Source organism: Capricornis sumatraensis, chromosome 17 (genome assembly GCF_032405125.1).
Source record: "Capricornis sumatraensis isolate serow.1 chromosome 17, serow.2, whole genome shotgun sequence".
Classification (NCBI taxonomy): domain Eukaryota; kingdom Metazoa; phylum Chordata; class Mammalia; order Artiodactyla; family Bovidae; genus Capricornis; species Capricornis sumatraensis.
This window is the reverse complement of record NC_091085.1, coordinates 37,104,485-37,248,663: the sequence shown is the minus strand read 5'-3', so window position 1 is coordinate 37,248,663 and position 144,179 is coordinate 37,104,485. Positions and strand designations below refer to the sequence as shown.

Here is a 144,179-nt window from a genome sequence, read left to right as displayed (position 1 = left end):
TTTCCCCGTCCACTGGTATGCATACACAGAGCTTCTATCTCTGGAAGACAAAACACAATTTCCATGAACATCTTTTGCCTCTGAGTCTCCCATTGGTAACAGCAATGATGAAAAGAAAAAGCAGTAAAGGAACACAATTTATCTGGACCAGTCAAACTCCTGTGTTCCAGTTGCCTTGCCTTAACTTTACACAGCAGCAACCATAACAAGAATAAAAAATGCCAGTTCCTCCATTATCAAGAACCAGTGCCTGGTCAAATGCAGCATTTGCTTACAGAGAAGCAAAGGCACTAAAAAGCATGTTGGTTGGTGACTAGATCACTGCATATCATTTCACCAACTATGAAATATCATCACAGCAATCACAAGCCAAAAAAAGCGCTGGAAAATATTTGAGTTGAATACATCGATTAGAGGATTTTTTTTTTTCTTGACCAGTACCCTTTCACATTCTTTTAGGCCACCACACCTCTCTGGAACGTGGGATTGGCATTTTTCATAGAGGGCATTTTACCTTCTCAAGACCACAGGGTGGGCATGGAATGCAGCCCTTGTCAGACTCTGAGGAATATGAATCTTGGACAGAGTGAAGAGAGGATGAAAAGCTGCTTCCAAGATCCTCAGAACCACCAGTTCTGACATATTTTATGAGAAATTAAATCAAGGTATAGACATTCAACTGTACAAAAAAGATCTTCAAGACCAAGATAATCACGATGGTGTGATCACTCACCTAGAGCCAGACATCCTGGAATGTGAAGTAAAGTGGGCCTTAGAAAGCATCACTATGAACAAAAATAGTGGAGGTGATGGAATTCCAGTTGAGCTATTTCAAATCCTGAAACATGATGCTGTGAAAGTGCTGCACTCAATATGCCAGCAAATTTGGAAAACTCAGCAGTGGCCACAGGACTGGAAAAGGTCAGTTTTCATTCCAATCCCAAAGAAAGGCAATGCCAGAAAATGCTCAAACTACCACACAATTGCACTCATCTCACACGCTAGTAGAGTAATGCTTAAATTCTCCAAGCTAGGCTTCAGCAATACGTGAACTGTGAACTTCCAGATGTTCAAGCTGGTTTTAGAAAAGGCAGAGGAACCAGAGATCAAATTGCCAACATCCGCTGGATCATGGAAAAAGCAAGAGAGTTCCAGAAAAACATCTATTTCTGCTTTATTGACTATGCCAAAGCCTTTGACTGTGTGGATCACAAGAAACTGTGGAAAATTCTGAAAGAGATGGGCATACCAGACCACTGGACCTGCCTCTTGATAAATTTGTATGCAGGTCAGGAAGCAACAGTTAGAACTGGACATGGAACAACAGACTGGTTCCAAATAGGAAAAGAAGTACATCAAGGCTGTATATTGTCACCTTGCTTATTTAACTTCTATGCAGAGTACATCATGAGAAATGCTGGGCTGGAAGAAGCACAGGCTGGAATCAAGATTGCCGGGAGAAATATCAATAACCTCACATATGCAGATGACACCACTCTTACGGCAGAAAGTGAAGAGGAACTAAAAAGCCTCTTGATTAAAGTGACAGTGGAGAGTGAGAAAGTTGGCTTAAAGCTCAACATTCAGAAAACGAAGATCATGGCATCCACTCCCATCACTTCATGGCAAATAGATAGGGAAACAGTGGAAATAGTGTCAGACTGCATTTCTTTGGGCTCCAAAATCACTGCAGATGGTGATTGCAGCCATAAAATTAAAATACGCTTACTCCTTGGAAGAAAAGTTATGACCAACCTAGATAGCATATTGAAAAGCAGAGACATTACTTTGCCAACAAACGTCCATCTAGTTAAGGCTATGGTTTTTCCAGTGGTCATGTATGGATGTGAGAATTGGACTGTGAAGAAGGCTGAGCGCCGAAGAATTGATGCTTTTGAACTGTGGTGTTGGAGAAGACTCTTGAGAGTCCCTTGGACTGCAAGGAGATCCAACCAGTCCATTCTGAAGGAGATCAGCCCTGGGATTTCTTTGGAAGGAATGACGCTAAAGCTGAAACTCCAGTACTTTGGCCACCTCATGCAAAGAGTTGACTCATTGGAAAAGACTCTGATGCTGGGAGGGATTGGGGGCAGGAGGAGAAGGGGACGACCGAGGATGAGATGACTGGATGGCATCACCAACTCGATGGACATGAGTCTGAGTAAACTCCGGAAGTTGGTGATGGACAAGGAGGCCTGGCGTGCTGCAATTCATGGGGTTGCAAAGAGTCGGACACGACTGAGCAACTGAACTGAACTGATAGACGTTCAACTTTTCCTCAGAATCTGTGTGAGATACCAGTTATCTTATTATTTTGTCTTTTTGCTTCAGCTAACCAGAATGTGTGTGTGCTCAGTCACTCAGTCGTGTCCGACTCTTTGCGACCCCATGAACTGTAGCCCAACTGGCCCCTCTGTCCATGGGATTCTCCAGGCAAGAATGTTGAAGTGAGTTGCCCTTTCCTCCTCCGGAGGATATTCCCGATCCCGGGGATCAAACCGAGTTCTCCTACGTTATCTTCTGCGTTGACAGGCGGATTCTTTATCTCTGAGCCACCTGGAAGCCCAGATGGCCGTAGTCATGTTTTCTATCTTGTTAACCATGGAGCCAGTGGTTTCTTAAAGCTGTTACTTTATCTAAGGGAGTTTGTGTGCTTTATCTTCCACAGAGGATATCTGTCTGAAAAGCACATATCTAACAAACTACTAGTAACTCAGACTCAGTCATCTTTATTATTAAACAATTTATATATTTTATGTGAAAGATACAAAGTAAAATAAGGTCAATTTTGTTCATGTAAATAGTTATTTTTAAACATTTTTAAGAAAGCAAAAGTCCATGTCTTAGCATGGGCTATGAAATTCATAACTCCTGTAAACGGTCAGAATACCTATTTGCTTCTTTTTTTAATATTTATTTATTTGACTGTGCTGGGTCTTAGTTGCGGCATGCGGAATCTAGTTCCCTGACCAGGGATCAAATCCAGGTCCCCGGCATTAGGAGTGCAGCGTCTTAGTTACTGAACCACCAGGGAAGCCCCACCTATTTGCTTCTTTAGCAGATCATTTCACTAGAAAGACAATTAAACAATGATAATATAACCTGCATGTGCTATGTGCTTTAGTTAACAGAAGTTTTTTTATGTGGATTATTTCATTTAACCTTGATGACTGTAAAAGAATCAAAGTTTTGTGTATCCACATCTTAGAGATAAGATAACTGAAGCTAAAAGAGTGTAAGTGGCTTTATCAAGGGCCTGAAGGTTATCATGTTGGGAAGCCAACCCAAACACAGGTAGTCTGTCCTCCAGGTTATGACTCTTCCCACTATACCACACTACAAAGTAGCTTTAAGTTTTATTGTCCTAGAGTTGCACTACCTCTTAGTGTAAGTATCAGGGAGATGGAAGTAAACCAAGAACAGAGCAGTGGCACAAGGCCCCTAGTCACTTTCCAGGACTTGTAAGTTACTGGAGCTCACTGGCCTTCTGTCAGGAACTGCAAAATGTCTTTTACTCCACAGAATTGATTATTCTCTAGAATATTTCAGTGATGTATGTCCCTTTTGACTGGTACAAACAACAAAAGGGTTCTAACTTAGGAGTCCAACCTCTGGTCATGGAGCATCAAAGAGCGAAGTGACCCCACAGGACACATGCCCTTTTCCACATACGCACCAATCAGCCAAGCTAGGAGAGACCTAGACCTGAGTGTAAGATGTCAAAATCTAATTTAATACGTAGGTAACCCAGGTACTAGAAAATAAGACAGATATCTCCACTTTCACATTTTCCATGAAACTTCTGGAATGGATACTGCTGTTAGTCTGAGATCTCCAAAGAGCAAGATCTCTACCAAAACTGAGTTAAGAATTCTATTACAGGAAAATGCCTGTGTAAAAAGAAATAGGGAGGGTGCTGGGAAAGGCTGAGAGAGTTGTTAGACTGCATACAAATCTAATCTGTGAGAATAAGGGACTGAGAGACGGAATGAATGGATGCACCCGAGACTGCTGTGCAGTCTAAAGAAAGTTTGGCAAAAAAAAAGTGGGGGAAGGTCTAGAGCCAAACTGGGCCAACAAAGGAGGGCCACCTGTCTTCCAGGACAAGGTCAGCCTCAGTACATCACTGCACTCAGTCCCTGGTGGGAGCCACCAACAGGAGGTGCAGCCTGGGCCAAACCAAGGGGCGGATGGGTTTCAAAACTCTGCAGCAGTGGCCCTCGCTGTCTAAGGCGTTCCTAATGCCCTACCACAAGGTATGAAGGGAAGGTGTAGCAGAAACACTTTTCAAAATTCTTCAAAATGTCAGAGTCCTGTTTTTATCAGAAATTCATTGGTTGTTTCTAAAAAGAACCAATTCCACATAATTTGAGCATAATATCAATAGTATTACCATAAATAAAATACTGAGAAAAGCATTCTGAAATACACCCTTTAGAAAATGAATAATTCTAAATCATCAAATAAAAATAATTCAGTAGTTTAGCTCAACACCAGATGGAGCTCTTTTGCTTTTTAAAACAGTGAAAGAAGTTGGTATTTTCTTAATTTAATACAGGTTTAGACTGATTATTTCATAGCTCTTCAGCCATCTTTTTAAATCATTTGAGTGCATTGACACCATATTTGTCACATTGTAAACCTAATGTTTTTCCAAATACCATGAACTAGATCAAACTGCAATGTTAATAAAATAAAACCGAGACTAAACACATTGCTAAATCTTTAAAAATAAAGTTGCTAATGTCTGCATTCTTCTAAAGGAAAATGTTAAGAACCTAATGTAAATCTATCCTTAAAAAAACTGATAATTACAGAAAATGCTCTCTTAAATCTCTAATTTGCTCTATACTCATTCTTTTTTTATACAAAATACCTTTTCTATAGGAAAAATATTTTTAAAAAAACAAGTTTTAGGTTATAAAGTATAATATTTTTAACAACTTTGCTGTGCCAATTTTCAAAAGAAGCTAAAGGATTAAATTAGCAATGTTTATAATGTAGACATGCTTTTTTGTAAGTAAATCCTAACTGTGGGAGGTATTGTATTTATGTTCTATGCCTCCGCTTCAGGTTTCTTTCGTTGTCATTGCAAGGAGACAGATATAGATACAAAAATATGAACTTTTATAATCAAAAAAACATTTTTTTAAATGATAGGACTGACATAACCTTAGAGGAAGATATTTAATGGGATAGTTTGTATACCTATTCTTTCATTCATTCAAGAAATACTTGCAGAGCTTGCTTTTGCTGAAGCTGCTTTTGTTGTTCATCCCCCTGGAGCCTGAGAGTTCAAAAAGCATACAAAGAAGCAATCAGTTATACTAAAGGCTATTGTTGGAGAAGGCAATGGCAACCCACTCCAGTACTCTTGCCTGGAAAATCCCTTGGATGGAGGAGCCTGTTAGGCCGCAGTCCACGGGGTCGCTAAGAGTTGAACAAGACTAAGCGACTTCACTTTCACTTTTCCCTTTCACGCACTGGAGAAGTAAATGGCAACCCACTCCAGTGTTCCTGCCTGGAGAATCCCAGGGGCGGTGGAGCCTGGTGGGCTGCCATCTATGGGGCGGCACAGAGTCGGACACAACTGAAGTGACTTAGCAGCAGCAGCAGCAGCAGCAGCGGCTATTGTGATTAAGGAAATAGAGGGTACTGTGGGAGCACAGCAAGGAAGCCTAATGGCTGTTCTAGTCCAAGAGAAGAAGAGCTTCCCAAGCAGTGAGATGTAAGCAGAGGCTCCAAAGTAGGAGAGAAAGAGGCAAAGAACAAGCAGCAGAGTGTTTTAGATGAAGAAACAGCTTTTATAAAGGGCTGGGGGTGAAATAGAGTAGGTCAAATTCTATACAGTAAAAACACTTTAACACAGCTAAAATACACGGTTCTAGAGGAAGGGAGAAAAATAAAAGATTAGGAGACATTTGTTACCACCAGGAAGTGGAGGATCGTTTGACTGAATTAAGAAAAGTGAATTTTATCCAAGAACAATGGGTAGTATTTAGAAATCAAGGTTCTGAATTAAAAATTGAAAGGCTGTGATAACCAGCCTAGATAACGTTCAGTGTCTATGGATGAATCATCAATATCCCTGCTAAAATAAACTGCTTAGACATGATAACTTCAGCTTTTCTTGTCCATTAGAACAGTAACATTGAATGAAACACAGACTCCATTTATATAACTACTATTGACTTAAATGACTTTAAAAAGTTATACTGCCTTTCAGAGCTTCTCTTCTTGGTGTAATTACATTTATACCCAAAGCACCCTCATTAAATTCACTGTTAAAGTGAAATTTCAGTGTTACACTTTCAGAAAAAGACACTCACTAATTTACTCAAAACATTTCTGGGCAGGAAATTTCAAATGGAGCAAATCTGAATTGAGCTCTAAGATAAGATGATTCAAAATACTTTGCTAAGTAGACCCATCTATGCCAAGAGATACATGCTCTGCATGTTGTGGGGCACGTTGGCTATTTTCATGTATTTCAAAGCACTGTGATATTGTTTTCAATTCCTATGGCTTTCTTGTCAGGTGCAAAATGATTGTGAGCCTCCTAAAAGTCAAAAACTGATGTACATCATGCTGAAAAGAAGAGCAAAACTTCCAAAGAGTGAATCTCTCACACCCTCCTCCACCACTCACTATCAAATCATCTCTTTCTCTTTTGGAAAATATAAGAACTCTTCATTGTGTTACATTTTATGTAAAATCTGAATTTACTTACTTTCAAATTTTGTTTATTACATCACTTGCATCATTCAATTGTAATACTTTTTTCTTTCTGTGAAAAGTGTTTGGTTATTTGAGTTGAGATGAAATATATTATCATTTTCCTATTAAAATTCACAGAAATATTTTTTAATAATTGTGGTTTTACTGTGATGGTGTGGTTTTCAGGAATGAAACAATGTCACCAATCAAAGAATAGGTGTTCATTAAAGGACAGAATTGAAACCAAACATTTGAGACATGGCAGTAAATGTAAATAGGCTTCCACAAAGTGAGAAATTATAAACGAGAAATAACCATTAAAACAGGATATTTTTAAGTCATGTGAGATTACTATGTAAGTAAATGAACTGTATAATTTCCCAGGAAAATGCAATGTACTAAATTGATTCCGTTACAGTCAGAACGTTTGAAAAAGTGTATAGAAAAAACAGTAAAAGTTATTACAGGACTACTCCATGTGATAGCGCCAAGTACAGATGATTTCTAGCAGGCAAATCCTACCCAAAACACCAAAGACCAGGTGATTCCTATGGTATATATTGTTCTAGTGCATAGGGCTTCCCTGGTGGCTCAGATGGTAAAGGACCCACCTACAACATGGGAGACCTGGATTCAATCACTGGATTGGGAAGATCCCCTGGAGGAGGGCATGGCAACTCATTCCAGTATTCTTGCCTGAAGAATCCCCATGGACTGAGGAGCTTGGTGGACTATTGTCCATGGGGACGCAAAGAGTCAGACACAACTGAGTGATTAAGCGCCCACAGTGCATAGGAAAAGAGGCAAATCCCCCAGATTCTTTCTACAAAGTATATCCACATATGACATTCACATATGATAAAAACAGGACAAAATATTGCAGGCCAATCTGACTTATGAATTTTAATGCAAAATTCTAAATAAAATATGAGCAACACAGAACCCAAAACCATAATAAGAAAATAGTACACTATGATCAAATTAGATTTATTCTAGTAATACATGACTGACTAGTGGAGGTGATGGAATTCCAGCTGAGCTATGTCATATCCTAAAAGATGATGCTGTGAAAGTGCTGCACTCAATATGCCAGCAAATTTGGGAAACTCAGCAGTGATCACAGGACTGGAAAAGACCAGTTTTCATTCCAATCCCAAAGGGCAGTGCAAAAGTATGTTCAACCACCAGACAACTGCACTCATTTCACATGCTAGTAAGGCTATGTTCAAAATCCTTCAAGTTAAGCTTTAGCAGCACTGAACCAAGAACTTCCAGATGTACAAGCTGGGTTTAGAAAAGGCAGAGGAACCAGAGATCAAATTGCCAACATTCATTGGATCATAGAGAAAGCAAGGGAATTCCAGAAAAAAAACATCTACTTCTGCTTCATTGACTGTACTAAAGCCTTTGACTGTGTGGATCACAACAAACTGTGGAAAATTCTTAAAGAGATGAGAATACTGGACCATCTTACCTATCTCCTGTCGTCTGAGAAACCTGTATGCAGGTCAAGAAGCAACCATTAGAACCTTACATGGAACAACTGATTGGTTCACAACTGGGAAGGAAGTACATCAAGGCTGCATGACGCCACCCTTTTTATTTAACTTATATGCAGAGTACATCATGTGAAATGCCAGGCTGGATGAATCACAAGTTGGAATCAAGATTGCCAGGACAAATATCAACAACCTCAGATACACTTTAATGGCAGAAAGTGAAGAGGAGCTAAAGAACATCTTGATAAGGGTGAAAATGGAGAGTGAAAAACCTGGCTTAAAACTCAATATTCAAAAAACTAGGCTCATGGCATCTGATCTCATCACTTCATGGCAAATAGTTGGGGGAAAACTGGAAGCAGGGATAGATTTTATTTTCTTGGGCTCCAAAATCACTGTAGCTATGAAATTAGAGGACTCTTGCTCCTTGAAAGGAAAGCTACGACAAATCTAGACAGCATATTAAAAAGCAAAGACATCATTTTGCCAACAAATTTTCATACAGTTAAAGCTATGATTTTTTCCAGTCATCCATGAATGGATGTGAGGTTTGGACCATAAAGAAGGTTGAAAGCCAAAGAATTGATGCCTTCGATTGCAGTGCTGGAGAAGACTCTTGAGAGTCCCTTGGACTGCAAAGAGATCAAACCAATCAATCCTAAAGGAAATCAACCCTGAATATTCACTGGAAAGACTGATGCTAAAACTGAAGCTCCAATACTTCGGCCACCTGATGCAAAGAGCCAACTCATTGGAAAAGACCCTGTTGCTGGGAAAGTTTGAAGGCAGGAGGAGAAGGGTACAACAGAGGACAAGATGGTTGGATGGGATCACCGAATCAATGGACATGAATGTGAGCAAGCTCTGGTAATGGTGAAGGACAGGGAGGCCTGGCGTGGGGAAGTCCATGGGGTTGCAAAGAGTCAGACATGATGTAGCAACTGAACAAGAAAATTAGATCCACACCTCTCACCATATATGAGAATAAAGTCCAAATGGTTAAAGACCAATCAAGTATGAAAGAGAAAAAGAAAGAAACCCTACAGCAGTAGAAAAATCAGATAAATTTCCTTATAATTGGAACATGGGGAAAGTTTTCTAAAAATGACCAGGAATGCAGATGCAACTAATGATAATGTTAGATAAATTTAACTGCCTAAAGAGAAAAATCTTTTGCATTAACAAAAAGACTAAATACCATAAGCAAAGTCAAAGGATAAATGACAAGCCAGAAGAAATATTTAAATAGATGTCATATATAAAGGGCTGATCTAACATGTTAAAAAAAAAATCCTAGAAGCTAAAGGAAAAAAACAGTCCCCACCATGAAGACCATGACCATAATGAAGTAGCAGAGACTAGAATACGCTCCCATCTTAACTGAAAAAACAGACAAAACACTTGAAAGAGTGGTTTTTAGACACTGCATCACAGGCAGCACAGCATGAGAGAGGCAAAACAAATGAAGCGATGCCTTTGAAGGCCCCAGCTTACTGCCTGGAGAGAGTTTCCAGGCCACAGAAAAGGGAGGAGGAACTCAGAGCCAGGCTGTCACCACTGAGCTGAGGAGACAGAGTTAGTTAGAATTTGGAAGAGGTTAGGGTGGGGCAGAGTACCAGAGAGGAAAAAGTTGTTAGGGCAGGAGACGGCTGTGCAGCTAGAGAACTAAAGAGGACTCCTCTTGAGTCTTCAGCTAAGCTCTGGTAAGAACATGCATGTGAAGCAGCCTCCTGAGGCCAGAGAAAGAACCACTGGAAAGGAGCAGATGGAACAATCCTCAGAGTTTACCCAGCACTGGGAATAGTTTATATCCCCCAAGCCTGAGTGGAGAAGCCTGAAATGTGGAATCTGGGAGAATATGAATCTGTCATGACAGAAAGGAGGTCAGTGCTTGCTTAGGGATGGGAGTGAGGGAGGAAAAGGAGATGGATTACAACGGATGCAAGGGAATCAGTATATTCATTACATACGTTAAAGCTCAAAAATTGTATATTCTAAACAGGTACTGTTTATCCTATGTTGATTATTCCTCAGTATAAAACTATAAGGGAAAAAAAAACTTTTTGAAAAATTAAGAGGAAGAGAAAAGAGACCAAAACCCCAATAGAAAAATTGGAATACAGGAGCAGACAATTTTTTAAAAAATGAAAAATACTCTTAAACATATGAAAAGATGAATAATTTCACTTGCAAGAGAAATGCAATTCAGTGCTCTGTGGTAACCTAAATGGGATGGAAATCCAAAAAAGAAGGGATATATGTATCCGTATAGATGGTTCACTTTTCTGTACAGTAGAAACTAACACAACGTTGTAAGGAACTATACTCCAATAAAAAGTAATTACCAAAACAAACACTGAAACAAAAGAGAGAAATGCAAAATGCTGATGCCATTTTTTAACTTCTCATATTGGCAGAAATTCAGGAGGTTTGCACTACAGACTTGAACTGATGAAGAAGCAGGCATTCTCAAACTTTCCAGGTGGCTGACAGGGAAAAATGGTACAATCCATTCAGTGGAAACTGGCAACATCTACCAAAACTGTGCAAGCATTTATTCTTTGTTCCAGCATGCTCATTTCTAGGGATTTACCCTAAAGATACACCTACAAAGGTTTATTAAATGTGGCCTTACTGGTAATAGCAAAAATAAGGAACCATCTAGGTGGCCATCCTTAGGAGCCTCATTGAATAAGTCATTGAATATTGACATGATTGAGTATTATGTAACTCCAAAGTTGAATTCTAATAAAAATAAATGAAGTATGTTTTGAATTGATGACATAATTATAGAAAAAGAACTAAAGTATCTTTAAAATACAGTAATCTGACCTTATCCTTAGGTGACACACTTTTAAGGACAAAAAGAACTGCAAGCAAATATTGAACTTTACTTCAAATATTTGGCTTAGGTAGTGGACTTGGCATGATAATTCTAATTAAAATTTATACCAGTTATAGGAAAAAGCAAAGGAATGAGTGTTTGGGGAACTGAGGTTCTCTCTATGGGAGAAAGGAGATGTATATATGGAAAGGAAGAAACTTGGGGCATGATTTTGGAATAGGAGGTATTAGTATTTCAAAGGGGCTTCCCTGGTAGCTCAGCTGGTAATATAGGAGACACCGGTTTGATTCCTGGGTCAGGAAGATCCCCTGGAGAAGGGATCAGCTACCTGCTCCAGTATTCATGGGCTTCCCTGGTGGCTCAGACAGTAAAAAAATCTTCCTACAATGAGGGAGACCTGGGCTTGATCCCTGGGTTGGGAAGATCCCCTGGAAGAGAGCATGGCAACCCACTCTAGTATTCCTGCCTGGAGAATCCCCATGGAAAGAGGAGCCTGGCAGGCTACAGTCCATGGGGTTGCGAAGAGTCAGACATGATTGAGTGACTAAGCACAGCACATACAGTGTATCAAAACAAATTTTTAAAAAATATATATTTTCTAGTTCTCTCCATTGGAAGGACATAGAAGCTAAGTGAACACACCTATTTCCCAGTGTTAAAAACTGTTCAGTGTCTGAGGTTTTATCCTGCTCGCAACACAACAAACCAGTCTGCCAGAGCTTCATGAATGCTAGCAGAATACAAGGAACTTCTGGGTCAACCAAGGACTCCACTATTCATAGAAATGGCAGTGGCTTCCCTGGTGGCTCAGATGGTGAAGAATCCGCCTGCAATGTGGGAGACCAGAGTTCAATCCCTGGATTGGGAAGATCCCCTAGAGGAAGTCATGGCAACCCACTCCAGTTTTCTTGCCTGGAGAACCCCCATGGACAGAGGAGCCAGGTGGGTTGCAGTCCATGGTGTCGCAAAGAGTTGGACACAACTGGGCCACTAAGCACAGAGTCATCATTTGTGCCAGCTCCCCAGCCCCAGTTTCCAAGGGCAATGTGAAAGAACCAGATGGTATTGGGACATGCAGTGGGTTCTATTACAGAAGGACCCTGAACTTAGGTAATCTGAATCTTATAGAATGTGAAGGCTGTCTGGCATTTGCCCCAGAGAAAGACATTATCTTTATTATACTGGACAGGAAACAAACCTGTCCTTGGCTCTGGAGAAGGTATATCTTCTACGACTATTCACTAACTACACAAACATCTTTGTAAAGACCATCCAGAACAAAGGGCAGTTACTGCATTATTCATAAGATGTACAGAAACATAAGAGAACCAGCATCTAGATCTAAGTGTCTAAATATTATTCCCCACTTAAAAAAAGAAAGACTCTGACAAATGGCTGATTATAAGTTTGGAGCAGGGAAGGTACAGGTAGGTCTGGCATATCCTATTATGTCAGAAAACAGGGAATACTTAAAAATTGATGAAGACACTCCAAGGAACATGGGAGCTAGAACAATTTGAGCATCAAAGAGAATAGTTGTAGAGAGGATTTCAACATATTATATATAAAAAGAATCTGCAAGACTATAGTAATCCTTAAAAGGGTGGTTGTGCCAGTTAGTAAGTGAAGGAGCAATGAAAGAATGAGAAAATAAATATGGATCATCAATGAATGCTGAAACATTTGGTTAAAAAGTCATTGGGGAACACAACACTGATAACACTCCAAAGATTGTTAGCTGATTATGAATAGAAATATTTACTTTTATAGAGGAGAGATCTGACAAGCTTCACCTTAACCAAATGTTTAAACTTTACATCACCAAAGATGAGGCAAATTGACATTATATGCCTCCCAATGCCATGCACTGAAAGCAATATCACCTATGTAGTATTCATATCAAAATGTTTAATCTGATACCAATCATGAGGAGACGATGAGATAAATGCAAATTGTGGACCATTCTACAAAATAACTGACTTGGACTCTTCATAAAAGTCAAGTCAAGGCCCCCACAAGAAAGACTGATGGTGTATTCAAGATAAAATATGAAAGAGACATGACAATTGAATGCAACAAATAATTGTTGATTGGCTTCTGTTTTTTTTAAGTTATTTAAATATTATTGAACAACTGGGAATTTGGAATGTGGCCCATTTATTAGATAATACTCATTGGTGTATCAGTAATATTGTGATAATAATATTGCAGTTATGAAAGAAAATGCCCTAAAGTATTAAAAATAAAACATCTGTCTGCAACTTATTTTCAAATGATTTCGAAAAACAGAGTATGAATGTGGAAAAATGCAATTGATTCAATCTAAGCAAAAAGCATATGAGTGTTCACTGCATTGGTCTTCCAACTTTTCTATAGGTTTGAAAGTGAAAACCTACAGTTGTGTCCAACTCTTTGTGACCCCATGGACTGTAGTCCACCAGACTCCTCTGTCCATGGAATTCTCCAGGCAAGAATACTGGAGTGGGTAGCCTATCCCTTCTCCAGGAGATCTTCCCAACCCAGGAATCAAACCAGTGTCTCCCACATTGCAGGTGGACTCTTTACCACCTAAGCTAGAAAACAAGACAATAAATCACATTTCCTGGTCATTCTTTTCAGACTGTGATCCTAATCTCTTATGGACTTTCAACTTACCCATCTTTAGGATCATTTAAAGTTCTGCTTTGGAAGCATTTTCTGATTTCCTTATGATTTAAACATGGAATATCATCAAAAACTGTATGTGGAATCCTGCTGTACAAATGCCATGTCTTTGACCTACAGTTGATAATAGCCTTAATCCTGTGTCCAAGATCGTTATTTTGTTTAAAATCTTGAATTTCTAGACTATACACATTGAGATTATATCTTAACTGACTCTCAGGTCCCTCTCCTGGCTCTGTCTGTAACTGATACACATGGATACATCTATTGTGGATTAATTTCTCATGTCTTTTCCATTATTGAAATTAAATATGCCTTATTTTTATCCATGCATATAGTTATCAAGATCTTCTTATAGTTTATCCCATAATAGCTAGGATTCCCAAAATGGCTTAGTGACAAGTGATATCTTCAAGTATAAAGATGTCACTGTCCATACCTGCTTTCCTTATTTATAAATTGTTAAACATGTCCAACCCTACCTTCTTCAGTTTCGGAGGCCCCTACTATTCACAGTCCTCTTCCCAGAGAGTTTTTGTTTTTATGTTTCTAATACTATTCTTTACATCTTTTAAGTAGCCTACCCCCCTCATCACTTTATCCCTTCATATCGCTGGGAAGTATTATGCAGACTTTTTGAATGATAAAACAGATTATGTATCATGTCTGTATGTCCTCATTCTTATATGTCCCCCCAAATAAATATGAGCCAGATGTAATAATCTTAAATAAATCGTGCTGTCTTTCCCTTACAGAAAACATCTGTTTAAGTGTTCTAAATTCCATTTAGTCCACTGAGGTCAGTACACTGATGTTCTATGCAGCCATTGCCTTATTTCCTTTCAGGTTTCATCTCACTTCCTTAACTCTCATTTATGTGGACACATCATCTCTGTCTTAACCACTGTATTATGTCATTATTTATATTTGGGCCATGACAAACTAAAAGGGTACTGAAAAAGGCACAGGGGTTTTGTAGCACTTCTGTCTAGTCCCAAATCCCACACAGGTGTGTGGCTCACCTCACTTTTATCTGTGTGATGCCCTTAAAGTTTCACTGAAAGTTGATACAATCCATTATTAAACTATACCACTGTCAGCAGCTCACAGAATCACAGAGAATCCAAGAGGGTGTTCATAACAAATCCCTGTATTCTATGACTGAGTTGTATCTTCCAACTCAAAAATTGAGAGATGTTACCACTGGTCTCAATGCCACTCCATTCACTGTAGCTGTTTTGAAGAAGTGGTTACATGTCAGGGAGAGGACTTGATGGAACAGCCCTTCCCTATTTTGTTCTAAGGATTTACATTCAGAAAGGATTCAGATCTGGGCAAATAAAACTTGATCCACCTACCTGTCTATCATTCTAACTATCCATCACTTCACACATTTAATAAATATTAGGATGAAAAAGCCCGAATGTCGGTTCAGTGACCTGGGAAATGGCAAAGGTGTATCAGCAGAGAATCAGATTGACAGGGTATAAGTACTCCTGTTAAACGCCAGTGGGACAGAAGTGGGAAGAGACTGAGACAGGGCAGAGCCTGGAGGGCCAGAGTTAAGAGCCAGTTCCTGAGAAAGTGACCAGAATCCCTGGTCTTATGGGAGGCTTAAAACCAAAGTAGATCCCCACCCCCACCTACACTGGTTAGTTAGGAAGATGGAACAGGAACCAAGTGATAGAGGGTTTTAGAAGCATTCCTAATGATGACACAGGAATTGCTTTACAATGCTGTATTAGTTTCTGCTGTACAACAACGTGAATCAGCTATATGTATATACAGTGGAAGTCGCTCAGTCGTCTCCAGCTCTTTGCGATCCCATGGACTATACAGTCCATGGAATTCTCTAGAACAGAATACTGGAGTGGGTAGCCTTTCCCTTCTCGAGGGGATCTTCCCAACCCAGGGATCAAACCCAGAACTCCCACATTGCAGGCAGAATCTTCACCATCTGAGGCACAAGAGAAGCCCTATGTATATATAATTTGTTGTTAAATGAATGATGTGCATGACAAAAAGTCAGAAGTGTTAAATTGTTATAACCTTGTCATCGAGCCCCCGCAGTGTCTGGAAGAGGGTAAAAACAGGTACAGTTCATTGGCAGAAAGAACACAATCTTACCTGAATTCAATCAGAAACATATTTAAGGTTCAGATAGTACAAAACACTTGTTACCTATGTTACATGGGCCAGTGTGTCCTCAGAAGTCCTATTTCTCTTCCTCAGTCCTCTCACTTATTCCAAATTTCTCCCGCTGAGGAACGCATCATTCTGGTGTCCTCTGTGGTCAAGGATTTTGAAGTCTGTTTTTGGCTCTATTTTCTGGTGCAATAGTGGTTCCTCAAATTTTTCATAAAGAAGCACTTTACTCAGCGAACAAAACTCTTCAGATTATTGATAATAACTTCAATCTATCTTTAGACTAAAAGATCCCTCCTAAATGAGAAACTGAAAGAAAACTGAAGAAAGCTTCTCTCTCTAGGTAGAGAGTAAAGAGTAGATCAAGATGGTTCTGTAATGTTTAAAACTCTAGACATCCTATATATGTATTGTCCTGGGATGCAGAAAGACAAAATCATGTCTGATATGTCAAAGGCAGTCAATTACTAAGACTCCACTCCATGCTTTCACCCACCTTGTTATCTTTTTCCTTAGGCACAGTATCCACACACAGTCACCACCTCAGAACTGCCAGGGGAGAGCAGTGCTGGCATGAACAACTGAAGCAACCAGGAATGTCAGAGAAGGAAAGAGTTTGGAAATTCTCCACTCACAATCCACTTTACTTTTCTGTTCAGTGTTGAATTCCACTGTGCAGCATCCTTGCCTGAAAGCTCTGTTGATAAACTCCCTCAATGACGAAGAGCCTCATCACTACGGTGAGTCTTTTTTTATATAGCGCTAAATGCTATGATGCATCGCTCCAATTCCTCTCCTCTCTGCACCCTCTCTGCCCCTTTTAGGATGGAGGCACCCCTTCCCGATCCCGCTGGGAATGTCAACAGGTGAGCCTTTCAGTTGCATCTCGCTTGAGGAACTGTCCTCAGCTGAAGAGAGTCACTGTGCCCAACGTGACACCTCTTTTCTAGGTTGAATTGATACGCGGATACAAAGGTTTTTTTCCCTCTTGCCTCAACTCAGGACGCTGTCTCACATCAAGCCCATGGAATAGGCTGAGGCTTTTGTTGAGGTGGTATAACAGTTCAGCTTTTCACTCTGCCCAGTCCTGCTCCCGTCACTCTCCCTATGATTGTTGATTCTAAGAACACTTCCCTATAAACCTCCTTCCATCTCATCTCAGAGGCAGTTTCTCAAGGAACCCAACTTGTGGTATCAAGTATAAATCTACTTCAGTATTAGAAAAGTCTACTTCTCCTAATTCTGACCTCAGAAGCTGTACTGGATAAAACAATCTCTGCCCTGCATGATGGTCTTTTGGACCTTTGAAGTTATTAAGTGCTTGAGGGAGTTTGTGAGATGGAAGAGGCACCAGAGAATGCCATAAGACTTTAGGGCCAGAAGACTCTGATGTCTTGGAAACCATGCCTGCCTCAGAGCTGCCAAGCACAGCTAGAGATATTCCCACCCACGGGACTAGTTGTTCCATAAACAATTTCCCATAACCAATCTTAAAAACACTCTGTATTAGTTTTCTATTATGTAAATAGTTCCTGCATAAAAAATACCACAAACTTAGCGGCCTTAAACAACACCCACTAATTAGCTCACCATACCCACAGGTCACAAGTCCAGGAGGGTTCCACTAGATTCTCTACTTAGGGTCTCACAAAGGCAAAATCAGTTTCAGCGGGGCTAAGATTTTATCTGAAGGATCTGAGGAAAAACCCTCTCCCAATCTGGTGCAGGTTGTTGGCAGGATTTAGTCTTTTGTAGTTATAGAAATCTCCATTTCTTTGCAGGCAGGCAGGCATGGACCACTTTCTGCTTTTAGAGGCCTTTCTCATGTAGCCCTCTCCCTCTCCAAATTGGTGAAGTCCTGTATATTCTCCTCATGCCAATCTCTCTAACTTCCTCTTCTGCTATCAGCCAGAGGCTTTTTGCTTCGAAGGGCAAACAAGTAGCTCTAGATATAGCTCACTTTAAGAAAATATTACACATGTAAAATCCAGACTTATTATGGAAACACAACTGAATAGTGATCTATAACATCATAGGCTTTTCACAAAATTTAAAATTGGAAGGAAAAGTTATCTAACCCTTTCAAACAAAAGATTCACTAGGAAAAACTTAAAGTGAAATAGTAATTACCCAAAATAGTTACAAAATAACTTCTGTATATAAAAGATTTATAATGAGATTTCTTTAAAAAGTAGGTTACCATGTATCCTTAAATGATACAATGTTTCAAAATGACATGTATATCTGAGAATGGAAATCTAAAAAACATAATAATTGAAAATTTTCACTTGCAGAATGCCAATTTCAAATTATTCTTTTTATATATTAATAGTTGAATACATCAATTCTAAAAGTAATATATATTTGCTATTTTACATCCTGAAAAAAAGTACAGAAAGTATAAAGGAGAAGATAAAAGTCACTCAATTCTAATTCCAGATGTAACCATTTTTAAGATTTGGTGAATATGCATTCAGTTTCCTAACTGAATGTCATTAACCATTCTATTTAAATTTCATTTTAATAAATACATATTAGTTCACTGTATGAATAGACTTTAACCTACTTAAGTTACACTAATTTTGGATATTTATACTTTTAATATATTTGCTGTGGTAACATACTATGATGAACATTATGATCTTCATTTTTTATCATTTCCTTGGGATTAATTTCTGAATTAAAAGATATGAACATTTTCAGATTCTTGAAAATCTTGGACTCAAGGTCACTAGGCAGAGTAGGGCAGAACTGAGGTACCTTACTGAAAATAGACGGATTAAGTAAAAGTCAATATATGTTAAGAGATGAAATCTTCATTATTCACCTCTTCACTCACTTGGCTCCCAAAATACCGGCAGCCAGGATTCAAGACACTGACCCAACAGAAAAATCCTGCAGATAATGACATTTGGAAATCCTACAATGAAAAGCTAAGTCCCATTTAATAATTCTACATCTTAAAATTAATCTATTACACTTTATATCTGTAATCTGCAACCAGTAGTATCTTTCAACTCAAACTACATTTTTCAGAGTGTTCTCCATTTATCCACAATTATAAGATCGTGCAGAATACTTTTCACTGCCCTAAAAACCCTCTGTGCTCTGCCTATTTATTCCCTCCTGAGGCAGTCACCAATCTTTTTACTGTCTCCATAATTTTGCCTTTTCCAGAATGCCATATGTTGGAATCATAATGTATTTTGCCTTTTCAGACTAGCTTCTTTCACTTTTGTCTTTCATGGCTTGACAGCTCGTGTATTTTTCACACTAGCTATTATTCCAGTGTCTGGGTGTACCCTGTTTGTTTTTCCATTCACCTACTGAAGAACATCTTGGTTGCTTCCCAGTGTTATGAATAAGGCTTCGCAAATTATGAATAAGGCTTCTATAAACATCCTTGTTCCAAGTTTTTGTGTGAACAAGTTTTCAACTCATTTGGTAAATACCAAGGAATCTGACTGCTGGGTTGTGTGGTAAAAGTAGGTTTAATTCTGTATGAAACCGCTTATGTACTTTTCCAAAGTAGCTGTACCATTTTGTATTCCCATAAGCAGTGAACAGACACTCATGTTGCTCCACATCCTCACCAGCACAGTGTTGCCAGTGTTTGGATTTTAGACGTTCTAACAGATGTGTAGTGGTGTCTCACTGTGTTAATTTGCAGTTCCCTAATTAGGGCTTCCCTGGTGGCTCAGATGGTAAACAGTCTGCCTGCAATGTGGGAAACCAGGGTTCCATCCTGGGTTGGGAAGATCCTCTGGGGAATGAAATGGCAGCCCACTCCAGTATTCTTGCCTGGAGAATTCCACGGACAGAACAGCCTAGTGAGCTACAGTCCATGGGGTCACAAAGAGCTGGAGGTGACAGAGCTCCTAGTATACACAACGGCACATGATGCGGAACATCTTTTCATACCCTGCTTGACAACTAAATTTCTTCTTTGGTGAGGTGTCTGTTCGGGTCTTTGGCCCATCTTCAAAAATCAGTTTGTTTCTTTTCTTATGTTGAGTTTTAAGAGTTCTTTGTATATTTTGAACAACAATCTTTTATCAGATGTCTTTTGCAAACATTTTCTCCCAGTGTTGGCCTTTCTTTCCTCATTATCTTGACAGCATCTTTGCAGAGGAGTTTTAAATTTTAATGAAGTCCACTTTATCAACTATTTCTCTCATAGATTGCTTTTTGGTGTTATATTTAAAAAGTCATTACCATGCCCAAGGTCATCTAGATTTTCTCCTAGACACTGTATTCTAATGTCAAGTGTATTTTTAAAGCAAATGGACTCCAAAAAGAGAATAAAGGGTCTATACTAGACAGGGCAGCCACTATTTTTTTATTTATCGTTGTATCTCCAAACACTAAAATTCAGTTTGCCACATGTCAAGTAATAACGTATACAATGACCTGGATGAATGAATAACTGGCCTTTTTAGTCAGAATTTAAACTCCCACCAATAACGCCTACCCAACTCGCCTCCCTTACTCATTTTCTGGCCTCCCTCGGAGCAGCTCAGGCCTCCGAGCCCTTCGGCGGCCCCTCTACTCTTCCTGTTCTTGGCCCTCCAAGCTGCAGGTGGTAGCTTCTTGGGGGCGGTGCGTGGACACGGGTGTCCCTCGCCTGGGGCAGCCTTGCGATCCGAGAAGGAAGAGTGAAGAGCACTAGGCGGCGGAAGAGCGCAGCTTCGGGCGCGGGGCTGGAGACGCTCGACGGCTCGCCGCGGGCGCTCGGGACCCCGCTGAGAGCTCGATCGAGCGGGAGGGGCGAGGGGCCCAGACGGGGGAGCGGGGCGCCCCGGACCTGGTCAGCCCCAGGTCGGGTGGCGGCCACCAGAGCGCCCATCTGCCCGGGTCCTCCGGCGCGGGGGCGGTCCGGCCGCGGGCCGTGGGGTTTCCGAGATCCGCGCAGCTTGGCCCGAGGGCGAAGAAGAGGGAGGGCGCTCGCTAACACCTCAGCCCTTCAGTCCCAGGTTCTTTCGCAACGGAAGCGGGCAGCCTTTCCTTCAGCTCTCGGTTTCCCGGCGGCGGCCCGAGCCGTGCCCCGGGCAGGCGGCGCCTCGAGCGCCCCGGGAGAGACCTCGCCGACCCCTGCGCCTGATACCTGCTGTGCGCCTTTGCAGCGATTCTCAAGTGGGCATGTTTCAGGTGGGCAGGGCCAGCATCCCCAAACCTGCCGCCCACAGCCTGGAGGACCTGGACTCTGTGCAGCGCGTCCTCTTACATAGGTCAGTGCTGGGCCGGGGGATTCGGCGTAAGACCTCCCTTCGTTCCCGGGGAGGGTGGCGAGGGGAGGGGCGACCTTTCCTTCCGGGGTCTTGCCGGGAACGTCTCTTTTGGGATTCTCCTCCATGCGGCCCTCCGGATGGGAGTTGAGTCTTAGCTTCCACCCCTTCCAGAATCGGATGCCCTGGATTCATCCGATTTGGTCGCGGGGAGTCTACCTCCGCGCGGGACCTGGTATCCGCCTCACTGCAAAATGCATCACTTTCTTACTATACACTGGGGAAAAAAGCCAAGCTGTTCTTTAAACACCTATAAACTTTCTCCAGGATTTAAAAAAAAAAAAAAAGAGCTGAGAGTTTTGTTTGGATTTTGGTTGTGATCTGAATTAGAAGGAGCTACTTTTTAACAATTCTAAATTCTACGTGCCACCACCACACACACACATAGATTCACGGATGCGCGTCCGCACACATAACTGCACAAAAGAAACGTGAGTTCGTCTCAGAAGGGTGAGAATCCCAACTTGCCGGTAAATTGCTAATATAGTCATTTACTTTGTCCAACCTTAAACTTTATGTAAAATGGACTAACAAATATTAAATCCCATGGTAACGGTAAGCGGTTTATGGAAGAAAAAGTAAGAATTCACATGGAAAGCAAATTCTCTTTCCATTTTAAGATTGAGAGAGAATGGTTGAAAGGCCAGGCAGCTAATGCTGCTTTAATTCTAGGGAAGCCTGGACTTGGTAAGACATAATGTGGGGAAAACTCTTTTAGAAATATGTCAAAAGTATCTCTTGAATACATTTGTAGGGAGAAAGTGTAAGTGGCGCTTAGTAACTGTCAGGGGGAGGCTTATGTGAGTTCTCTCATCTGCAAACGTTTCATGTGACCCTTTTAAGTCTTTGTACAAAACCATATGAGCTGTAGAAATCCTGTTCTGTTAGAAGTGTGAGTAAAGAAGAAAGACGTCGTGCAAGGAAGAAATCGGGTCTCTTCGATTTTAAAACTGTCTTCTGATACCTGCAATTTTCCACAGTTGGTTTTCTTCTCTTCTTCCCCCTGGAGAGCCCCTGCCATAAACAATAAAATATTATCAAATGAGCGACTAAAAGGGGATTCTGCTAAATTCCCAAAGACAATTCTTGCTGCATTTGATAAAATTAACGGTCCAGGAATAAGCCCCCAAAGTATTAACTAGAAATTCATTCACAGCATGACTTTGATAAAGCCAGGAGGACTGTTTGTTTTAAATGCTTAAAACTCTGATGCAACAGAATTCCTTCATGTTTTAAATGTCAGGTGCCAAAAAATTCCAAACTGACTAACACTACAGGCTTTCGGATCCAAAGCACAAACCTGTCTGAATGAACCGGGACAAATAGCATGTTTAAACTATAGTCATCAAAACTGAGATGATTATTTCAGAAGTAAGTAGTGGAGTGTTTCTGGAACAAACCTGCTCAGTATATGAAAAGCTACTTTATCTGAATTACAAATAACTGCTCCCACATGCTATAGGAACCAATGGAATCTGAAACTATAAGTGTCTTTGTCAATATGATGGCTAATAATTCTCTATTTTTAACATTCTCTGAAAATCTTTCTGCTTTTGCAATACATTATTTTTGTTTTCAAACATATTTATTTAAAAATTTGAGACATCTATAGATGTTTCTATTTCATTTAATGAAGATAGATTTTCACACAAGTTTATATATAATCAAATGTCTTTTGCTAGTATATGCAAAGATTTGTTGAGACATGATGTAATAGAAATTAGAGGAAATCAGATAACCTTTAAATTACACTCATTTATCATCACAGTTCTCAAGCTCTAGACCAGTGCATGGCCTATGTTTTTACATCAGTCTTACAAAATTTTTATGTTTTTCCTTTAAAACATCTCTTGTAAGATATCCACAAAATTTGAGCAATTGCGTTAAAGAAACCAGTAGCCATGAGCCATAGAAATTTTATAGACGAGAAAATAGACTATTTTATTTTTACATCTTAAAGGATGATTCTTCTGAGTGTTTTTTTTTAATTACTTGTATATTTTCCATTGTAAATATGGTTTTCAAAATGTAAAGCATTAAATTGCTATGCTTTTGAAAAAGATACTTCAGCCAAACCAAGACTGAAGCAAAGTTCCAAATTTTTCTCTGCATGAGGTGTTAGCTTCAAAATATGTCAGTATTAAAATAAAACAATAGCTTAGCAAAAAATATTCAGCTATTCTGTTTTTTGATAAATACAGGTTGTTTGAGTCAGGGACTCAAAGCTTCATTATTGCATTTCTCAGGTATTTTACTTAAATAAATCAATAAATATTTGTGTCAATCTTGATTATAGGAAGTACCCAAATAATATTAGCACTCAAATTTTGCAGATTTTTTTTAAATGTGTGCACAAGGTTACTGCAATTTAATCATTCCCTTGGAGTCCTATTCTGTTACAAACTACATAGTTGTGGGACTTGGCAAGACAACCTGTCTATACTTTCCTGTTCATTCTGTAATATATCCACCTTACAGAATGGTGGGTAAACTTCAGGTGATATTTAAATCCTCTATAAAATGAAAGTTGTATGAAATAAAAAGTATTATGTTTACAACTAATCCCTAAGAAATTAAAACAAAACACAAAAGGATACCTATTTCTAAAGACTCTGAGAAAATTCAGCTAAGTGACTTTTGCCCAAAGCTTAAAGGCTAATGTATTGTTTTGGTCCAGGCTAAAGTGCCAGCATTTTGATGCTTCAAAGGAAGTGAGCTAAATGTGAATCTCTGAAAATATTTGATGACCTAAATTGGCAATAGCAAAATAAGCATCTTAAAAATACTTCAAATATCCAGAACTCTCAGGGTTAAAGGATGTCCCATTAGATAATAATCCTGATGAATAAAATATCCTCTTAAATTCAAAAAGTAAAAACTAAAATCAGTAAGATCAAAGCTCTTTGAAAATACAGTATATATCACACACTGCTCTACTTCTTAACATGTAAGACATTAGATTGCAAAGGTTATCTCATTTAGTTCTTAGCAACCCTGTATAGTTGGCAGGGATTATTATTGCTGTCTTCAGATGAAGAAACTGATTGTGTTCACAGTCGGTTATTAGTCCCAGAATCAGGACGAGAACCTGGCTCCTCTAACTGGGGAATGCATGGCACTTGTGGATTATCAAGCATTTTCATAGTTGTTATTAAATTATTGTAGTGTTCGACAAAGATAGCGACTTTTTAAAGATATTACTGAGGGTACTTGATGCTCGTTTAGAAGCTATGGTTTTTGTAAATCTCATGTGTTTCCTACTTTTTTCTTCATCAGCAGATTGTCAGGCATTAAGAGTTTTTGCTGCTGTATATTCCTGTTTTGATTGGCAGCTACTGATCTATGGCAGTAGAGCAGTTCACCAAATTTGTTAGAATTTGTAAATAAAAATATGAAATGAGGATAGTAGGAGTAAGTGAACTGGGTTTTGGGTTCAGCTTTGTGCCATCTAATTTAGTTACCTTTGTGTTCACTTCTCGATTCTCATCTATATTCCATTATTGTTCAAATGCAGTATGCATGATCTTAGAACAAATTCCACACATTCTTACAGGTAGTTCAATTTTTATACAGGAAAGTGAAAATTTTCAATCATAATGCAATTCTATAAACATGAGATTGCCAAAATGTTATATATTATGAATCTATTCCAAATTTGAAAAATTCCACATTATGTCATCTCAGGTTTTAAAATGCTGTTTTGCCAAGTCTACTAGTCAATTATTCACGATTTTAAAATGACTGTGGTTGTCAGTATTACTACATAGTTCATGAATTACTATTTCCATCTTCACAATTAAGGCAATATTAATTAGTTCCTAATAAACCTCCATTACATGAATTTTTATCTTTCAATTAAAAATTTTTTAATGGACATGACCTCCTGTGGCCCTATTTTCATTTAGTTCTCATTGCTAGCTTATATTACTATTTAGGAAAGAGCTCTTGAACCTGCTAAAGATACTAAATATTTAATTATGGTCTTATCTGGTGTATTTTATGTCAGTATTGTATTGTTTGCCTAGTTGAGATGGTAATCAATGGAAATAAGGACCTGATGTCTCATATGTATTAAACTAAACATATTTGGGCCTTAGAAGATGGCTGGCTATTTGTAGTGGAACAAAAAATAAGAATATACCCAGGCCTGGGAGTTCCCCTGTGGCCTACTGGTTAGGATTTTGGGCTTCACTTCTGTGGCCCATAGTTCAGCCCCTGGTCAGGAAACTGAGACCAAGCAAGCCTCCAAGTGCAGCCAAAAAAAAAAAAAAAGAACCTAAATCTTTTGAGTCTTCCTGCCATTAATAATTATGAGACAGGCAAAGTCAGTATTCTTACAAAGTCCTTGAAAATGACATTTTATTCTTTTCTGTTCTTCATCCTCTCCAATACATCTAATGGTATCAAATATTAATTTAGTTAAATATGATATATAAAGTTAGAAATCTGGAAATCAGATTATCTTACCCTGAAATTTTAAATAAGAATTTTAAAGGATTGCTATTATTTCTTCTTCTGTGAAAGATCAGGCAAAGGGATAACTTTTTCTGGGGAGGGGGAGGAATTTTGTTCATTAAACTTACGAAAATTAAGTTGACATAACTCAGATACTTATCTAGTGTGAAAGAACTTTTCCTAAAGATATACTTTTATGTGGCACTTCTTTCCCTAGTTCAACTTTGTGTAAGATAGAAGACTGAAAAAAAAAGTCATGTTTTTTAGGAATTGTCATTTGGTAGCAAATATAGATACATTCCTAAATAATCTAGATACTAGGCAGACTGGCAATTAATTATAACAGAACTTTATGTGATATGTTATAAGGGGAAGGTGGAAAGAGGAATTCTTACTAAGGTAGGAAAAGAGCCTGGGGAGACTTCTTGAAAAAAGTACAACTTGAAATTGGGTCTTGAAGGAAAATGTAGTGTTTTGGATAAGCAGCATTCCATAGTGAGAGATCTGTGTGAGTAAATTATCTACAGAAGAGTTAAAATTTTTTTGACACTTCATGTTAGGTATTTTACATGCATTGACTCACTGGATTCAACAGTCCTGTGAAATAGGTACCGATATCCTAACTCAAAGGTAGGAAAAGTAAAGTGTGGAGAGATTTTTCACTCAAGATTAAACCCGTGATTGTTTCTAAGGCAGGGAGAGTTCTGCCTGCCGGGCTCAAAACTAGGAGGTGGGAATGGGTTCCTGTTTAGGAGATGGTCAGTGCGCCTATAGGTAGGAAGCGTAGAACCAAAGGAAGGCTATGGGCATTTTCCCCCAAGTTTGCCTTTAACCTGAGGATCACTAGGGCTACTTTTCAAAATAGAGCTTTTCAGGCTCCTCCCCTGGAGATCCTGATCTTGTTGAAGTGGGGTAGGATCCTAAAGCTGTATGTTTAACAAGCATCTCAGGTAAGATGTGTCGATTAGTTAAGTTTACAGTTTGATTAACTTGATTAACGTATAACAGGAAATAAAGTCTCTAATTCTGTATTAGTGCCCAGTTATTTGTAGAATTGGAAGGTGTTGTTTTTAGAGACTTCACAATTTGGATTTTATTCTCTGTTTAATGGGGTGGCATTGAGACTTATGAGCAGGGTATGAAATTATCAGATGCTTATAGAAAAAAATGAAGTGTTATTTATAGTAGAAAATGTGTGCATGCATGCTAAGGGACTTCAGTCGTGTCTGACTCTTTGCAACCTATGGACTATAGCCTGTCAGGTCCTCTGTCCATGGGATTCTCCAGGCAAGAATACTGAAGTGGGTTGCCATTTCCTCCTCCAGGGCATCTTCCCAACCCTGGGATCAAACCTGTGTCTCTTATGTCTCCCTCATTAGTAGGTGGGTTCTTCACCACTAGCGCCTTTGTTAAAATTTAAAATGTCTTTTTTTTTTAAAACTTCCAATAAGGTGCTTTTAAAATGAGGAAAGGCTAACTTTATTAAAGAGGCACTGAAAGCATTTTAATTTTAGAATGGAATCTTAGGGATTGTGGTGAGAATATGTATGTTTTAAGATGAAACAATATAACTATTATAGCTGTACCACCTTTTAATAGTATCTCTAATTTTAAAAGTAATACACCTTTATTTTGGGGGGGTGGGTACTCAATATTGATGGAAATATGTTTCTTTTCTTTCCTGACTCCACTCTCTTGAGGCTTCTGACCCCATTACTTTCCCCATCACTTTTACCTGACAAGACTGTCTTCTAACTACTAGAGAAAATAAACACCATCACATGGAGACTGCCTTAGCCTCCGGAGTGACACTGGCAAGTCAGCATCCACACCTGCATCCTCCTCTGGGTACCAGCAGCTGAGAAGAGGTGTTGAGCAAGGTCATATCTCTCCATCTGTTCCTTAGGTGCCATCTCTTTCTGTCATCATCCCTTTACCCATTTATCCCTTTATGAACTAGTCCCCTGTTTTCTAATATTTGTGATATGTGGACTTCTCTTTTCAGGAAAGACTTACAGATTTCCAGGGATGACAAACTTTACTATAATTTAAAATAAGCAGGTGTAAGCTCTGTGCTTTACAGCTCTTTCATAAGATAAAAACAATTTTATAAATTAATACAAATAAACTGCAAAACAAAATTCAATAGCTAGTTAAAAATTATTAAAAAGTGAATTTAGAAATCAATGCAAATAAAACCATTAAACTTAGGATATTCAAATATACATAATTTAATGTGACAAATGAAACTAAATTGCAGCTTGAAAGTTTAAATATTTAATGGCTACTGCCCAGGTTCTTTTGGGCAATATATATGCCTATATCTCTCTGGGCTATGGGATGACTCATCTTTCACTACTCTTCACTGTTTAGAACATAATATTCTATAATGACAAGATAAGTTAAGCCTTCCTCTAAGAAATCTGCTGTGGCCCTACATGTCCCAAGTTTGTTTTCCTTCGGGTATTCCATTAGAACTCTGTATTTATCATGGTACATTATACGTTATAAATTGCACATTCATCTTTCAGTCTCTACCATCTACCCATATAGTTTAAGTTGAATCCCCAGCCCTCATCCATTGAGATCATAAAATAACATTAAGATCTTTTTTAAAAAATCAACGGCTATAATAGGAACATTTTCCCATGCATTGCTTTTGAAAACATTTCTATTATCATAATATTCATCATACTTTATATTTAAAGACATTTAAATTTTACCCTTTTGCTGAACATTAAGCTTGTTTCAGCTTTTTATTTTTATAAGTTTTATAAATTTTATTTGCAGCTCTTATTTTCTTAGAATAGATCTCTAATACTGAATTACTGATCTCTAATGGAAAAGACCCTGATGGTGGGAGGGATTGTGGGCAGGAGGAGAAGGGGACGACAGAGGGTGAGGTGGCTGGATGGCATCACCAACTCAATGGACGTGAGTTTGGGTAAACTCTGGGAGTTGGTGATGGACAGGGAGGCCTGGCTTGCAGCGATTCATGGGGTCACAGAGTTGGACACGACTGGGGGACTGAACTGAGCTGAATAGTTGAATCACTGGGTGCTGAGGAGTAAGGCTAATCTAATGGTTAATGACTTCGGCTCTTGTTGGCTTTGTCTCCTGCTACCCGTGTCACCATAAGCCAAATGAATAACACCTCTCTAAGCTTCAGTTTCCTTATTTTAGTATAGAGAAATTTAGTTCATGTATATTCATATACCTATGAACAAGTAATTAGAGCAATGGCCGAATCTAAATAAATGCTATTATTTTGTACATTCCAAAAATAGTTGATGCAAGTATTCGCAAAAGACAGGTAAATTTTACCTGTGTACAATTCCCACTTCAGTGATTAGAACACTTCATCAAATTATAAAATTTTCAGTTAGAAAATGAACACGCAGTTGATTTCACAATATTGGCACCAATTTGAAGCACCTCAACAACATCTGCTTGGGAGAACTATGAAAATATTTACTTCTGTGAAACAATAAGAAAACCAAAGAAATAATGGCGCATGTTTACATTAACACCTACATGGCATTGCTTAAAAGCGTCTATTCCAAGCACGTACAGAGACGTAGAGGGTAGTTTCCTTTACTCTAGGGAAACCCAGGCGGAGCCCATCTAAGGTTTTGGACAGCCGTTCGGCGTAGCAACAAAGTGCAAACTGCAAGAAAAAGAAAAAACCCAGTGGGCCTCCACTAGTTTTAACAAGTTAAGCTGTTCCAAATGAGAGTCTTTACGGGAGCGTAAGTGGTTAAGTTTTAGCTTCTTCCATTCTTCCCGGATGTCCTAGAAATTTTAGTTCATTGGCTCCTTTCTGGGGGGGGTCTCAGTTCTCGCCCAGAAGCTTCCCCGTCTCCCTGGCAACCTGAGCTGCCACCAATTGCAGCTGAGGATTGGTGGTCACGTGGCCCCGGTCGTTTCCCGAGAGGAGGCAATATGGCGGCGCCGGCAAGCAGTAGATGCGGGGTTTGAATTACTCTGCTTGTAGCTGCGGCATCCCTGCTGATGGCGTCTCTGCCGTTGTGCGGTTCGGTTCGGAGCCCAGAGGGACTTCCTGGAGACCCTTCTTCACAAGAAGAAGATCAGGATTATGATCCTGAAGATCCGGTCAGCGACTCGGGTTCATACTCCCCGACGAGTACAGACTCTAAGTAAGGTTCTCGAAGAGGGACAATTAAATCCATCCTTTCTGTCCCGAAAGTGTACACGTGGGCTGGGGAGACTTCGAGAGTGTTGGCGTGGTAGAGAATAAGTGTTTGAGGTTCTATAATAAGTGGGGGTTATTTGCACCAGGTTTCAGCTGTGCGATAATGTGAGCCAAAATGACTGTTACTGTACATTCTTTGTTATTGTAGGTTTTAAGGAGGAGGGTCTCTTTGGTGAGTTTTGTAATATATCAGAGTATAATCTGCTAGAGTGTTCACAAAATTCTGTTCTGTCGCAGTGTCTTCTTGCTTTGGTGTCATGGTCTTTATGACTTTAATCTCAGTATTTAGAGTGAAGGGACACCTTCTGCGTTTGGTCAACTATTTAAATCACGTAGGTTTTTCTGCCGTTATAAAACTGAATAGATATATAAAAGAAAGTAGATCAACCCTAGCCTCACCATTGAGAACAGCCTCTCAACTTTTGGGGGGTATTTCTGCTGTATTTTAGCTTTGGGGGGGGGTATTTCTGCTGTATTTTCCTATGAACTTACATGGTTTTCTTGTTTTCTGTTTTGTGTCATAATGTAATTTTTAAATGCAGAGTATCTTAAGTATTATTTTCTACTTTTTTAATCCCTAAAAATGATGCAAAGTTATTTTTGTTCACAGTACCCAATGCTGCTTCAGTTTTGAAGGCATTTATTCCTTACTGCTATGGATTGAGAACTTTTTGAAAAGGTCAATGAAAGTAATTAGTGTTTGCTTGAAATAACTAGCTATGAAACTGTTCTGGTGCCAAAGCATCAGTCAGTGACTGCCATATATAGTCTTTCTTAGAATGACATTTTATATGTATTTAAACATAACAGGAGTATATAATGTGTATTTAGGAGTATCAGTTACTTGGCAGTTATTTTCACCCATAGGTATATAAAACATTTTTATCATTATCTTTAAAAAGCAGGAGGAGAAAACCATCACTACTGGCTGCTTAAATGTGTTCTAAAGGCTTAATAAGGACAGATTATATTCTGGAAGACTTGAGCAAATTAAAAGATATCAAACACTTTGTGTAATCTTCTACTGTGGTCATTTAAAAAATAATTTAAAAATTCATAGCTGTCAAGCCAGGCTGCTTGAAGGAAGTGTGGATTTTGTGGAACCTTCTTTGGTCTTGCTATTGGAGCCATAGACAATGTGAGATTCAAACTCTTCGTTTCTCTACATTGTAGAATCACACACTTTTAGTCCAGAGAGCATCTATAATTTTCTTAAGGTCACACAGTTGAGTGTTGTCAGTGGAGAAATTTAGGAGACCTGTTTTCAAAGGGGGTGTGTTGATTTTGATGAATAAATAAATGAGCTAGCCTTGTTACCTGGGAAGTGAGCAAGCTAAGTACCTTGTGTTAGAAAATGTGTTATTTCAAAGCATTTTGTGATTCAGAGAGTTGGACAGGACTGGAGCAACTTAACATGCATGCATGCATTAGAGAAGGAAATGGCAACCCACTCCAGTATTCTTGCCTGGAGAATCCCAGGGACAGAGGAGCCTGGTGGGCTGCCGTCTATGGAGTCTCACAGAGTCGGACACGACTGAAGCGAATTAGCAGCAGCAGTGTGATTCCGAATACATGTATATATGTATTACATTTTAGTTTTTTCTTTAATGGCCTTTAAATTTTCTGTATCAGTCATTTCCTGATCACTCCTTATGTCCCAGTATCTTTAACATCCTAATAATAAGACTACAGGAAATCTCGATGGTAAACTGTTTAGCTGGTCTGTATTTCAAGTCCTACCAAGATACAGTTTTTATGGCTGTCATTTCTTGGTGTTTAGAACGTACGAGTCGATATACTGACCTGACCAGGTAGGCTTCTGTCTGTTTTTTCCTTATGATATTTACCTCCCTAAGGTGCAGCATCACCAGTGCAAGCAGTGGCCTTCCCAGCTTGGACAGTACACTGGAACATGTGGATCAAAGATGTAGGGATGTGAACCTAAGCTTTCTCATCAAAGCTAAGAGATGAATTGCTTGTTGTCTTTCATTGCCTACATGGAGGTTATTAAGGAAGTTACGCCACTTACTGATTCACATAAAGTGTTCTGAACTTTCAAGGTTCCGGTTAATTTCTGCATATTCTTTCTGGAAATTGTCATTGTTTCTGACATGCTTTCAAACTGAAAACCAATTTGAGCTGCAAGTTATTGTCAATACAGAATTAATAATTTTATCATTTTTTAGAGATGTCTTTAAGGTACATTCTGGTTATAGTACTTTTAATAGGTACTTACAAGAAGAAATTTTTAAATTAGTGCAGTACCTCCTAACCTGGCATATTGGCTAGTCCCTGAGGAAGCTTCAGAGGTAATACTGGAGGGTGGGTTGGGTTGAGGGAACCATTGACTAGTTTTCAGTCCTGAAATGACAGAAATACATTTACTTGCAATAACTCCATGTTTCTTTGCTTTGGTTTACAGTTATCCAACTCATTGAAGCCACATTGGTTTGTGTTGGCCAAAGTTACCAGTTCTTATAAAATTGACCTAGAGTTTTGATTTTTTCAAAGTGAATTGTTTATTGTTGTGAGTTTTAAAACTTTGATGGGGAGAAAAAGGGATACTTTAGAAAGAGAGTTAAGCTATAAAAAGCTGAGGAATGTCCACTGAAAATAAGAAGAATGACTGGAGACAAGAAATATGTCCTTTAAATTTTTTTTTCTGGGATATTTTAACATCTTTATTGAAGTGTAACTGACATATAATAAATCATACATATTTAAAGTGTACGATTTGATAAGTTTTGACACGTATACATCTGCCAAGATAATGAGCATATCCTTGTCTTCCAGAAGTTTCCCTGTGTGCCTCCCCAATGCTACTCATGCCTGCCTCACTCCTTACAACCACTTATCTACTTTCTGTAGTGATAGATGAGTTTGTATTTCCAGAGTTTTATAAAAATGAAATCATACAGTATGGACTCTTTTTTTTGTCTAGCTTCTTCTACTCTGCATACTTATTTTGAGGCTCATTCATATTGTTGCCTAAATGTAGTTTTCTCCTTTTTATTTCAGAATAGGCCTCCATTTATTTCTGAATAGGATTGAGCATAGTTATTTTGAGATTCATTTTGTTACTTATATGTAGTTCTTTCCTTTTTATTTCTGAATAGGATTCCTTGGATATATCAAAATTTGTCTTTTTCTTGGGTTTTAATGTGGGAAGGTGCTAATTGAAGAATCAAAATGTTTCATTCAGAGTTATGGTGCAATATATTATTAATAATATCCAGTCTAGTGCAATATTTTCCTTTTTCTCTCCTACTCGGAACCTTGACTTCTCTTTTCTTTTTTCTTTTATCAAATTACATCAATTAAAAAGTCAAACAGTATGTAGCTAGGCTTATGATGAAATATGGTAATTCTCTGCCACCATCTCCATCTCAGCATATTGAAGAGAATTCACTGTCTGCCTTGTTTCTCCACTAGTGTTGCCCATCTCATTTGCTGACCTCACTCTCTTTTTACTCAGGTCTTCAGATCTGATAAGTCTTCAATCCTGTTGACTTGCTTTTCTAATATCCACCTACCACCTCCTTCCCCTTCTCACAGGCACCGCCTTACTTGAATGGCTCGCCTGTCCCTTATACCAGTGGAGTAGCCTTATAACTGGTCCGGGTGCTTCTAATTTCTCCTGTTTTCTGTCTTTCTTCCATACAGCTGACTGTGTTTACTTTCTAAACTATAGTTTTAAATTATTTTTCTTGTAGAGAACCTATTACAAAAAGATACAGTGTAGCAGTTTGGATCAAAAGTATAATTAAACACAAGCATGAATATTACCAACAAAGCCAGCTAAAATGAAGTAGCTATCCATGTGCTTAACCAGATCATCCTTATGATCAGGAAAAGAAGGCTGAGATTAAAAAACTTATCTAATATTTCAGGTTTGATCACTGCAGACTGTATTGTTCAAAGAATTCAACCACTTCGATTACAATGAAATTTCTTATAATGTAGCCTGAAATAACTGAAACTTTGGCTAATTTTGTTAGTATCCATAGCATATTTGCAATGTCAAAATACTTTTTTCAGCAGATTATTACAAGAGGCATTTTGGTTCAGTGTAATAAGTACTGGATTAAGAGTAGGGTTCCGAAAACCTGAAAGTGTTGACATTTTAATTTCATCAAGTTTTCTCTGGTTTTTAGAAATTCAGAATTAATTCTTGGTTGTAACTTATTACTTTACAAGATGTCTCAAGAGCTCTATATTCTAAGGGGCAAACACTTAAAGAGAAAATAAAGGCTGAATGTATAAGCATTTCTGTCTCTTTGGAAATGAAATCTTTGTGTGGCTGCCTTAGAAAAGACATGCTTTTCTTTAACATAAAAACTATCTTCCTGGTAACTGGGAAACTTTATGGGCCTTCATCTTTTTTAACTTTTATTTTAAAATTGGAAATACTAGAATAATTGTGTTAGGGCAGTGTAACTACTATGTGTTGCTATATAGTGGTTGGATGATACATGGCATCATACATTTGTCTAAACCTGTAGATTGTACAGCACCAAGAATAAACAGTAACGTAAATTGTGGGTTTGGGGTGATTATGATTATGAGTTTATCAGTTGTAATAAATGAGCCACGCTGGTGAAGGATGTTGATAGTGGAGGAGGTCATGCATGTCATGGGGAGGGAGTATATGAAAAGTCGCTGCACCTTCAGCTCAGTTTTGCTGTGAACCTGAAACTGCTCTAAAAAAGAAAAATCTATTAAGTCATTTTTCTACTCAAAAGCTTGATGTCCTCCCAAATAAATTCCAGATTCCTTAGGATGCTTTTTAAAGCTATTTTAGATCTGTTCTTTAGCCTCTCAGACCCATCTTTGATGATCTTCCTTTAAGTCACCTGTATTCCTACTTGCCTTAGCTCTGGCCACTAATTAAAAAACATCCTAGGGAATTCCCTGGTGGTCCAGTGGTTAGGACTCCATGCTTCCACTGCAGGGGGTACAGGTTCTCCCTAGTTAGAGAACCAAGATCCCACAAGCCATGTAACATAGCAAAAAAGAAAAAAAAAAAATCCTAAACTGAGTGGTATATAAACAATAGAAATTTATTTCTCACAGCTCTGGAGACTGGAAGTCCAAGGTCAAGATATCAACATGGCCAAGTTCTGGTGAGGGCCCTCTTCCAAGTTACAGACTGCACATTCTCATTGTATTCTTACATAGTAGAGAGGAGAAACAAGTTCCCTGTAGCTCTTCTAAGGGCGTTAATTCCATTCATGAGGGCTCCACCCTGTGACCTCATCTAATTCTAATTACATCCCAAGGGCCCCACCTCCTGATACCATTGCATTGGGGGGTAGTGTTCAAAATATGAATTCTGGGGGAACAGAAGAATTCAGTGCATAATATTACTACACTGAAATGGTTACCCATGCTCAGTCCTACAATGTTCTTTCACTCCTCCTACACTTTGTACATACTTTGTTCTCTCTGTTTGAAGTACCTTTTCTTTCTGTCTCTACTTATCATTGTCATTCAAGGTCCCATTTAAGTGCTGCTTTCTCCTGGAACCTTAATTGATCTTTATTTTGGGGGGCTCCAAAATCACTGCAGATGGTGATTGCAGCCATGAAATTAAAAGACGCTTACCCCTTGGAAGAAAAGTTATGACCCCTAGATAGTATATTGAAAAGCAGAGACATTACTTTGCCAACTAAGGTCCGTCTAGTCAAGGCTATGGTTTTTCCTGTGGTCATGTATGGCTGTGAGAGTTGGACTGTGAAGAAGAGAGAGTGCCGAAGAATTAATGCTTTTGAACTGTGGTGTTGGAGAAGACTCTTGAGAGTCCCTTGGACTGCAAGGAGATCCAGCCGGTCCATTCTGAAGGAGATCAGCCCTGGGATTTCTTTGGAAGGAATGATGCTAAAGCTGAAATTCTAGTACTTTGGCCACCTCATGCAAAGAGTTGACTCATTGGAAAAGACTCTGATGCTGGGAAGGATTGGGGGCAGCAGGAGAAGGTGACGACAGAGGATGAGATGGCTGGATGGCGTCACTGACTCAATGCACGTGAGTCTGAGTGAACTCCAGGAGTTGGTGATGGACAGGGAGGCCTGGCGTGCTGCGATGTATGGGATCGCAAAGAGTCAGACACAACTGAGCGACTGAACTGAACTGAGACTTAGTTGTGGATCACAGCAAACTGTGGAAAATTCTTAAAGACATGGGAATACCAGACCACCTTACCTGTCTCCTGAGAAGCCTGTATGCAGGTCAAGAAGCAGACAGCTAACTGATTCAAAATTGGAAAAGGAGTACATCATGGCTGTATATTGTCACCCTGCTTATTTAACTTATATGCAGAGTACATCATGCAGAATGCCAAGCTGGATGAATTACAAGCTGGAATCAAGATTGCCAGGAGAAATACCAACAACCTCAGATATGCAGATGATGACACTCTAATGGCAGAAAGTGAAAAAGAAATAAAGAGCCTCTTGATGATGATGAAAGAGGAGAGTGAAAAAGCTGGCTTGAAACTCAACGTTAAAAAAGATTATGGCATCCAACCCCATCACTTCATGGCAAATATGACAGGTTTTATTTTCTTGGGCTCCAAAATCACTGCAGATGGGGACTGCAGCCTTGAAATCAAAAGATCCTTGTTCCTTGGAAGAAAAGCTATGACCAACCTAGGCAGCATATTAAAAAGCAGAGACATTACTTTGCCAACAAAGGTCCATATAGTCAAAGCTATGGTTTTTCCAGTAGTCATGTATGGATGTGAAAGTTGGACTATTAAGAAAGCTGAACACCAAAGAATTGATGTTTTTGAACTGTGGTGCTGAAGAATTCTCTTGAGAGTCTCTTGGACAGCAAGGAGATATAACTAGTCAATCCTAAAGGAAATCAACCTTGAATATTCATTGGAAGGACTGATGCTGAAGCTGAAGGTCCAATACTTTGGCCACCTGATGGGAAGAGCCACCCACTGGAAAAGACCCTGATGCTTGGAAAGGTTGAAGGCAAAAGGAGAAGAGGGCTCAGAGGATGAGATGGTTCGATGATGTCACCAACTCAATGGATGTGAATCTGAGCAAACTCCAGGAGATAGTGAAGAACAGAGAAATCTAGCATGCTGCAGTTTATGGGGTCACACAGAGTCATACACAACTTAGCAACTGAACAATAACAAGATTTGATTTCTCCAGTAACAGTTTTTCTCCTGCATTGTTGTTGTTTAGTCACTAAATAGTTTCTGACTGTTTGCGACCTCATGGCCAGCTCCTCTGTCCATGGGATTTGCCAGGCAAGAATACTGGAGGGGATTGTCATTTCCTTCTCTAGGCAGTCTTCCTGACCCAGGGATCGAACCCACGTCTCCATTGCAGGCAGATTCTTTTACTGCTCAACCTCCAGGGAAGCCCTTGTTTTCTTTATAGCAGTTTTCATTCCTCACTTTTGGTGCTTGTGTTTGAGCTAGATGAAGAGCTGTCTGTCCACCTGACATCTTTTAAAAGCACAGTAAAGTTCTAACAGAAACTGATTTGCTGGTCTTTGATTCCAGTTCTACCAGAGTTAGATCATATCCTTAACTTAGTGCGCTGTAGACTTGCCCCGTTTAGCTGAAGTATTGGGATAGGGGATGGGGTCATTATTAGCATAGTTCCAGTGGAGATGTGTCCCTGATGTAATGAGTTGTTTCATGCAACAACTTCACTGGCTCATCCCTTCTTCTCTGTTGTGCTTCACATTTGTTCCAGTGGTGGTTGTGGCTGGACTGGAAGGAACACCATCAGCCCACCCCAGGTTCCCCACCTTCTCAAGCTGCCATAACAGCTAGCACAGATTTATCCATTAAAATCATTGTTTCCTTTTAGAAAACAAGCAGAAGACTTTGGAGATGAAAATTTAGATATTGCTGGTAGACAGAACATAGAAATGAAAACACATGAAAGCATTGCGCAGACCAGTCCTTACTGAACCAAGCCCCAGGTAGAATCCATGATAATTTGTCATGCTGCTTTTAATTTGTGTGGTTTTTCTCTGTCCCTAGACTTGCCCTGCTGTACCTATTAGTACTGTATAACTACATAGCTACATGTATTGGCTACCTAGGTAAAGCACGTGTGCTTTTCCCACTGAAAAGGAAAAAGTATAACGTAAGAGGTTTGAAATTGTAGCCAAAATCTGTTTTCCTTAAGGAAATGTGCTGTGAGGGCTGGCTGTTTCATGACGTTTTTCTCGTTCTTGTGGTGACCAAGGAAATGGTGATGCTATTTCACTTGGTGAAAAATGCTGACATTAACACAGTTAAGGATCTGAGAGATTTGATAACTTAGAAGAAAAAAAGATGTAGTATCAACATGGAATTCTTGAATACATCAATAACTGAGCAACTTATTAGCATTATCTAAAGTTTGTTTTCTTTAATATATTTCTGTTACAGCTTATGTAAACAAACTAGATTATCTGCAAATTAGCAAGTTTTTCTCTAGGAAGAAGGCCTTTGCCCATATTTACCACATCATTTAGAGTTTGAACCCAATTGATGTGCCATCAAACTTTGCAGGCTGACTATAAATACACAGTTATTTCTGTTTAGAGCAAAGCAGAATAAACAAAGTAAGAATCTCATTGAAAGACATTTGCACAATAACAGCTTTGCAGCTTGCACCATAGGATCTCAGAAAGAGAGATGAAAGGATATTTATGTTAATATTGATTACTGTGACCCATATATCATAAAAATCTTAATTAAAACTGGTAGACTTAAAAATGAATCTTTTATTTTGGAATAAATTTATGTTTACAGAAAAGTTGCAAAGGTAGTACAAAGAGTTTCTGTAAATTCTTCACCCAGTTTTTGTCTGATGTTAAACTTTTATACAAATATGGCATGTTTGTCAAAACTAAGAAATTAACATTAGTACAGTCCTATTAACTAAACTCCTGACTTTATTCAGATTTCACCATTCCTGTGCTTAAGTCCTTTTTCGGTTCCCAGATCCAATCCAGAGTGTCATCTGGCATTAGTCGTCATGTCTCCCTACTTTCCCCTGGTTGTGGCAGCTTCTCAGTCCCTCCTTGTTTTTCATAACCTCAGTCACTTGGTTAAGGTAGTGACTGCCAGATTTCTTCACTGTGAAGCTGCTGTATTTCACTTCCCATGCTCTCTTCTTTGGAAGCTCATCTCTGAGTCCAGTCCACACTAAAGAGGAAGCAAGACTAAGCTCCATCTCTTAGAGTGGGGTGTATCTACATACAGTACTAATTTCACTATTAATGAATAGTTGCAATGAAAAGTTGGGGCTTCTTATTGTTGTTTTTAGTACACCTCATCCATTATAATAGAACTAGTTTGAGAGTATGGTCTTTCCACCTTTGTAAACTTTCTGGCATGTGTATCAGTTATACTCTTGATGTTTTTGTGATAGGAAAACCTGTAGTGGAAATAAGGAGGGCTTTCCCTGTGGCTCAGTGGTAACGTCTACCTACAATGCAGGAAGCTGCAGGAGATGCAGGTTCTATCCCTGAGTTGGGAAGATTCCCTGGAGGAGGGCATGGCAACCCACTGTAGTATTCTCGCCTGGAGAATCCCCATGGATAGAGGAGTCTGGCAGGCTACAGTCCACAGGGTCACAAAGAGTCGGCCCTGACTGAAGCGACTTAGCACGCATGCACAAAAGTAGGGAACCTTCTGGGAATCCTGATCTGTGGCCTTAAAGGCAGTATCTAGTTTTGGTTCATGTGTCACCAGCACGTAGCTGGAACCTAGCAGAGATTGTTGGAGACCTCTTCATTTACTGCTAGGGGTTGGAAGAGTGCAGAAATACAAGAGCTATATCTAATAAAGGTGTACATTTCTCGACAGTTCTGACTCTGTGGGGCGAGAGGACTGGAACTGTCATTTATTTGTCCTTAACTGTGCCAGACACGTTATTTTACTTGCTGTTGATGACAGCTCTGTGAGATAGCTAGAATCCATTTACTAGAAGAGAAAAGCTAAAGCTCAGAAAAGTGAAAATCTCAAGAGAACAGTCTGAACCAAGGTACGTGACTTCTCAGTTCATTTTCCTTTTATTTTGTGTTTTGTCTTCACTTGTAGTTTACTACAGTCATTTCCTTGTCTTTATTTTTGCCTCTTATCCCCTTTTTAAAAATTTCTTCCTCTTTTTAAAAAGCAAATTATTCTGCTTAAGGTGAATTATTTTTTAAATCTAGAGGTTAAGAAAATGGATCTCATTCATTGCTGGTGGAAATGTGAATTGCTATAGTCTTTGGATAAAAATATATATGTCTATACATATATATCACAAGTATATATATGTGTGTGTATGTACATATATATATTTCCCTACATAAAAGGATGGTTATTGTATTGTTGTTCGTAGGAGCACCCCCCTCAAAAAAAGTGAGTGTAAAGCCTATCAGTAGGTGAGTAATCAAATTCCCTCATACTACATACCTTAATATAGCCATTAGGGATTTCTAAACCATGATTTTAAGTGATAAATTATACAGGTGTGTGCACGTGCCTATGTATAGGTTCCAGTCACTTTTTCAAAACAAACAGTAGCAGATTTCCCTATATATATTTTATATTGTTATAAGAACATAGATTTTCAGAATTTTTTTTACTGAAGTATAGTTGATATACAATGATATATATCAATATATAATGTTAGTTTCTGGTATACAGCAAAGTGAATCAGTTGTAGTTATATATCTATATTCTTTTTCATATTCTTTTCCATTTTGATTCATTATAGGATATTGAATATAGTTCTTTGTGCTATATAGCAAGGCCTTGTGTGGTACATAGATTTTAACATCATTTATGTCAGTGAAAGGTAGGAAGGGAGGATGACCTGTACAATAATTACATGCCCATTTATTTAGAATGAGTCTGCCTATATATATAAAGATGCATGAAAGTGCAGTTGCTAACTAGAAATCTAGTCAGCATCACATCTAATCAGTCTCAACATCCTGGTGATTTTCAAGCGTCTCTCAAATGTTTTTCCTGCTTTCCATCTCCTCTCCCATTGCCTTAGTTATCATATTTGCTTGGACTGTGGAAGCAGTCCCCGGCACGGCCTCTTACCTTGAATTTTTGTCCACCTCAACTTCCTCTATCATCCTGTCAAAGTAGAGCTATTCAAAGGTTATCTGACTTGGAAACCCTCTACTAAAACTCTTCACTGATGCTCTCGTACCTACACAACAAAATCCAAGCCTTGTGCGGGGGTCCCTCACAAAATTAGAACTGCACATCTCCTGTCATTCCCCAGCTCACCAACTCCGCTCTGACAGCCACAGACTGGCTGTGGCTGTCCACATAGACCAAGGAGACTACCCGTCAAGGCCTTTGCTCATCCTGGTACTTTTGTTTGGATTTCTCGACTCGTCCTCTGCTTCAGCCCCTAAGCCCTCCTCTCTGGCCACTTTAAAACTCACCTCTGTGGTCTCCCTCCTGGAAAGTCTCCCTTGATCCCACCCTCAACTTGGCCAAGCTGGATAAGCTCTCTTTTGCACTGACTATGTGTATTGTCTTGAGCTCTTTCCCACTTTCTCCTCTCCTCTGGACAAGGGAGGGAACTGATGTTTTCCTCACTGTAATTCTAGTACTCAGCACAGTGCCTGGCACTGTTTATTTGTTCCACTACTGAATGCCACCCTCCCTGGCACACTTCCCTGCTGGGATCGTTAACTCGTAACCAAAAAGTGGTTTCACATTCAGATTTTAGAGAATAAGATGAATCATCCTCATGTTTAGCAGGGAAGGATAAATGTTTCTTTGGGATCACATATCTTTAATGTAAATAATATAGCAGATGAAAAGGATGAGATTATTAAAGCAAATCAGCTTCATTCATTTTCTAATTGATATGTATCTTCATAAGTAATTGTGTATGATTATGGTGTTTTCATTGTGCCATTTTAAATTATGGTACATTGTTATCTAATTTTTTATGGCAAAGACACAGTTATTTATCAGTAGGACTGCAGAGTTATTAAATGCTGATTTATGTAGGTATGCTGCTGCTGCTTCTAAGTTGCTTCAGTCGTGTCCGACTCTGTAGGTATAGACAGATATATTCAAAGCAACTGATAATGGTGAATAATACACATGTGCCTGATTGCCTAAAATGATGCCACACAAGGGGACCAGCAAGGGCCAAAGAAACATTAGTTTTGATATCTGAGGATAGTTATGCTTTTTTTTTTTTTTAACCAAACATATGTAGTTGAAAATTCAGTATTAATTACCAACCACAGACCAGGGCAGTGGTTAGTTTCAGAGTGAGTAATAGAGTAGGGCATTTTTTTTGGATTAATTTTCACGATATATAGAAAGAGACACCTGACTCCTAAGTTAAAAGAACCAGGGTTGCTAATAAATACTGCAGAAAATAGAGATGTCTTATAACTGAATGATGAGGACACAGATTATACCCTTTCATGCCAACGTGTTACAGTCCATGTTTCTGAAAAAACTCTCTCCACATGTTAGTTCTTTTCCACTGTAACAAATTTTGCTTTAAAGTATACCAATTTGAAAGGTAAACTGTAACACTGAACAGGGTAGAGTTTGTGGTTAGTTCTGCTATCTTAAGAAGAGTGTGTTTTTCAGTGCTGTTTCAATCACTTTAATAGCAACAATTTTGTTTTTTTCAATGTCCTACTTCCCAGTTAAAAGGTTTTTTTTTATAATCACATGATGAATTATGTAATATGTGGTTTACTTTTCCTGCTAAAATTGTTCATTAAAAAGAATTTTATGGAAATTTTAGGCTACAAAGTGATTATGATTAACTGTGATTGTATGATAAATTAGTTGATCTCAGCAAAGATTTTAGTCCATGGTTAGTGAATGTTCCTTTTTTGAAAATTTATTATATAAACAAAGTCTCTTAATATTGGTAGGCTTTAGTTTTTGTTTTAGCATGTCAGCCATGATGAATAATTTCTATGCAAATAAGATGTTTTTATGTACAATTTCCAAATGTCTTACATCTGTGGACATAATTGCATAATCAACTACTAACATAAATTACTGTCCAGTGAAATTGTCTAAAGAGAACAAAAACCACACAGGGAGTTAAATTTAAAAAACAAAACAGAACCTTAGATTCTAGAAGAGGGCCACCTCTTTTTTTCATTTGTTTTCTTTTCTATCACTGTGCCATTTTGATCCCCTCTCCTCCAACCCCAGTTCTTCAAGGCTCTACAAACAGCATTCTACAGTAAATAATGCTGATGCTCACAGTAAATTAGAAACAGTAAGGAGACTTTGAGATAATCAAGGAGCTTTCACCCTTCCCATCCCCCTTAACCCCAGCCCCTACCCTCATCCCTATGCTGGAAAGGCATAACTGTTTTTCTTATGTTTGGCTGCGATTCAGACTGTCTTTTCTCTTTTCCATAGTGACCTTGAGCCTGAATGGCTGAACAGTGTGCAGAAAAATGGAGAGCTGTTTTATTTGGAGTTGAGTGAGGATGAGGTGGAAAGCCTCCTTCCTGAGACACCAACTGTGAACCATGTCAGATTTAGTGAGAACGAGATTATTATCGAAGAAGATGATTACAGAGAAGGAAAAAAGTATGAACCCAAACTCAAGCGGTTTACCAAGATTTTAAAAAGTAAAAAACTTTTACCCAAGCGCTATAATAAAAAAAATAGTAATGCCAGCGGGCCAGTATCCATTCTAAAGCATCAGTCCAATCAAAAAACGGGAGTTGTTGTCCAGCAGCGGCACAAAGATGTGAATATCTACGTAAACCCCAAAAAGCTAACCGTCACCAAAGCCAAAGAGCAGCTCAAGCTTCTGGAAGTACTTGTTGGGATTATCCATCAGACCAAGTGGAGCTGGAGAAGAACTGGAAAACAGGGCGGTGGAGAGAGGCTTGTGGTCCATGGCCTGCTACCAGGAGGATCTGCAATGAAGAGTGGTCAGGTTTTAATTGGTAAGTCCTGCTGGTGAACATCAGTCCTTGTTTGCAGGGTTAATGGTTGATGATGCCTTGTGAGGAAAGTGATTAAAACAAAATTATACTCTCAACTAATTAAAGATTAGTTAGTTAGTTAAGTCGCTCAGTCGTGTCCGACTCTTTGCGACCCCATGGACTGTAGCCCACCAGGCTCCTCCATCCATGGGATTCTCCAGCCAAGAATACTGGAGTGGGTTGCCATTTCCTTCTTCAAATTAAAGATTGCTCAGTAATATTTGGGCAATATCATTTGGGATATTTGGGACAGTAGTGAAATTGTAAGGATGGTGTACTGCAATGAGCAGTGTTCTTTAGACAAGCACTTTAGTTGCACTGAATATGCATGCATGCCTTGTTCGGCCAGGGAACAACTTAACTAATTTTTGAGTTTTTATGAATTTTATTTCATCTTGGTTTTATTTGCTGACAAGAAAAAGAAAGTTGACAGTACAGTGATAATTTAGGTTTGAATGACCTATATCCAATAACATGATACAAAAATATGTAATTTAAGAATAAAAATACTTTAAAATTGTATGTTTGCACTTAAGCACACTGAGTTCTTGGAGTGGTTTTTAAATGATTTCCTTGGGCACATTCAGCACCAGTGGTGTTACAAATAAATTTCCTTTTAAGGCATTTGTCATAAAATATCCTACCAGTTTTGAAGGGAAAATAATAAACCTATGAGTTATTCTGAATATGTGTTAAGGTGAACATTTTGTGTTGCTGATACATTTTAAACTGTTGGATATATTTGAATTAGTAGCAACTTTATTACTTAAAGATAGATTAAAGATGAGACTATGTTGTTAATGAAACCTACAGGTATTAACAATTCTCAAAGCTGATGGTCTTAAGCCGACTAAGTCTGAGAGATTTTGATAAAGGAGTTTTTTTAGATTCTTTAGAAACCATTTAAACTATTTTAAAAATATCTTTTACTAGAAGTCCAACTTTTGTTTGTCACTGATGCAACAGATAATTTTTTGACCATCTGCTAAATGCCAGGAATACAAAGGTTACACTAATGATCCAGTTACTCCTCTTAAGTAGCTCATACTGTTGTGAAGGGCTTCCCTTGTGGCTCAGCTAGTAAAGAATCTGCCTGCAATTCAGAGACCCCGGTTCAGTTCCTGGGTCGGGAAGATCCACTGAAGAAGGGATAGGCTACCGCCTCCAGTTTTCTGGCCTGGAGAATTCCATGGACTGTATAGTCCATGGGGTTGCAAAGAGTCAGACACGACTGAGTGACTTTCACTTAACTGTTGTGGAAGAGGTGGGTCAGAAATAAGCAGACAGTTTCCTGCAGGGTAATAAATGCCCTGACGGGGATTTGCAAGGGGGACTCTTATAGGAAGGGCATCTGTGCAAAATGTGTGTTCTAACCAGTTGCAACAAGATCTCTACTTTCTCTCCGTAAAATACTATTTTGATACTCCTCCCATGGAGAGTTATAGTCTGAGTGGGTGTCTCTGCCCCGCCTCCCTGGCCTTGAACCTGGGTCGGCCTGCGCCTGCAGCTTAATTGATACTGTGAGATTTAAGAAGTGGGATCATAAACAGGTGATGCTGCTTGCCTGTCACCATTCAGTGAGGAAGTGCTTGCCTGTCCCTGTTCTGTGAGGACGCCCAGGCGGCATGAAGAGGACTTGAATAGTAGTATTCTGGCTGATGGCCCCAGCTGAGGCCCCAGCTACCCTTCCCAACGGCCACCAGATGTGAGTGAAGAGTCTGTCCAGGGAACTCCAGCCCCAGCTACTGTGGCTGCAGTTACATGAAAAGCCCTAGTGAGAACCTCAGCTGAACCCCATCCATCCTAGTACCGGGAGAGATAATAAATGGTGGTTGGTGTTTGTTTCTTTTTTTTTTAATTGAGATAAAATTGACATATAGTTTCAGGTATACAGCATAATGATTTTATATTTGTATATACTCTGAAATGATCACCACAGTAAGTCTAGGAAGCATCCATCGCCACACATAGTTACAAAATGATCGTTGTTATTTGAAGCTAGTGAGTTTTTAGGTGATCACTTAGGCAGTAACAGGCAACTGGAACAAGAGCTAGTGCATACTTACATTCCCTGAGGTCCTCACCTTCCTTCTGTGTAAAGTTACAGGATTGGGCCAAAATATCTCTAGGGTTTTTTCTTTTAGTTCTGTGAAAGGAGGTCAGCATCCCTGCTTATGAAATCCTGCCTTGTTGTTGCAGGATTGCTGCCATAATCGTAGGATCCCACATGCTGGAAAACCCCAGCTCATGCCCTCTCTGTATATTCACCTGGGGCCTTTGCTGGGAATACCCATTTGGACTGAGTTTTAGACCAATCTCTAAAATTCTTTGTACCCATTTCTCTTGAAATCTAACAGAGAGGTGGTTATGACCAGTGAGCCTCCTGTTCCTTATTTCCTTTCCCCTGAAAATCACTCCAGTCTGCTGACCCTCCTAGGAATGCCAGTTACCTCTGGGTGTGATCTTTGCACCATCTGTATGGGAGGAGAGAGAATCAACCAGAGAGGAAGACTACCAGGGTGGTCCTACTGTTTATTGTTAAAATAATTTAAAGGTACCTGAGATGCTAGTAGTTTACTTTTTTAACCTGAGTGGGGTAGCACGTACTGTACTACAATTTATGTACTTTTCTTGCATGTGTATTAAATAGTGATAAAAAGTCAGAAAAATTAGACAAATGATTTCAGTTTTGTAACAGGAAAGATTATAACCTAAAAATAAGTAGAACAGGAAATTTGTTGAAATAAAATGATTATTTCATCTTTGGCACAGGGCAAAATGCTTGACTTGTAATAAGCCCTCAAAAACATCTACTGAATGAATAAACTATGTAAAAAGAATACATGGCAGGGAAAACAATTAGAAGTTAATATAAATACAGCAAAATGCTGTAGTGTTGGATTAGTGTGGGGGCTTTATGGGTGATTGTTCTCTGCTTTTTCAAGTTTTGAATTTTTTGATTAAGCCCTATAGTTTTAAAATTATATAATTTGGGAATAAAGAATGGATGATTTTTTTTCAGCATTTATTTTTTAAAATTCTCTGAGTAGTCATAGGTATTAAGCTTGTGAATAATGAATATTACCTCATAATCTAACTTACACCAGAGATATTAATCACTGTTAGGAAAGAGCCTTCGTCCTTGAATGCTTCATTGGGCAGATGCCCTCATTTATCAAGATCAGAAGTCCTGTTCCAAGTCGGGTATGTATTCGTACCCATCAGTGGGCAATTTTAATGTCATGGTGAGTTTGCTAAATGCAAAGCACCTTGCTGAATTGCACAAGGTGCTTCTGTGGTGGTAATTGCTCATTTGTTTCTTTCACGGTGACATTGCACACTGCAGTCACCCCACAGGCAGGAGGATCATGAGAACTTTGTCCTGATCAATGCAGCTTGCTCCAGGTGACTCTTGCCCTTGTCTCACTGGAGAGTGACCCACCACTGACTAAAGTCCCTTGAGCATCACAGTGAGACTGGTGACTCCTCTTTCTTTTCACGACAGCAGAAATCTGTTCTATTCTCATTCTTCTTTGCTGGTTTCTTGGGGGTTTTGCTACCTTTCTTGGTGCCATTTTTGCTGTTCAGGCTGCCAAGGGCTTGCATGTTTATTTTTATATTTCTGTTAAAGTTTGACAGCTGATAGCTCCTCACCTGTAGCTAGTCCCCATCTCGGTCAAGAGCAAGTAGAAGTTCTCCTTTTATCTACATCCTAGAAACTGGCTATCATCTGTGTTTTATTTTTTTTCTTCAAGATTATTATTCAAGTCATTTAAAATTAAGTGTTCTTTTAAGGATTGGGAAGGATAGAGTTAGAGAAAGTACACATTAGTATTGTAGACTCTGCATACCCTGAAGACTGTGTCTGATGTAGAATAAACAAAGTTTTTATTTCAAGTTCTTTTTGTGTCGGCTTCTGATATGCTCCCCTGTGGTCACTAAATGGATTTGTTTTATATAATACTTGTGCTGTTTCGCTTTTAAATTTTAAAAAAATTTTGGAAGTGCTTTTGGATTTGCTTTTAAAAATCATTTAAATTGAGGTGTTACTCCATAACACGCCCAAATCTTAAATGAATACTCAGTGAATTTTAACATATCTATATACCTTTGTAACTACAACCCAGGTGGGTACCCAGATGCCCCAGGGTGCATCCTCCTTATTGGTACACCCACCAAAGATAGTCTTCTAAAAGTCAGAAGTTTTCTAGCAACAGTTGATTTCGCCTCTTCTTGAACTTCATGTACATGGAAGCATGTGGTGTGTATTCTCGTTTCTGTTTTCTTTAGTTTATAGTCTGTGAGACATGTGGATGTTGTCACTATGTAGTAATCCATTGTGTGAATACATACTATTTATTTTTCCATTCCACTGTTAATAGACATTTTGGGGGTTTGCAATTAAAATATCTGATGCTCTCTTTTGAAAAGGTAGCTTTGGGTTTTATGAACATGTCATGTATGGATGTGAGAGTTGGACTGTGAAGAAAGCTGAGCGCCGAAGAATTGATGCTTTTGAACTGTGGTGTTGGAGAAGACTCTTGAGAGTCCCTTGGACTGCAAGGAGATCCAATCAGTCCATCCTAAAGGAGATCAGTTCTGGGTGTTCATTGGAAGGACTGATGCTAAAGGTGAAACTCCAGTACTTTGGCCACCTCATGCGAAGAGTTGACTCATTGGAAAAGACTCTGATGCTGGGAGGGATTGGGGGCAGGAGGAGAAGGTGACGACAGAGGATGAGATGGCTGGGTGGCATCACCGACTCGATGGACATGAGTTTGAGTGAACCCTGGGAGTTGGTGATGGACAGGGAGGCCTGGCGTGCTGCAGTTCATGGGGTCGCAAAGAGTCAGACACAACTGAGCGACTAAACTGAACTGAATGTGTGATTTTACTCTCTAATCTTTGATAGACTGTTATTTGGTATGCATTTTTGTCTTCTCCCATTATAGTTGTAACATTTTGATATTCTTTGTTTTCCTATATTTACAATCCCCAAGTAAAATTACTTTTATTTATTCATTTATTTTTGACTGTGCCGTGTGGCTTGTGGGATCCTAGTTCCCCGACCAGGGATCAAACCCAGGTCCCCTGCAGTGGAAGCGCAGAGTCCCAACCCCTGGACTGCCAGGGAAGTCCCCATTTCTATATGCTTAATGAAAATAACTCTACTTACTTGTCTCTCTTCTCTCACGTAATTTGTCCTCCATATTTTTACCCATGGTACTTGATCCACTAGTAAAGACACTGAAGCAGTGAGTTCATTGGAAAGACAGAATTTTAAGAGATTTTAGGCCACTGTATAGCGAGTTTGGTGCAGTTACTTCCCTTCGTGGGTGAGCACCAGAGGTGTCATGTTCCTTATCCAAGAGCAGATAGCCAGCCAGTCAGTAATAAAGCTAGAATCCATGGGTTGTGAATTCTGTTCATAGAGCTCTTTCACTTAACCATGTTGCTCACTTGAGTGGATGGTTGAGTTCAGTTCAGTTCAGTCACTCAGTCGTGTCCGACTCTTTGCAACCCCATGAATCGCAGAAAATGCCAAAAGATTTCTCTTTGAAACAAAAAAGAAATGATTTAACCCTTTCAAAAATGTAATTGGGAAATAAGCTACCACAATGTACTGTTTAATCCAGCTAATCCAATTTGAAACATTTGTTCTAAAGAAGTCATCTAAGACACACCTGCAAGCCATCACTAGCGGATCAAGTCAGGCCCACCAGCCTAAATTCTCTTAAAATTCTGTCTTTCCAATGAACTCACCACCCATTTTTGTGCAGTCTGCAAACTGAGAATGGTTTTAACCTTTTTCAGTGGTTAGAAAACAAATCAAAAGAGTGATATTTTATGACATATAAAAACTTTATGAAATGCACACATCAGTGTTCATAAATAAAATTTTATTGGAACAGAGCTACATTCATTTGTTTATTGCTACTTTAAAGCTACAATGTCAAAGTTGAAGAGTTGCAACAAAGACCATATGGCCTGCAGAGCCTAATGTATTTACTGATCTGAGCCTTTCCAGAAAAAGTCTGCTGACCCCTGATGTAAAAAGAGGAAAAACTATGTGCATGAAAACATTTGCTGAAGCATTTTTTAGTTAGAATAAAAAACAAAAAACATGAAAATGTCAGGCCAAGAGTATGGTTATTTAAATTATAATTTAATAATTATAAATTATTTGTTATTTGACTATTAAAGTTATAATTCTAAAAACTATGTAACCAGCATAAAAATTCTTATTACTGGAGAGATTTAAAAGGAAAAAAATAATTCCTAATGACTCCTTTGTGTGAACAAAGGTAAAGACTAAAAATAATTTTCAAAATTAATCATGGCTATAGGTAGCTCAGCTGGTAAAGAATCCATCTGCCAATGCAGGAGACCCAGGTTTGATCCCTGGGTTGGGAAGATCCCTTGGAGAAAGGAATGGCCACCCACTCAAGTACTCTTGCCTGGAGAATCCCATGGACAGAGGAGTTTGGTGGGCTACGGTCCATGGGGTTGCAAAGAGTTGGACACGACTGAATGACTGAACGACGACAAATAGTGCCATAAATAACTTACAGTCATCAGTGGTTTTTCCCAACATTTCTGTAGTATTATTTTCTATTTTAATGAGAAATTAAAGCCTTACAATAGTTTCTTATCTATCATCTTCTGAGAATATGATATTTTAGCATCATATTAAATTTTACATGGGCTTCCCTGGTAGTTCAGACGGTAAAGCATCTGCCTACAATACAGGAGACCAGGGTTTGATCCCTGGGTCAGGAAGATCCCCTGGAGAAGGAAACGGCAACCCACTGCAGTATTCATGCCTGGAAAATCCCATGGACCGAGGAGTCTGGTGGGCTACAATCCATGGGGTCGCAAAGAGTTTGGACACAACTGAGTGACTTCACTTCACTTTATAATATTAGTAGTTATTATTACTTAATATTACTTAATAAAGAAGTTATTGTTACTTAATCTTCTGTATAATATTAGTAGTTACAATATATGTGCTGGCATTATTCAAGGAACTCTAGAAGGGTAGGTTGGGAGGGACCTTGATTTTCTCTAGTTTAGTGCTTAAGTATTATAGTTGAGGGATTGATACTGAGGTTAAAAAATATAGTAATTTTTATTCTCTCAAAACTTAAGATTTTGTCAGTAAATGCATTAACTTTAATGAATAAAATGGCAGTATGTAACTGCTTAAAAAAATCAGATGCTTTCCCCTTTAAGTCAAATTCAGCTGAATTTAAATGAACAATTTAAATTCACAATCTGATCCCACCCCCCTGTCTCATATGTATTTTCCAGTCCTCCTGTACATTAAATACTCACTTCTAACAGGACTGATTTATTCTTTCCCCAGTGACCTCCAAATGTACCTTGTATATCCATCTGTTCTTTAGTAGCATTCTTGGTCTCTGACTCTCATTTGGTGCTTAGTCAAAGTTACTTTCGGAGAAGGCAATGGCACCCCACTCCAGTACTCTTGCCTGGAAAATCCCATGGGCAGAGGAGCCTGGTGGGCTGCAGTCCATGGGGTTGCTAAGAGTCGGACATAACTGAGCAACTTCACTTTCACTTTTCACTTTCATGCATTGGAGAAGGAAATGGCAGCCCACTCCAGCGTTCTTGCCTGGAGAATCCCAGGGACGGGGGAGCCTGGTGGGCTGCTGTGTATGGCATCGCACAGAGTCGGACATGACTGAAGCGACTTGGCAGCAGCAGCTGCAAGGTTACTTTATATTGTTGAGTGGGTATATTAATTTCCTATTGCTACTGTGACAAATTACCAGACCAGGTGGTTCAAAACAGCACAAAATTATCATCTTACAGTTTTGGAAATCAGAAGTCTAAAATGTGTCTTCCTACACTACAGTCAATGCATGTGTCCACAAGGGCTGCATTCAGTCTGGAGTCTCCAAGGGAGAACTCCTTTCCTTGGCAAGCATTCCTAGCCTTCTGGTCCCTAACTGCATCTTCAAAGCTGGCAGTGTAGCATCTTGAAGTCTTTCTCTGACTGACTTTGCTGCCTCATTCCTGTAAAGATCCCCTGATTACATGGGACTCACTTGATTAATCTCCTAATCTCATGTTTCTTAATTACATCTGAAAAGTCTCTTTAGCTATGTAAAGTAACATATTCACAGATTTTAGAGATTAGGATGTAGACATTTTTGGAGGACTATTCTGCCTACCACAGTGTGTGTTTTTTATTTTATTTTTTATAAGATATGAGTATTAATTTTTTTCTTTGCAGTAGTAATAATATATGCTTATTGTAGACCATTTAGAAAATGTAATAAAGCAAAGAAAAAGGCCAGTCACCCAAAGACAGCATTTTGGTGTGTGTCCTTTCTTTTTCATACATTTATGTGTAATAATTTTGTTCAAAAGTAATTTCTTAAATTGTGTATTCATTTTGCATATAATGTTAGTGGAACTGTAAACTAACTTTTGCATATGTATTTCCATACTCCCTGATGCCTAATGTAGTTAGTATGCTTCAGTACACATTTGTCATTTGATATAAGTAGATGTTGAGAAATTGATGGGTGTTCTGAAATAATCAACTTTACATTGAGGAATTGACTGAAGTATTATGATAAACTAACCTCTCTTTAGGTTTTATTTGATTCTTGAAAGTAGCTCTTGATAAACTTGATAGATTTTTCCTCTTATTTCTACCCATCAATAATCCTCAGACTACTGCTTATTTAACAGTTCAAACCAATTCATGCATTTCATTTCCTTTCAGCCTTTGAGATGGGACCGTGCATACTAATGACTCTCATGCACTTGTTGAGAAAGAACTTTGCTGGGGCGCAAGCTGCCCACTGCAGTGATGTGATGTCCAGGAAGCCTGCCATCTCTGAGTCACCTCACAGGAGGTGCTCAGAAAAACACAAGGAAAACAAATATCTGAGAAATGAAAAGGAGATATAACTCTTTATAGAAAGAGACAGTTTTCTACTAAACATTTTAAAATATTGTGAACGTACTACAGTTGTTCTAGGATTAATTTTCATGTCTTTTGTGATGATTCTTGTCTCCTATTTTTAGAGGTTTGCTGGACGTGGTGCCTTCAGACAACACTTCCTACAACACTCAACTACTGAACTGTATTCATTAGGGTTTGGAGGGGGGAAAAAAGGAGTCATTTGTGACGTTATCAGGTGGTTTTAGTTTAAAGGAACAAATTTTAAATCGTTTCACTATTTAAGTGTCCTGAGGACACAATAATCTACAGACAGTAGAACTCATGGTTGGTGTCATCCAAAAGTGGTTTTCTTTGACATCGGTACTCGTGTATTGTGTTCATCTTCCTTCATCTTCCCCTCGCTCCCTGCCTTCCTTCCTTCTCCCTCTTTTTCTTTATTTTCTTTCTTTCTCTCCTCTTCTCCCTTTCTCCTTCCCTTCCTTTCTTCCTTTTAAAAATCACTATAGCTATAAATAATGCTATATAGTACACTTATTTAATCTCTCGTTTAAAAATAATCAGGGGAGTATGTTGCTTTTTTATTTTTCCAAGTTGAACTAAAGTTGGAAGTTTAGTCTGGAAGTTCTTTCTTTTCTTCCAGTATGATTGAGATATAATTGACATAAAGCACTGTAGAAGTTTAAGGTGTACAGCATAATAAATTGACTTACATCATAAAATGATTACCGTAATAAGTGGTAATGTTTAGTCAGTATGCATCATTTCATATAGGTACAAAGTTAAAGAAGTAGAAAAAAAATTTTTGTGTGTGATGAAAACTCTTAGGATTTACTTTCTAAACACCTTTGTAACGTAACATACCAGAGCATTAATTATACTTATCATGTTGTACATTACACTCCTAATACTTATTATCTTATAACTGAAAATTTGTACCTTTTGACCAACTTCATCCAATTTTCCCCTTCCTGGCTTCCCTGCCTCTGGTAACCACAAATCCATTTTCTTTTTCTATGAGTTTGTTTGTTTATTTGTTTTGTAAGTGTAAATGACCTACAACACTGTGTTGGTTCCTATTATATAGCATAGTGATTCGATATTTCTGTACATCTCAAAATTTCTTAACTTTTAAGAAAAGTTACGAGGTTGCTCAAATGCTATAATAGTGAACTATCATGTCAGACTTGGGGGCCAAACCCAATGCCGTTCTCAACTGAACGGCATTTCTTGAGCATCTAACCCTAGTGTAGGTCATTGCCGGCTCTCACAGGGCTGGCCTAAGCAACTCCTGCTCACTCTGCACTTTGCCCCTTTCCCATATGACAGCATATCAAGGAAACCAAGGAACGAAGGCAGAGAGAGGAGGGGGAGGAACAGCAGTGGGTGAAGTAATGACAGTCTCACCTGTTCCCCAGCCCTCATTCTCAAAGGTCATCATGAAAAGGGCCAGGGGACACCTACACACAACAGTGGGTTGCTTTAAAGGAAAGGAACTTTGAGTTTAGGAAACCCAGATCTTTTATAAAGAACGGTTATTAATAATAAGACACTGAGGGAGAAATTATCCTTATTAGTCTGTACTTTTGCTTTGGAGGGAGACACTATTTCATCCAAAACTGTTCACTGTACAATCTTGAAAAGATAATTGAGAACAAAGACTTTCAGTTCCTTGGCTTGTAAGATACAGAAAAGCAGGAGAGGCCAATAGAGAGTTGTCTAACAACACTATTTTATCTATATGCCTATTTATTTTGTCTTCTCCAAAGAATATTAAGCTCCATATGTATAGGGATTTTTGTCTGTTTTGTTCATTCTCTATCTGCAGTACCTAGAACAGGGCCTGCCATACAGTAAGTGTTGGTTGGATGAATTAATGAATGGCTGTAATTATTTAATGTATGTCCTATCAAATAAGAATGATGAGAAAAAATAACCTTGTTATGTGTATTTCTATTACTGCAGTTCACTGGTGTTTAGATGTTACCTTCATGTTTTGAGAGTAAATTTCCATTTTAACACTGATCTTTATTTTATTAAAACCACTTGATTTGATAATATGCACATTTAAAGGAAAGCCATGGAAAAGGATATTTTAACTGAAACATGCTGTAGATTTTATTGTGGTTGGGGGATTTTGAAACAAAATGCTGTGTGTAGACAAAGATCAGTAATAACAGTGAATACCCAGCATTTTGAGTTATGATGTACCACATGGATTTAATTAAAATTTCAGCTGAATATTTTTTACTCTGGGTCTAAGTGTTTAGATTCAATTTTGTTAAGTGTAATACTTGCTTAATGCTACAAATTTTCCATTTGTCCCTTGGGTTGATATAATTCTTCCAATTGTAGAAAAAAAAAAGGTATTCATCTCTTTAAACATTCATAGCTTATATTTAGTTATGGTGCAGTGTTGGGCTGCATTATAGTCTAAGAGTGGGGTGGCAGATTAGCTCTGCCACTAAAGAGTCTTATAATCTTGAGCGAGTCCCTGAATGTCTGCACCACATTTTGTACTGCACTTGGAAGGTCAGATTAGATACTTTTTAATGTTCCAACTCCAGATCTTTTTCAGTTTTGGATACTCACACAACTGTCTTTTATTGTGTTCGTGTTTTCAGGTGATGTCCTCGTTGCTGTGAATGACGTAGAAGTGACCTCTGAGAACATAGAGAGAGTTCTGTCTTGTATTCCTGGACCTATGCAGGTGGACATTCTTTTTCTGTGTTTCGTGATGAAATAGATGTGTCTTGTGCTATTTTCTTTTTATAAAATTCTGAAAAAAGTCATGTATAATGGGTGAGTTATGCACTAGAATACTTTAAAATTTTTAGCTCTCAACATTTTTAGCTTTTCAAGATAGTTCTAAAAGGAAAGATAAATATTTCTAAGAACAATACTAAAAACATACATAATAACCAACTTGCCATTGTAAGTACCATACATATTGATGAAAATCCAGTTTCTGGAGAAGTCATTTTAAACAGTCATGGAATTTTCTATTCTGACTTATTAAAATAATAATTTCTATAAAGCTTTAAAAAATGTGGTTTTGTTTTGTTTAAACACTATGCTCTTTTCTTGATTTTTATCTTATCTAGTTTAGCCTTACTCCTGAGCTTTTGTTTAGCCACATAATGAATTATTTTTCATTCCTTGTAAGGTAAAAATAAATTTTTTCCATAATATGTTATTTTGATATTCTAAGCATTGACATTTTGTATTATAAATGACATTTTTAGGTCATTAGATGTATTTTTTAAATGCCATACCTCCTATTCAAGAATGTTCTACTCTTGTTAGCATGGGGAATTGGCTTTCTCTTTTTCAAGGGGTAGGGAGGATGATATGCTTTAGAAAGGTTAGAGGCTCCATCAGGCAGTAAAAGAAGGAAGCAGTTTTTAGATTGATGGGAATGAAGAACAAAGTGCCTGATAAATCAGAATCATACCTGCATCTGATTGAGACTCTGAGGTAACAGGACCCATGACAAAGTTTCTTGTTTTCTAAGAAGTAAAATTTTGTTGTATTCACTTCCTTCTCAAAATACACACACATGCGTGCACACACATACTTTGAACATACACACACGCACACAGATGCTCTGTAAATTAAGCTGTCTTTGGAAATGCAAAATGAAAGTGCTAGAATAACTATGATAGCCAGTGACCAGCCATGCCTAGGAGTGGTTAGACAGATGATGCTGTTTGAAATAAAAAAAAGAATCAGGCAGTCACCAGGCATGGAGAAGGAAATAGCAACCCACTCCAGTATTTTGCCTGGAGAATCCCATGGACAGAGGATCCTGGAGGGCTGCAGTCCACAGGGTCACAAAGAATCGGACACGACTGAGTGACTAAGCACACGAGACACAGTGCTGGAGCAGAGTGTGCTGATATCCCCTTTAGCTGCTAGATGAGGAGAGGAACAAGGGTGGGCCAGGGTACCAGAGCACCTCACTGGGCACAGACAGAAGCTACTTACCAGTCAGTAATGCAAAATCACAGTATCTTAAAGCCTGAAACAGCGTCATCCAAGTAAACTGGCTGCATGTGAGCCCCGAATGAGGGCTCCTCTTTCTTGCCTGTGTCACTTGCAGGTGTCCTGACGGTACTGCCAGAGTTCAGCCACATCTGTTCCGCCTTCAAAAAAAGAATTTTGTTTCCAGTGGAGTCTATTCTTACATTTAATTAATATACACCATTTGCAAATTTGGCGATGCACAGTTGGCAGAAAAAGGCAGAGAAAGAAATAATGATTTAAGTATTTTGGACCAATTTCACCCACCATTTCCATGTCCTTGTTAAGCATGAAATAGGAATTGTATATCTGCTGCCTGCCCAGTTTGCCATTACAACTGCATTAAATGCTCTGTGTTTAAACATACATTTATATATATATATATACTGTGTGTATATACTTATATATTTTTTACAACATTATTCTTAAGTGCCAATTCTTACATCTTTTGCCAAAATGAGGAAACAGCAGTCCTCACTTCAGCTGCACATATACTAAAATTGAAATGATACAGAGGAAGATTAGCATGGCCCCTGTACAAGGATGACATGCAAGTTTAGGAAGCATTCCTTATTTTTTTGAATATCCAGTATGGTCAGTAAATCAACAGAATTAAAAATTAAAAAACAAAATGAGGAAACAACAAAGATGGAAGAAACACTGTTGTGGGTCAGAATGATCATATTGAGAGGGTATGTTGAACTCCAGCATGGCCTTGCCTTCCTAATGTAATTTCAAGGGGATTCTGCCCGTATACAGCCTGAGAATTGGGAAGGGAACTAGAATTTGTAGGGTGCCAGGAAGTATGTTGGTGCTTTGCTAATAGCATTCCCTTTGATAATTTCATTTGTTCCCCTATAACAATCTGTATTAATCTCCTGTTTTACACATGAGAGAAAAAGACTCTAGGAGAGAATTAATGATTTGTCCAAGATTACAGAATTAATAACTCAAAGAACTGGAGCCAAAACTGACTCCACAGCATGATGCTCCGATTGCACGCACAGCCTGGGTGCGTCTTTGTGTCTATCCCCTTGTTCTTGCCACAACTAACTGCAGTGGACTTGTTTCAGAAAAAGCTGTTCTACCTAGTTTGTACCTATGGCATTTAAAACAGTGATTCAAGCAGTAAGAGAAGAGGAATGCTGATTTATAAAGAATACCTTGAAAAGTGAAAGTGGAAGTCGCTCGGTCGTGTACAATTCTTTGTGATGCCATGAATAGTCCATGGAATTCTCCAGGCCAGAACACCAGAGTGGGTAGCCTTTCCCTTCTCTAGGGAATCTCCAGGCTCCTCAGTCCTTCTCTAGGGATTCTCCAGGCAAAAATACTGGAATGGCTTGCCATGTCCTCCTCCAGGGTATCTTCCCAACCCAGGGATCGAACCCAGGTCTCTCACATTGCAGGCAGATTCTTTACCAGCTGAGCCACCAGGGAAGCCCAAAGAATACCTTAGGAGACTTTATTTTAATTTTGGAAATAACCAATGTTAAGCTTATACTCAGGGTATAAAAATAGCCTGAAAAGCTTCTCATCATCCAGCAGAAGATGCCCCGGGAGAGAATGTAATGTGGCAGGAAGGTCACTGAGGAAAAGGAGGGCAGATCTCTATTTTAAACCTTGCTCTGAGCAATTTTCAAAAGTCTTCTGGGTTTCACTTTCCTCATCTATAATCAGAGGGCATTTGTGAGAATAAATCTCTGAGCCCTCTTCCAACTCTACAGTTCTGTATTTGAATTTTAAATAAGTTCTGCTATAAATAGATTCAGAATACCAGCATGAAGTCCAACAGCAAAGCCTGGACTAGGTGAAGCACAGAAAGACCAAATCATTTCTTTTAAAGCTAGGTTTTAACATTCTACAAAACAGCTACCTTCAATTCTTCAAAAATGTTAATGTCATGAAAGAAAAAAAGGGTAGAGAATTGTTTTAGATTAAGATAGACTAAGCTAACATACAACCAAATGCAGCAACTCTTCCTTTAATGATCCTCTAATGCAATTGGGAATAGCTTTATTGGGACATTTGGGGAAATTTGAATATGATCTTTGTTAGAGAATTGTATTGTATGTCAAGGTACTTAGCAGTGAAGTATTAAAGTAGCTGCAAGTAGTTCTCAAGTAGTTCAGGCAAAATTATTTTTTTAGATAGAAAGAAGGTGAGGATATAAGAAGAGGTGAGTAAGACAAGGGAGAAAGGAGGGAGGAAGCAAGTGTGGCAAAATGTGTTAAAAAATTGATGTAACTGAGTGAGGGGAATGTATGGGTGATCACTGTACACTTCTTGCAACTTTCTGTAGGTTTAAATTTTTTTTAATAGTAAGTTGTAGGTTTAAAAAAAATGTTTCAGAAATTCAAAATGACAAGAACGAAGGTGCCAGTACTCTTTTAATGACTGAGTTTTGTGATCTTGATCTGGTGCCATGTCTCTGTGCACCCATTCATTCAACCAGCAAGTAATCATGCAGATAGAACACCATCCCCCCGCCCCCTGGCTTCATCAGGGAATTTGGGTCCACACGTTGCAGTTGACCAGGACTGATTGCATAAGTACCGGGCCATTGCTAGTTTTTCTGGAACTTTGGAGGAATCCAACCCCTTTTCTGGGAGACCAGCCTGCAGAAAATTACTTCTTAGGCCTATGAGAGGAGAAAAGGCTTCTTAAAGGAGATGATACTTGAGTAGAATATTTTGACTTTTATTATTTCTTTGTTACACGAAAGTGGTGCTCATATAGATTGTGGAAAGATTAGGAAGTACGGACACATTTTTTAAAAAGCATTTGTAAATCTTTTATTTTCAGAACCCAGAAAGTAACTAGTTAATGTCAGTATTTTAAAGAAGATGACTGATGTGATCAGATTTGCTTTTAGGAATATATCCCTCTGGATGGGACTGGAGATTGGGAAACCAAGTGGTCAGCTTTATGATAGTCCAGAAGAGAGGGGGTTATGGTCTGGACAAAGGCCTTGGCTGTGGATATGGAGGAGAAGAAGTAGATGAGAGGTAAAGTATTTGGGAAGTAAAGAGGACAGTACATTCTGCAGGAGATAATGGAGTCCACGATGCCTTCCAGTTTTCCTCTTGAGTAGTCCCGTGATATTGCCCAAAAGAGGAGGATCAAAGAGAATTTGCTGAGTCAAGTGGACTCAGTTCCTTCAGCCTTTTGACTAAGGACTGTTCAGAGCATCTGCCAGACAAAGGAGAAAGGATCAGACATAGGGAGAACAGCGAAGATGTGAGAGAGACATGTGGACGATGAGGCAGAAGTGAGGCTGTAGTCTGGCTGTGCCGTCCCTCGTGTGGAGAGCTTGGCATGGCAGCTGATGGGGAAGGGAGCGTTGGCTGGTTATTTGGCTGAGGCCAAAGCAACATTGCTTGTTACATGATGTGGGCTGGAGAGGATAATTAAAGCAGCAAGGCTTTGGAAGTGGTGAGTTATAGAGTGCAGTCCTTGGACCTGAGAATAAGGTACAGCATCCCCTGAAGGTGTCAGGGGTGGAGGGAAGGGAGGAGGAAAGAAAGGCTCGGTAGATTGCACAACTAAGACAACCTTTTGAGGGAGACAGGAGATGATGAAACTTGTCACAGTTTAATGTTCATGGAGGAACAACAGAATACCCTTCCTTTAAGAAGCTCCACATAAACTCAACAGAGGAAAACCCTTTTTATGAGAAGTTTCATATAAACTCAAAGACAAAACTCATCTATAAGAAGGTTGATATAAACTATCTTATATTAGATGTTACTCAATAAAAGTTTTTTCCCCTATAAAACATATAATATCCTTAATATTTACATACATCATCCCTTTTAAAAAAATAGCGCTTAACTTTTAATTTGGTTATCTGTCTCACCCTTTTATGGTTTTATCAAAGCAACCAGATTTCCTGACATTTATAGCTACTTAGCATGTAAACTTTTCAAAATGTCTTGCTAAAGTGTAATTATCTTTGCATTATAGAGCCAACTTTACTTACATCAGAAGAATAGTGGCTAAAATAGTTCCTTAAAGAATGTTAACGGATGGTTCTGTGGTGTGTGTATTTGAGTTTTTGTCATAGTAAGGGGAAAAGTTGTTTTCAAGTGTATCATTCTTCACCCAGCATAGCATACCAGTCTTAAATTTTAGGTTGTTGTAGCTGTCCAAAGTGGAATTCGTAAATTTTTATAAATCTACCAGCTAATTTCTTTTTTGTCATACCCTATCTTTTGACCTCTCCACCCACGAGAATCTGAGCTGGAGAAGATGCCCCTCCTGTTCACAAGTGCATTTCTTTCTCTGAGCACCTCTCACAGAGAGACGCTCCATCAGACCCAGCCTGCCTCTGTGACGCCTGCTTCCTGAGGTTGTCACTCATCCCCTGCTTGCTACAGTCAGATTTCTCATCCTCCATTTCACTCATATGACCAGCTCCACCCCAGAGCCCAGTGCTGGGGACAGTCTTCACAACTACCCTCTCTAAGGGTACAAAGTCTGCACTAGAGATTTCCCCAGATTCTAAAGATTTCTCACATTTCCAAGGAACACCACCAAAGACTACCATATATTTTCTTTTGGACATTCCTAAATCCTTATTCTCAGATAAAAGAACACCCTAAGTACCAAGCCATTTTTGCTTCATCAGGTCCTCATTCAAGGATTCAATATATTTATGCTTCCGCATGCTTAGTTGCTCAGTCATGTCTGACTCTTTGCAAGCCCATGGTCTATAGCCCTCCAGACTCCTAAGCCCTCCATTGAATTATCCAGGCAAGAATACTGGAGTGGTTACCATTTTCTTCTCCAATATTTATGCTTATTTTTATATTTTTATTTATATATACATATATTGAGCATTACACACTAGAACAGATGCCACCCTCAGAACATAAGTCTTTCAGGCCATATATTGGTTACATATTGCTTGTTTGGATCAAAACCTCACACCAAATATTCTTTTTCACATCTTTCTAAGATCATTTCTGAAACAGTGTCTCTTCAGCTTTTCTTCACCTCATCCTTCTTATCCTTATATTAATTTTTCAGATAACTCTTGAGTGTTCCCATATAGGATCTCTAACTTGTTTATATTTTTGTTTAGCTTACTTAATATTCCAACACCTCCCGCACTGCCCAGTTATACTAGTGTTCTACTACCTTTGGTTTTTTCGGCCATGCAGCATGCAGTTCTTAATTCCCCAACCAGGGATTGAACCTGCACACCCCCTTGCAGTGGAAGCGTGGAGTCTCAACCACTGGACCACCAGGGAAGTCCCTAGCCTTTCTAGATACAGTGTTCTAATACTAAGGGCACATTTTTCAGCATCAAGTTTATAGAAAACATTGCAGTTAGTAAGGGTTGATCTTTTCCATTTGGAATATTAAATGTTTTGTAAAGAAACATGAACATTTGGCCTCAGAAAAATTTCATGAGGAACTTCTCCCTTCCTACTGTCTAGCCATGACTTGGTTCATTTTAACTCTGAATATATACATATTGATGAATTTAGACCTTATGTCCCTTTTCTACTTGTTAGTAAAATAAATCTGAAACTTATTTTAGAAAGGATGTTTATTTAACTAAATTCACTTTAGGTGTGTGTTAGTCACTCAGTCGTGTCTGACCCTTTGAGACCCCATGGACTGTAGCCTGCCAGGTCCCTCTGTCCATGGGAATTTCCAGGCAAGAATACTGGAGTGGATTTCCATTTCCTTCTCCAGGGGATCTTCCCAGTCCAGAGATAAAACCCAGGTCTTCCGCATTGCAGGCAGACGCTTTACTGTCTGAACCACCTTAGGTAGACAAAGATAACTCAGCACCCCTGAAATATCAGACAGCTACAGACAACCAAAATTGAATACACCCGTAGTCATTCTTTGCCAACCAAAAAAGAAAGATATCTAGATAGTTTTTCTTTTGGAAAGTTTTGTTCATTGGGGTAGATTTATTTCACAGTATAATACTAACAATAGATAGGCTGATGGGATTATGAATTTTAAAAAATAATATGCTTAATATTTTTGTGAAAATATATAAATATTTGAGACTCATTTTTTTAAATGACAGTGATATATTAGTATTTATCATATATTTAAAGTTGGCCTTGAAAATAATACCTCTTTTAGTAAGTTATTAAAAATAGGGATTATCACTGTCTTGATAGTAACTTTTAATTGTTTCCTCTCAAAATGCAACTTACTGCATATAAACAGTTTTATCTGCTTTTAAATATTGATGAGATATCCTTTTCCCCCCAGTTTTTTGAGGTTGGATTGACAAATAAAAACTGTATCTGTTTAGATTGTACAGTGTGATTATTTATATATATCATCCAGACTTCTTTATTCTTGATCAAGCATGAATTTATTTTTTTATTTTTAAAATTTCATTTAAAAAAGTCATTGCACTTTAATGTCTAAATTTAAAATTATATAGATTGTTTTGATTAGAATGTCCTGACTTATCTGTATTTTGATAAGATTTTAAACATTAGGAATATTTTGTGCCTATGTGATGATGTCCTTGCTACACAAAATTAACTATATTTAGTGACAACTTCTTTTAGTCGAGATACACACTGGTGCTTCTTCGAGATAAGCAAGTTCTCTTTGGCCAGCTGGCATCTAGACACATACCTCCTTTTTCAAGGAAAGGTAACTGAGAAGTGGAAGCTACCTTTCAACAACTGGAAAATGGCCACATTCTGGACTCTTACCAATCTTATTTGACATCAAGCCATGAAATTAAAACTATCTTGATAAGATAGATAATCTTCTTAGGGGCACAGTTCAAGATCCAAAAACTTATGTTGATAAGTTTTTGTTCTTATTAGCCTTTATTTTAAAGGACCACAAAGAATTTCTAAGAGAAGAATATTTGAATATCACCATTTGAAAGGAGAGCTAATTCTGGTTGTATGAGGTTTTAATCCTGAATCTTATAATCCTGAATGTCTTCCTGCTTTTAATCCTGAATCTCTTCCTGCTAATTTCCCCAGATGAGTCAGTGCTGTTAGCATTTGTCATGTAGTGTTACTCTTTATTACACTATCAGCTCATACTAACTTTTGTTTTTCCATGCATATCTTGTATTTGTTGTCAATACTTAGAATCCTATGTGTGTGTGTTAGTCGCTCAGTCCCACTCTTTGTGACCCCATGGACTGTAGCCCACCAGGCTCCTCTGTCCATGGGATTCTCCAGGTAAGAACAACTGGAGTGGCTTGCCATTTCCTCCTCCAGGGTATCCTCCCAATCCAGGGATCTAATCCACATCTTTTATCCTCCTCCATTGGCTGGCAGGTTGTTTACCACTAGCACCACCTGGGAAGTCCCTAAAATACAGTGACTACGTTTAAATGAATGAACTTAGGTACAGAGATTTATACATTCTTACTCAATAAATGTTTGTAATAATACGTGCCAGCCATTGTCCTAGGAGCTGGAGATACAAATAAACATAGAATCCACAGTTCCTGCCTTCAAGGAGCCCATACTCTACAGTGATTTTATGCATGCTGGAGTGAATGTGCATGTACAGAGTCTTCTTTGTGAAAACCACTGCTGATTTTCCCTTGTTATAAAACCAATACCTTTTAATTTTTTTAAAGGTGAAACTGACATTCGAAAATGCATATGCTGTGAAAAAGGAAACAGCTCAACCAAGACAGAAAAAGGCACAGTCGAACACAAGTGATCTAGTCAAACTTCTGTGGGGAGAAGAGGTAGAAGGTATCCAGCAGAATATTCTAAACACTCCTCACGTCGTTATGTACCTCACACTACAGCTTGACTCAGAAACATCAAAGGAAGAGGTGAGTGTCTTTTCAAAAGTGCAAAGGAAAAAAGTAAGGACAAGGACTTTTTTGTAGATTTCCAAATGCATAGTAAGCTTCCTCAGCCATTCTATGTCTTGTATTTTTGGTATCTCTCTTCCACACAGCACTCTTCACACTGACAAGCTCAGTGAGCCCATTTATAGAGATTACTAAAATATTTGAATGTGTTTCTCCTTATCTTCTTTTAAAATGTCTATTTGAACTGTTTTTTCCATGATATTTTTTAACCTATACTTGGTTGCTTGTATCATTGTTGTTATTGCTGTATGTTCTTATTTCTCTTTTCTTGTGATTACTCTAAATATTTTCTCATGATATTTGTCTTAACAGATTCTAAAGTTAAACACTATCTTAACTCTTTTTCAAAATAATTCAAAGCCCTTAGTACACCTTAACTCCAATTTTCCCCTCTTCACATACATGCTATTATCATCAGCAGTTAAGTGCCATCGTTTTTTAAAATTCTACAAATCGGGCATAATTATACTACTGGTACTACTGTTTATTATTGTATTTTATATATTACAGAATGTATAAATTATATATCATAAAGTTCATATTTTATGCATCATATTTCATACAGATGAATCATCTTTAAATTTGCATGTATGTTCACTTTTTTAAATTCACTATTCTTATATCTCATCTTATTTGGTTATTTTTCTTCTTCCTAAAACTTATGCTTTAGGCATTTCTCTTTCACTGAATTCATGTTGTTGTTATTCATCTGATGCTGCCTTTTTCACCCATCTTGAGGTAGCTTTTAATTCTTCCTGTAATACTTCCTTTGTAAGTCTTCTTGTGTCGCCAAGAAGATGAAGTCAACGCATGGCACTGGTCATGCCAACTAAACAGAAAAGTTTTTTCTCTAATCTGTTTGAAGACAGTATTTCTTTGTCTTCTGACTTCCGTAGTTGATATTAATTAATGACTCCATTATTCCTTTTCAAGATCGGTTGTATCTTCTGTGTCCAGTTTCTTGCTTCTGCTACGTCCAAACTGCTTTTTAACCTCTCCGTGGTATTTGTTTGTTTAAACAGTCCCATTTTTATTTTGAGAAACTCCTGCAAAGTTTTTAACTAATTTACATGCAAATCTGCTGCACTATTCCTGATAATCCCTTGTTGCTTGCTTGTCTTCGTGTTTCTTTACTTTCTCTAAGCCTCTCATACAGATCTCTTCTGCTGATGGGGACTCGGACTTGTGGTGGCTTACCTTGTTATGTTCTAGGGTATCACTGACTAAACTTGCTGCTTGATTTTTATCTTTGGGCGTCCTTTGGTTCTAAATGGGGAATACCTTCCTGCAAGGAGAATTTGCTTCTTCTGCTTCTGTCACTGACCTAGGGCACTTCAGCCTCACCCAAAGCTCTGGGTTTAACACGATGGTCCTAGGCTCGACTCACCTACCCAGCTATTGGCCCAAAGCTCAGTGTCCTGACCAAAGACACTGTATGTATCAGCCCTCAATACAACCTGCCTCTGTACTTCTGGCCTCTACTTACCAATCCCAGCTGAGGCCCCAGCTTGCCTTGCAGTGCTGAAGGAAGGGTATGGAGAGGAATATCACTGGAGACTTCTCTAGTTCTTTTATATTGAGCAGTTCAGCAAGTATATTTTGGCCATGAGTCTGGTTGTTTTACAGCACAAGGGTCTCAGAGCACCTAGTGTACCATAATGCTTTTAGCAGAAATGAAATCAAAAAAGTTTTTACTGGGACTTCCCTGGTTATGACTCTGAACTTCTACTGCAGGGGTGCAGGTTCCATCCCTGGTTGAGGAACTAAGATCCCACATGCTGCAAGATGCTGCCAAAAAATAAATAATTAATAATTTTAAAAACCATTAAAGTATAAACCTAATTTATATTTCTTTCGTTTTGAAATCCTTGCAGTCTATACTGTCAATGACAAGTCCATTTTTATTCAAAGTGTATATTTCCTTGTGTTGCTTTTTCATATGTCAGAATTTAGCCAATAACTGAACTGGAAAGGAAGGAATTTACTTACACATATTTTTATAATTTGCTGTGCTCTGAAGAATACATGGAGACCTAGAGGTGATAATTCTAATTTCTTGCACATATTACTAGTCCTTTGTATCTTTAGAACAAGTGAGAAATTTAACTATGTATTAAATAAAACACACAGCATATTTCTGAAATGGTAGCACCCTGAATCTTTCCAGGTTGTCTTGGAGTAGGATAGTGCTGAGGCCTTTTGTCATCCTCGCCTTTCTTTCCATGGGAATGTGTGTCGGTGTTTCTCTAATGAACAGGTCTCGGTCTGTTGACAGGCCTGTATCAACACTGTCATTAGGAGAGGCTTTTTATTCTTACTGAACAGAGTGGAAGCTGCTGCAAATGCATGCTACAAAACAAGTGCTTTAAAACGCAGCTAATTAAGTTGGTTAGGAGCTGTGGCGCTTGCCAGGTCTTGAATAGTGAGGCTTTGTGGGCTGGTTGCTGCAGAGGTTGAAGCAGAGAGTTTCTCAAATGACCTTTGTATTCTGGTATTACTTATTTTACAATTAAATGTCATAGGGTCATTTTGTTTTCACGAGTTACATATTTAATAACAGCTTGTTTTCTTCAAGTTACAAGATTTGGACTTTAAAAAAAAAACTAATCGAAGACTATATGGTTATTTGTTTAAAGTGGTGTTGGGTATTTGGCTAAATACTGTAAATTTGTTTGCCAGTTAAGGTTCAGATTTATTAAATGGACATAACAGAAGATCTTAACGGGTGTTTGACTTAATTTCTAGAGATAAAATGTTTTGTGATTACTTTTACACTAGAAATACTACCAGAAATTCAGGTTATTAAGCAGGCTGTATTTAGCACACATCTTCCATAGCAGTTTGCATATATTAAATGTGCTTGGTAAGTATAAAAAACAGATGTGTCCAGTTTATTATTATTTATATTTTATTCTAATATGGAAGTTGCTAAGACATGGATTCCAAGCCACATAATTGTTTCTTTTAAAGAGAGACGAAAGCAAAGTGTAGAACATTCTTTAGAGAGAGAACCAAAGAAAAGATATAGCATTTTAAAAGTTTGAGTTTCAGTCATGGTTATATTAATATTTAAGGATACTGTCATTGAATATCATAAGTGGAAATTACTCTGAATTCGCTATGGTTTCTATCTAGAAATTTTTATTTTGCTTGCTTCTAATTTGTTGTAGAAAAAAATACCATTTTGTTTTAAGTAACAGCAAAAAAGTGAGGTACAGATTGGGTCATCTCTTCATGGAAAAGTACTAACAATGCACATCCTGGTTTTGAAATGTATTTAATTTTATGAAAATATTTGTTTCCTCGGAATATACTCTTCTTGAAAACAGAAAACCATTAAGCATTTTGTGAATAATCCTATGGATTTAGTATTTTCCATAATTTAAAATGTCCCTTTTAAAGGTTGAATTCAAATTAATTTATGACAGGCAAATGCTTTCAAATTGAAACCGAAGATTTTATAGTATTGTTAATACTTCTTTCTTCATATCTGCATGACTTTAATTTTGTTATTGTCACTTTGTAAATTTAATTACAGCCTTGTGTTTAAATAAAAATTTTATGGTTTTACCAAAGATGAAGCTTATCTTTTAAAAGTCAGTAATGAAAGTAATTAAATTTAAAGACTCCTTAAAGTTTCATTTAGTGTCTGTGTGCATATGTAACCATAGGAGACAAGAATATCTATATAATGAAATATAAATGTTTGTTAGTATTTAAATTTATTGTAAAGGAGATTAATATTTGAAGCATTGCTGGTAATTGGTTTTAACTATTCTAACTAATCAGTATTCTCCTCAGCATATATATCATGACCAATTTTGATAGTCTAACTTATTTTAAATGTGCATATGTGTTAAAATTCCAGGCATACTTTTCTTCTTATGTTTGCATAAAACTCCCACTGACGCTGAAAGGAGTCACTTTTGTTTTTTTCCTTAGTTCGAAGTCTGTACTTTGCATGAAAAAAATTATTGTTGGAAAATTTCAGAAGGATTGACATTTCTGTTTCTTTTCATTTAACAGCAGGAAATCCTTTATCATTATCCAGTTTCTGAGGCATCTCAGAAACTCCACAGTGTGAGAGGGATATTTCTCACACTCTGTGACATGTTGGAAAATGTAACCGGGACACAAGTTACAAGGTAATAACTGACTTTTGTTTAGCTTTAATTCTCTTTCTTTCCAGTTCTTTACCTTGGTTCTGACAAAACACTAATACAGGTGTCTGTTATACAAATATGTTTGTATCTATAATGGAAATATTTATATGGCAGGTATGATATCTATGGATAATTTCTTTCTCACCTCGGTTGTTTCTAGTACTCATCTGTTGAAAATTATATTCTCAGTACAGCTGTAGATCTGGGTGTTTGGGCACATTTTACATAACAAAATTAGACTAATGATCTGCATTTTAGAATTTTTTCATAAAAGTGGTCTCTATTAAGCATGGCATTATGATGAATTTTGGCTTTTTCATGATTGTATCTTGATTATTAACTTGCTTGACAATAGCTTTGTGTTTGGTAAGGATGACTGAATACAAATTTTTCATATAGTTCAAAATGTTTTGTTCTTAAAACAATGATAGAAAAACACACAATACACATACACTTTAGAAAAGAGTATTCAGAAGGTATCATCTATAATATTTCCTGACTTTGAAATTTTATAGTTAACTTATGGAAAGAGGGGGTTCAAAGTTTTTGAGGTTTTTTGGGGTTTTTTTTTTTTGCTTTTTTTCATAAAATAGATCTACAAATTATAAACTATTTTTCTTGATATTTCAACAGTTTGCTAAGTTGCTAAGTCACTTCAGTCGTGTCTGACTCTGTGCGACTCCATAGACGGCAGCCCACCAGGCTCCCCTGTCCCTGGGATTCTCCAGGCAAGAACAACTGGAGTGGGCTGCCATTTCCTTCACCAGTGCATGAAAGTGAAGTCGCTCAGTCATGTCCAACTCTTAGCGACCCCTAGGACTGCAGCCTACCAGGCTCCTCTGTCCATGGGATTCTCCAGGCAAGAGCACTGGAGTGGGGTGCCACTGCCTTCTCCTTTCAACAGTTTGGACTTTACAAAAAAAAAAGTTTATCTCAAATTTTATGAGCCCTTCAATACTGATACGATATCAAGTTGGATTTTCTAGGCTTTAGCTTTTCTTTTCCCATCCTCTGATTACAATGACACCTTTAGGATTTGATTCTTTATTGAAGTATATTGTTGGTTTATAATGTGTTAATTTCAGGTATACAGCACAGTGTACACACACACACACACACACACACACACACACATATCCTTTTTCAGATTCTTTTCCCTTTGTAATAGGTAATTATAAAATATTGAGTATAGTTTCCTGTGCTGTTGTCTAGGATCTTAATAGATAGGATCTGCAAGATAACAGGAAGAATTTTTTAAAGATTCTCTAAATGAAAGTGATATTTAACTCTGGGACTTTTAATATAGTGTATATATAAAAGACTAGTTCATTACAGAATGCTAGTAACCGAGGCTCCATTTAGAATATATTCACATTCATAAACCTGGAGGAGGGCATGGCAACCCACTCCAGTATTCTTGCCTGGAGAATCCCCATGGAGCCTGGCGGGCTGCAGTCCATGGGGTCACAAAGAGTTGGATGCAACTGAGCGACTAAGCACAGCACACACATTCATAAAAGCATGTCACAGGCATTAAAATTTTTTAATAGTTTTATTGAGATACAGTTCATACAGCATCCAATTCACCCACTTAAAGTATACAGTTGGATGGTTTTTGGTATTTGAAGATGATGTGAAACCATCACCAGAGTCAGTTTTTGAACATTTTTATTATCTGAAAGAACTCTGTACCTTGCAGCAGTTCCCTCACCTACCCACCCCCAAACCCTAAGCACCCACTAATCCACTTTTTGTCTCTATAGATTTCCCTATTCTGGACATTTTGTAAGAAAGAAATTGAAATATGTCGTTATTTGTGACTAGCTTCCTTCTCTTAACATGTTTTTAAGGTGCAGGCCTCATTTCTAATCTTTTTAGTAAGAAGATGTGTTTTAAGTTTCTCCATGTGGATTTTATTTTTCTAGATACTTTAGATCTTTGATATTTAGATCTTTGTTAGATAAGATATGGATTAGACATGTGGAAGCAGTTTCCCTGGTGGCTCAGCGGTAAAGAATCTGCCTGCCAATGTAGGAGATGCAAGTTCAGTCACTGGGTTGGGAAGATCCCTTGGAAAAGGAAATGGCAACCCATTCCAGTATTCTTACCTGGGAAATCCTATACACAGAGGAGCCTGGCAGGCTACAGTCCATGGGTTGCGGAGTTGGACATGGCTTAGCAACTAAACTATCATCAGATGTGGAAAACTAAATATATATAGGAAAAACTTTTTTGAAAGAGTATGAAGATTATTATTATTTCAGGGATGCCTTAGCAACATGTGTCTTTTGTTGCATACAGTTTTAAAACTATAGTAAAATTAATTATGACTATAATCTAATATTTGTCTAAAAGTACATGCATTTTTTAAACCTTATTAAGGCAAAACTAATATCCTTTTAAAAATCTCATATACTGATCTACTATAGTATAGAAAGTACACTATGTCCTGGGATGCAATAGATAAAGATTGATGGGCGTATTTTAATTTCAAAGAAAACACCTTCTCACCACCTCCCCACACTATAAGATTGAATCATATTATGTTTCCATAGTTTATTGTTGTATCTCTCTTTAGAACACATTGTTTTCCAAATTAATTGAAATATAATTGAAGTAGAGTAAATGGCACATATGTAAACTGTATAATTTGATCGTTTTTGACATTGGTTTGACCCTGAAACCATCACCACCATGAATATATCTATTACTCCAAATGTTTCCTTGAGAATACCTTTAAATCTGACAACATTTTGGTTACTTATTTACGTGTTCTGTACTAAGTGATCATGTTTTGAGCCTGGGACTACATCTTCCTTCGTTGTAATCTCTTTTAGTAAATTAGGTTCATAAATAGATAATCAGTAAAAATTTGTTGACACACTGAGATGGAAGCTTTCTTCTTTAAAAAAATGTGTATATAGTCAATTAATGTTAGCAAAAGTGTTTCAATAGTTTTTTGCTATAATGAGTCTGCTTTTGTTTGACCAGGTTTTTGTGAGCTTTTTGAAGTATGTATTTTAGAATATGCTTATGTTGTACAATTCCTTGCCTTTTCTGTGTGGCAATTAGGTATATGCCAAGAAATTTGCTTATTAACCATGCAGTTCTTAAATCATACCATATGTAATCTTTTCTAAATGACTGTTTATAATTTTATGACATTTAAAGATATTCTTAATTTCATTTTGACTCTGTTTTTTCCTTAGCTCATCCCTTCTTTTAAATGGAAAACAAATTCATATAGCTTATTGGAAAGAAACTGACAAGCTGTTATTAATTGGCCTGCCTGCCGAGGAGTAAGTTGGGATTTTTGTTTACCTTACATTCGTTTTAAAAATACTGCTGATAAAGTCTGTTTCATTAAAATGAGACATTTTTGTCAAAAGGTCAATTGAAGTTTTACAATTGAAAGGTTTGCTGCACTGGTTTAATGGCTACCTGTGTTCATTTGGTATGAAGGGTGCAGAAAGGTACCAGGACAGCCCACCTAGATTAATTAGTAAGGCTGTCAATACCATTTCCTCTAAGATGCGACCAGTACAGAGGTGGCTGAGATCAGCTTGTCCTCTGCTCAGACTTTTGACAGTATCATGGTTTGGATTTTGCATGTTTACAGTTTTTGTTCTTTTTCCTGTTGGTGATTTTGGAGAACTAAAGGTCAGCAGAAAGATGTTTTGCCTTGATGTTGAGTATCTTTGATGAAATAATGAATATTTAACTTTAAAATGATTTCTTTAATGGTATGTCTTATCACAGTCCCCTTCTTAACTTTTTTGTAAGTATTTTGAAATATTTCCTATTTTAATAGTTGGCTATAAGAGCGGGCTGACATTTATCTATATATGTGTTAGAAGTGAGTTACTAAATCCAGCCCACACTCAAAAGCAACAGTATCAGACAATGTGTGGACTTGTTTTAACACCACAAACAGGAACTCCGAAAGAGGCTGCAGTGAAAAATATTAAAATGATTGTGTTTTAAAAAGGTCTTTAATTTTGGACAGGAAGAGAATCAAAAATGTTTATATGATAGGATAGTGGTGCTATTACATGATGGTTCTCTTTAACCAGCTAATGTGCATTTTTCAGGCTTCCCAGGTAGTGCTAGTGGTAAAGAACCCGTCTGCCAATGCAGGAGACATAATAGACGCGAGTTCAGTCCCTAGGTCGGGAAGATCCCTTGGAGAAGGGCACGGCAACCCACTCCAGTATTCTTGCCTGGAGAATCCCATCAATAGAGGAGCCCGGCAGGCTACACTCTATAGGGTCACAAAGAGTCAGACACGACTGAAGTGACTTAGCATGCATGTGCATTTTTCTGTCTGAAAAAGGACTATAATGAACCCTGCTAGGAGACTACCCTATGCCATGGGTTGTATAATGAAAAATTGAGTTGTTTTTACAGTATCAGTTCAGTTCAGTCGCTCAGTAGTGTCCAACTCTTGGCGACCCCATGAATTGCAGCACACTAGGCCTCCCTGTCTATCACCAACTCCCGGAGTTTACCCAGACTCATGTCCATCAAGTCGGTGATGCCATCCAACCATCTCATCCTCTGTCGTCCCCTTCTCCTCCCGCCCCCAGTCCCTCCCAGCATCAGAGTTTTTCCCAATGAGTCAACTCTTCGCATGAGGTTTCACAGTATGGGTTTATACAAATTGGAGGATATCCAGAATAAGATGCTTTACAGTGCAGTGGCAGGTAAAAGGCAGGGTAGTGCCTTTAGACTTTTGTAGTAGCCCAAAAGGCAGAAGATACAGATAATACAGTGGTAAGATAAGGTCGTGTGGGCAGTTAGAGAGCAAAGAGGAAGGCCCAGCTAAAGAACTGGGCAGAGGCTGCTCTCCCATGTTCTGATGTCACCATGTGATGCCACCAGTCACATTTAGTCAGCTAGAGACAGAGTCCACAGGTTTTGCCCTGAAGCCGAAAAAGGACTGTCACTGCTGAGCTCTGGATCAAGGTTTTGCTCTAGCCATTTTCTCAGTCTTTATTACTGGGGTGGGGGTGGGGAGGGGGCCTCTCCTAAATTCTTATGTCATTTCCTTCCTAGAGAACTTGGCTTGTTAAGTTAGAATGAATTGGAAGGTCCTCCTCCTTCTCTAACCCGAGCTTCAAGTCGGAAATAGTCCCAGCCACCTCTTCACCCAGCTGTCTTATTGCTCATATCAACCGCTCTGTAGCAGACTTTTTCCTTGTTTCGTCTTGTTTCACATGACTGTGAAAGGTAGTTATTATTGTTCTCATTTGTTCTGGTTGGGAAATAGAGTATTGAGAGATCATGCTCAAGCGCCTCCTCAGTGTCAGTTTGTACATCTCTGTATTTCCAACATCATGCATGTGGTTTGTAATTGAACTGGCGTCCCTGGGATTTTTTACCCTGTGTGTCTTAATGCCACCGTCTGTATGTTTCTTTCTTCATCACTATATCTTTTACAATCAGGATGAGAAAAGCATTGGCCCACAGAGGACAGAGTGGGGCATATACTCCAGTAGTAACGTGTGTTTTCTCGGTGGGGAGATCATCTTACTGTGATGGCTGCAGTGAATACTGAGGACGTAACCAGGAAGACAGTGTAAGGTAGTAGAGAGAGTAACTTTGGAGCCCACCAGCAGGTTCTGCTCCCTGGGTTTCCTTGCAGAAGTTACTTCTTAAACCTCAGTTTACCCATTGATGTAATGGGAATAATAAGACCTGCTTTGTAAAATTCCTACAAGGATTCAATAAGAAAGTGTTAAGTCCATTTCTTTCCTTTCTCCTACTTTCTTTCCTTTCTCTTTCATTAAGGGGTGTCTTTTTGTCACAAGAGTTAGAGGTTCAATTGAGATTTTAGTATTACTGGAAAGTGTCAAGAATTCACATTTCTTTCTATGGGCGCAGATATTACACCAACTTCTTAAACGTATTACTTTTATTGAATCCTCAAAATGAACCTGAGAAGGTTTCGTGATTATGGTCCCGTTGTACATAAAGGAAATTAAATCCTAAGAGGATTAAGTAATTTCCATGTAGATGGTGATATAAAAGTGTGAACTTGACCCATGTTAGTACCCCAAATCTAAACATCAGAGTTTTTGATTATGCAGGAAGCAATCATTTTACACAGCTGTACTCATAGTTAACATACATACTTTTCACATTTTTCATGTATATATAAAGATCTGCTTCTTTTGTTATGAAATCAATTGTCTGTTATAAATGAACAGATGTTATTTTGCTTTTTTTTAGAGTACCTCTTCCTCAGCTAAGGAATATGATAGAAGATGTTGCCCAAACCTTAAAATTTATGCATGGTTCCTTAGATAGGTGAGTACTTCTTTGAATTGAATCTCACATTTTAAGTATATGATTCTAAATTACTTTTTGTGCTTAATAGTGTTCTTGGTTGTCAAGTTAGTTTTTTGTTGGTTGGTTGGTTTTCTTATTTTCTCATCCTTCATGTCTGGCTTTTATTTTACAGCTATAGGCAGTTTTTCATTTGATCTGGTGCTTTTTCTCTTTTGATCTCATAAGTTTTGTGAAATACTGATGTAAGTGCAATTACATTGTGATTTGATGTATTTTTGTAGGGGCAAATGTAAGAGCATTTCTTCAGAACAGAAACAGAAAAGAGTAAGAAGATTTCAAATAAGTTTTTTGTGTTTTCTTCTGATTATAAGACCACTGTCAAATTACTATACTGTGATATTTTTCCTTAAAAAGTTTTTTAGTAAAAAATAAATAAATAAAAGACACAGTGGAGAAAGTACTTGACTGCCAAAAAGTTCGTTTTTTTTTTTTCCCTCAAGATGTTACAGAGAAACCTGAATGAACTTTCTGGCCAACCTAATATTGTCTATATAATATGAATATCCACATTCTTTTTTCACATGTGAGCTCACAGTGTGCATATTTTTCTTCTTGCTTTTTTAACCTCGCAGTATGTGCTACATCTTTCTTGATCTGAAGGAGGAAATTTGAGGCAGTCATTTAACATTTGAACATGTAAAATTATGAGAAGTAGATTTTTTTTCTCTTTGGAGGATTGTTGTTAATTCCCAGTACTTCAGAGGGCTAAAATGGTACCTTTAATTTAAAGCCTTAAGAGTATATCAATATAAAAATTCCAAAGACAGTTTATACACTTTTCCAAACCATAGTAGTATCAGCTTTGTTGTCACTGTTCTCAGAGCGGCCTAAAGGAATTTTCTGTGATGATGTCATCTGGAGAAATTGTCTAATTTGCAGTATTTTCCTCCAGAAGCCTCTTAGGAGACACCTTCCTCTCAAATCCAATTACATATTAGCATTTTCCAAATGTGTGAACTACAAAAGGCTGGGCATTCATATATAGTGCTTTTACCTTTTACTAGTAAGAAAAATGTTAACCAATGAAAGTAAGGACTCTTATGGTGGTTATAAACTACCTCCTTAAATTTATACTATATGAGCAAATATTGCTATGCCTTGCCCTAACTGAATCTCTATTTTCAAAAACTAGAGATGATCAAGATTAAATTCCTGTAATGAATTCTGTATATGAAGATAAAGCAATTGGAGTTGTTCTATAAATTCCAATGAAGTAGGTTGAGGACAAAGGGACTCTTGATTTCTCTGAGTTTCATTTTGATATTAAGCTTCCATCTCCAAGTTGTCAGCAAATTTAAGCAGTTTTTTCCTTACCCAAGTTAGAATTTGAAAGGCAAACTAAAATAATAAATGTCAAGATCCACTGAGTTCTTGAAACCAAGAAGCAGTATGGATCCATGATATTAATAGTCATTTTGCAATAATTTTTTAATCACGTTTTCTGATTATGAAGGATATTAAAGGCCCATTGTGAAAAATTATGAAATGACTAAAACGTCCAAAACTTAAATTATCATTTGTAAGTTGTGAGCTGGTTAGTCCTCTGTAAGTGACAGAAAACTGATTATACCTTTACAAAGTGTAATGTTGTGATCAAATTAAAGATATGTTTCCTTCATCATTGCCAGCCAATCCATCAGCAAGTCCTAATCAACCTGTCTCCAAAACAAATCTCACATCCATCCATTGCTCTCCATCTTCACTATTAACCCTGTCCAACTACTGCTGCGGCTCATTACTACAGTAACTTCCTGATTACTTTGCCTCCATTCTTGCCTCTTTAATTTCTAAAGTTAGAATGATCTTTCTACATTATTATGTGGCTCCCACATACCTTTCTGATTTCAGATCTCAATCCCCACCGGCTTTCTGTACTGTTCTGCAGGCATCCTGGTCAAGCCTGTTCCCACCCTGGCTTTTGTACTCTTCCATCTCACTAGACCCTCTTGACATCAGGACCTCAGCTTAAATGCCCTGTTCCTTCTCAGAGATCCTTCCCTAACCATTTGATTTAAAATAGCCAGCAAGTACCTCACCCATTCAGTCTTGTTCTCTGCTTAGTCCTTTGTACAGGTTCATGTTTTTACTTTTTGATCATTTATCACCATTCTCCAATAGAATGGGAGCTCCAGGGGAGTAGAGACTTTGTCTTTTGTCTATTTTTATTGCTGTACCTCCATGCATGAGAATAGTGCGTGAAACACAGTAGACACTCAAGTAATTAGTTGAATGAATCAGTGAATATTATTCTGATATATTAATGGTGTGTGTGTATATATATATATCAGTTATTGTGTTATCCAGTAGTTTATACCACTGAATGGTTGTAGGTAATGCTATACTACTTTTACATCACTGAAACCAGGTTTTTGTTTTGTTTTTGTTTTTTTAGTTTTAAATAGCTGTGCCTTCATTAGCAAAGAGGGGAGGAAATAACTTAGACTAATCATGTGTTTACTGTATACCAGTAAGTAATAGGCATAATAAGTACTTACTGTATACTAGGTACTTTTCACGAGAGTTAGATTGTATTATCCCTGTTTTTACATTTGGGAACAAAAGTTCATCCTGAGAGATCTACCTAGTGAAAAGCAGTGAGTTCAGTCAGATCTGTTCTAGAAGCTCAGAATCTTTTTGTTATCCTATGCTGACTGAAAGATATTGGGAGTTGTACATGGTTGAGAAATAATCAAAAGTGAAAGCAACTTACATTTTTTGCCAAAAGGGTACTTCAGCCCATTCTGTTTTAGATACACTTGTGTTAGCCCTGTGGTTTTCCCATAGTACCATCTGCCCAGTGCACTTGAGAATAAAGTCTTAGGGTAAAAAATATTGACAGGGTGACTTTCTTAATATACTCCATCAGTAACATTATGGCTATTAATTCTTATTAAGAAGGGAGCAGTAAGGAAGAGAACCTATGTAGCTGGGCAAGATCCAGTCCCTTTGGGATTGTACAAGCGATGACCACCATTTCCATGTGTTGTTCTAACATTACAGCTCTTGTTTTTTCAGTGCCTTCTGCCAGGCTGAGAATGTTCCTCGTTTGGACCATTTTTTCAGCTTGTTTTTCCAAAGAGCACTTCAGCCCACTAAACTACATTCGAGTGCCAGTCCCAGCACACAGCAGTATGATGCTTCCAGTGCAGTACTTTTAGACAATCTCCCTGGAGTTCGGTGGCTCACACTTCCCCAGGAAATTAAGGTACTCTTAGGTGTCATAAATAAGAATCAGAGCCAGTTGCCTTATAATTCTTTATTTTCCCTTTTTTTTTTTTCTCCCCCATAGGCTTTTTGTTATTTTCAGGATTGTGGGTAAGAGTTAAAAGGGCAACTAGTTGATATGGTAGGAGGTTCAGTGCAGTGAACTTTTTCTAAATGAAAATTAGTTCTCTCATCTTACTTTAACATTCAGGCTTTGTTCAAACTTGGAATACTTTTTGGAAATCATAATTATATGTGTGTCTTACTTTTTAATTATGTGGTTTTGATTTTATAACGCAGGGTCGTTGAGTTAGGTGGATGAAGTGATTGGCTAACAAATATTCTTAACTAAAATACAAACTCCACAAATAATACCAAAATCTTTGTTTACATGAGCATCTGTAATTACCCTTAGCCTTGTCCCATAGATAGCTCACCCAAAGTTAATCTTCATGAGGGTTATCAATGTGATTTTAGTCATTTCTAGATCCAGAATAACTATGGATTGAAATGACTGAAGACTCACTTCAAACATATTCATAAACAGCAGTGTATTTAGCCACAGCATTTGTAACAGTATTAATGAGGCACCATGCCATAGCAGTTCCTTGTCCATGAAGAAACTCAAGCTATGTTGTAGTAAAACCCCAATTCAAGATTCTTCTCTTCATGGAATTCTATATGATCAAATAATTATGCCTTTTGACAGTTTAATAATAATTTAAACTGATATATCAGTCTCTTTACTCAGTTTTCTCATCTGTAAAATGGGAACAATAATAGTATCTACTTCATAAAGAAGTTATAATACATAAAATGCTTAAGAGCCATGCCTTGCACATTGTTGTAATTATAGTTGTGAAAGTAGTATTATATATTGTATAACTGGAGGGAGTTGAGGGGTTAGAGCATCTTTAAAGGAAACTTTACCTTTTTTTTGTCCTTGCCTCTGTCAACTACCTCCTGCTGCATTTTTTTATCTGAGGCCAATGATTATAATTTTCCTAAATCATTTCCATACTGAAAAGTAGGAAATATAGAATTCTCCTCCCATGAATAAGAGACAGAGTTTAATTAGATAACCTTACATTTAATATAGAAAGATCCTGGTTCCAAAGTCTGCCTCATGTCCATTCTGGGGTCTTTTTTCTTCTGAAAGATACAAGACCCATTGTCAGAGGTGCTATCATCTCTTTCCTAGAGTAGGAAATGGTAACCCACTCCAGTTTTCTCTCCTGGAAAATTCCATAGACAGAGAAGCCTGGTGGACTATGGTCCACGGAGTTGCAGAGTCAGACACCACTGAGCAGTTAAGCACGCACACCATCATCTCATATGAGTTTTGCTCAAGTTCTTTCTCCTAAGACTCTCTTCACTTAAAGAAATGTTTTCTCCACAAAGTATATAGTCTCTTCTGTGAGAGTAGAGATATAAGACTAAATGTTTTTGGGGGCAGTGTCTTTAGACTTTGGATATATTAAGATTAAATATTTTCCTTCTAAGAAGTTTAAGACATTTAAAAATACAGCCTATTTCAGTCTTATAAATTCCATGTGAAGGCTTCTTTCTGTATTCAGATTTCTCTTTTATTGACATTATTCCCCTTAGCTTAGCATATATTTGATTGAAAGGACAATATACTTTTTTAAAATATACTAATTTTTAATTGAAGGATAATTGCTTCACAGAGTTGTGTTGGTTTCTGCACACATCAACGTCAATCAGCCACAGGCATACATATGTCCCCTCCCTCCACCCCCCCCCCACCTTGTATACTTTATTTTTATCAGCCTAAGACAATATCACACTGAGAAATCACCATGTGAACTGATGTATATTCTGTAATCTTTTGACTCAAATCATACCTGTTGCTTTATCTCACCAGAGCTTTGGCTGTACTTGTACTTTCTGAGTCTGACATTTCTATATGGAGGTCAGCCTTTACTGTGCCAAGTACTCAGATGTGTGCTGTGCTCTGGGAATCCAGGAAAGTCCTTTGGATGCTCACAGTGTAGTTAGGTAGGTGGAACTTGTACACGGGAAACAATGAGGATATAGCTGAGACGATTTCACATTTTGTAGTCTGGTTAAGAGAATTAAGAATAATATATTTGGAAAGAGATAGATACACTCTGATAAAGTGATCTAAAAGTCTCTGATGAATGTAAAGTTTTAAATACATGGTAATCCTTGAAGTTTTTGTTTTTGTTTTATCAGCAGACTCAAAGAACTCAAAAGCTTTGCTTTTCCCTTTGAGATTTCTTACTGTGATTAAAAATAGTAGGATTTATTGACTATATATATTCCAATGGAAAACAGTAAGAAATTTTGTGCCTTGAGAAATTTAGTTAAAAACATATAGGTGTGTGAGGTAATTTGTACCTGATAAATTTTAGGTGGGAATAATTGCTTTTAAGTTGGAGAAAAATATACTTGTTCTGAGTTTAGTATATGGTGAGGTTGCACTTCAGTTTTCTTTCCCAGGTGTTTGAGAATTTCCTTATTTTGTATGTCAGACTTAAAAAAAATTTTTTTTTTCCCTAAGATACATTGGAATAATTAAGAGAAAAGATATTTTACTTCTTCTCTTAAGGAGTATGAAGAAACAATTATAGTAACCTTGTGTTTTAGCCTATAGAGTTCAGTAGCAGGAATAGCAACCTTGTTTAACATTTCTGAGATCAGAAATCTTAAGTAGGTAATTTTCCTTTTGTCCTGTAGTTTTTCACAACAGAAACTATAGCCACAAAAAGGAGAACATGAAGTATTTGCTAGATGCAGAAAAATGTGGGTCACAAATGAGTAATAAGTCACACTGTGTGAAAAGCATTGAGAGGCATGACTAATGTTTCCAAAGCTTCTGTCATCTCAGTAAGACACAGTTTGTGAAACGGTCCTGCAGAGAGTGCCCTTGGCCTTTAAAAAAAATAAAAAACAAGGTTATTTTTTCACAAATACCATACATTCTACAGACTTTAACTATCAATAGTTTTCAGTTTATATATATGCATTACAGATTAAACCTCAGATTAAATATATTCTGCCTTAAAATTTTGAATGCTTCAGGGAAGGACAAATACATGAAAGAGTTCAGGCAAATTCCATAGGAACAGAAGCTAAATCCTAAGTAAGAGATTTTTCTAATAACTCTGTAGGGTGGTTAAACTGTGCCAGGTTCCAGGGGAACACTTGCTTTCATGATTTAATCCATGAATAAAGATTAACAGTCTTTTTATACAAAAGAATTTAATGGCAAGAGACAGGGAAGAATGTTGATATTTTCCAAGATCCAACTGTTGAGAAATATATAGAAAATAGAAAAATAAACAATTCATAATAGATTGGCTATATCAAGATTGATTTATTTTACTCTTAAGATTTTTAATAAGTTAAAAATTTTTCTGACAAAACTGTAAAGCAGCTTTGTAACTTCATAAATTAGTTTGCATTGAATACAAAGTGAAGCCCATTTTGCAGTAATGAAGATGTAAGTGAAAAATGCCTGTATGTTAAAATACACTGATTTTATTTTTGTAATTGCAAAGCTTAAAAAGCAAGATGTTCCATTTTGGGACATTCTTTAAATAACACAAAGGAGAGAGAGATATTTATTTACTTCTTCAAGTAATTATTGGAGGAGGAAATGGCAACCCCCTCCATTATTCTTGCCTGGAGAATCACATGGACAGAGGAGCCTGGTGGCTACAGTCCATGGGTTCGCAAAGAGTCAGACACGACTGAAGCAATTTAGCACACACAGGTAATTAAGCACTTTTATATGGCCAGTACTAAAAACTAAGTAATATAAATTAAATGTTTGTGTTACAGTTTTTTTTTTTCCCCATATAGTTGGAATTAGACACGGCATTGAGTGACTTGGAGGCCGCAGACTTTGCAGAACTGGTAAGAAAAGCAGTGGATTTTAGGAAAAGTTCATTGTTTATTTCTTATTTTGTAAATCAGTCATTATTCTAAGTATTTTCCAAGGAGGCATGTAATAATCATTATATGCAGTATCATTTATAACTGGGCTTTGAAAGAAAGACCATACATGTTATATTGATCGGTAGTATGTTTTTTAATCATTTAAAAAATATATATATTTCCTAGCTCTGTCTAGTGAAATATATTTCCTACCTCTGTCCACTAGAGCATCACTAGCACCCAGGCCATTGTGTATAAATAATATTTTTCACTTAAGGCAACCAAGACTACTATGAGAAATGGCTGAATCCAGATTTAGGGCTGAAAATGTACAAGATAAACTTGGCAACATCTTGTTATATCAGACATCCAGGAAGCTTTCAAAAATTACTAGGTTTAATTTAAAGTTCAAGTAATTAGGAGACAACTTGAAGAGACTCCCACTTGAACATCTATAAGGATAATAACTACACTGGATTGAAACACATCAGATATATCTAAGTCTATGAGTTCATAATGGTACTAAAGAAAACAGAAAGTTATTGGTCAACTTTGGAGAATACTAAGGAACCCATCCAATACTGTGAAATAGTAATTAGGGAGAAAGAATCTAACATTGATCTCCTTTCCTGTCTAAACCATACCTCAAGGTTACCAAATAGAGGTGAGGGGAGTTACTCTTTACAGTCAGTCAGTTCAGTCACTCAGTCATGTCCAACTCTTTGCAACCCCATGGATTGCAGCACGCCAGGCTTCCCTGTCCATCACCAACTCCTGGAGCTTGCTCAAACTCATGTCCATTGAGTCAGTGATGCCATCAACCATCTCATCCTCTGTCATCCCCTTCTCCTGCCTTCAATCTTTCCCAGCATCAGGGTCTTTTCCAATGAGTCAGCTCTTCGCATCAGGTGGCCAAAGTATTGGCACTTCAGCATCAGTCCTTCCAATGAATAGTCAGGATTGATTTCCTTTAGGATTGAGTGGTTAGATCTCCTTGCAGTTCAAAGGACTCTCAAGAGTCTTCTCCAACACCACAGTTCCAAAGCATCAATTCTTCAGCAGTCAGCTTTCTTTATGGTCCAACTCTCACATCCATACATGACTACTGGAAAAAACCATAGCTTTGACCTTCATCAGCAAAGTAATGTCTCTGATTTTTATTGTGCTGTCTAGGTTTGTCATAGCTTTTCTTCCAAGGAGCAAATAAATGTCTTAATTTCATGGCTGCAGTCACCATCTGCAGTGATTTTGGAGCCCCCCAAAGTAAAGTCTGTCAGTGTTTTCATTGTTTCCCCACCTGTTTGCCAGGAAGTGATGGAACCAGATGCCATGATCTTAGTTTTCTGAATGTTGAGTTTTAAGCCAACTTTTTCACTCTCCTCTTGCATTTCTTTCATCAAGAGGCTCTTCAGTTCTTTTTCGCTTTCTGCCAAAAGGGTGGTGTCATCTGCATATCTGAGGTTATTGATATTTCTCCTGGCAATCTTGATTTCAGCTTGTGCTTCATCCAGCCCTGCATTTTGCATGATGTACTCTGCATTTAAGTTAAATAAGCAGGGTGACAGTATATAGTCTTGAGGTACTCCTTTCCTGATATGGAACTAGTCTGTTGTTCCATGTCTAGTTCTAACTGTTGATTCTTGACCTGCATACAGATTTCTCAGGAGGCAGGTAAGGTAGTCAGGTATTCCCATCTCTTTCAGAATTTTCCACAGTTTATTGTGATCCACACAGTCAAAGGCTTTGGCATAGTCAATAAAGTAGTACATGTTTTTCTGGAATTCTCTTGCTTTTTCTATGATCCAAAGGATGTTGGCAATTTGATTTCTGATTCCTCTGCCTTTTCTAAATTCAGCTTAAACATCTGGAAGTTCTCTTTGCGGAATTGGTCTATCTAACAGATCAAGTAAGAATGACAGAATTGGAATGTCATTTTAGTGAGTTAAAAGATCTAAGCAGTGACTGGCTGTAGCTGTTAACATCACAAAAAGAAAGTCAGCCAGACAGTATACGGTTCCTGTTGGAAGCACACAAACCACCTATAAAATATACTCGATCACACCTCAAGGTCTGACTACCAATTTGTAGAAAATACAGGGGAAGAGGGGCATGTTATATGACCCCATTAGGAGGAGGGGGATTGCTGTCAGCAAAATTCAGACTAGGAAACACAACAGGATGGTTTCTTCAACAAGTAGATTAGAAGGTGGGGTGTGGGGTAGTAGGGGCATGGGGGGTGGCGCGCAGTCAGGAGAAATTGAGAGAGAACCTATCAGTTACGAGTGACTCAAGAAACATCAACCAGTGTCAGTATGTGGATCTTACTTGGATTCTGATTCAAACAAACAAAATATATTAAAATGTGTATGAGTCAATCAAGAACACATAAACACAGATAACTGGATATTATGTGGGAATAATTCTTTAGATGTGGTAATGATATTCTGGGTATGTATTTTTTTTAAAGTCCTTCTGTTTTACAGATGCATTCTAAAGTAGTTACAGATGAAATGATACAACATCTGGAATTGATTTGGAAATAATTCATCAGGGAGAGGGAAGAAGGAGAGAGCTGAAACAATGTTAGCCACATACTGGTCTTTGCTAAAGCTGGGTGGTGATGGGTACTGAGGAGCTAATATATTATTCTATTTTTGTATATGCTAATATTTTCAGTAATGAAAGTTTTTTTAAAGAAAATGAGACGTTAGGCAGTAGAAGCAGTGAGGCTGGGTCATTCTTTAGCAGATTGCTGTTGAAAGTGGGGAGAGGTGGTTCACTTGAAAGGTAGCTTAGTCTTAGCTAAGCAAATGGAAGGGTATTTTGTTTGTAAAAAGAGTGGAAATTGAAGCAAGGAGAACTGTTTGTAGGGTGTACATTTTTTTCACCAATGGGGGAAAATATTAACTGGATACTAATCATTAGGAGCAGTTTAGATCCAAAGTATTAAAATATGTAGGTTTTCAGAACCTAGATTTGTAAGTTTAATTAAAACTCTTAACACTTGTTTTCATAGAACATCATTTTAATGAACAGTGAAACTAACTGGCTAGAAAAAGATCTGTTGGGATTCCTTGTCTACAACATCAAGACACAATACACAAAAGAAAAAGTTGATAAATTGATAATGTAACATGATACACTTGTTTGGAAAACAGTTTGGAAGTTTCTTAATAAGCTAAACATCTGTACTATGAACATCACCAGATGGTCAATACCAAAATCAGACTGATTATATTCTTTGCAGCCGAAGATGGAGAAGCTCTATAGAGTCAGCAAAACAAGACCAGGAGCTGACTGTAGCTCAGATCATGAACTCCTTATCGCCAAATTTAGACTTACTGAAGAAAGTAGGGAAAACCACTAGACCATTCAGGTATGACATAAATCAAATCCCTTACAATTACACAGTGGAAGTGACAAATAGATTCCAGGGATTATTAGATCTGATAAGAGTGCCTGAAGAACTATGGACAGAGGCTCATGACATTGTACAGGAGGCCGTGATCAAGACCATCCGCAAGAAAAAGAAATGCAAAAAGGCAAAATGGTTGTCTGAGGAGGTCTTACAAATAGCTATGAAAAGAAGAGAAGCTAAAGGCAAAAGAGAAAAGATATACCCATTTGAATGCAGAGTTCCAAAGAACAGCAGGGAGAGATAAGAAAGCCTTCCTAAGTGATCAGTGCAAGAAGTAGAGGAAAGCAATAAATCTCTTCAAGAAAATTAGAGATACCAAGGAAACATTTCATGCAAAGATGGGCACACAATGAAGGACAGAAATGGTATGGACCTAACAGAAGCAGAAGATATTAAGAAGACGTGGCAAGAATACACAGAAGAACTATATAAAAAAGATCTTCACAACCCAGATAATCACAATGGCATGGTCACTCACCTAGAACCAGACACCCTGGAATGCGAAGTCAAGTGGGCCTTAGGAAGCATCACTATGAACTAAGCTAGTCAAGGTGATAGAATTCCAGTTGAGCTATTTCAAATCCTAAAAGATGATTCTGTGAAAGTGCTGCACTCAATATGACAGCAAATTTGGAAAACTCAGCAGTGGCCACAGGACTGGAAAAGGTCAGTTTTCATTCCAATTCCTAAGAAAAGCAATGCCAAAGAATGCTCAAACTACCACACAATTGCACTCATCTCACATGCTAGCAAAATAATGCTCAAAATTCTCCAAGCACCGTGAACTTCCAGATGTTCAAGCTAGATTTAGAAAAGGCAGAGGAACCAGAGATCAAATTGCCAACATTCGTTGGATCATCGGAAAAGTGAGAGAGTTCCAGAAAAGCATCTACTTCTGCTTTATTGACTACACCAAAGCCTTTGACTGTGTGGATCATAACAAACTGTGGGAAATGCTTAAAGAGATAGGAATAACAGACCACCTTACCTACCTCTTGAGAATCTGTATGCAGGTCAAGAATCAACAGTTAGAACTAGACATGGAACAACAGACTAGTTCCGAATCAGGAAAGGAGTACCTCAAGACTATATACTGTCACCCTGCTTATTTAACTTATATGCAGAGGACATCATGCAAAATGCAGGGCTGGATGACGCACAAACTGGAATCAAGATTGCCAGGAGAAATATCAATCACCTTGGATATACAGATGACACCACACTTATGGCAGAAAGCAAAGAACTAAAGAGCCTCTGAAAAGTGCAAGAGGAGAGTGAAAAAATTGGCTTAAACCTCAACATTGAGAAAACTAAGATCATGGCATCTGGTCCCATCACTTCATGGCAAATAGATGGGGAAACAATGGAAACCGTGACACACCTTACTTTTGGGGGCTCCAAAATCACTGCAGATGGTGACTGCAGCCATGAAATTAAAAGACGCTTGCTCCTTGGAAGAAAAGTTAGGACCAACCTACACAGCTTATGAAAAAGCAGAGACGTTACTTTGCCAACGAAGGTGTGTCTAGTCAAAGCTATGGTTTTTTCCAGTAGTCATGTATGGATGTGAGAGTTGGACCCATAAAGAAAGCTGAGCGCCAAGGAATTGATGCTTTTGAACTGTGGTGTTGGAGAAGACTCTTAGAGTCCCTTGGACAGCAAAGAGATCTAACCAGTCCATCCTAAAGGAAATCAATCCTGACTGTTCATTGGAAGGACTGATGCTGAAGCTGAAACTCCAATACTTTGGCCACCTGATACAAAGAACTGACTCATTGGAAAAGATCCTGATGCTGGGAAAGACTGAAGGCAGGAGAAGGGGACGACAGAGGATGAGATGGTTGGATGGCATCACCGAGTCAATGGACATGAGTTTGAGTAAGCTCTGGGAATTGGTGATGGACCGAGAGGCCTAGCATGCTGCAGTCCGTGGCGCTGCAAAGAGTCAGGCACGACTGAGCAACTGAACTCAACTCAACTCATTGCTATCTAACTTCCCAAGAGAAATGAAATCTATGTCAATACAAAGGCCTGTAAACAAATGTTCACAGCAGCTTCATTTTTAATAGTCAAGAGACCATTCAAATAATCAATGTCCATCAACAAAGTATGATATATATATATATATATGTGCATTGGAATAATACTCAGCAAAAAAAAATTGGCAACAGTGTTGATATAACTGTTCTATATCTTGATGTTGGTGGTACTTACACATCTGTACACATTTGTCAGAACTGGCAGAATAATTCACAGTTTTATATTAATTTAAAAAAAGAGGGACCATTCTAAACTTTTTGTGTCATTAGTTATAAGATTTAATGTTATATTTTAATTCTGTGTTCTTTTCTTTAGTGTTTTAAGATTATTATTAAGGTATAATTTATATTAAGTAAATTTTTTGTGCCCTTTTATAGTCAGTCCCTTTCCCTACCCCCAGTCCCTGTAACCGCTGATCTGTTTACTGTGCACATGGTTTTTACCTTTTCTGGAATGTCACATAAGTTGAATCACATGGTAAATAATTTGCATCTGACTTTTATTAATTGGGAAGTTTAAATATTTAGTTTTACAAATATTACATGAGTACATTCTTATGGGGAAATGCAAACAGTAAACATAAACCTAGCATTTTGTTTGACCACTCATACATCAAAACCAGCCCTATTTTCAGAGTTAACCATTGTTATCAGTTGATGTATATTCTTGGTAACCTTGTATTTATGATATCACATGGAAGTAATTCTGTCTGAAATGTTCAGTGTAGATGATACTGTCATACTGCTAGTAGGAATATAAACTGATGCAACCACTCAGGAAAACAATCTGGCAATATACATTAAAAAATATATATCTTCTGGTATAGGAATTCAACCTCCAGGAGCTTATCAACTAAGGAAAATATCAGGGATGTACACAAAGATTTTCTTTCTAAGAATATTCTACACAGCATTATTTATACCCTGAAAAATTACTGGAAACAAAATACTACATTATGGAATCTGTTCAGTAATACTGCCATTGAAATCATGTTTAGAAAACTGTCTACTGACATGAAAAAAATATTCAAGATCATTTTCTGTGGAAAAAGCAGGGTCCAAGATAATAACAACAGAACCAAACAAAACCCCAAAAATACCAGTTGTTGGCAAGGATGTAGAATAATTGGAAGCCCTGTGCACTGTTGGTGGGAATGCAAAGCAGTGCAAATGTTATAAAACACAGCATGGTGGTCTCCACAAAAAAATGAAAAATAGAACTACCAGATGACCCAGCAGTTGATATACTCAAAAGAATTAAGAGACACTTGCAAACCCACGTTCACAGTAGCATCATTCACAACAGCAAAAAGAGAAAGCAACCCGCCTTCACCAACAGATGAACGAGCAGACAGAAATTATGGATAATACATACTGTGAAACATGACTTAGCCCCCCAAAGGAAGTAAATTTTGACATAGGTGTCAACAGGGATGAACCCAGAGGACACCACAACACTAGCACATCACAAAGGCAAACCAAGCCCTTCACAAGATAAAATAGTGCATGATTTCACCCATTGTTGTTGTTCACTCACTCAGTCGTGTCCAGCTCTTTGTGACTCCATGGATTGTACCCCATCACACTCCTCTGTCCATGGGATTTCCCAGGCAAGTATGTAGGAGATGCCTAAAGTAGTCAAATTCATAAAAACAGAAAGAAGAAAAGTGGATGTCAGGGGCTGGGGGAAGGAAGGGGGATGGAGAGTTGTTGTTTGATAGATACTGAGTTTCAGTTTTGCAAGAGGATAAAGTTCTGATTTGGTTGCGAACAGTGTGAATTGCGCATAATGCTATTGAGCTGTACATTTAACAGTTATTAAGATAGCAAATTTTATGTATATTTCACCATGTAAAATTTTTAATTAAAATTCTTTCTAAAAGTTTACCTACAGTGAAGCCAAAGAGCTTCCATCCAATGCATGAAAGTGAAAAGTGAAAGTGAAGTCGCTCAGTCGTGTCCGACCCTCAGCGACCCCATGGACTGCAGCCTTCCAGGCTCTTCTGTCCATGGGATTTTCCAGGCAAGAGTACTGGAGTGGGGTGCCATTGCCTTCTCCGATACCCTCAAAAAGCTTCTGATAAATGTATTAATACCTCATTCTTAAATGTGAGGACAGTAAAGCATCACAGGAAATATCTTTGACATAAAAGCAGTCAAAACAAATGAACAAGGATGAGTTTGACTTCTTTCACGTAGCATAATTTATTTGAAATTCATTCATTTCATTGTCTATATCAGTAGTTCAGTTCTTTTTACTGCAGACAGTAGTCCACTGTATGAAGTTATCACAGTGTTTATCCATTCCCCAGTTGAGGGATATTTAGATTATGTCCAGTTTTCCTAGGGTTTTGTTGTGTGTTTTTTTAATTATAAAAGTAATGCTTGCATATTGGGTTTAAAAAAATGCAAGCATGATTAATAAAAACACATGTCCTCCTTCCTCATCCCTCTCCCTCAGTTCCATCCCCAGTTGTAACTGCTCCAACAGTTTGGAATGTATTCTTCCAGACTCTTCTGTACACATACATGAAAGTGAAAGTGTTAGTTGCTTAGTTGTGTCTGACTCTTTGTGACCCCATACCAGGCTCTTCTGTCCATGGAATTCTCCAGGCAAGAATACTGGAGTGGGTTGCCATTCCCTTCTCCAGGAGATCTTCCTGGCCCAGGAATTGAACCTGAGTCTCCTGCATTGCAGGCAGATTTTTTTACTGTCTGAACCACTGGGGAAGCCCATACATACCCCTGTGCAAGCCAATACATATGTATATACCAGGTGGTGCTAGTGGTAAAGAACCCACCTTCCAGTGCAGGATGTGGGGAGATGTGGGTTCAATCCCTGGGTTGGGAAGATCTCCTGGAGGAGGGCATGGCATACACATTTTACGTATATATATGGGCTCCTCTGGTGGTTCAGATGCTAAAGAATCCGCCTGCAATGCAGGAGACCCGGGTTCAGTCTCTGGGTTGGAAAGATCCCTGGGAGGAGGGAATGGCTACCCACTCCAGTATTATTGCTGGGAGAACTGCGTGGACAGAGGAACCTGGCGGGCTACAGTCTACGGATCGCAGAGTAGATGCACTGAATGACTCAGCACACAGGCACGCACATATATACACACACACATACACATATCATTGGGGGTGCTGTTTTTTATTAGAAATTCTAAACTTTTTATACAAAAACCATGATTGTCTTGTTCAGGTATTTCTGTAGATTTATAAAAGAGGAATTACTCAAAGGGTATGTGTATTTAAATTTTTTTTACATATGATTAAACCCCAAATAGGTTGTACCAGTTTGTACTTTCAAAAATAGTATATGGTAATATCAAATATTTTAGATGATCCCTTTCAATCCCCCTTAGGGTAACAAACATTATGTTCTACTCTTAGGTGTCTCTATTCAACAGTATTTTATAAGAATCAAAAATAAGGTTGTTTTCAGTCAAAAATAAATACATAGGCACCTTATGCCTCAATATAAGGACCTATGTTCAGCAAACTATATTCATTATCTTGTAATAACCTATAAAGGAAAAGAATCTGAAAAAGAATGTGTGTGTGTGTATGTAACTGAACCACCTTACTGTACATCTGAAACATTGTAAATCAACTGTGCTTCCATAATAAATAAATACCAAAAAGGAGAAACTTCAGTTATTAAGGGCTGTAATTTCCATTTTAACTGTTGCAGCTTAACTAGGATATTTTTAAATCATAAAAATATATATACATATATAAATCCACTGTGGTTTTCCCCCCAGTCTGAGGATTACTATGACATGAGACGGCTATATACAATTTTGGGGTCTTCTCTATTTTACAAGGTAAGTTAAGCTTGACTTTTAAATGTTGTACTGTTATATGAACAAATCTAAATTTTCCCAAACTCTTACAAACATGAAAAATGCATTTTTCTCTTTTTCTCTGAATGTAGGTACAATAAAATTTGGATCTTAAGACTTATACCTAATATTTAAAAATACATTAAATATTTCAGTTTCATTACATTTTAAAGCATTTACAAATTTGTAAGAAAGAAACAGTACTCAAAGAATCAAGTGTATATGAGAAAAGAGCAATACTTTGTTGATTTCCTTTTGCAGTTGTGTATAATTTTCCCTTGTCTTCAAAAGTAACTGTATCTTATTGATAAATTTTCTAAAATTAGGTAGTTAACTTCCATATAAAGCAAGTTAAGTTTCAATTTAATTAAAAGTTTCAATTCATCAAATGAATTTAAGTATTTTAATTTTGTATATTTTTAAGCACAGAATTAAACATATCTAAAGAGAATCAGACAATACAGAACTGTAAGTGTGAAAAGTCTCGCCCCACCTCAACTCATACTTCTCTGCTTTTCATCTTCAGAATTCAGTTCTTTGTAATCTTGCCAAATTCTCAGGCTAATGCTACTTAGAGGTGATCCTGCTTTATGCTAAAGTCTATCTATTACAGACCTAAGTTATTATACATACTTAATGAATAGCTGAAAGAAAACATTTTTGTTATTTCTTTATTCCACTTAAAACTGGAATATTTTAAACCAACTGAAGAAATACCTGTAAAACTCTTAAAAATATATTATAGGATTATTGCTTTATGTCACTAGTTGACTTTTATTTTCTGTGGTTCCATTCAAGGGGTATTTGATATGCAGCCATTTGCCTAAGGATGATCTTATTGATATTGCTGTATACTGTCGCCACTATTGCCTACTGCCTTTAGCAGCAAAACACAGAATTGGTCAGCTGGTAATATGGAGGGAAGTATTTCCTCGACATCACCTCCAACCTTCTGCAGACTCAAACACTGAAGTCTTTCAGGAACCTGAAGGGAGATATTTTTTGCTAATTGTTGGCTTGGTAAGTTTACCTTCATTTCTTTCTTGGGTTTGTTTGTTTTTGCCATTTACTGATTATCTAAATAAATATATAAAAATGATAATTTAAAATTATAAGCATGTCAAATACTAATATTCAGAAAAGTTACTCTCCTTTATTTCTTTTATTTTGTATCCATTTAATACTCATAAAGAAATAGTAATGAACTGCAAGATAAGATTTTAGCAGGTTAAGATTTTTTTTGTTCCCAATTCTATAAAACCAGAGGTTTTATCTTCTAGTTTGTTTTGGGAAATAGAGAGACATGAAAAGAATATAGAATCAGAAACAGATTAAATATGTGAATGCAAACGAAAGGACTACCACTGATGAAGGCTCTTTGAAGGCTACCTTAGGGGAGTCTATGTGCCGAAAGTGGCAGCTGATGGTGTATCAGGATAAGGCAATGTGAGATTTGTTTTCAAAGGTCATCAAGTAGCCTTGAGGATAACTAAGAAGAGGCGGGAGGAGTTTTTAATAACCATCACATAATCATGCCACATGTCCATATCTGTTTGTTGTTCAGTCGCTAAGTCATATCCGACTCATTGCTACCCTATAGCTGCAGCACGCCAGGCTTCCCTGTTCTTCACTATCTCCTGGAGTTTGCTCAAACTCATGCCCATTGAGTTAGTAATGCTATCTAACCATCTCATCATCTGTCGTGCCCTTCTCCTCCTGTCCTCAAACTTTTCGAGCACCAAGGTTTTTTCGAATGAGTTGACTGTTTGCATCAGGTGGCTAAAGTATTGGAGCTTTAGCATCAGTCCTTCCAATGAATGCTCAGGGTTAATTTCCTTTAGGATTAGACTGGTTTACTGTCTCCTTGCTGTCGAAAGGGCTCTCAAGAGTCTTCTCCAGTACCACAATTTGAAAGCATCAGTTCTTCAGCACTGTTTAGTATTCATAAATTTATGCATGCCTGCTACATACAAATTTTTTTTTTTTCTTATAGAGACATTACATGTTATGTGTACTATTAGAAGCTGGAGGCTGTGCATCCAGAGCCATTGGGAATCCTGGACCAGACTGTATATATGTGGATCAGGTCAAAACAACTCTTCACCAGCTGGAAGGGGTAGATTCCCGCATAAATGAACGGCTAGCTTCTTCTCCAACCCCCTGCTTGTCTTGTGCTGACTGGTTCCTCGCTGGGTCACATGAAAAATTAGATAATTTAACCACCTCACCTATCCTCAGTAGGCTGCACAGTGCTTCCAAGGTCACAACCTCTCCAACATGCAGAAGAACTCTTTTCGGTGACTATTCCTTAAAGACACGTAAGCCCAGTCCATCCCGAAGTGGAGGGCCTGACGGTGGTCTTGAAGGTGAAGGTGTTGGCCTGAGCCCCCACACTACGGAATCTCAGGGTTCTGATGGTTCAGAAGAAACTGGGGCCTTGCTTAAGGTATGTGTTCATTCCTCTGTGTACATTCTAGGAGCTAAACTGTCTGTCCAGTCCTTATTTGTAATTGCAAGGGAATTTTTAATGACAAACCCTTCTTCATTTGTACTAGTGGTGGTTTTTTGTCACTGTTGGCAAACCAGTGATTTAGGGCCAAGAGAGAAAGAAATACCAAGTAATAAAACATTAGAGAACTGTCAGGTCCTTGCGCATGATGTGTTGCTGTGGTTACTGCTAGCATAGGATAAGCCAAGAGGTACAAGTTAGCACTGAGAATGTTTAAAGGAAATGTTGGCAGGAAGGGGGACCCCTTCCAGGGTCCAAGAGGGGGCTCTTGTCTAACACTTGGAAATGAATTATGTGAAGAGACACGTGCTGATGAAATAAGAGACTCTACTGGAAAGGGGCTCCCTGACAGAGAACAGCAGGCAGCAGGGTAAGGGAACCAGGGAGCACTTCTCGGCCACATGTTTTACAGTCTCAGGTTTTATGGTGATGGGGTGGGCTTCCGGGTTGTCTCCAGTCAGTCATTCTGACTCAGGCTCCTTCCTGGTGGCGTGCGCATCACTCGGCCAAGATGGATTCCAGCAGGGATTCTGGGACGTTGGTAGGACATATGGACTGGTGTCTCCTCTCTCCTTTTGACCTTTCCCAAATTCTTCCAGTTGGTGGTAGCCTGTCACTTCCGCATTCCTTACTGGGACCCTTCTTGTCAGATAACTCATGCAAGTAGTTAACTATTGTTGCCTGGCCAGGGGATGGTTTTGATCAGCCGTTCCGCTAACAGAAACATTGAAAAATAATAAGTAGTTCTCCTTGAAAGACTTCTAGTTTTACACTGTATCTTCTGTTTGATTTCCATTCTTAGATATAAACAGATCTACTTAATAATACTTTTCAGGTCACGAAAAAGAAGCCTACTCTTCCAAATCCGTTTCATTTGGGGAACCTGAAAAAGGACCTTTCAGAAAAAGAACTGGATATATATAACACTGTAAAGTAAGAAACTTCCTTGTTTCATTCTTTTTCACTTAACTGTCTTTGAGGAAATTTTACAGTGAAAAAGTACAGTTCCATAATATATAGATTTTATTCAGCAAATATGATATGCCTTATATATGAAAGAAGATAGCTATGCTATTTCCCTAATATTTTTCATTATGCATATAAGAAATATAAGAAGTAAAAAACATATACAAAGTAGTATTCCAAAATGTAAAAGTTTCCATTTATGTCTCTTCCACAGGTAGCCTCCCTTTTGTGTGTCTAATTGTTAAATTAGTTTACTGTTTTTAGACTTTCATGGATGCTGTGGTTTTTGTAGATACTCCTTAGCTCTGAGTACTCATTCCCAGTGCTTGAGAGTGTTGGTTGCTAATGGCTCATAGTAAAGTCCCCCTACCCTGCCCTTGTCCAACTTGGAAGTTTATTAACTCCGCCAAGCTTACAACCTCTCCCTAGGAGTGGCCACATCTAATGACTAATCAATAAGTGAGTACAGGCTTGGCCCCTACTTAAATTCAACACAACTCTGAAAAGCCACACAAGTTTCAAAGGTCCTGGCAGTATCTGCTGAGTCCTCGGTCTCAACTGGAATGCAGCTTTTCCCTCTGCTCAGTCCTGCTTCCTTCATGCTCACCCCCACAGCTGTTGTCCCCAAAAGTCCTCCCTAATAAGCTTCCTCCCTGCATATCTCCCTATCAGAGTCTGGAGCCAGGGAACTGACCTATGACACCCTCTTTAGGAAATAGGTAAAAGTAAATAGGGAATTCTGATGTAAAAGGAGCTGAGTGGGAGGAGCATATTTAGAACTTAATCTGTCTATAATTATTAAAATATGAACTGTTACAAATTCACTTCTTGTTGTGCAGCTATTATGTGGTGACTTGCAGGGCTTCCGTCCTGAGCTCTGTATGGTATTATGATAGTATGCATGGAATCAGTTTGTTAATAAACTCCTATTGCACACTTTCATTAGCGCAAGTAGACATGTACAAATCAAGTTCACATTAAAAGAAAAAAAAAGCTGTTCAATATTACTCAGGCATAAAAAGGAGCACAGTTGAGTCAGTTCTGGTGAGGTGGATGAACCTAGAGCCTGTTATACAGAGTGAAGTAAGTCAGAAAGAGAAAAACAAATATTGGGGATTTCCCTGGTGGTCCAGTGATGAAGACTCTGTGCTCCCAACGCAGGGGGTCCTGGATTCGGTCCCTGGTCAGGGAACTAGATCCCACATGTCACAGCTAAAGATCCTGCATGCCGCAACTAAGACCCAGTGCAACAAATAAATAAATTTTTAAAAATACTGTATTTTAACACATATATATGGCATCTAAAAAAAACAGTACTGATGAACCTATTTGTAGGGAAGGAATAGAGATACAGACATAGAGAACAGATTTATGGACACAGCGGGGGAAGAAGAGGGTGGGATGAACTGAGAGAGTAGCATGGAAACATATACATCACCATATGTAAAATACGTAGCTAGTAGGAAGTTGCTGTGTAACACAGCGAGCTCAACCCAGCACTCTGTGACAACCTAGAGGGGTAGGATAGGCGAGGAGCTGGGAAGAAGTGAGAGACACATGTATACTTACGGCTGATTCACACCGTTGTATGGCAGAAACCAGCACAACACTGTAAAGCAATTACCCTCCAATTAAAAATAAAATTTTAAAAAGACGTTTTAGAGCTACCACCTTAATCTTTGAAATGTTTTATATTAAGTTCATATATGTGTTTCACAGAGTTGTCAGGAAAAACTTTTCTCATAAAGTCAGGGCAAAAACAAGGTAATCTGTCTTCATAAAATAATGCATTGAAAATCTAATGTGTTAAAATTTGGAATTTAATGTGATGTTTAATATTTTAGTAGTTAAAGAAAATTAGTTATTTTAAAAAACAAAAATATTTTTTAAACAAAGAAATCTATTTCACATCTCTGGTGGAAGCCTGTAATAACTTCCCTAAACCCTAATCTTCCATTTAATAAAAACTGCTGCTCTGAATTTTTATTACCTCTGTATATTATTTTTTTAATGTATGTATATATATATGTTATTTGGGCTTTATATCTAGTAAAAGGAAATACTTTCTTCCAAGTTTATAGCTTAACAAAAGGTTATAACAATATAAATTTATAATTGTATTTTTAAGCATAAATTAATATGTGATATAAATCATAGGCTCTCCTATTTAAAAGGATGCTACAGAGGCATATTTATTCCCTTTACTGACATGGAAAGATGTTCAAACTATATAGTTAATTTAAAAAGTGTGATATAGACTGGTGTGTAATATACTATCCTAATTTGTTTTTGCAAAATAAAAAAATATACTAAACAATATGTGGAAAATATTCCATTCAGTAAACAAGTATTATCCATTCTGCATTCTAGTAATTCTTGAATCCACCCAGCGCCTAATAATTGTACCCTAGTTCAAGCTCCTGTTCTCTCACCTGGTTATACTGCAACCAGTTCCCCATTCCTATTCTATCCTGAATCTATCCTCTGCTGTAGGAGTGACCTTTCTGAAGAACAAATCCAATTTAATCTGCATATTTTAAAAATAAATACTTGTCCTTCCATTGGATAACTGCTTGTTTGATGATTTTTAAAGTTTCAGTTTATACACTGAGTGAGTTAATATACACTGAGTTAATTTATGGTTTTCAAGAACCAGAGCTGCTCATTGTGTTGTGGGGTTGTTCCGAGAGAAAACTAAAGAAGTTAATATAAATTTTAATTCTAAACCTTCCTAAATACGAACATTACTAATAACTCTTTTTAAAAGAATCATTCCTGTTCTGTACCTTTTCTTGAATTTGAAAACCTCAGAGTTAAATGGTATGTTTTCAATTATTTTCTTTTTGAATAATTAGTTTTTGTATTTTGATTATTTTTCACTTAATTGAAAAAATACCAGCTACCAGTTGTTAATGAACCCACCACTCTATGGAAAAGTATGAGAAAAATTTATAGATGATCTCCTTCCCTGCCTATCTTTGGCCTTGCTAAAGAAAACCAAGACCATTAGTTAGTGATAAAAAGTTATTCTGATCTTGCTGCCTAATAGTTTAACAGGAGGTGCTGATGGGGGATTTAGGCCCATATGTTTACAGACTGACAGGAAAAAGCAAGGTGTAGTAGAGCAGGCCTCAGAATCGGCTAAGCTCTGACACTGAGCTGTGTGACCTCAAACAAGTTAATCCAAGTCCTCTGAACACTGACTTTGGTTAAAATGACGATGAAATAAAGTGAAGTCGCTCAGTCATGTCCGACTCTTTACGACCCTGTGGACTGTAGCCTACCAGGCTCCTCCGTCCATGGGGTTTTCCAAGCAAGAGTACTGGAGTTGGTTGCCATTTCCTTCTCCAGGGGATCTTCCTGACCCAAGGATCGAACCCAGGTCTTCCACACTGTAGGCAGATGCTTTACCATCTGAGTCACTAGGCTCCCAAAATGAGGATAGTAGTAGTTAATATCTTACAGGGTAATTTTGAGAATTAAGCCTCAGATACTTTAAAACACCTACCGTGGCACACAGAGGGCATTCTATTACCATTACCAACTATTACCATTATTTCATGCTCACTGCTACTGTTGTTCTTTACCCTTCTTACCACTGGTAGAAATAAGCAGTATTTATAGGTTCTGCTGGAGTCTCAAACTCCAGTAGGGGAAGAAAGGATGGAAAAGAATGGAGAAGTGCAAATAGTAAGAGAACATAGAAAAGAGACTGTAATGATGAGAATAGTGGAATATTTCGAGTTCTTGCCATGGATTCTAGAATGTCACCTCCACTTTGTAGTTGGTAATACTGATTTTATTTTTCTTCAGGATGGTCCATTTGACTGTCATGGTAAGAGACTTTATTGCTACTAAGCTACTAACTGAAAATCTTAGTTTGTTGGAAGGAGTTTTTGTATGTGGTGCACTCTAGACTGATACCGTGTTTATGGCTTGTAGATATCTGGGCCAGACTCAGGCTGAGTTATTCATTACCAACCATGGAAAAAGAGGGCTTTAGCCAGTTTGGGTTGTTTAGCAAGGAGATGATTAAGTTACTTGCAAATGAATTGGTGTTTATCCTTGAATAACATGTAGTAGTTGCCTCCATTAAGGGAACTGATAAATAACCCTAGCCTGTATTTCAGATGAGGAAGAGGGAATTTCAATGTTTGGCCTAGTTTTTCTTCCCTAATTATACTCCTAATATTCTATTGTAGTTAGAAGCTTATTAGACGTCTACCAAAGCAACATTTTTAAGTTTACTCTAATATCTCTCTAATTCCTTTTTTTTTTCCAAGATTGACATCTGGTCCTGAGAACACACTTTTCCATTATGTTGCCTTAGAAACAGTGCAAGGGATCTTTATTACTCCTACCCATGAAGAGGTGGCACAGCTGAGTGGCTCAATCCACCCTCAACTGATAAAGAATTTCCATCGGTGTTGTCTCTCCATTCGTGCAGTTTTCCAGCAGACGTTGGCTGAAGAGGTAGGGCACTGCTGTAAATCTAGCTCTCTGCCAGTTTTACTTCCAGATCTCTAAATATTCTGTCTGAAACTCTTTAGCAATAACTATTTTCATTTGCTTTTTTAAATAGTCATTCATTTGAATGCCAAAGGATTATATTCACTTAACTTACTTAACTTTAAAACTTTCTTTCATAATTCTGAGTTTGATGTCCCAGATTACTGTTTCAGGAAATGGTGGGCCTGTGTTTTTCTATAGCAAAATAGAATATAGTAGTTTGTAATGTAAACTTGCCTCCCATATTTGATATCTGTGACTCAGCTATTTTTTGGACATTTATCTCTACCATTTTGTAACTGATAATTTTTTAAGTATTCAAAGGCAGGATAAGGTATCTAGAATATAAAGGAGTTAAGAACAGAATTTACACAACAGTGTTATATATGTTTTAGCCACTTGGTTGGTTGGTTAGTTGCTTGCTTGCTTTTCAATCCAGAATGAAGTTTCATTTAATATTGTACCTCCAGAAAAGTAGTAATGTTGTATACAATTAAAATCTCAATTACACAGTTTTAATAGCAGGGAAAGATAAGTATTAAATTTCTTGAGAAAGATAAATATGTAGAAGTTATGTGTGACTGGTCAAACATCATACTGCCAAAAACAAAATAAAGAAGACTGGAAAATGAATGTAATGTATATAGCAATACATGTACCAAGGTTGCTAAACTTGTGAAGAACTTAGATGTAAAGGTGGAAGAACACTGGGCTGGGAATAAGGACTCCTAGACTGGGCCTCAACTTTTCCTATTTCCTCAGTTATAAAGTGAGTGTACTGAATTATATCATCTCTTAGGACTCATTCAGCAGTGAAACTCTTTGTCTTATAGGATTTCTTCTTCGAGCTACCAGAAATTGGTATTCGGCAAAATGTTACGTTTGACTGTATATCTCTATGTGCTTTGCATTCTTATGCTCCTCCTTTCCTGTTTAACATACTAATAGATTCTGTAAGGTTCATTGCATTAATTTACTTAGTAATATAAATTAGCCTTCCCCGTATTATTTAAACATAGAGTACCTGCCATTCACCAGATACTACTCAAGATGCTGGGGATACAGCAGTGAACAGAAAGTCTCTTTCACCATGAAGTCTGTATTCTAGCAGGGGAAGCTAATGAATTAGAAGCAGTTTAATATATCAGGAAGGGTAAGTTTCAACAGCAATTAAAACAAAAAAGAGTAAGGATGAGAGGTGGTGGTTATGATTTTGAAAGATTCCTCTGATCATGTCAATTAATATTTGAACAAACACCAGAAGGAATTGAGGGATACAGCCATGTGGCAAATGTGGAGGCTGAGCTTCCAGACAGAAGGAACAGCCAGAATACAACTGTGGAGGTAAGGGGGCTGAGAGCTCACAGGAGCAGCCTGAGTCAGGAGGAGAGCAGTCGGAGTTGAGATGGCAAAAGCAGCAGGACTGAGTCATGCAAGGCCTGATAGGCCAAGGACCTTTTGAGATTTATGTTCTTGGGTAGTTCTGAGAAGAGCAGGACGTGTTCCTTAGTTTTCAAAGGGTAACTCAGGCTACTCTGAACAAGCTTGCAGGGTAGATAGAGAAGGTGGGAGGCAAGGAGAGAAGGTGGGAGGCAAGGAACTGTGGAAATTCTCAAAGCAAGAAGTATCAGTGGGTTCTTGATCTTGCAGATATAATGGAGGATGAGCCAAAAGGATTTGTGTCTTCAATAAGCATTTTGAAAGAAGGAGAAGAATCAAGGATCACTCCACTGTTTTGGCCTGAGCCTTACAGAAAGTCTTATATATTCCAAGTGGGTCATTGGTTTGCTAATGATTTAATCAGTGGGAAATTTAGAGAGTATGCTTCAAAGGAAAAATACTGCTTTAAGTGTATGTGTTTTAAATGCCTTATAAAATCATCTACTCATTTAGTAACTCATTAGTAACCTATTCATTAAGCATCTACTGTGTACCCAAGCACAGCTGCTTTTAAGGAATACAGAGATGAATGGCATATAGTCTCTGCCCTGGGAAAAATGTTCTAATGTACTGGGGAAGACAGACTTATAAACTGCTAATATAGTGTAAATATTAATAAGGTAAGGCTGTGAAACAAATGTTTCCTTGGAGAGTCAAGAGAAACTTTATCCGTGAAGTCTCTTGTAGGAGATGGCATTTAAGGTAAGTATGAGGAAGGGTAGGAATTTTCCTGCAGGTAAGGAGAAAGAAGAATGTCATTGTGGGCACTTATAGTATTAGGATCAGCCAGTTCAAATCTATATATGAAAACATTTAAAGCAGCACTATTAATACCAGCCAAGACTAATAATACCTATTAATTTACAGAAAAAGAAAGCACTGAATGGCAAAGATCATTCAGGTTCAACAAATTCTGTGTCTTCTCTGAACCCTGTGAAAGAACATGGTGTACTGTTTGAATGCTCCCCTGAAAACTGGACTGATCAGAGGAAAACACCACCAGTTATGGCTTACTGGGTAGTAGGGTAAGTGGAAGAAAATATTTTTAAATGTTAAAAAGGGGGTAAAGGAGCTAAACATTTTAAGATATAAGCATGGATTTATTACTGCTTGTAATGCAGAAGATGTGGGTTCGACCCCTGGGTCAGGAAGATCCCCTGAAGGAGGAAAGGGCAAAACACTCCAGTATTCTTGCCTGGGAAATCCCATGGACAGAGGAACCTGGCAGGCTACAGTTCATAGGGCTGCAAAAAGTCAGACATGACTGAGCAACTGAACACAACACACAATGTGAGTTTATTAACATAATTCTAATATTTAATGTATTTTAGAATTCTGCTTACTAAATAACGCCTTTAAAATTCTTCCCAAGTCTTTTCTTTTATTAAAAAAACCCTAATTCACTTATCTTACAACATTGTACTAGTAAGACACTAAAAGGTAATGAGTTCATACCCACTGCTATTTCCTTCTGTCTCTAACTTTTTTTCTCCCCCTCTTTCCTCCTTTCTTTCCCTCTTCCCTTCCCTTCTCTTCCCCCGTCCCCAACCAGCTACAAGACCTGGCCCTGTCTGTCCCCCGGCCACCTCTCTGTTTCTACCTCCTGTCACTCTCTTCCTCCAGCCACTGTGCACAGCCACATTGGCACCAGCTGAACTCTGTTCCTGCTGTTCCTTCCATGTGGGATGTTCTACTTAACCTTTGCCTATCTGGCTCCTCGATATTCAGACCAGTGGTAACATATCACCTCCTGTCAAAGAGACAAACTGTCATCTCTTTCTCTCTGTCACTGGAATGTCAGTTTTATGAGATCAGGAACTGTATCTGTCTTGTCCACCACTGGCACCATAGTCACTTGATAAATATGTAAGGATTAGTAAATGGAGCTGTGCTTGGCAAAATGTATATGGTGATGCTTAGGTGGACTGGCAAACACAAATAAAGACACAGTCATTGCATCTGATGATCTTACATCCAGCAGAAGAAATATGAAACATGCTTAAATATCTGTGTACTTATGGATGAATATTCTATGGAGAGAGAGAGAGAGAGATAGCTGGCTATATTTTAATGTTTTTTTTTTAAGGTCAGTCTCCCAAGGCAATAGAAATAAAAACTAAAGAAGCAAATGGGACGTAATCAGACTTACAAGCTTTTGTACAGAAAAGAAAAACATAAAAAAAAGAAAAACAGAAAGATAACCTATGAAATGGGAGAAAATATTTGCAAATTATGTAAACAACAAAGGCTTAATCTTCAAAATACACAAACAGCTCATACAACTCAACAACAAAAAACCCAATTGAAAAATGAATTCAGTTCAGTTCAATCACTCAGTCGTGTCCAACTCTTTGTGATCCCATGAACTGCAGCACACCAGGCCTCCCTATCTATCACCAACTGCCAGAGTCTACCCAAACCCATGTCCATTGAGTCAGTGATGCCATCCAACCATCTCATCCTCTGTCATCTCCTTCTCCTCCTGCCCTCAATCTTTCCCAGCATCAGGGTCTTTTCAAATGAGTCAGCTCTTCACATCAGGTGGCCAGAGTATTGGAGTTTCAGCTTCAATATCAGTCCTTCCAATAAACACCCAGGACTGATCTGCTTTAGGATGGACTGATTAGATCTCCTTGCAGTCCAAGGGACTCTCAAGAGCCTTCTCCAACACCACAGTTCAAAAGCATCAATTCTTCGGTGCTCAGCTTTCTTTATAGTCCAACTTTCACATCCATACATGACCACAGGAAAAACCATAGCCTTGACTAGACAGACCTTTGTTGGCAAAGTAATGTCTCTGCTTTTTAGTATGTTGTCTAGGTTGGTCCTAACTTTCCTTCCAAGGAGTAAACATCTTTTAATTTCATGGCTACAGTCACCACCTGCAGTGATTTTGGAGCCCAAAGATACAAAGTCTGACACTGTTTCCAGTTTCCCCATCTATTTCCCATGCAGTGATGAGACCAGATGCCATGATCTTAGTTTTCTGAATGTTGAGCTTTAAGCCAACTTTTTCACTCTCCTCTTTCACTTTCATCAAGAGGCTCTTTAGTTCTTCTTTGCTTTCTGCCAAAAGGGTGATGTCATGTGCATATCTGAGGTTACTGATATTTCTCCCAGCAATCTTGATTCCAGCTTGTGCTTCCTCCAGCCCAGCATTTCTTATTATGTACTCTGCATATAAGTTAAATAAGCAGGGTGACAATATACAGCCTTGATGTACTCCTTTTCCTATTTGGAACCAGTCTGTTGTTCCATGTCCAGTTCTAACTTCTGCTTCCTGACCTGCATACAGGTTTCTCAAGAGGCAGATCAGGTTGTCTGAAAAATAGGTAGAAGACTTTAATAGATTCTCCAAAGAAGACATACAGATGGCCAGTAGGCACATGAAAAATGCTCAGCATCACTAATTATTAGAGAAATGTAAATCAAAATTATGATGAGGTACCACCTCATACCAGTCAGGATGGCCATCATTAAAAAGTCAACAAATAAATTCTGGAGAGGGTGTGCAGAAAAGGGAACACACCTACACTGTTGGTGGGAATGTAAGTTGGTACAACCACTAAGGAAAACAGTATGGAGGTGTCTCAGAAAACTAAAAATAGAATTACCATGATCCATCAATCCCACTCCTGAGTATACACTCAGATAAAACTATAATTCAAAAACATACACGCACCTCTGTGGAAACAACCTAAATATCCATTGACGAATGAATGAAGAAGATGCAGTATGCACAACGGAATATTACTCAACCACAAAAAAGAAAATAATGCCATTTGTAGCAATATGGATGCAACTATAGATGATCATACTAAGTGAGGTTAAGTCAGAAAGGGAAAGAAAATACTATATGATATCACTTATATGTGGAATCTAAAATATGGCACAAGTGAACCTATCTACACAACAGAAAACAGACTCAGAGATCATACTTACGGGCGAGGGGTGGGAGAAGAGAATGGCCTGGGAATCTGAGGTTGGTAGGTGCAAACTATTACATTTAGAATGGATAAACAACAAGGTCCTACTGTATAGCACAAGGAACTACATCCAATCTGCCGGTGTAAACCATACGGAAAAGAATATTATAAAAAAGATTGTATGTGTGTAAAACTGAGTCACTTCATTGTATAGCAGAGATTGACACAACATTGTGACATTGTGACACAACTGTACTTCTATAAAAAATAAATTAGGTAATACAACCACACACTCTGGAAATTCTGAAAAAGGGGAGGAAATCTGAGATTACAAAGAAAGGCTAAGAGATTCCATTTGATCTGCTTTAGGAAATGAACTGGATTTGGATAGCGCATTTTAAGTAAAGGATGGGATGAATATAAAGACCCAAACAAGGGAAATCCTAAGGCTTCATTGTGAGTAGACTAGTTTGCTAGGATGGTAGAGGAATGGCATGTACAAAGATGAAGTGAAAAAGATAAAACTGGAAAGCTAAGTTAGGATCACTGCAGAGAACCTTCAATTCCTAACCAGGGAATTGAATTTTGAAGGAAATATTGAACTGCCGATAGTTCTTTGAGTTGGGGTAGAGAGTTGGTGAAGGAAGGAGCACAAGAGTTGGGTGGGACTAATATTACTCGACACCTACCACGTAGTACTAAGCTGTATGACAAACGCTTTACAAATGTTATCCAAAGCAATAATTCCCATGTGCTGATCCACAGGATTTAGAATCAGCTGAGTCACGTTAACCAGGGCTTCCCTGATGACTCAAACGGTAAAGAATGTGCCTGCAACAGGGGAGACCCAGATTTGATCCCTGGGTTGGGAAGATCCCCTGGAGAAGGGAATGGTTACCCACTCCAGTATTCTAACCTGGAGAAGTCCATGGACAGAGGAGCCTGACAGGCTACCATCCACAGGGTTGAAGAGAGTCAGACATGACTGATTGAGTCACTCATTAAAATCAGAAATGCCTGCACCCCATCCCAGACCTACCGAACTAGAATCTATGGGAGTGGGACTCTGTATGTTTAGTAAACTCACCTGTGATTCTGATGTATAACCAGCCACGCTTGGGAGCATCAACATGATCACAACTCAGTGTATAGTGATCAGCGCTGTGTTATTGGAAGATCAAGCTGGGAGCCAAATGGAATGGTGTGGACATGAGAGAGAATAGAGATAAGAAGACCAGTTAGCACACAGGCAGGTGTAACTACATTCACAGCTGGAATTGCAAAAAATCAATAGGTGTTGAATTATGATGCTGCTGATCTATGCAGAAGAGAGAAACTGAAGGAAGTCAGAAATGGTTTGATGTTTTGTATACATTAGTATTGATTAAATAGACTAAAATTTTAACTCTTTAAGAAAATCTAAGTTTCAATGTTAATCCCAATTTGATGTCTAATAACTATTGTACTTAGAATGATGGTACGTCATTGACTATATTATAATAATAACTAAATTTAACATTTTAAAACTAAGGAATATGACTATAGAAATTGACACAGTAGGCTTTTTACACTCTGAAAAAATAAATGTAATTGACCTAAGGCATAGATTATTTGATTACAAATCTAGCTGCATTTCCCCCTATGTAGATTTAGACTAGTGGTTGAATTTATGACTTATTCTTTCAGAAACCAAAAAATGTAGCAAAATATATTGGAGAGTTGGGAGTTTTTTCCTTCTTGGAATTCTGAAATTAGTGTGTTCTTTTTCTCTACAGGAGACTCTTTCTTCATCCCAAACTTCAAGAACTTTATGTCTGTTTTCATGACTCAGTTACAGAAATTGCCATTGAAATGGCTTTTAAACTGTTCTTTGGATTAACCTTGTAGCTGTATTTTCTTGATGCATAGGAACACTGCACAGACCATCAAGCAGGGTTAGAACTGCTGAAATCTATTCACAAAGAGATAAGGTTTAACTTCTTCTCACTAATCAATACTGAACATAAGGCTGATGAAGACTGAGATGATATGCTGCTGGATTTGATGCACTAAATCTTATTCTGAGACTTTTGAAGAAAATACTTGATCGAAATATGAAGAAGAGATTGTTAACTTATTTTCCATTTTGGTATATAACATTAATTTATTTACTGATTTGAAATAATGTGATATATTTTATGTAAAATTAATATAAGAATGTTTATCTTGGAAAAATACCCAATTTTTTGTGTATGTTTCTCAAGAATAGTATTGATATCTGGCAAAATAATTATGAAATTGGGAAGAGATGACCAAGTTCTGTTACTAATTAGTGCTGTGAGCATGAGCAAGTTTTTGTACCTCTCTGAGCTCAGATTTTTCCTGTACAAATGAAATGATTGCTTTGATCTGTGTCTAAAGATCCTCTTCAGTAAAATGTGCAATTTTTTCCCTCTAACCTATTGTTTGGTACCTAAATTTGTAATATTGAGTACTGATTCCTTCTTAGATCAGATACTTTTCCTTTCGGTATTTTAGTAGATACCTCACTGTGGGGGAAGAGAGGAATGAAAATTAAACTTACTTTTTTATTTATTTGATTTTCTTTACTGATTCAGGTCAGTTCTGTTTTGGCTAGGATATATATTTTTAAACTATTTGTTCATATACTTTCATTGTTTTTCTCTTTTTTGAAATATATTCAGGTATACACACAGTTTATACAAGTTCATGAATTATAGGAAAGTTGTATGTAAATCTTTTTAAAAAACCGTATCATATTGAAAACACTGAAAAAGTTAACTAAAGAAATTCTATAGTGACTTCCAATCAATACAAAGTTTTGCCTTACAAATCTGGATGTATAGGTTTTCCCAAAGGGGTACCTTTAATGAACAATAATTTATTTGACCATGAGTAGAGAAAGAAAGTTACTAAGATCAGAATTTTCTTCAGCTGTCAGAATTTGGCAGATTGAAAGGAAGAACGTGACAATTCTTAATTGACATTTACCCGTTGGATTCTCCTGAATTCTCAGATGCCCTCATGACTTTATAGCACTGGGTTCTCTCTTCTTCAGGATTTACTTTTGGAAGGCAAATTACACCAGCACATCGAAAGCCAGTCTCTGCCTTTCCCCTACCTCAAGCATGAGACCTCCAGCTTAAACAGAATTAACTGAAAAACGTAGTGGATGCACCATTTAAAGTATCTGGTCTTAAAAGAAACACTTATTATCCCTCTGTCTGGGCTTTCCTGGTTGCTCAGTGGGTAAAGCGTCTGCCTCCAATGCGGGAGACCTGGGTTCGATCCCTGGGTTGGGAAGATCCCCTGGAGAAAGAAATGGCACCCCACTCCAGTACTCTTGCCTGGAAAATCCCATGGACTGAGAAGCCTGGTAGGCTACAGTCTGTGGGGTCGCAAAGAGTCGGACACGACTGAGCGACTTCACTTCAAGAGTTTAAGAGATTTTCACCCAGGTGTTGAAGATGCAAACCACTATACTTGTCCTATTGGTGATTTCTGGACCTTAATTTTGGCATTCAAAACAGAGCAAGAAACTTTGGTAGAAAATGGCTTGCAATATCCTCCCCTTCAGATTATAATTTTGGTCAAATAATAGACTGTTTACAACTGTGTTAGGACTGCTTGTGCACATATATAAGTATCAAAGTATTATTTAAGAGTATTTAGTAAATGTCTTTAATTTCTTGTTAACGTTCTCTCAAAACCATGAAGCTGTTTTTAATATGGAGAATTATTAATAAATGCAGCCATTGATCACCTCAGATTTTCAAACAGACTGAACTTGGGACTTTACCATTAGGAACTTTTTGTTTCACTTAGTGAAATTTTGATCTGTTGAACTGCTTTCCTGGTCTCAAAGAATCATAAGACCACTATTTAATAACTGAAATAAAAAGATAGACTACTGATCTTATATAAAGCCAACTCATTTGAAGTATTGCAGATCTGCTCTGTAATGTGCATGTTGCAGAGACACTTTTTAAGAAAAGAAAACCAAACATTATCTTTGCTTTTATCTCTAAATAGATATCAAAATAAATGTGGTAAGTACTATAAATTTCGCTGCTCATTTTTCCATATATGTTCAGATTCACACCTGAGAGTAGGTGTGACTCACTAGACAATAAGTGCCTGTCTGCAACTTTATTAAATAAAGAGGGACATAGAATGCTTTTGCAGGTATAGTTAGCATCCTGCAAACGTTCTTTTTCACCAAAGGCTGTAATGCAAGACTATATATCCAGCATTAAAAAAAAAAACAAAGCAAGTGCTGTCTTACCACCATCATATATTTTTTAGTCCTGTCTCCTCACAAAATTACATTTTAGATTTCAACCCCCATTCTCCATTTCTCTTTTTTGTCTCTTTGTTTTGTCATGTTAGAAAAGCGAATTTCTCTTTTTGTGCCAAGGAACCTCAATGATGATGCATACTGGCAAGTTAGTAAATTGCAGTCCCTACTTTTTTATATTTCTGATACAAACGGGAAGAGCTATGAAACCAATTTACTAGGTTTGTACACTTTGAACATTCTTGCAAATAACATTGTGAATAATTATTGTTGTCTGTGTGATTTCCCTCTAAATAGTGCCTGGCACACATTATGTGCTATAATAGTGTTAGCAGCTGCTACTACTACTACCGCTACTTATTATTAAATATCCATTGGTTGAAAACAATAGAGTCATCTAAATCATACCCTCTACTGTACAAAATGTTGGAAAGCTAAGAAAAATTATTCAGCACTAAACACTTTTAAAACGAGGATTTATACTTTGAATATTTTAAAATACATTAATAAATATTACTAAAACTTTATATACTGTACTGTGTGGAAATTAATTTTTTAGAGTTGTACTTCTATATAACTGAAGCTAGTTTTGCACTATATTGATAGTTTTTAATAAAAATGGTGCAGAGGTTTGTTTGCAGTTGTGTTGACTTTTTGTCCATTCATCCAACAAACATTTATTACGCTTCTGCTCTGTACCAAGCGCTGTTCTGATGCCAGAGATACAGCAGTGAACAAAACAGCCAAAAACTGCTACCCTCATGGAGCTTATGTTCTAGTGGGAGAGGTAGACCTTATGTTTTGCTTAAGTAAAACAAAAGCTAAAAGAAAAAAAGTGAAGCAAGAAAATGGAGTATGAAGTGTGAGAGACAGGGTGGCCAGGGAAAGGGTTGCTTAGATGGCCTCTGATCTGCAGTAAGTGGGGAAACTAACCAAGCTGATTTCTAAGGAAAAAGTGAACAGTGCAAAGGCCCTGAGACTCTCTATTTTTAATATCAACATATAAATCACCAGAACTTTTTTCATTCAGTAAATCAGTAAATAAAATGCAAAGCAGCAAATTAAAAGAAACATTTGCAGCTTAATCTATTGAAAAGAGATGATTCAGAGCTCTTTAATAGGGTTAAAAAAAAAAAAGCTACACTTCTAAGCACTTTCACTTTTGCTGTCTTCTACAAAGAATATATGTCAAAAGCAAGCTTGAGGATATCATAAAGGAACATTCTATAAACAGTGTTAACTGCAGAGTCATGTCCGGGGAGGGCAGAAAGGGTTTCAAAAAGGGAAGGGAGAGAAAATTGCCCTGGGGAGCAGCAGCAGGCTTTTCTGACTTCTGAAAATAACTTACGTTTCCTGTGACCAGACGTGGTTCCTTTAACTTCTTTTGGCACCTTAAAGAGACATTCTTGCTTGGGGTGTGATTCGGGAAATTCCCCCTTTAAATTTATTCCTAAGAGCTTCAAATTACCTTAAAAGAGAATGAAGTCTTTCATTTTCCAGATTTTTGCAGATAAAATGCCCATCATTTCTTGAATTTGTGATGGATTTCACAAAGGATTTTGAAGTCAATGCAGTGAGAAAACTTTCAATTTTTCAAGCTAGGAATAATGATAAATGCAATTGCTTTAGAAAGATTAACATGTCAGCAGCATACAATATACAAAGAAACTCAGGCTGAAAAACCAGTTGAGTCAAGTGAGCCACTAAGAAAAGGAAGGTAGGCATCAAACATGGTACCAGTAAGACTTGCCAACTAGTTTTATGAGATTGCCAAAAGAGTAACAAAATTCCTGCTCTGGAATGCTTCTGGCCAAAATATTTGGTTTTTTACTAGTGACAAGTACTATTAAAAGTGTGACAACACACTTGGGATAATTAAAAAATGCAAACTAAAGTTCAAAAAAGCCAGTAACTTATCTCACATTTTACAGATGTGTTTAAAGACTGCAAGTCCTGCAGAGTAAGAGATGATAAAATGGAAGCTTCCTTCCTTTAGAAGAAACCATCAAACAAGATGTAAAGAGGAATTAAGAATATATTTCTTTTTTTTAAGAATATATTTCTTTATTAATAATAGGACATTTTTTGCCTCTTTCACTCTTATTCCCTCATTAGTGTACGGTGGAGTTTTCCAGCAGTTACATATATGTTGGGCACTATTGCAGCAAATAGGATGCAAAAGCAGCTGTGTAAATCAGGCTTTTATTAAGCCAGACATTTAAAAAGACTTTAAAAAATATAAAACAAGACTGTTCTCACTACATTTTTTGTTGGCAAAATAATTGTTCAATACAAAAATGTTACTTATGTAGAGGTTTACTGTTATTTTAAATGAGATTTATATAATTTTCTGTTACAATTTCTGAAATGATTAATATCAATATATAACATAAAAACAGAAGCTTCTTTGCCGTCTTCTACATGAAGAGTGAAAAGGTATCCTAAAATCAGCTTGTGAACCGCTGTTCTAGAACACGTTCCCAACTCTGCACATTAAAATTACCTGGGGAATTCAAATGCAAACACAGACACCAGGGCACAAACCCGTGTCTTCCCCCACCCCCTACCAACACCTCCAATTTGTGCAGTCGTCTGACTGAGCACCACTGCTCCAGACAGAATTACCAAATTAAATAAAATACAGGAGAAAGAGAAATGTGTTGAATTATGTTATGGGGGTACAGTAGGTAAAACCAGACACTGAGACAGTGACTAGACAAAGGACCCCTGTTACATTTAAAGAAGATTTTAAAGCGATTTTTAATAGAAGGTGCAAGGGTTACTCTAGGAACCAAAACTAAACTTGGTTAGTCCCACACGGTTGATTTTGCTGCTCTGTCATGTTTGGGCTACTAAATCTCTTTTTACAGACCTGGTTCTCCCGGATCCCTTCCCAGATGAGAACTCAAAGCCTCCCAGTCCAGTCCGCCGCTGCAAGCGCAGCCAGGCACCTCTACTTGCGTAGACAGTACCGCGCTGAAGAGCCACGTGTTGGGAGTCACGTGACCGGTTCCACTGGCTGGAGGCGGTTGGAGGCACCGCGACCCTCTCCCAGCGTCCTGAGCGCGGCTTTCCCGCCAGGACTACGCTGAAGCAGTTTTCGGCTTCGTCCTCGCGTGTCTCCGGCTCTTATTTTGAGCTTCTGCTACCCGTTTTTACGTCAGTCGTCCCACCATGCAGCGTGAACCTCCGAAGAAGAAGCAGGAGAAGAAGGTGGAAAAGCGGCTTTTTGACGCCACATCCTTCGGGAAGGACCTGCTGGCAGGCGGGGTGGCGGCGGCTGTGTCCAAGACGACGGTGGCGCCCATCGAGCGTGTGAAGCTGCTTCTGCAGGTCCAGGCGTCGTCCAAGCAGATCAGCCCCGAGGCGCAGTACAAAGGCATCGTGGACTGCCTGGTGCGGATTCCTCGTGAGCAAGGTGCGTATGCTCCAACCTTCCCTCCGCGCAGGGTTAGCTTCCGGGAAAAAGGAGTGGATGATCCAGGAGGGGACGCTGCGGGCACCAGGGCCTTGTGTGTCGGTGATGAGTTGATTTCTGTGCCTGTGATAATACAATTTCTTAACCAGTCTATGAGGCTCTGCTTTCCCAGGGTCAAGAAGGCCTACACGTGAGCAGTCCTTGGGCAGGCGGGATCACCACCTTCTCTCTCTCTACAGTTCTCCTTCCTAGTAGGCGTTGCACCCCGGTGCGCCTCTACCTGTCTCAAGAGGGAAATGGTTGACCTCCCAGGATTGGGGGAGATGCCGTTAGGCACTTGGCTGTATGTTAATAAGTGCTTTAAGGTTCTGAAATATTTGCTGAAATAACATGTTTGAGACAAGTATACCAAATAGAGAAGCACTGGGTCCGCTCTAGTACGTATTCAGTGAAAAGAGCTTGTTTGTTCTCAGGAACTACTGCAACAGGCACTCAATCTACACGTTTTAGGAGGATGCCAAAAAACCTCAGTGGTACGTGCGTGCTCAGTTGTGTCCGACTCATTGCTACTCCATGGACTGTAGCCCTGCCAGGCGCCTCTGTCCATGAGATTCTCCAGGCCAGAATACTGGAGTGGGTTGCCGTTTCTTTCTAGAGGGGTTCTTCCCCACCAGGGATCGAAGGTGTCTGCTGTATCAGCAGGCGGATTCTTTACCACTGTGCCTCGTGGGAACCTCAGTCTAGAAACAAACTATTTTAATGCAGTATTTTTAGAAATCAAAATTAATGAGAAAAACCTACAGTGAGCAATGTAAAAACTCTTAAGCAGAGACAGGATCAGTTTTCTTTTTTTGCATTAGGCTCTGTTTTTATGTAAAATTTTGATATTTTGGTTCATTGTGGAGTTTTGGACTTTTTCCCATTAATATTGAAACGATTTTAAGGAATAATGAAAATGCCTTGTTAATCATTCATTGCCATCACCTTGCAGACTGGCTTCTAAGTTAGCTAAGTGACTAGAGGATAAGTTGATCAGAAACTTTCAGCTGTATAGTGTAGTGTTAGTCACTCATTCATGTCCGACTTTTTGTGACCCCATGGACTGTAGCCCGACAGGCTCCTCTACCCATGGGATTGTCCAGGCAAGAATACCATTCCATTCTCCAGGGGATCTTCCTGACCCAGGGTTTGAACCAGGGTCTGCTGCATTGCAGGCAGATTCTTTACCACCTGAGCCTCCCATATAGTTGGATTCAATTGAAACATCTATATGAATTTTAAAAAGGGAAATAGGCTTGTTTGTTGTATATTCTGAACAAGATGTGAAGTGGGTTCAACTCAAATGCAGGCCTTTCTTTCACTCCTAAGTCTAAGACAGGTTACATTTCCTCTTATAAAAAAAGGATTCCTGGGAATTCCCTGGTTGTTCAGTGGTTAGGACTCCAGGCTTCCACTTCAGGGGGACACAAGTTCGATCTCTGGTGGGGGAACTAAGACCCTGCAAGCAGAGTATTTAGGGTTGAGGATATAGACTCTTAAGGCATCATCTATACTGTGGATTTATTGTGCCCGGTCTGGGAGCTTAATTTAGATCTTTCATAATGAATGGTTCACATCTTCCATTTATTTTATCAGAGCAAGCTTCCCATTTCTTTTCAGAGAAGTAGGAGCCTCTTTATTATTTACTAATTTGCTTTAGTCAGGTAAAGTTAAATATTCTGGAAAGATTGTGCTGACCAGTGCTAAGTCATTTTGTATTTTAAATGTTTTTTGTAATATTTAAACCTAAATATGTTAAATATGAAGCTTCTCTGGTGGCTCAGCGGTAAAGAATCTGCCTGCAATGCAGGAGACTCGGTTGGGTCCCTGGATCTAGACGATTCCCTGGAGGAGGGCATGGCGACACACTCCAGTATTCTTGCCTGGAAAATCCCATGGATAGAGGAGCCTGGCGGGCTACAGTCCATCAGTTCAGTTCAGTTCAGTTGCTCAGTTGTGCCCGACTCTTTGCGACCCCATGAACTGCAGCATGCCAAGCCCCCCTGTCCATCACCAACTCCCAGAGCCTACCCAAACCCATGTCCATTGAGTTGGTGATGGCATCCAACCATCTCATCCTCTGTCGTCCCCTTCTCTTCCTGCCCTCAATCTTTCCCAGCAACAGGGTCCTTTCAAATGAGTCAGCTTTTCGCATCAGGTGGCCAAAGTATTGGAGTTTCAGCTTCAACATCAGTCCTTGGGGTTGCAAAAATAGGACACGTTTGAAGTGACTGAGTACACGCACACACACATTCAATATGGCTCTTGTAAATTGAGACCATTCTGAATAGTATTCTGGCTCCAGCTTTCTTTAAGCAGAATTTTAAGAAAATGTTTCCTAGTACATACAAAGCCTTGTTATCAGTACACATGGTATATCCTATGCTAAAAGATAAGTAATTCACAACAGGGATAATATTGCCATCTAGGGGCATTTTGGGAAACTTGTGAGGAATTTTTTGTTTAGCACAAAGAGGGGAGTAATCCTTAAATGCAGTGATATGAAAGGCAAAATCCAGGACTGCTAAACATCCTGCTGCCCCTGTACACGGTCAGTCCTGCACAACAAAGACTTATCCTGCAACGGAATGACTCGGATCTCCCACTGGATGTTCTTATGGCACTAAAACCTGTTTTTGATTATTTACTTATCAACATAAACTGTCCAGGGCATAATTTTAGTACACACTAATTTCAGTAATGCAGCTGTCGTGTAAGCAGAGGAAAGACTGTACTTTGTTCAGAATTTTGCTGAGAGGTGTTCATCATTGTGGAAACTCATGTTAACAGCTCTGTGTGTCATATTTGATCACCACTTACATCATCTTCATTTTTAAATATTGAATTATGATTGTATAGATATACTTATTAAGTCCTTTTTTCACAATGTCAGTGTGTATCTTAAACACAACAGATTAATTACTATTATGTCTCTATTATGTCTCTGATGTGATCACACCTGACCAATTTACTAATTAAAAATACATGTTATAAATGCCTTTATTTCCTCTTTGTATGTAGCAAAGAAGGCATTATATTGACTTTTTTTGAGCTAGTGAAGAGGTCATTGTCTTTGAATTCTGTTTATAGGTAGTAAAGGGAGCATTGTAAACTATTTATTATGTATGGAAAACTGGAACCTGGTGGGGTTGAAAATCACTGTGCTAGATCATTCTGGAACGTTACTAGGCAGTCAGATTCTGAGGCTTTTGTTTTCTGGAATTTACTGTCTTGTGAAAATCAAGGTACATCACCATCTCAGCGTTCTGAAGTCTCTTGTTTTCCATATTCTAGTTTTACTGATAACTTTTCCTTTCTTTAGGCAATATGAAATGAAGACAAGAGACAGTGAACTCAGAAGGCACGACTAGGTGCTCTCTCACTGTCTTCTTACCTTACGTCTTTCTTTACACCTCAAGGAGACATCTCTTCATTCTTGTTCTGAACATAGCTTTAAATATCTCTTTGGGTGTCTTTGATACTTTTTATTTTTTTTTATTTTACTTTACAGTACTGTATTGGTTTTGCCATACATCAACATGATTCCGCCACGGGTGTACACATGTTCTCAATCCTGAACCTTTTAATAAAAGTGTCTGGGTTTAACCTGACTAATGCTATTTTTAAAGATTTATTCATTAGTTGGTTTTATGACTTTCCAACTTTATATGTGTATTTTTATTACTTAGTACTATTTAAACCTTCATTACACAAATAATGCATGTTTCTTATAGAAAATTAGAAAATATGGAGAAACAAAAAGTTTAAAAAAAAACTGCTAACATCACCACAGTTAACATTTTAGTGTCTTGAGAGTGCTTCTTTTTCACTGAGCAAGCTATGCATCAGTAAATATATTTTAATTAATATAAACTTTTATTTAGTATATTGTAACAGGTTTTCAAGGATATTATAAGTCTCAGTTTTTAATAGCCCACCAGAACTCTTCTCTCTTTCAGGTATTTCTGGCCATGAGTTCATCAGCTATTTTTAATATGAACTTTTCCAAACATATTTTTCTGAATGCTAAAGCAGTAAGGTTTTTAAATCTTGAAGATGATATTTTGGGGTGTTAAAAGAAAATATTAGGTATATGCTTTATGTAAATAAAATAGGAAAATAAACTTTACTGATGTTTATTAAATGCCTTGGCTTTGGTACCTATGATTGGCCAAATGTCAGTTATATCACAGGACACTAAGGCATCCTGAAAAAAGAGTATGGGTAACACAGGGGAAAAGGGATGACTGGAGCCCTTGCTCAGTTATTGTGTAATAAATATAGTTTATGTTGGCTCCATTAAATGGATTTATAGAGATAAGACTATTTGAATATTTGAAATTGTCAAGAAGACTATTTGAAATATAGATTCACATTACTTTTAAGGATGACCCTCATTCTAAGGGTGCCTTGAGATAATAGCAGATGATAGTATGAAAACATCATAATTAGCAAGATATTTGAAAGTACTGTGTTTTAACTAGTAAAATAAATGCTCAGTTGTGTCCTAATATCTTAAAGTTTGACCTAACCACCCTATCTAAATAGTCCTTCCTCTTTCTCCATCTGCATATTACTTTCTTTTTTTTCTGGACACCTAACATATTTATTTCTTCATTGTCTGTCTTTGTAATGTAAGTTCCATAAGACCAAGAACTGTACTCCTAGTGCTAACCATAGCAGGTCTGCTCTGTGTGCGTGTGTGTTAGTCGCTCAGTCCCATCTGACTCTTTACGACCCCATGGACTGTAGCCTGCTAGGCAACTCTGTACATGGGTGTCTCCAGGCAAGAATACTAGAGTGAGTTTGCCATTCCCTTCTCCAGGGGATCTTCCCAACCCAGGGATCAAACCTGGGTCTCCTGCATTGCAGGCAGATTATTTCCCATATGAGCCACCAGAGAAGGCCCTGCTATGTGCTTGGTATCACATAAAAGGTTTTTAAATGAAGAATCCTTTTTTTGTATAGTTATTGAGTATAGTTGATTTACAGTATTGTGTAAATGAAGAATCTTTGTCTCATTCTTCAATTTCTCTTTTGGATATGTTTTACAGAAGCACATAACAGGGTGGTGTAGTGGCAAAGGTATATAATTTGCTTTTTTAAGTATGTACATATTTGAGAATCATTGGTTGTATTTTTTTTTAACTAATAGGCAGACTGTCTAAGTATGTTGGAGTATACAAGTCTAGAATATACATACACTTGACTCTTGAGCACCATGGGTTTGAATTGTGTGGATTTTATTTTCAGTAGTAAATACTATAGTACTACATGATCCCTGGTTGGTTGACTTCATGGTTGCAGAATCGTGGATATGGAGAAGCTACATAGAAGAAAGGCAGACTGCATGTTATACTTGGATTTTTGACTGCATGGGTCATCAGCGCCCCTAACTCTCACATTGTTCAAAGGTCAACTGTATACCCAAACATGCCTAGCATTTCCATTCTTGACTTGCAAGTTGACCAGTAACTGACCTGGTAACGTTCCCCCATTTTCCCATAAGTTTTATATTAATTCTTAATTACTTTCTCAGAATTAAGTTCCAAGGAGGTTTTTTTTATCATCTTTAAATTTTGAAGAGATTATTTTTACTAAGCAATTAAGTAAAAAAAAAAAAAAAAGGCAACACACCTTAGATGTTCTGCTGGTAGAGGAGAAATATACCACAATCCCCATGTTTTTCTGTATCAATTTTGTGATTATATATTTGGAAACTGTCCTTTAATCTGCATGACTAAGGAGTGAAATACTACTATATTTGCTTCACTCTTGCTTTTCCTTTGTTTTATTCTGATCAAAATATACTACTGTTTTTATTCAAAGTGGATTTTTACCTAGAAGCAATAGAGATGTAATAGTTCTAGATCTGTAGTCAGATAGATGTAGAAAGATCTGGAATTAAATCCCAGTCTTTCCTTTATCTTGTAACCTTGGACAATTTTAATTTAACCTCTCTCAACTTCAATTTCCTTAGTTCTGTACTGGTTATAATAATATTGTATGTTTGTGAAAGTTGCTCAGTCATGTCCAACTCTTTGTGACCCCATGGACAGTAGCCCCCTAGGCTCTTCTGTCCATGGAATTCTCCATGCCAGAATACTGGAGAGGGTAGCTGTTCCCTATTGAAGGGATCTTCCCAACTCAGGGATCGAACCCAGGTCTCCTGCATTGCAGGTGGATTCTTTACCATCTGAGCCACCAGGGAAGCCCAATAATTTTATTACCTACTTCATATGATAGTTTTGATGGTTAAACAGGATAATCCCTGTAATAAAACAGACCACAAACAGTAAATGCTGGAGAGAGTTTGGAGAATAGGGAACACTCCTACATTCTTGGTGAGAATGTAAATTCGTACAGCGCTGTGGAGAATAGTCCAGAGTTTCCTCTAAAAATAGAGCCACCATATGGCCCTGAAATCCCACTCCTGGACAGATATCTGGAGAAAAGAATGATCTGGGACTTGCCTGATGGTCAGCGGATGGGAATCTGTCTGCCACTGCAGTGGACATGAGTTTGATCCCTGGTTTGGGAAGATTGCACATGCCGCAGAGCAACAAAGCCCATGCGCCGCAACTGCTGAGCCCGCCTGCCACGACTGCTGAAGCCAGGAGCCAGTGCACCGCAGCAAGCGAACCTACCACAGTGGGAAGCCTGCCCCGCAGTGAAGGGTAGCCCCACTCGCCACAACTAGAGAAAGTGCGTAAACAGTAATGAAAACCCAGTGCAATTAAAAAATGAATAAATAACGTGGTCTGAAAGGACACATGCACCCCACTGTTCATTGCAGTACTGTTTACAGCATCCAAGACATGGAAGCAGCCTAAATGTCCATCAACAGAGGAATGGAGGAAGATGTGATACATATATACAATGAAATATTACTCAGCCATTAAAAAGAAAATAATGCCATTTGCAGGATCATTGATGGACCTAGACGTGTCATAATGAGTGAAGTCGGTCAGACAGAGGAGAAAAACCATATGATATCCCTTATATGCAGAATCTAAAAAGAATTTATACAAATGAACTTACTGACAAAACAGATACAGATTCACAGACTTAGAAAATGAACTTGTAGTTGCCAGGGGCAGAGAATAAGGGGAAGGCATAGTTAGGGAGTTTGTGATGGACTTGTAAACACTGCTATATTTTAAATGGTTAACCAACAAGGACCTTATAGCACAGGGAACTCTGTCTCTATGTGACAGCCTCGTTAGGAGGGGAGTTTGGGGTAGCAATGGATACATAAATGTGTGTAGCTTGACAGCCTTTGCTGTCTACCTAAAACTATCACTACATTGTTAATCAGCTATACTCTAATATCAAATTAAAAGTTAGGGGAAAAAAAGAGAATGCTGTAAAATATTCAACCTTGTGTCTATTGCATGGTTAGTGCTTAATAAATTTTAACTCTTTAATCATTGTGAATACATTCTTGAATTTACAAATGTTCATTCCTCATCATCAATTGTAAATGAATGTCAGTTCAGTCCAGTTCAGTCACTCAGTCGTGTCCGACTCTTTTCGACCCCATGAATCACAGCACGCCAGACCTCCCTGTCCATCACCAACTCCCAGAGTTCACTCAAACTCACGTCTATCGACTTGGTGATGCCATCCAGCCATCTCATCCTCTGTCGTCCCATTCTCCTGCCCCCAATCCCTCCCAGCATCAGAGTCTTTTCCAGTGAGTCAACTCTTTGCATGAGGTGGCCAAAGTACTGGAGTTTCAGCTTTAGCATCATTTCTTCCAAAGAACACCCAGGACTGATCTCCTTTAGAATGGACTGGTTGGATCTCCTTGCAGTCCAAGGGACTCTCAAGAGTCTTCTCCAACACCACAGTTCAAAAGCATCAACTCTTTGGCGCTCAGCTTTCTTCACAGTCCAACTCTCACATCCATACATGACCACTGGAAAAACCATACCTTGACTAGATGGACCTTTGTTGGCAAAGTAATGTCTGTGCTTTTGAATATGCTCTCTAGGTTGGTCATAACTTTCCTTCCAAGGAATAAGTGTCTTTTAATTTCATGGCTGCAGTCACCATCTGCAGTGATTTTGGAGCCCAAAAAAATAAAGTCTGACACTGTTTCCACTGTTTCCCCGTCTATTTCCCATGAAGTGATGGGACCGGATGCCATGATCTTCGTTTTTTGAATGTTGAGGTTTAAGCCAACTTTTTCACTCTCCTCTTTCACTTTCATCAAGAGGCTTTTTAGTTCCTCTTCACTTTCTGCCATAAGGGTGGTGTCATCTGCATATCTGAGTAAATGAATGTACTTGGGATAAATTTGTTTTACATATAAAGTAGATTTTTGTAATCTATCTAAAGAACCTACATGGTACATAGTGTACCTAGAGTATAGTTTAATAAAATGTTGAAACCTAGCCTCCCAAAATTATATTTCTATAGAAAATGCATTCAGAACTCCACTTTGAAGTTCCTCCTCTTTGTACTCTTACTAAGGACATTGGTACTCCTGAAAGCATGGTACATCAGTGAGTTGGAAAAAAGGGAATAAGAGTAAGGTTTTGCAGCATGATATGTGGAAAAACGCTAAAGGAAGGGTTTTTAACCTGATACCTGTAGCTTCAGGGAATCTACGAATTAGTAGTAGCCAAGCAATAGTATTTTGTGTGTGAGAGAAATATTTTTTCAGACATAACTTATTAAAAGCTGCCAGTTTTCCTGTTGTTCTTCTAGAGATTTATTTATTTCTAGAATTTCATTGAGATATTGACAGTTGTTTTGTTGAATCCTCTAGATTGTTTCATGCAAATGCAATTTTGCTAAAAGGAATACATTCTGTCAATGATACCAAACCACTACAGTCATAAATCTGGCACTCTGTCATAGTCTCCTGTTAAGGTGCAGATGTCTGTCATCAGAATTTTCTATTTATATTCAATACGTTAGCCAAAGTTAAAAGCTTTTTACTACTCATTTGTGACACTCTTTTGGAAATAGATATTAATTCAGTACTATAATCATAATTGGACTTCCCTGGTGGCTCAGACAGTAGAGAATCTACCTGCAGTGTGGGAGACCCAGATTTGATCCCTGAGTCCCAAAGATCCCTGGGAGAAGGGAATGGTTACCCACTCCAGTATCCTTGCCTGGAGAATTCCATAGACAGAGGAACCTTGTAGGCTACAGTCCGTGGGATTACAAAGAGTCAGAGACAACAGAGAAATGAACACTTTCACACTTTTCATAATCATAATTATATAACAGCTCACAATCTGAAACCTGTAATATCTCAATACCATCTAAATCAACCATTTCCAAAATGACTATTAATAAATAAGAGCCATGTATAAAATGAGAATTGCAATACATTTTTGACACACAACACTGTTTAAGCTCAGTTTATTAGTTTTGATTTTTAACTTAAATCCCATTTGACTGCATTGGCAATTCTCCAGCCAATATGTTCTTTTTTTTACTTTTAAGATTGACTCCATCCTCTACCAGTAATCTGTTAGTGTGTTACTGTAACACAGGTGTAGATAATAAAATCTTATTCTTCAGTATTATTTACAGTCATATTTTACTTTCAGTGTTTCTCTTCCACAAGTCTGCAGAAAATACAAATGCTTAACTATGTTGTTAAATGTTGTTAACTGTGAAGAACTTAGAAATCACTAAAAATATCTCTGAAAATTAGATTCATCAATCTCCCTCAGGAATTCAGTGTGGCTGTAACTAGCAAGCAATATCCTTTTATAATTTGCTTACACTTCTCATGTTTTAAGATTTTTATTTTTCTTCCATTAAAGAAAACTTGTTGACTTTTCTTAGGTACAGAAAATATTTGCATGATTAAGGAAAGTATTGTAGTTTAGGGACTGAATTATTGAGCCAGATTGCTTGAGTTTAAATTCCAGGTGTACAATTTTCTGACCTAAGTGACACTGGACAAGTTATTTAACTAACTTTTCTATGCCTAAGAGGTTGTTTTTAATGCACTTCTTCATAAATAAAATGGAGAGATTAATATTACCTACCTCATGGGTGATATTGAGGATTAAGTGAATAAAAAGCAGTTTCTAGAAATTAGTATTGTTTTGTTAATATTGCCTCAAAAATTTTTACAATAATCATTTTGCATTTTTTAAAAAATAGACTTTTATTTATTTACTATACTTAAATAATTTCCAAACTCTTATAGGATTTGCTTCTCCAGAAACCCAAAGCTGCAGTAGAGCTTTGGAGACAGACAGAAAACTTGATTCTAAATCCTGATTATAGTTTTTAAGTTTATAAAAGTTTCAGTTTGTGCATGTGTGAAATGGGTACTATAAGAGAACAGATATCATAACCTTAGTGTGATGATTAAATTAAATGTACAAGTACAGCCTTTGCCGGTGCCTGGTACACATTAAGTGCTCAGGAAGTTGTAGCTGTTATCATTACATGTTAAATGCCCTAGTAATTTATGCCTGCAACTGAATGCCAAGTAACTGAATCAGTTGTGAGGTCTGAAAAGATTATTTCTTGGCCATTAATATACATCTTAATTGTCTCTATGTGACTGCTTTACATTCACCTTGGGATTCACTAATACTCAGTTTTACTTCCCACAAAGTATACTTATTTATTTAATAAATAAATATCTTTCTCTCGGTGTATTTATCTGATCTAACTTTCAGTTTCTGAGCACTGGGCCCAGTCAACTGAGATTATCTTCATTCAAATTTTTATCTTTAGGAGACTGTTTATGGGTATTCTTTTCTCCAAGCTAGGACTGCTGCTGCTGCTGCTAAGTCGCTTCAGTCGTGTCCAACTCTGTGCAACCCCATAGACAGCAGCCCATTAGGCTCCTCTGTCCTTGGGATTCTCCAGGCAAGAGTACTGGAGTGGGTTGCCATTTCCTTCTCCAATGCATGAAAGTGAAAAGTGAAAGGGAAGTCGCTCAGTCATGCCGACTCTTAGCAATCCCATGGACTGCAGCCTACCAGGCTCCTGTGTCCATGGGATTTTCCAGGCAAGAGTACTGGAGTGGGGTGCCATTGCCTTCTCCGAAGCTGGGGCTAGAGCTGTCTTATTAAGAGTAGCAGGGTTCAACCATCTGTAAAAACAACTATGGGTCCTAGAGGGGATCGCCTGTTGTATTCTGGGGCAGCTAAGGATTATAAAGGCAGCTCTGAATTATCAGGTAACACAGTGACTGAATTATAAAGTTTGGTCATTCAGTCCATGGAGATTTGAATTGGAAAGATTATTAATCTTGAAAGTTTCCTCCTGTCTCTTCATCAGGCCTCTGGAAACTGCCTTGAATTGTGAATTCCTTTTATTTGGCTAGATTATAAAATATAAAGATAAGACTCTTATCTCATTCTCAGGAGTATATATACAACACAGTTTTGTTCCAACAGACTTGTCACCATAGGAACTGTATTTTATGATTTGAAATGAGACTAAACTTCTCTTATGAGTACTAGTAAGCTCTGTTTTTCTATTAGTGAAGAGACCTATATTCACCTGGTAATGCTTTCCATAGGTTTTTAGGTAGTCAAGGATTCTTATTGGAAATTAAAGAAATTGAAATGGAGTGCTTGGAGTTAACACTGCCTTTTTTTCTTCAGTTGGAGACTGAAATTTCTTTTTTTGTCTCATGAGAAAAGATGTAAGTTTTAGGTAGTTCAAACAGCAAAATTTGTTAAAACTATGCAAATTATTTAATAATAATACAAGTTTATATTTAGTATGTTTTCTTTTGTAGGTTTCCTCAGTTATTGGCGTGGCAATTTGGCAAATGTTATCCGGTATTTTCCAACACAAGCTCTAAACTTTGCTTTCAAAGACAAATACAAACAACTGTTCATGTCTGGAGTTAATAAAGAAAAACAGGTAATTATTTTTTATTATTTTTAACTGAAAGATTCTTTAAATTATATAGTGCTTTACAGTTTTTAAAAGTTTCACATATGTGATTCAAATTACCCATAATAACCCTTTCCCCCACCCCCCTATCAGCCCCCACTTCCCTTTTCTCACTGGTAACCACTAGTTTGTTTTGTGTATCTGTGAATCTGCTTCTTATTTGTTTTATTCACTACTTTGTTGTATTTTATAGATTCCACATAGAAGTGATATCATGAAGTATATATCTTTTTCTGACTTACTTCATTTAGCATAATACCCTCAGAGTCTGTCCATGTTGCTGCAAATGGCAAATTTTCATGCTCTTTTATAGCTCAGTAGTATTCCATTGTTTATATCACATCTTCTTTATCCATTCATCTGTTGTTGGACACTTGAATTGATTATATACCTTTATAACCTTGGCAGTTACAAGTAATGCTGCTATGAACATTGGAGTGCCTGTATCTTTTTGAGTTGTGTTTTTGTATTTTTTGGACATATACCCAGGAGTGGAATTGCTGGATCATATGGTAGTTCTGTTTTTGGAAAAAGCAGGTAATTATATTTTAATATCTCTAAAATTTTCTAAGAAGTAGTTGAATTTGTCTTACCTGAGGTCATTTTTCCCAATTAGAGCATGATTGTGTTAATTTCTACTGTATAGCAAAGTGAGGCAGTTCAGTTCAGTTCAGTCAGTCGCTCAGTCGTGTCTGACTCTTTGCGACCCATGAATTGCAGTGCGCCAGTCCTCCCTGTCCATCACTAACTCCCGGAGTTCACTCAAACACGTCCGTCGAGTCGATGATGCCATCCAGCCATCTCATCCTCTGTCGTCCCCTTCTCCTGCCCCCAATCCCTCCCAGCATCAGAGTCTTTTCTAATGAGTCAAGTCTTTTCATGAGGTGGCCAAAGTATTGGAGTTGTATAGCAAAGTGAGGCAGTTAGACATGTATGTATACATTCTTTTTAATATACTTTTCTAGTATGGTTTATCATAGGATATTGAATATAGTTTCCTGTGCTATACAGTAGAACCTTGTTTATCCATCATATATATAGTATTTTATTTCTGCTAACCCAACGCCCCCCTCTTTCCCTCGCTCACCCCACCATACCCCTTGGCAACCACAAGTCTGTTCTCTATGTCTGTGAGTCTACTTCTGTTTTGTAGATAGGTCCATTTCTTTTATATTTTAGATATCACATATAAGTATTACCATATTTCTTTCTGATTTACTTCACTTAACTGTGATAATATCTGGTTACATCCATGTTGCTGCAAATGGTGTTATTTCATTCTTTTTTTATAGCTGTTATTTTCCATTGTATATGTACAGCATCTTCTTTATCCATTAAAAGACCTGTGGAGTTTTATTTGGGGAGGAGGTGCTCAAGTAGTAGAAAAAATAATAGTTAGAACATTAATAACTGTTAGCATATTATAATATTATTAAGTCATAGAAATTACATATGGAAATTTAGAAATATATTAACTTTTACAAGTTTCTATAAACCTCTTAACACAAATTTAATAAATAAGGGATCTTTAGTTGGAACTTCTTTTGACTACGGAATTGTATCAGAGAGTCCCGAAGACTGTCTTCATGTTCAGTGATTCACTAGGCCTCAGAGAACTCAGAAAAGCTATTATACTCCTGGTTTACAGCAAAAAGATGTAGATTAAAATCAACAAAGGGAAAAAGCACATAGGACAAAATCTAAGAGAAACTAGGTGCAAGCTTCTAGGTGTCCTCTCCTAGTAGACTCAGCTGGACAGCACTTAGTTCTCCCAGCAATAATGTGAGACAACACATATACTGCCAAATAAGGTTGCTCACTTGAGCTGTGGTGGTCAGGTCTTTGTGGGAGGGAAGTCAGTTTCATAGGCATGTATAATAGACTCAGCTACTCAGTCTCCAGCTACGGCTGCCACCCACTCAAAAGGCCAAATTGATATAGTTTAGCCCAAAGCCCCAAGTATACAAAGGGGTGTTCACCATAAATCAACGTTAGTATAAACTATCTGGTGTTGCCAAAGCTTCTGGCATATAAAGACAGTCTTACTAGATAGGATATTCCATGGGCTCAGAAAGTTACCTCAATGGAACCTTTGAGTCTGGTCAAAGAGGGAGATCTTTTCAGTATGTGCAGGGTTTGGGCAACACAAGCCTGCTGAGTTAGCCGTTTACTGAACATTTTCTACCCTATCTCCCCCAAAAGATAATTCCTGTAAAACTAAGCCAGATGGAGCTATTAACTCCAGAATTAACTAGAAAATTTATGTTACTAACATCTGTCCCTAACAGTGTAAATAACACGGTTCTAAAAGTTTCAGTTAACTCTGATCTCTGTTAAAACTCTGTAATAAATTTCAAATCAGTAGAGCTTGAGGTAAAAACATTTTTAGTATGCTTCTAAAGAATATGCTAGCACTTTCCTGGTGGTCCAGTGGTTAAGACTCCATGCTTCCAATGCAGGGGGCACAGGTTCAGTCCCTGGTTGGGAAACTAAGATCCCACATGCTGCAAGTTGTGGCCAAAAGATAAGAAAAGAACAATAAAAAAGAAAGAACATGCCGTCTTATTTAGAATGTAAAGATATTTAGTCACAAGTAATATGTAATGTTTAAATATATATTATTTATTAAATTTGGCTACTAATGATCCTTCTGTTTCTGCCCTTAGACATCAAAATGTTCTTCTATTTCTGTTCCTGCTCTAAAAAAAAGTGAAAAAAAAAAAACACCTGAAAATGAAAATACAGTATTTTGGGTTTCTTACCTGGTTTTCAAAGAAACATAGAAGATAGAAAAAACAAGTACAGTGTGAAGTGAACTGAAGTCGCTCAGTCGTGTCCGACTCTTTGCGACCCCATGTACTGTAGTCTACCAGGCTCCTCTGTCCATGGGGTTTTCCAGGCAATAGTACTGGAGTGGATTGCCATTTCCTTCTCCGGGGGATCTTCCCAACCCAGGGATCGAACCCAGGTCTCCCACATTGTAGACAAACGTTTTACCATCTGAGCCACCAGGGAAGTACAGTGTATGTGATTTAAAAGTAGTTGGTTTACCACAATAAATATCTCTGCATGCTTCTCAGGATGGCTGCACTGGTGACAGTACTAGCTGTTGGCAAGGATTCAGAGAAGCTGAATTTTACACTGCTGGTGGGAATGTAAAATGATCTTGCCGCTTTCAAGAGAGTATGACAGTTTCTTACAAACTAAACATATGCTTATCATACAGTCCAACTCTTGGGCATTTATCCCAGAGAAAAAGACCTCTGTTCACAAAAAAGCAAAGTATACAATGTTCATTGAAGATTGTTTCATAATAGACAAAAATTTGGGAATAACCCAGATGTCCCAGGTGAATGCTTAAACTGTGGTACATCTCGCCATAGAAGGTCACTCAGCAATAAAGAGAAACATGTTTTGATAAAACAAGTATTGTATGATCCTCTTGGGATCTAGTAAAGGCAAATTCATAGAGACAGAAAGTAGAATAGAGGTTGCCAGCTGTAAGAGGGAGGGAGATTCTTTAATAGGTACAGAGTTTATGTTTAGCATAATGAAAAGTTCTGGAAATAGTAATGATGTTTATACAGTGTTGTCCTTAATGCCACTGAATTATACACTTAAAATGCCTAAACAGTAAATTTTACCATATAGTTTTAAAAAAGAACAAACATGATATAAACAGCAACTTTGAATGCTAACTGAAAAGATACCAATCTCAAAAAATATTTGCTTTCTGGTTTCATTTATTTACCATTTACCAGGAGAGAGGGAGGTGGCTATAAAGAGGTCCATAAATGGAGGATCTTTATCATGGAACTGTCCACTATGATAATTTGTGGTCATATGAATCTGCACATATGATAAAACGGCGTAGAACTAAATACACACACAGATGAGTGTGTAAAACTTGTGAAATCTGAATAAGGTAGATTTCCATCAATGTTAGTTTCCTCTACTATAGTTATGCTGGGCTTCCCAGGTAGCTCAGTGGACAAAGAATCCTCCCTCAACGCAGGTCTCACAGGAGACTCGGGTTTGATCCCTGGTTCGGGAAGATCCCCTGGAAGAGCATGGCTACCCACTCCAGTATTCTTGCCTGGAGAGTCCCATGGGCAGAGGATGGCAGGTTACATACATTCCATAGGGTCATAAAGAGTCCAACACGACTGAAACCTCTGAGCATGCACACACGTAATTATGTTACTGCTGCTAAGTCGCTTCAGTTGTGTCCGACTCTGCGACCCCGTGGACTGCAGCCTACCAGGATCCTCCATCCATGGGATTTTCCAGGCAAGAGTACTGGAGTGGGCTGCCATTGGAAAATTGCTTGAAAAGTTTAAAGACTTCATATGTATTAGGATGCATGTGAGTCTGCTATTATGTCAGAGTAAAAAGTTTTTAAAAAATAACCATGGTAGGGAGATGTGTGCCTACTATATACTCTTATCACTGAACTTTTACTTTGCCCTTTGAGGTAGTTATTTTTACCCCAAATGTACAGATAAGGAAAACAAGACAGAGCTTAAAGCATTTGCCCTAGTCTTTTGTTCATGTCTTTCTAATTCTCAAATTCAGTTCTTTCTACCATACTCTTACTCCTCTTCCAGCTGAGGTGACTGAACTAGATGAGTGTTAGCTGAACCTGGGCATAACATATGTCTCTGCTGCTCCTAAGCAGCTACCAGCACAACCCTCATCGAAGACTAGAGCTTCCTCCTCTCTTCCATGCCCACACAAACTGTTAGAAAGAACTTTGGTCCCAGGTATTTGTGCTTGGAGGCAGTTTATCATCTATTTGTCAACAGTTGAAAATGAATAGGATTATTTTCCTCTAAACTCTCTTATTCTCCTTTCCTGATTCCTTTCACTTCCTCTCCATTTATAGTTTGGTGGTGGTGCTCAGTTGTGTCCGACTCTTTGCTACCCCGTAGACTGTAACTCACCAGGCTCCTCTGTCCATGGGATTTTCCAGGCAAGAATACTGGAGTGGGTTGCCATTGCCTACTTCAGGGGATCTTCCTGACCCAGGGATTGAACCCACATCTCTTTCATCTCCTACATTGGCAGGCAGATTCTTTACCACTGCACCACCTGGGAAGCCCCCTTTTACAGTATAGTAATATCTGAAATCACAAACTTAAAAAACAACTTCTGGGGCTGTTCTATTTTCAAGCTTAATTGTGGCGGAACAGACTTTATCTGTTACAGAAACACTTGCAGAATTATCATTCAGCATAGTCTTCTTGTCTCCTTCCCTCCTTCCATGCTCCTTAACCTTCCCTGCCTTCCTTCCCTTAGTAGTTTGGCCATACTATTTATACATTTTGTGCCTGCCTGCATTGCTTTCTCATTGGCGTCACTTTCGCTATCAGACAGGTCCCTGTTTGAATAGTAAATTATGTAAATTATACATTCACCCAGAAAGTTATGGATCTGTTTTCTTTCTCTTATCTAGGAAGGAAATAGAATGTTAAATTGAACTTAAGATGCACTTTATAAATCTTCGTGCTGCATAGGCATATTTGATTTGGCCTGTTTGCTTGTAAGAAGCAGAGAAATTACTTCAAGAAAAAGACATATTTACTGCAGTGGAATTTGAACCACAGGCAGCTGTAGGGATCAAACTATATACTCCTTATCTTTGTCTCCCAGGTCATTTAGTCTATCTGTCTGTAATGATCTGGTTTTTTCTGTGTATCTATTTGCTCTGCATTTCCTCATTATTGCCCATCTTTTTTACTTTCCAACATTTTATTTCTTTTAAGTTCACTGTTAATACCATAGTGATTCCTACTAACCTTTCAAGTGGTGGGGGGGTTCTTTACCTGAGATCCATGCAAACTTGAGGAATAACTTAAACTTTTACAAAAAAACTGTGTTTATATATGTGAAATTTTTATTGGAAAAGTATCTGTAGCTTTCAACAGTCTCAAAGTAAACTGAAACCTAAAAACATTATTTAATGTTTTTTCCTTTTCTGTCCCTACTACTAACTGGCCTAGAATTTCTAGATTCACATTTATAAGATTTAAACTGTGGCCTAGCTCCTCTTTTTCTGCCAGGTTACATATCATCTTCCAAACTATAGATTAGCTACCTTCTGGTCTCATTATCTCTATATGATTATGAAACATGGCTATCTGTACAGTAGAACTTATGAGTTTCACATCAAAAGGCACTGTGGGAGTCCAAGTACCCTTCATTAAACAAATATTTATTGAATGCATTACTCTTACTCTGGACAAGGCCCCATGACTTGTTTTGTGAAATAAACAAATGAATTAAAAATTCAGGCCTCAAAAAATGTAGACAACCTAAATGTCCATGCAACTGATATGGATAAATAAAATGTGTTAAGTCAGTAAAATACTATTTGTCAATAAAAAGGAATGAAGTGCTAACACATGCTACACATGCTACAACATGGATAAACCTTACAAACATGTTATATGAAGGAAGCCAGTCACAAAAGGCTGCTTGTTTCATGATTAGGGAATGTCTGGAATAGGCAAATCTATGGAGACAGAAAGTTGCTTAATGGTTATGTTGGGTTCAGGGAGATGGGAAAGGTATGGAGTGACTGCTGATAGGTACAAGGTTTCTTTTGGAGTGATGAAAATGTTCTGAAACTGATAAAGGTTGTAAAACTTTGATACGCTAATAATTCATTGATTTGAATATATGGGTGAACTGAACAGTGGGTAAATATATCTCAGTAAGTAAAAATAATAATTCTGGCTGAAGAAATTTATAGTCTGTAGAAAGTAAAACAAGACAGGTACACAAATAATTATAAATTGAAAGTAGTGATTGTAAATACTGGTTTTAAAAAATGAGAATCTGGAACATGTTGATACATTTTACATATTGATCACATGATTTACCTTTAATTCTCTGAGAGAAGAAGTATTTATAGGAAGAAGGTATTATTACATATAGTTCTGAATGAGCTGGAGATCAGAGAATTCATGAAAAAAAAACAGAATTTGAATTAGAGCATAAATCAATAACTTTTTGTTTATAAAAGATAGGAAAAAAATTTAAAAGATGGAAAGGGCATTTCAGGCCAGGAGAAAATTGAGAGTTCCAAAGCATGGGAGACTTAAAATTATTGTTGGAAATAAGAGCCACAAGAGGGAAGGGATGTGTGTGTACTTGTAGCTGATGTGTGTTGTTGTGCAGCAGAGGCCAGCACAGCAATTATCCTCCAACTAAAACTAAATTTAAAAAAAAAAGATGTCAGAGAAGCAAGAAACTGAGCTTGACTAGGTTGGTTACAGTGGTCTTATACCCTAGGTTTTCTGTAAGAACTCCAGTTCAAATATTCCTTTCTTTTTCTTGAGCACTAGATGTTGAAAAGCAGTTTACTGGACCTAAGCAGAGCACATTTCAAATGTTTATCAAAAAGAACCTCAACAGCCCTTGTGAAGTAGTAGATCAGTAAGGTCTTCCATGCCACTCAGCCACATTATAATTGATTTCTGCCAATTTACATTTGGCATTTGAACATAGTCTATATTTTTGACCTGTTTAAATTTATTTTTACTAAAACTACAGAGTGACATTGTGGCATTATGATATATTACTGTCCCTCTCCCCTGCCACCAAGAAAGGGAACAACTGAGGCCTCCACAGATACCTAACATTTTAGTTATAAAAGGATATATTATTAATAAAAAGCTTTATACAGTCTAAAGAGTGGAATATCTTATGTGGCTTCTTGTGCTAATCTGGGCTGCTTTTGCTGGAGGATATTAAAATATCTTGGAATTTCAATATATCAGCATCTAGCCTGCATCTCCTAGACTGCCTGGTGAGAAACAAAGACTGCATGGACATGGAGGGAAGTATTTTGGATGATAATATATGCTTATTTATTTTAGGTGTTTATTTTGTAAAAGCATCTTGTAAATCTGGCTCTTTAACCTTATAAAAATAAAAGATTTTTTAAAATCAGAGTCTATAGTTTAATAACTACTTTTTAATTAATATGTTTCAGTTCTGGAGGTGGTTTTTGGCAAACCTGGCTTCTGGTGGAGCTGCTGGGGCAACATCCTTATGTGTAGTTTACCCACTAGATTTTGCCCGAACCCGATTAGGTGCTGATATTGGAAAAGGTACGGGATTATTAGAAATGCTAACTCTTCCTTTGTGGTTTTGTTATTTATTATAGTTATGCTTTTAACAGTAGTGTTGCATTCAGCCTAAAAATTTTATTCTCAACCAAATGGTAAAGTCCATAGAGCCTAAAGATTACTACTTTTTTTCTTTTCTTTTAAACTAGGGAAAGGAAGGCCAACACTATAGTAACATAAAAGTAAGCCACAAAGAGCACTTTAACTTCTGGTTTGTTTCTCATTTTGTTATTTAGAGAGCCATCCCCTAGATTCCTTCATCCACTTATTTACCTGTCTTGACTGTGGCCCCTTTCTAGGTTACATGTATAACTCTCACCGTAGATTCCCTTTTCCTCTGTCCTTACTTATTTATCACATCCTCTGTGTTTCTTCATACCCTTGTTTTGGTAGATGTATTCTTTGATAGCTTTCTAAGGAGGGTGGATAGGAGATAAACTGAGATCTTGGCTATCTGAAAATGTCTGTTTCACAAATATTGGCCATATGTAAAATTCTGGAATTAAAATCATTTTCTTTCACAATTTTGAAAGCATTACTCTGGAGTCTAGTTTCTAATACTGCTCTTAAGAAATCATTTCCTTACTGCTGATCCTTCTGTATATGACTTTTTCTTGTTTTTCTGGCTTCATTCATTATATTTTTCTCATATAAAACTATATGGTGGCTATGTGGAGGCTGGGTCCTCTGCATGGAAACTCTAGTATGAGTCTTTACGAGATGGTCAGAGAAGTCCTGATACAGAGACTTGGTGAACAACATCTCTTTCCAGAGACCAGGAGTAAGATAACTGTAGGTCTTGGAAATGGCATCAGAAGTGGCCCTGGCAAAGTTGCCCAAGGTTCCGGGGCAGCCCCTGGCAGAGGTGCAGCAGTCGTCAGTTCCAGCCATCAGCAGCAGCTTCTTGGGCTCAGAGGCTAGGACAGTGCCAGTGCTCCTGAGGACAGGGATGAGGCGCACCAGCACGGAGCCACAGCAGCGGCCTGTCACCTTGTAAGAGACGGTGTGGGGCTCGCTGTTCTTATCTCCCCAGGAGCCTCACAGCACAGACGATGGCGAGCTTGGCCAGAATGGTGGCCCCATGAATGGCAGTGGCTACCTCCTTAAGTACTTGACGCTCAAATTGACATGTCTCTTGCAATCCCCAGTGGTGACAAAATGTCTTGACCCTGGTCCACTGGCCAGCATGGGTCTGCTTTTGCCTAGGCATAATCTTTAAAACCTTTGAGGGATACCCCAGGGAAAAGTCAATGATCTCAAAAGTTAATGATCTCAGATAGCCTGATGGGCAAAAAGAAGAAATAGATCTCCTTCAGGGACTTGATTTTCATGTCCTTGACCAGGTGGCCCAGCTTGGTGATGTCCTTGGCTTTGCCTCTGCAAGCTCTGCAACCTCAGCCCTGGACGCCAGCGCCACTGCCGAAGCCTCCACAGAAACCACCCATGGCTTCCCGTTCCAGGGCCTCCAGGCCCCCCACAGCACATTTATCATCCACCATTTGGTGTTTTTTTCTTTTTAATTACCTTATATCCCTGATGATTTGACATTCACAATGATGTATCTGTGTGTGAGTCTTTTTCAGTAATTGTGAAGGTAACTCAGTTGGCCCCATGTGACTCCAGCACAAATTGGAGCCTTACCACAGTAGTACTTAATTCCTTTAATTTTAAATTTCTGTGATTATTGGAGACATGTGGTTCTCTTTTCAACAGTATCTCCCTCTGCAAGAAATTAGGTTTCAACTTTCTCTGCTCACTCTTAGTGAGTTACCACTCCTCCACCTCCCTTCCATCTTGCCAAAATTTGTGAACTTTATTCTTGTCATGTACTCTTTTTTGCTTTAAACCTGTTTTTCCCTTATTATTATTTTAATAGAATTTCTCAAGGAAGCAGAGATTCATTCAACAAGTATTATTGGGTGCCTCCAGTAAAGTGGGTCCTGCTTGAGATACACCATATTAATCATGGAGCTCATGGTTCATGTACCTTACAGTCTAGTGGAGGTTGTAGTAATTAAAAAAGGAAAAAATGACTAAAATCTACTGTCACTTGGCGATAAATGCCAGGAAAAAAAATTTAGGAGAAGAGGATGACGTCAATTTTAGATAAATGATCAGAGAAAAGGCCTCAGAAGGGATGACAGTTTGGACAAAGATGAGGAGTTTGATCTATCATGTTTAGGCGGCAGTCCAGATTTTCTTGTTAAGAAAGTGAAAATAACATGCATTCTGGTTTAATTTCAATTCTGTAGTTTTGTTTTCTCTCAAAATTGGAAGAACCTTATTTTGAAACATTGTATTCTGTATATAATTGTAAAATATTATCAAAGATTTCTAGGTCAAGGGAAAATAAAAACAAAAACCATCAAACACTAGAAAAATATGACACCTCATCTAAAATATTAATAATCCTTAAAGTTACTAGTTTTTAGCCTTTCCTTTTTATCTGTCTTTTTGCTCTTCAACTGAAGCAAGTTGTAGACATTTTTAATGCCTAAGTATTTTCTGAATGCTAACTAGTAGCTTTATTGAATGGTAATTTTATTGAAATGTTTTAAGCCAATCAGATTGCTTGAATTAGATTGCTTATATAAGAAATTAATATTTGCAGTTAAAGTATCTTGGTACTACTTGACATCTTAATTATTTTTAAATGAATGGGAAGGTTTCTATTTGTGCCTTGTTTGTTAGAAAGATTTCTAAGTGTTAGTACCAGGTAATTTAAATCTGTAAAATGTTTAATTTACTTTGAATAAAGTGTTTATCTGATTATGATGTTGCTAATAAATTTTAAATGGCTGTATTTTAGGTCCTGAAGAGCGACAGTTCAAGGGTTTAGGTGACTGTATTATGAAAATAGCAAAATCAGATGGAATTGTTGGTTTATACCAAGGGTTTGGTGTTTCAGTTCAAGGCATCATTGTGTACCGAGCTTCTTATTTTGGAGCTTATGACACAGTTAAGGTAATTTGGTACTTTAGTATATATTAAATAAATTGTTTCTTTTTGTTGTTCTGATTAGTAATATGTTCAGCAAGTATGTTTACTTTAATTATAGAAATCAAAATAAATGATGACATAAGAGACATTATAGCATTCTGTTTAATCATGACTTTGCCATAACCTAATTAAATTACAACTCTATTATGAACCTGAATTTGAATATAAAGCATAGACATATAGTGTTTGTGCTGCTTGCATTGGAAGATTCAAATAGAAAACATGCTAATTAGATTTATATCATAATTGAATATTTGGTATATAGGCAGGCATCTTCTAACAGTTTTCTAATTTTACATTCATTTTGTTATCACTTTTTTTACATGCATATTATCAGTTTACTGTCATCATTGGAAAAAGGCAAGGCATAATAGTTAAATATGATAAATATGCTACTATAGCTCAGTGATCTGTTGGGTACTATTAAATTTTGTATTGTTCTCCAGGTTCTGCAATTTGCCTTTTCATTTCAGATGTTAGTAGTGCTTCCGTAAGGTAGGAAACAGAGAGATCGTAATAATGGCTGCTATTTTTTTTATCTATTACTTAGTTTCAAGAACCTTGTTAAGGACTTTACATCCAAACACTGTGAGAGCTTTTAATATATCTCATTTTAAAAATAAATAACCTAGAAATGGCCAAGTAATTTATGTGGCAAGCACAGATCCCATGTTCTTAATCACTGTATCATAATGCTTCTAAAAAGAAGCAAGGAAATTAATATCAGTATTATTTACTATTAAGGTTAAAACTTGAGGGAAATTTTATGATGGTGTCATATATTATCTCTGCTCTCCCTGTTCAGTACAAATATATTCGAATGTCATTTTTATTGCACTCTGGACATAGTGCTTTTAGTTTGTAGTATATTTTTTAGACAGATAGATTAATGGAAATTACAGGATGTTATATATGTTTATTTAATCACAGAAAAATTTATGTTTACTCTCCCTTTGCTTTTCTCTAAGCTGTAGTAGTTATAAAATTTAGAAATGTTTCTTCACTAGCTTAGAGCTTTAAAGCTTATCAGATATCATCTGTCAATAGTAACAGGCATTCTTTCATCCTTTCCAGCTCTATGAGGAAGAACAATGGAAGAACTTTTTTGGTTACTGGTTGCCATCTCCTCTTGTTTTCAGTGCTATTAATAACAAATCTCCTATAATTGCAGATATACTATTCTTTTTCAAATAAACTTTAAAAATATAGCCATGTGTGGGGTTCTCCTTTCTTATTGATCTCTTGCTATTATTTTAAGCTTTCCATACTAAATCCAACTATTTTTTATTGCATTTTAAATATAATTGAGCCCTCTTTCATATATATATGTATGAATTTTCCTTTGACTTAATAATTTAAGGTATTTTGGAAATTTAGATGGTTACTTGATAATTTTTCTTTTCTAGGGCTTATTACCAAAACCAAAGGAGACACCTTTTCTTGTCTCCTTTTTCATTGCTCAAGTTGTGACTACATGCTCTGGAATACTCTCTTATCCCTTTGACACAGTTAGAAGACGTATGATGATGCAGGTATTTTATATTATTTGTAAGCTTAATTGAGTTTTCCAATATCTCTGATATTTGGGTGTAATTTAGAGACATTTTGACTAAAAGACATAGGCCCTTTGTTTTATTACTAAAATAAATCCATGGTATGTTTGGTTTTGTTTCCTGTCATAAGCAGTCAGTCATCATCCAGCAAAGTTTCCTCCATGTCTGCTATCTGAACAGCAATGTCTTTCTCTCCTGTAGTGTATATTACTGTTTGGAGAGTGGAGGGGCATGGCAGGGATTAGATGAGAATGTGTCTGTCTTAACTGAATATTAGATTAAGTAGAATAAGCCCAGTCACAGGCCACTGACATATGTAATCATTTGTTGTAGTATATTTTAGTAAAAGTAAATAATTTTAACTCCAAGGAGGAGAATATATTTATAATGATGTATATTCTAAATGTAAACCCCCAGACCAAAATTTTGATACTATTGATCTCCGTTGTTGATACTTATTATATTCATTCATTTAGCAAATAATTGAGTGACTATTCACCAAGCTTTAGTGACACAAACGGGCTTCCCTGGTAGCTCAATCAGTAAAGAATCTGCCTGCAGTGCAGGAGACCCAGGTTTGATCCCTGGGTCAGGAACATCCCCTGGAGAAGAAAATGGCAAACCAATCCAGTATCCTTGCCTGGAAAATCCCTGGTGGGCTGCCGTCCATGGAGTCGCAAAGAGTTGGGCACAAGAGTGACTAACACTTTGAGTGACACAAATAAAATAAGGCAGAACCTGCACCCAAACTCATAGCATACTACTGAAAGCATACTGTTAATGGTTTAAATAGAAATGTGCATAAGTTCCAGGAATGCAGTAGGGAAGGGGTACTCCAGTGCTTAAAAGTGATCAGAGATGGCCTCTTAAAGAGCTGAATCTCAGAAAATAGGCTTTTTCTCAAGATAGTGAGAGAACATTCTCAGCAGAGGGGAAAAAAACATACCTAAAGGTATGGCTTAAAAAGTATTTCAGTATAACCTATATATGATAGGTTTCATGAGGGCAAGTGAAAATAATGAGGCCAGCAAAGCGAAGCTTATTATGTGGCAGAACTGTCCTCAGTATTTTATACTTTAACTCATTTCTCAAACTAATACTGGAAGGTGTAGTTACTATCATTGTCCTCATTATCCTCTACAGAATGGTCTTGAAAGAACCCACTGGGCCACATGAAAGGGACTATCAATCAGTTCAGTCGCTCAGTCGTGTCCGACTTTTTGCAACCCCATGGACTGCAGCACGCCAGGCCTCCCTGTCCATCACCAACTCCTGGAGTTTACTCAAACTCATTTCCATTGAGTTGTTGATGCCATCCAACCATCTCATCCTCTGTCATCCCCTTCTCCCACCTTCAATCTTTCCCGGCATCAGGGTCTTTTCCAGTGAGTCAGTTTTTCGCATCAGGTGGCCAAAGTATTCGAGTTTCAGCTTCAGCATCAGTCCTTCCAATAAATATTAAGGACTGATTTCCTTTAAGATGGACTAGTTGGATCTCCTTGAAAGGGTAAAGCATATCTAACCTATTTAACCTGTTGCTTCCTATGGACTATCCTTAAAGTTGTTCTTTTTTATCTGTTTTCCTCTTAATCTATGTCTAGCTCTGGTTTAATTGAAAAACTTGAAAATAGAAAATTAATTTTTAAATAGACTGAGTTAGGTAGATGGTTCGGTATCAATGTTAAATTGTCTGATTTTGATAACTACTTTGGGCATGTAGGGCAATATACTTATTCTTAGAAAATTCACACTGAAATGTTTAAGGGACAACTATAGCTGCAACTTACTGTCAAAATAATTCATAAAAATTTGTGGGTGTGGATTTTTATATATACATGTGCATTGTTACATATATAAAACATAGTACCACTGCCATAACAAAGTGCCAAAGACTGGGTGGCTTAAATAACAGATTTATTTTCTAACAGTCTAGCAGGGTTGGGGTCTTCTGAAGGCCTCTCTCCTTGGCTTGTAGATGGCTTTCTCCCTGTGTCTTCTGATGGTACTTTTTGTTTCTTTTCTTATAAAGATGATCATTTTGGGTAAGGGACCACTCTAATGAGTTCATTTAACCTTAATTATCTTTATAAAGACTTTATCCAAATATAGTCACAGTCTGAGGTTCTGGGGTTAGGTCTTTAATATATGAATTCTGTGAGGACATAATTCATGACGGTCTTCTTTAAATTTTGCATTTTGATTTTATATCCCACAACTTTGTTAAGCCTTATTACAAACACTTATCAGTATGTATACCTTTTGAAGTTTTTTTTTTTACACAGTGATATAATCTGCAAATATACCACATTTTTTCCCCCTTTCTTATCAATTCTTATGCCTTTTATTCCTTTTCTTGCCTTTCTGTACTCGTTGAGACCTCTGATTCAGTGTTATATTAAAGAAGTAATAACTGGCAACCTTGTTTTGTTCCTTGTCTTACAGGAAGTGCCTTCAGTGTTACAAAGTTTAATAATTAGCTGTGAATTTTTCAGTTATCCTTTATTATGTTATGACTGATACTTTCTGTTTTGGATTACAGTAATTTTTAATCATGAATGGTGGTCATTTTTTTTTTCTATATTGGGATGATCATATTATTTTCTCTTCGTGTATTGATATATGTATTACATTAATCTATTTTCCATAGCTAAACCAACTTTATATGCCTGGGATCAATCCAGCTTGGTCATGGTGTATTATATTTTGTACTCTTTGCTAGGTTTGATTTGCTGGATTTTCAGGATTTTTGTATCTGTTGTTTCTCCAACATAAGCTTGACATTTTTTTTTCCTTCTTGTATTATCCTAGTCCTACTTTAGTATCAGGCCTATTCAATTGTTACAAAATATGTTGGGGAGTCCTCCCACTTTTTCTCTTTTTTGGAATAGTTTCTGTGAGACTGGAACTAAATGTTCATTGAATATTTAGTAGAACTCACATATAAAGTCATCTGGATATGTGGTTTTCTAATTTATGAGATTTCCAACAACTGATTGAATTTATGTAACAAATTTAGTAGTATTCCAGTGTTTTTTCCTATTCTGTTGGTAAATTATACCTTTAAGGAATTTATTTATTCTGAGTTTTCAAAATAATTGTCATAAAAGTGTTCATAGTATCATGTTGCTCTCTCTTAATCTCTGGGTCATCTGCAGTGATGTTACCTTTGCCACTTCTGATAATTTAAGAGCCTTTTCTTGTTTTTCCTGAAACAGTGCTTCTACACATTGGTCAAAGTATTTCAAATAAGTTTTTGTTTTTTATTTTTTCTGTTGCATTATTTCCTTGCTACATCTTACAAATTTATATGAGGCATTTTATGGTTATAAGTAAGTTTTACAAATTTTCTAAGATATGTTTTTCTTAACACCCAAATGCAATATATTTCTAGTTTTCTTTTTTGCCAGGGTCCAGCCCTGGTGGATCCAGGGTAATTCGAAGCGTGAACGGCATAGGCGAGGAGAAACTTATTTATTAATATAGAAATATAAGATTAGATTAGGAAGAAATAGTATAGTAGGAAATTTAGGTGGAGAAAAAGATGCTGAATAACTTGGTTTACGGGGAAAACCAATAAAACCTCGAGACAAGAGGTTTGCACCATCTACGTTAGGCCACCGGCGCCCACTTGAATATCGAAGGGTGCCTCGCCTTAGGCTCCCTTTCGCATGGATCTTAGCAGCCAGGGCAAGTAAGTAGACGTGGTGAGCCTCCCTGCTCCAGATGGGAATTCAGCCGAAAAAGGGGAGAAAAGAACGACCTGGGGAAGCCCAGCATCGGTGCAAAACTCCAAAAACTTTATTTTCAAAATCAGCTTATATACCCCAAGTTGTATATAAAGAAATAATGGAATATGCAAAGTTATGCAGGGGCAGCAGTCCTGACCCTCATTGAGACCAGGCTTTCTTTTTGCATACCCTCCCGTATACAAAAAGTCTCAGGTGGTTTACATTATCTTCTGGCCAAGAAGCCTGTTAACATTTTTATGCCTCTCTTCCTGGATAATTAATTGTCTATCAGCCAGAAAACTCCTTTTCCCTAGAGGTATTTTTTCTTTACTCTGCATCACCCTCAAAGTACTAAATAAAGTTACATTTCTGTAGAACAAAGGTGCAGTGGGTTATAACAAAGAAAGTACTTAAGTCAGAGATCTAATGTTGCTAATACCAGGTCTACTACCTGTTTTTCTATATACCAACTATCTCTACAAATAAAAGATATGAAAATTTGGCAGCAAATACTGGCTCGACAAATGAAACCTTTAATCAGTCCTATTCTAATGATTTTGACTCCTCGGAAGCCCCTACATTCCTAGGATGTTTTAAGCTTCCTGTGCCTCCGCAGTCTGGAGGCCTCAAACAATCACATGCGCAGCTGTACCGGTTCTGCAGGGAGGCTAGAAAGCCATCAGAGGGGTTTTTGGATTGAAACACCCTTTCAAATGCAGAAGACTAAAGCTCTGAGTTGACTTTTTCCAGTGTGTCAGAAGAGTGAAAAAGCAGAGTACAAAGGCCGGCAGACTTTGGATTTTTGGGGTACATGCTCAGGAAATACCGGGGGAAGCCCTGAGATTTGACTCGCCTTGCCCCTCAGATCTCTGCCACATGACCTTGTCACGGGTGGGATTCCTCACGCTGGCTCCCGGCAGTTTTTGTTTTTGTTTTGCTATTGATTTCTCACTCACTTAATTACAGTGTGGTGAAAAGATAAAATCATGTTATGTGATGCCATCTTTTAAAATCTATTAAGCCTAATATTTGGCCATCCAGTATTCAATATATGACTGTCAACATACTTATTCAACACAGTATTAATTTTAATCTATCCTTGGTGCTATATAAAATCTGTCTTATGATAAAAGATACTAAGATAATGGCAAACTGTTTGTCTTTATATAGAGTGGTGAGGCTGAACGGCAATATAAAGGAACTTTAGACTGTTTTATGAAGATATACCAACAGGAAGGAATTGGTGCATTTTTTCGTGGTGCCTTCTCCAACATCCTTCGTGGTACAGGGGGTGCCTTGGTCTTGGTATTGTATGATAAAATTAAAGACCTCCTTAATATTGATATTGGAGGTAGTTCAGCAGGCGATTAAATTGAGACATGGATATAGTTAACTTCTTAAACATACAAATTACATAGCTGCCATTTGTGTACATTTTGATAGTGTTACTACTGTCAGTATTTTCTTAAAGTGCTAATTCTGCAATAAAGCAAAGGCTTTTTTCAAGAATTTAAATACCAACAAAGCAGATAAATGCAATTTCTTTACTATTTAGATTCAAACTCACTTTGATGAGACATTTTACTTACTATAAGTGGTACATGTTATTTTTATTAGTTTAAAATCTTTTTCTTTTGTGATAAGGTAAAATGTACAATGCTAAAATCTAGGAAATGAAAGTATCTTCTTTTAAAATTGTATTATTTTAACTGTCTCCCTATCTTTTGAAATCATACGATATGACAAATATTTCTTAAAAGCTTATCCGGAGATGTCATCATGATATCTGTGAGCATAAGTAAGCTTTCTTCTACAACATCTTTACTAAAGCAGCTCAGGTTATTACTGTGTACAGTGTTTATGGTATCATATAGCTTTTAATAAGCATAGATTGTATATCTGATTATAAAAAATGATAATGACTTTAATGACATTGTAAACCTGTAGTTGGAAAGTGAAAGATGTAAAGATGGCATATTTGCTAGCTTTTATCTTTAAGATAAAATCTTGCTAAATGTGAATGTATCTTAGAACAAAAATTATCCCCTTGAAAATTAGTTTGTATTCTTTGTATTGATAAAAATAAAAACGTTTAAAACTGGCTATGCCTGAGCCTTATTTTCCTTGTTGCTAACATTATTAATAAGCAGAGAGTAACCAAATTTTTATCAGAATTGGGAACTGGCTTAACATCAGAAAGCAGAGTTTTCAGGGTTTTGTACAGGAGTCTGTTTGGTTTTTCAGAAATGTTGCAGAAGATAGTACATTTGAAATACCCAAGATTTTAAAGTTTTAGTGGGTAAAGGAATGTTAAGCTAGTGGGGATGAACTTTAGAAAGATTTTATGAGGCAATGAGTGGGTAAAACCAAAACTGAGTGAACTTCCTGGGGCACAGGGTAAAGTATATTTCAAGGAAAATAATCCAGAGTATACTTTGTAGTCTATTGGGTGCTGTCACTTGAGAAAAAAAAGTTAACTCTTTTGAAAACTCTTAACATGATTTCTTGCAGAGGTCAACATAACACAAAAAGTTAAATAACAAGATACATGTTTTTGTTTCCTTCTATACTATCAATAATTCTGTTTACTACAAAAAAGGAAGATTTAAGATGGACCAAAGCAGTTAAAATAATAAAATATTAGTAACAGTGTACCATACAAACATAAACTAAGAAAAGATAAAAGTTTTCAGCTTGTTCAGGGACATGCTTAGAAGCAAAAAGTCTTTAAAATCCTGAATGGCATCCATAGAGAGCAAACAGGAATTTAATTACTAACTCACTAGACCAAAAGTGTATTCTTTGAAGGCTGGAACATGTATATAGTTAGGACAAAAGAAAATGAAATGTCACCTAGGAGACTGAAACAACATGCTGTGCCTGCCAACCACATGGCTCTACAATAAAGCTGAAAGGTTGGTAGGGGAGAAACTAAGATAGGCACCAGACCATAGTACATAAGGAGGTTGGCCAGCTACCTCAAAGCAATGAGTAGGAAAAAGGAAAGTCATCTGTGAGAAATCAAAACCCCCAGGCTTGAGTCACAACAAAAAGTTCAGAATTTAGACGTAAACACTATCTGTGATACAGGAACTCCAACTTAAATAATTAAAACTGTTCTGGACCAGTGAGACTTCCTCAGGGCTCTGACAGAAACAAATAACAAAACCTCTCTGGAACACTTCTGTGACCCAGGGCACACAAAATATCCCACAGAAAAAACAACCT

General features: G+C 37.8%; 2 protein-coding genes, 1 non-coding gene and 1 pseudogene across 3 annotated transcripts; 3 read left to right on the top strand and 1 right to left on the bottom strand.

Moving 5' to 3' along the window:
- The first annotated feature begins 29,621 nt into the window (after nucleotides 1-29,621).
- On the top strand, nucleotides 29,622-107,130 carry INTU (inturned planar cell polarity protein). The gene is made up of 16 exons (XM_068990223.1): nucleotides 29,622-29,767; nucleotides 43,211-43,749; nucleotides 55,351-55,436; nucleotides 64,341-64,544; nucleotides 68,613-68,731; nucleotides 71,959-72,048; nucleotides 74,981-75,058; nucleotides 78,116-78,305; nucleotides 82,154-82,207; nucleotides 91,453-91,515; nucleotides 92,332-92,553; nucleotides 93,527-93,979; nucleotides 94,878-94,975; nucleotides 99,292-99,481; nucleotides 101,825-101,982; nucleotides 106,659-107,130. The coding sequence occupies exons 1-16, from the start codon at nucleotides 29,622-29,624 to the stop codon at nucleotides 106,768-106,770; spliced, it is 2,802 nt and encodes a 933-aa protein (XP_068846324.1). The 3' UTR covers nucleotides 106,771-107,130.
- LOC138094207 (U6 spliceosomal RNA) lies at nucleotides 57,220-57,327 on the top strand. The gene has a single exon (XR_011146236.1). It is a non-coding gene; the product is annotated as a U6 spliceosomal RNA (small nuclear RNA).
- Nucleotides 107,131-112,354: 5,224 nt separating the features above from the next.
- On the top strand, nucleotides 112,355-142,322 carry SLC25A31 (solute carrier family 25 member 31). The gene is made up of 6 exons (XM_068990117.1): nucleotides 112,355-112,598; nucleotides 124,375-124,502; nucleotides 132,535-132,652; nucleotides 135,480-135,634; nucleotides 137,077-137,202; nucleotides 142,122-142,322. The coding sequence occupies exons 1-6, from the start codon at nucleotides 112,355-112,357 to the stop codon at nucleotides 142,320-142,322; spliced, it is 972 nt and encodes a 323-aa protein (XP_068846218.1).
- Nucleotides 133,253-134,155, bottom strand: LOC138094016 (small ribosomal subunit protein uS5 pseudogene; annotated as a pseudogene).
- Nucleotides 142,323-144,179: the final 1,857 nt, after the last annotated feature.

What these genes read in the sequence shown, in the direction of transcription:
- SLC25A31 (XM_068990117.1), top strand. Translation starts at nt 112,355, where the DNA reads ATGCAGCGTGAACCTCCGAAGAAGAAGCAGGAGAAGAAGGTGGAAAAG. An exon ending in GAGCTTATGACACAGTTAAG is followed by an intron (nt 135,635 to 137,076) that starts GTAATTTGGTAC and finishes TTTCTTTTCTAG; the next exon opens with GGCTTATTACCAAAACCAAA. An exon ending in GAAGACGTATGATGATGCAG is followed by an intron (nt 137,203 to 142,121) that starts GTATTTTATATT and finishes GTCTTTATATAG; the next exon opens with AGTGGTGAGGCTGAACGGCA.
- INTU (XM_068990223.1), top strand. Translation starts at nt 29,622, where the DNA reads ATGGCGTCTCTGCCGTTGTGCGGTTCGGTTCGGAGCCCAGAGGGACTT. An exon ending in ATGCATGGTTCCTTAGATAG is followed by an intron (nt 75,059 to 78,115) that starts GTGAGTACTTCT and finishes TTGTTTTTTCAG; the next exon opens with TGCCTTCTGCCAGGCTGAGA. An exon ending in CACTTCCCCAGGAAATTAAG is followed by an intron (nt 78,306 to 82,153) that starts GTACTCTTAGGT and finishes TTCCCCATATAG; the next exon opens with TTGGAATTAGACACGGCATT.